The following is a 144179-nucleotide window of genomic DNA, read 5'->3' as shown; positions in this document are numbered from 1 at the left end:
AATAGCAGGAGTTTCTGGGGATAATTTGGGAAGCAAAGAAGAAATTCATCCCAAGAAAGAAGAAACATACTATTTGGGAGGACAAGGCAGCCATGGCTTACAAGAGAGATCAAGGATAGTAAAATAGTAAAGAAAAAGCATATCAGGTGGTGCACATCAGTGGGAAGCTAGAGGATTGGCAAGCTCTTAAAAACAAGCAGAGGATAACTAAAAAAAAAGATTAATGGGGGCGAAGATGAGACATGAGAATATGAAAGAAGATTGTAAGAGCTTTTTAAGTTACAGAAAGAGATAAGAGAGACAAAATAGTGCACATTGGACTGCTAGAAAATGACGCTGCAGCTGTATTGACAGAGAACAAAACAACAGAGGAACTGAATTGGTAGCTTACATCAGTCCTCTCTTGGAGGCCATCTGCAGCACAGCAGCACTTCAAGACAGTCAGGGGCAGAAGTGAGTGTAGTGGCCATCACTAAGGAGCAGGTGCTGGGGAAGCTGAAAGACTTGAAGGTGGATAAATCACCCGGACCAGATGGACTACACTCCAGAGTTCACAAGGAGAAAGCTGAGAAAACTATGGAGCCACTGATGGTGATCTTTCAGGAATCTCTGGAGCCCAGAAGAGGGCCAGAGGTCCGGGAAATAGCTAATGTTTAAGGAGGGAAGGAGGCAAAAGACAGGAAATTAAAGGTCAGTGGTGAATCTGTGGAACTCATGCTGCAGAAAGCTGTGGAGGCCAAGTCATTGAGTGTATTTGAGGCAGAGATAGATATGTTCTTGATTAGTGAAGAGATCAAGCGTTGTGTGGAGAAGGCAGGGAAATGGATTTGAGGAACGTATCAGCCATAATCAAATGGTGAGCAGAATTGCCTAATTGTGCTCTAAGATCTTATTGGCTTATAAACTCAAATTTGTTACAGTGTAGCAGGAAGCCATTCAGCCCATTGTGCCTGGACCAGTCCTAGTCCCTCATGCGAATCTCCTGCCTTTTCCGCATATCACTGCATATGATTTCTACCTGAATAACCATCCAATACCCTCTTGAATGCCCCATTGAACCTGCGTCCTCCATTACACTTCCAGGTGGTGCATTTCAAGCCCGAAATACTCGCTGTGTGCAAACAATTTCCCTTCATGTTATCCTCGCTTTGTTTGCACTTCACTTTAAGTCTCTGTCTTTTATTGTTTTTCCCTTTCATGAGCAGGCACTGCTTTTCCCTATCTATTGTATCTTGACCCCACTCATGATTTGGAACACTTCACTCAAAACTTGTTCTTCCCTCCGAGGGCAACAGTCCCAACTTACAGAGTCATAGAAGTCTGCAACACAGAGAAAAGGACTTTTGGCCCATCAAATCCGTGCTGGTCAAAACGATGCCCTAACTATTCTAATTTCATCGTCCAGCACCTTGGCCCATTGTTTTGCTCCATGTAGTCATACAGCTGTGCAGCATGGAAATAGACTCTTCAGCCCAACTCATCCATGCTGACCAGATATTCTAAATTAATGTTGTTCCATTTGCCAGCATTTAACCCATATCCCTCTAAATCCTTCCTATTCGTATACCCATCCAAATGCCTTTTAAATGTTGTAATTGTACCAGCCTCCACCACTTCCTTTGGCAGCTCATTCCATACACATATCACTCCCTGTGAGAAAATGTTGTCCCTTAGGTCCTGTATAAATCTTTCCCCTCTCACCTTAAACCTATGTCCTCTACTTCAGGCCTCCCGCACCATTCTTGGTATTCATATTTGATCTACTTTCTAACTTATAATTTACAATAATTCATAGGAACTCTTCTGATTTCAATTATGTTGCATTGTTGTTTGTGCACTGCAGGTTTGCCGTATACCTATCTCAAATTTTTACCCCTGGAAGCACATCTAATACTCTGAATATTTTTTCTGTTCTTCACACCATCCTCACAACAAAGTTTCTTATTGCAGGAACCATTCTTGTAAACAACCTTGGCACCTTGGAACAGCATCAATACCAATCTATTGCCTATCCCAGTAAATACTTTACAGCTTGGGCAGCTCCCTCACTTGTGGGCCAGTTGGCATCCTCAAGTGACCAAATACAGGGCATCTAAGGTGTCTCTCCCTAGTGTCTCGCCCAAACTTGGCATGCAAGCTGGTTTAATGTGAAGGGGATGATGTCATTGTAGGTGCCCTACATCCACCAGAGCTCCCTGAACAACCCACTACAATCCTTCTACCTTTACCCCAATGACCGAAACATACCCCTCACCACATTCCCCCTCCCTATCTCTTTCGTAGAAATCTGTGACATCCACTGCCAGCTCCCTCAGGATTTCCAGCCTAGCCTTAATAGGATCCCACAAATAGCCCAGGGTCCATGAACATCTCCTTTCTCTTGAGGACTAATTGTCATCCCAGTAGTGGCCACTGCTTGTTGAGGCACTGCTGAAACAAGCGAACTGCTGGTCACTTGTTTGGTCAGCAGCTTGCGGTTCTTGGAGACGGGATGTTCTCTCTGATTGGGTGGGAATTGGTGTCCCTCTTCTAATGAATTTAATGCCTAACATCTGCTAAATCACTGTGGTGTTGTGGGTCAGCCAATTACAAGCAGCCTTTGTTATGGCTTTCCATATGTCAAGTACCGATTTGCTGATTTTTAGGTGGTTTGGATCATCCCGAGATCCTTGGTTCTGACACTGTACTTATTTGGAATTGTGAAATGGAGCAAGCAGCAAACAGGTCCTTTCAGGGCAAAAGAATCTCTGTTTTTTTAATACAAAAGGTGTGTATTATTCAAAAAATAAAGGCAAATGTAATAAAGATGAAACTGACACGAGCAGCTGTACAGACGATAATTACATACATTAAATTAAACACAGGTTAAACACTATTATAAGCTAAACTGTAGTTTTAATCACAACCTTTAATCAGGTTTCCTACACTTGAGGTCCTGCACTGTCATTAACCATCTTGCCCTCCGTGCTAGCTAGGCTGGAATCTTTGCGGTCTCATGAATTTAAGCTCATCATTGGGGAAAAACTTGCAATTTTGAAATACAGCTGGCTGCTCATGCTTGCCATGCCCAGTGCCATGAGGATGGCTTCGGACTGTGCAGGCCTTCAGTCTGGGTTGAGTCAGCTGATGCAGTAGGATGAGTTTTGGATTTATCAGGTAAGTACTTGGTTTTTCTTCCTTTCTGGTGTTTTTTATCGACAGATTTTCACCTCAGGACGTGTCTAAGGCTTTGTGGTGTTGGTCAGTTTGGTAGTTTTTGGAGGTTGTCAGTTCTTTGATCTATTGGCCGTGGTCAGTTGCTGTTGGTTCCCCTGGTATGGAACAGGCCGATGTTGGTCAGTTTCAGAATTGCTGTCGAGATCCCCCTTCCAGTGATAGCTCTTGGAAATAGCTATTAGAATTAGCAATTGGAAGTCTTCTCGGGAATGCTGTTTGGAATGCCTCCTGGGGAATAACTGCTGGGGGAGCAGCTCTTTGGGAGAAAGCTGTTTGGGATCCTTTTTCCTGAGTAAGACAGCTCTTTCAGGTGAGATCGGGGCCTGCAATTATACTAATTGTGGGCCTTTTATTGACACACCAAATCTGTGCTTGCCATTGTGTTACTGGTGCTCCCTTTGAGGTCAGTTGGCTTCCTGACCGTGAAGTGTATGTGTGAATGTATTTTGACTGAGGTTGAATACCCAGTATCTCTCCAAACGAATATTGATTGAAGCTGAATATCTGGTATCTGTGTGGGTTCCATATTGTCTGGGTGGGGGTAGCCAGAAATGCAAAAATTAGTATCAACCTGGAGTATTGTGTCCAGTTGATCTCTGAGAGTGGAGATGTGAATTGGGTTTTTGGGCTGACTGATGGTTACAGACAGCCATCTATGTACATGTGTATTTTTCCAAGAGCTCAGCCCAGCTGCCAATCCTTTCTTCTACAAGTTTTGAAAAATCCAGTGTTTTGGTTCTGTATTTTAGATGATGGGGTTTTTTGCTCAATCCTACATTCTTGGGCACTTTATAAGTTCAAGTCTTTCAATGCAGAAATCTCAGCATTTTTTTTACCATTACTTAATTGACCTCCAACAAATTCTGGCCATATCTGTCATTGCAGTGGCAAAATAATATTTACGGATGCCAGTTAGTGCTTTCAAAGAAAGGACCATAATTTTCAGGGTGGGTGGATTTGAACTCTTCGATAAGGCTTCAGGGAGGAAATTGGGGTCGGTGTTACAATTCATTCCCACTCAATCTACAGGAATGTCAACAGAAAAACCTGTTGAAACCATAGTGGAAAATGTTCAAATCATGACTTGTTTTCTCTTTCTCCTTGGATTCTGTCTCTCTGCCACATGTAGGAGAATCCTCCTCTTTCACCTTCAAAGAAAGTCGGGCTGTACATAGTCCAACGATAAAGCCAGCTGGCAACTACAAAACTGCTTTGAAGAGAAACAAACAATATTGCTTACCTTTTTTTGAAGAAAGCTGTTTGACATCTTTATCAACGTGCAGTGAAGCTGCATGGGAGACAATCACATTCGATGGTTCGATTTTACAAACTTGAATAAAGTTGGAACTGTGTTTGTGTCAAGGTCAGTCAAGCAAATATCAGAACCTTTCTGAATCATTTTTTACAAATGGGAAACACATTGATCCAGAAGGAGAACAAAGAAAAAAATAATGTTAGCTGTGAAAGGGCTGCTACTCTCTTTAAACTTCCCCTTCACAGCTCAGAAGAAAGAGTTGACCATTCAGGGTGATTAGATATTAATTGCATTAACTAGTTCTATTTGAGTATTTGCTGGTGAAATATTCAATGTTTCACTGAAAGAAGTGCGACAGTCTGCATATGGAATGTAGAATACAATAACAGCATGAACCCGTTAAGGAAATAATTCTTCCGCATGGTTTGTATTTTACAATTATGCATTTAATGCCCAGGTAATGTCAGCAACCCAGCACCACAGCTACAAACAGATAGTAACAAGTGTAGCCAATAATTGGGAGAAGGGGTCTCACTATGGAAGGGGCAAAGATCAAGAATCCCAGCATCTTAACCTGTGGGCTCCTGAGGGAATGGAATAGAGTGGCCCTTCACTCAGAAGCATTTTGTGTCTTTTTAAGGTGGAAAGGGAGAGGTTCTGAGAACTACACTCAGTTTCTCTCACAGTCTATTCCCTCCTGTCAGCAGAGATAATGGGAACTGCAGATGCTGGAGAATCCAAGGTAACAAAGTGTGGAGCTGGATGAACACAACAGGCCGAGCAGCATCTCAGGAGCACAAAAGCTGACGTTTCGGGCCTAGACCCTTCATCACAGAGCCCTCTCTGATGAAGGGTTTAGGCCCGAAACGTCAGCTTTTGTACTCCTGAGATGCTGCTGGCCCTCCTGTCAGCTCCCAGTACAGGCCCCTCATCTGCTGCCACTCGCTTGTGATAATCCCAGACCTTAGGTGACTGCCTTACTGGTAGCCTTCGAAGATGTCCTTTTTGACCCTACCATTCAACAGAGCTACAAGATTCTTTTTAGCCAGCTGTTTTCAGCACACTAGTCTTCTGCCTCCATGATGCTTTTCTTATTATTTCATAGGATATCTTATGCATGATAATTACTAGGTTTAATTGTATTGTCATCACAATTTGGTACCTGCTATCAAGATAATTTTCAAAAACCTGCTCAGAGGGGATAATTGGCAGGCCAGGCATACTAACAGTGAATGGTAGATGGTATGCATGGAAGTAAATTTGGTCACCCTGCAAATCAGGTGGTGGATCTACCACTGCCAACTTTTTCTCCAGTGTCAAGGCAAATTGATGCCCCATTCCACCTGAAAGTGGTGTAACATTCTGGCGTGACCTGTCACCAAATGGTTGCAAAGAACTACCATCTCTATAGTGCTTCAGTCAGAGTAAATATCCTGTCAAGTAGTCTTTCTAGTGACGTGTGAGGCTCAATCATTTATTTTTAAACTTATATCTCCACCATTTGTGAGCATTTCAAGTGACCCTCCCAGGTTTATGTTGAATGGGGTTCTACCCTTTGGTTGGTGGCCTTGTGCAGCCGACAGAAGGCAGTTCAAACACATTATCCAGAGCTCTCTACTGTACTATTACTTCCTCAATGCATCCAGGCATCAGGCTGTCTGCTTTAGCAGCTCGATTCTATGTTCCGTCTGAGTGTGAGTGGTGCTCTGAAGCTCATTGTATCCGCTTTCTTCTCCTTTTCAGCAGACTTTGAATAGTGGCATTAGCATGAATTCCACTGTAGAACTTTCGTCTGCCTGCTCCTTCAAATAATGGTGGCATAGTGGATCATTTCAAGATGCAGACATTAGGGCTGTTGTCATGGTATCATGCACTAACTCGGATTATTCCGCTCTTTGGCCCAACGCTATCTGCATATTGATGACCTATAAGCCTTTCCTATTTACATATGTTATGTGTTTGTTACTAGGGGCTCCAGTGATTATATGTGGGCATTTCATAGAAAGCTGTCTCCTTGTGATAAGTGATTTTGCTCACTCATGCTATCATGTTCTCCCAGACCCAATGACTGAATAATTGCTGCTTTGAAAGATCAGGGCCACAAAATGATTAAATTGCCGTCACAACCTACAAGATAATGAGAGGGGAGATTTTTTGAATGTCATCGCTCCAACAGTTGGCGTAACTCCACTACAATCCCACACATAATGCAAAGAGATGATAAGCAAAGGTGTCCTCAGATATTCCCTCACGGGTTGGGAAATCTTGGCTTTTGTGTTGAGGACTAGTAAGTGGTGAAAGTCCTCAGATACAATCATCGCTCTCCGTTATTTCCTTTGCTTGAGCTTCTTCTGAGTCTGCCAGAGGTATTCAGAGGCACATTACACAGATGAAAAGCTGAAATTATGCATTACTCAAAAACGTTATTGAATTTACTACCTGCACAGGAGCAACTAGCCTGTCAGGGTTTTTGATTCATTAGGGGCTTTCACAAACTCTAAATTACCATTAACCCTGCCATCTACCCTATTATCCGTCATCAAGGTCTGGATTTCTTGCCCCCAAGGTGGGTGCACAGAGTTTGGAATTTACTCTTTCACCATACCAGCCTTGGGAAAAAGTGATCTGGATTATGTGGTCCTTGTTCTGGAGTGAGTGTGTGTACGTATTGGAGATAGGTCTGTCACCATCTTGGAAAGAGTTCAGAAGTGAACACATAAGGTTGGCATACACCAAAGTGGCTAGTTAGAAGGATGATCTCAGTTCTCTGGCACTTCATCCACTTATCTTTTTGAACGTTGGGCCTTTCAGCTCTTATCCCTCCATATTCCTCCCTCTTCCTTAAACCTCTATTCAGGCCAATTCTGACCCTTACGCTTCCACACCCACACCCAAAGCCCCTTCACATACTGCAATGAATGCTTTTCCATTCACCAAATGGCCCCTTGGAGCTGTAAACAAACTTAGTGCCAATCAATACCCATCACCACTCTTCCCAGCTTAGCTCCCGAAAACAACACCCCTCTTGAAAGTTGCAAAACTACAGTTGCTTGATCCAATAGAATTTTGTGTTTCCCACATTGGTAGGCTTTTGCTGAATTACCTCATTACATTAGGATTCTTTACATACATTTCCCATTCAAATCAATTATATTTCCTGCTGATGGCTGAAACTATTTCTTACGGTTTTGTCTTCATAAGCAAGACTGTCATCATTCAAAAGAGCCAAGACATCTCTCTGGACACATCTCCCAGTAAGGTCATATGCAAATAGGTTGACATCGTCTTTCAAGACACTGAATCAATTTTAGAGTGCGAGTGACACGTTCTTGAACAAAGGAGAAAGCTTTTCAGCAATTTCACAGGTGAGTTACACCACATTATTTTTTCTTTAATTATAAATTTAGCATTGAAACCCATATTACACACAGCCTTCAACTGTTTTGGATTATATTGTACATCTCCTGTTCATTCATCAAGTTAGAAATAATAACAGCCGGAGAATCTCATATTGCTACCCAAGGCATTCAATGGAAAATCCTGACTAATATTTCACTACAAGTCCTTGATAAGTGAAGGCTTGATAGGAATTAAGATATTGACTTAAGTGAGGCTTGATATAGAATTTAAACATGACAGCAAACATTGGATTTTTTTTCACTCAGGCATGTTTGGGGCAAACACTTGCCTTGACCAAATTTGAAAGGAATTCAGAAATTACCATGAGAAATTTATTTTTAAAAATTCTTTATAAAATAAAGCACCTTTGATGTCAAAATCTCCGATAAACTGATGCCAGATTGGTAATGGACTAGGCAGATGTCGGTCCATATAGAGTTTGAATCGGGATCTAATTCACATCACATATTCCATGTTTTGAAAAGAATTAGTCTGGAAATAGCCATTACAAAATAATTAGATGGAAAATGGGATAGATGAGAATCCATTCTTCCACCACCTAGAGCATGGGCATGGGTTTAAATGTTTGCTATTCTAATGCAATAAATATCTCTCCCTCCTTTGCAAATTACATACAAATTTAGGTAGTGTCAAGTCCATGGGTAGGAGATATGGCCCAGAGATAGTTTTGTACTTCAAATTTAATTGGTACCTGATTTCCAACAACAAAAAGGCAGGCTAAAGAGGTTAGTCTGAATACAGGAGGAGAAGGAGTGGGTAACTCATCTCATTGTGTTTGATCTACCACTCTCTGAGCCCATGGCCAATCTAAGGCCAAACTCCACATGCCAGCCTTCTTTCTATATCCCTTTTGACCTTGGGTAACAACAAAAATAAAACAATCCATTTGCAAATTAACCATGGATATAACATCAACTATCATTTGTGGAAGAATTTTGAATTCCTTTCACTTTGTTGTACGGAGAACTGTTTGGTTTCCTTCAAAGATCTAGCTCTACTTTTTTAACCTGTAGACCTGGTATTGGCTTTTCCCCACCTGAAATGTCTGTTCCCCTTAATAACTTGAAAACCTTGATCAATTCACATCTTATTCCAAATCTGTGGGGAATACGATATATTTTGCTTAATCTTTCCTCAAAGCTTAATTTGGGGAGCCCAAGTATTATTCTAGTGGGTCTACTCTGTGCTGTCTCTGAGAATGACACACCTTTCCTAAGCTGTGATGACTGGGACACTTACAATAGTTCAGGGAGGCCTAACCAAGAATTTCCACAGTTAAAGTATGATTTCTACAGTACTGTAGAAGACCAGACCCTCTCAAAATATTTTAAGAAGGTAGCCTAGATTATAACTTACTCTTATTTTTAAGGCAAATGTAAAGTGCCTCATTCCAGATGCAATGCAGCTGGACAAACTACTCAGCATTAAGCAAAAACAATTTATTTAAAATCTGTCATTAAAATTCCAAGAAAAGAAAGAAGAACTTTGAATAACAACGCTATTGGAAAACTTTACTGAATAATCGATATGGTAGCTGTTACTAGTTAACAGTTCCAGCACAATAACACCCCATAAACATCTCCTTTGGCAAAGAAGGCAAATTCAGAAAAATAGATTTGCCTAACAGGGTAACCCAGCAGCAGAGAGAAACACCAGCTTCCAGCTGTAATTGAGAGAAGGGAAAGATAGCTTCTACTTCTTCAAGCCCAGAACAACAACCATTTAAAGATAATCCTAAACACTGAAAAAAAAATCTACAAAGCCTGGTCTGTGAGAGCTGGCCACACCCAGCCAGACTGCCTCTCTTGTTCCAACTTTAAACAAAAACCTGAAGCCTCAGAAACTCTTTACTTTCTTACAGACAGCTTTTCTCCCCTTGTTCAACCTCTCAAAAAGTGACAAAATAACCTCTTAAAACTACAGCATCATCACAGTATTCTATATATGTAATGATGCCTATAATAATACATACAATAATACAGATAATAAACATTGTGTCCTGTGACAATAGGGAGGCATGTTCCAATACTAAGGGCGAGCATACATGTAGAGTATCCTTCACATTCAGTTCTCTGGCAATGATCTGGCAGAGTGGATTGCTCACCCATTGAAGACCATCTGAATTTGATCATGCTCCACTCGATTACCTTGACCTTCGGTCTTGTGCGGAGAATGGAACTAATATAGGTAAAAGTATACTTCTGGGTGAAAGGTCTGTCTGAGCTGTATGATTCCATGTCAACAGCCAGTTAGGCCACACAGGTGGAAATGACACACATTGTCGAGGAACAGCAGCAACAGAAATGTCACGTGCTCTAAGTGGAAAAGTGTCCTGTTTGGAACGTGTGAGTTGAAAGCAGAATGGCTATAAGAATCTCCCTTTCAACAAGATTTCTAGTCATGTGGGCACAACCCTGTGCAGTGAAAGATGACGCTTGCAAGCAACAGTCTGTTTCTCACCCAATCAACCTGTTCAGACACACCACTGAACGCAGGTGGGGCTTGAACCGAGGCTTCCCAGCTGAGGGATAGGGACAATACCACTGTACCACCAGAGCCCACGCAATCAATTTTGAGAAAGCAACCCTATTACTGTCATCGAAGATGATCTCAGCTGATGTTCTTATTGGACAAGTCAGATCCCAGACCGAAAACATTCTTCACAGATCATATTTCCTTGTTTTGGTCTTCATAAGATAGTGTCTCACTGAAACATATGCATGTAATATTGCAGGTTATGTTTTGGCAATAAAACAGAAATATGTTAAAGAAAAAATGTAGATAAAGTAGAATAAATCAACAGTTTACTTATAGCATAAATTTAAAGCTTTTTAACCAAACAACAGAAGTATAAATCCCATGAATTCCAAAAGACACATTTGCTAGTTCCAAAAGAAATCCCTTGTAAAGTATCAAAAAGGTACCTTTTACCATACTCACACAAGAGAAAAATAAAATCTTTTTCTAACACTTTGGTAGGATCAAGGTAAGTACGACTTTAACTCTTAGACTGGAAACTTTGATTGATCTCGAAGTTATCATATACCTGTTCTGGAACATTATTAATTTCAAATAATCTCTTCAGGATTACTTGTGAGTTGGTGTTACGACAGGGAATGGCCAAACTCCTCTGATAATTAAACTAAAACACAAGTGCCGATCTATTATGACAGGAGTAGGCATTCCTGAAACACCCAGAGAAGTTTGCCTTTCCTGTTGTAATCTACTAAAAGAGTGGCAAAAGGAAAGAAAATCCCTGGTCTCCAACTGACAAGTAACAAGAAACAATTTATTTATTTAACCCAACAATGAGGAAATTGGCAAAATTACTAACAAACCAACGATTGTCCCTTCGACTACTAACTACTTGCTAACTGGTCTAAATTCTACTGGAATGTTATTGAAATAAAGACAAGTCCCACTCATATAAAGCCAACTCATAAGAAGCAATAAATTATAATTTAATCTCTCCAAGCTCGCATAGGCTGTCTTCTGGAATATTTTGTCATCTCCAGCCTCTTCTCAAATGCCTTATGTCAGCTAATTCTGCTGTCCGGGATGTTTTATTTCTCTAATTTCTTCAATGAGGACTTCGAGCAAAAATACTGTGGAACCTTTGATTAATTAGATGGGCTTTCTCTGAGAACTGAATGATGCTAACTGTGGCAGATGTCTCTGTCCTTCAGATGGCGGTTGGCTCTCCACAATTTTCCAAATGCCTGTGTCTTATATACCAGTAATGACATAATCAAATTCTTATAATATGATTGGTTTCAGGTTGTCAATACCATCAGATTTAAATTCAATTGGCTATCTGTTTCTAGGTGCTTTGTTTAAATTAATAGTCAAATTCAAACTCGTAGTCACAACATCAAGACAAGACCCAGAGATAGTAGAAACTGCCGATGCTGGAGAATCTGAGATAACAAGGTGTAGAGCTGGATGAACACAGCAGGCAAAGCAGCATCAGAGGAGCAGGAAAGCTGATGTTTCGGGTCTGGACTTTTCTTCAGAAATGGGCCCCGAACAAAAATGTCAGCTCTTCTGCTCCTCTGATGCTGCCTGCCCAGTTATGTTCCTCCAGCTCCACACTGTGTTATCCCTGATTCCAACATCGGCATTTATTACTGTCCCTAGGATTGCTGTTTTGCTTGCCACCTTTAAAGCATTTTTGATACACTTGCTTCACTTTCTGTGGCTCTTTGTACTGGCAACTTCAGCTGCTGTTCATAGGCATACATCTTTTTAAAAAAATTGAATACAGACAAAGGGCTAATCTTTTAAAGAAACCCCAAGTTTTAGCTTCCTGCCTTCCACCTCATGATTACTCTACACAATTTACTAACAGTTGGAACTATCAATAACTACCTACTATAAGGCGATCTACTATTATTAGGGTCTCTCTTTCTCAGAAACACGACTGTACAAAATCATCTCTACCCAAGGATTTCACAGAGCTGCTTAAAAATGAAGTAAAACTGTAAATTCTTTCTCGCTCGAAGCTCTGGGTTTTTCCCACAAGCTTAAAAAAAGTTTAAATCTAGAAATTTGTAACATGCCTAAAAGCACAATAGTCAATGTCACCCAGTTGCGAAATATCGTGAAGGGAACAGAAACCCAGCCAAAATAGCTCTCATGAGCTACTTTCTGAAAAATCACCATGGCTTCAGAAATAATACAACTTTAAACACAGAAAACTATTATGCCACTAATTCAAACATATATATATATTTATATAAATTTATATATTTATATAAATCACACAGATTACATCAGAGTATCAGAAAGAAAAACTGACCAAAAATGGCTGGAGAAGTGTTCTTTTCAGAGGAATGGCAATGAAAAATAAATTATTTTGTGAGTTTTATTTTCACAAAAAGCAAAGTTGAGCAATGGCTCATGCAACCAAACCCCTTGTGTTCATGAACCAACAAGCAAAATATTCTTTACTGAAGACAAATTACCATATGTATTGTATTTATGAATTCATTCATCTTAGTAGCTGGCGCAATAACAGGCTGCCAACAGTATTTTGGTCTCCTTTCTTATTTAGTCACCAAGAGTGCGTTAACGGTAATTTTTTTTAAGACGTACCACCTCACCCATGTCAAATGGAAATTTATGGATGCAATATTCAGTTTTTATCAGTCATAATTCTTATTTTTGCAAAGCCGACTGAGATCAATGTCATCACACTGCAACTCAACCTGCTGCTGGTCAGGATTTCTCAGCTGTTTTTGCTTGAGGTGGTAAACAGCTGCAGCAGACACCAATTTCAGAACCATATTCTGTCATAAAATATGCATATGGTCATCTCATTGAATTATCAGAGCACATTTAAAATCACTTTGTAAGAGAAAGCTATTTAAGTGAATATTAAGATGCTTGGTAATGAGTCTGTCGCTACAGAGCTTTGACATGTTTACAGTTAATCCTACCCCATGCTGGAGCAACATAAAAAGTGAATGCAATGTTTAATTAACATCTGTATGCCGTGACACAAAGCTGGTGATCAAAGAAAGGACAACATGGAGACAGAGCCCAGGAAGAGACAAGCCGTTACCTCTGTAATTACTGCAACTCACAGCAGTCCTCACTCTCATCTCATTAAGATCACAGTGGGCCATGGCACCAGAAGCTGCAAACCAGAGGTCTGCTTACAGTCATCACAATGAACTGGGCCATGTTACAACCTATCATAACGCACGGCCACTTACTGTAACCCCCACATAGAAAAACGCATGCACACGAGAAGTCGCTGTGCTGTTCTGTTGAGACTTTGGATGCGTTTGCATGAGGCAGGCTACTGCAGATGCACTCTTCTGTTGTCACTGGCTGCAATCTGACGTGGAACAAGACCACAAGGACCATCAGAAAGGTGCATCAGTAAAATTCATTAACTGCCTTCTACTCCAGCAAACTAAGCGTGGGGCACTCGTTGTCAGGACTGTAGGGTTCGAGCTATAGGGAGAGGCTGAATAGACAGTGACTATTTTCCCTGGAGTGTCAGAGGCTGAGGATGACCGTATAGAGTTTTATAAAATCATGAGGGGCATGGATATGGTGAATAGGCAACGTACTTTCTCCAGGGTAGGGGAGCCCAAAACTAAATGATATAGGTTTAAGGTGAAAGGTAAAAGATTTAGAAATGACCTAAGGGACAACTTTTTCATACAGAGGGTGGTGTGTCTGATGCAAATGGAACAGAGGAAGTGGTGGAGGTGAATAAAATTGCAACATTTAAAAGTCATCTGGATAGATTAGAAGGATATGGGCCAAATGCTGGCAAAAGGGACTAGGTCAGGAGGGGGTGCCCTCAGTAGCTTTCAATGTTATATACTGCAGGCTTAAACACTTGCAGAGACAGGCGAACAATGTTAAATGTACATGCAGGAGACCAGTTTGGAAGGCATGTCATCAGCTCTGTCACGAGAAAAATTACTGAAGATTAAAGCATTGATCATGGAACTCTGCATCACCTGGCTACCTCAACGTTTAAAACAGAACAATTTTGCTTCTTGGGAGTGATGTTAAATTTCCCTGTGATCTAAAAATAATTTTAAAAAGAGACAGTTTAACTAAATAGCAACCTGAAAACTCACCAGTTTCAAACTGGGCTAACTGTCTGGTACTGGCTGGAATCGGCTCTAATTAGGTATTCAGGCAAAACTCCCAATCTCTATTGGGCCAACTGCTGGGAGCTTAGACAAAAGCATAGCGGTAGGAAGTTGTGTGAGGGAGCATTATGTGGTAGGTTAAATGGCTGCAGCTACTGAAACTGGCTGTACTTGGCTGACTGATTTCTTTAAACCTTTACGGAGGCTTTAAATTTCCCAAAAGGTATTTGCCCAATCTTGTTGGAGATTATTTGCCGTGAGGAATATGAATGGTAATGATAAATATAGACAGGAAAGGTATGTGCAATAAGATGGCGCAATCCATGGACCCTTTGCTATAGCGAAGGCATCTACTCAAAGTGGTTAGGTCTGGGCCAAAACCAAGATTGCTGGAAATGCTCATTAGGTCTGGCAGCATCTGTGAACGAAAAAGACAGACTTAATGTTTCGGGCCCAGTGACCCTTCCTCAGAACTGATGGTGATTGCGAAAATGACAGTTTACATGTGGAAAAGAGGCGAGGTGGGTGGGGTAGGGAGTAAGCAATAGGATAGAGCCCAAAGAGAGAGAAAGATGGTTGGACAGACAAAGGATTTGCTAATGATCAGGCTGGGAGGGTGAATAGTTGTTAATAGGGACTGCTAGTGACTAACAACAGGAGGTGTGTAATTGCAGACTATGTGGTAACAAGGCCTGGTGTGTGGTGTAGGGGAGAGTTTAGGCCCTAAAAGTATTGAACTCAGTATTGAGTCCAGAGGGCTGTAGGGTCCCCAAGTGGAAAATGAGGTGTTGTTCCTCCAGCTTGCGTTGGGTTTTGCTAGAACACTGCAGCAAGGCGGAGACAGAAATGTTGGCCAGGGAACGGGTGTGCGTTAAAATAGCAGGCAACAGGTAGTTCAGTGTCTTTCTTGTGAGCAAAACATAGATGTTCTGTGAAGCGGTCACCCAGTCTACACTTTGTTTCCCCAGTGTAGAGGAGACGACATTGTGAGCAGTGAATATAGGAGACTAGATTCTGGGGAGTGCAGATGAAGTGTTGCTTTACCTGGAAGGTATGTTTGGGCCCTTGGATACTGGGGAAGGTGGATGCAAATGGGCAGGTGGTGCACCTTCACCGGTTACAGGGGAAGGTGCCGTAGGGCTGTGGGGAGGTGTTGGGGGTGAAGGAAGTGTGTACTGGGGTGTCCTGGAGGGAATGGTTCCTGCAGAAGATGGACAAGGGAGAGGAATGTGTGTCTGGTGCTGGCATCTTGCTGGAAGTGATGGAAATGGCATCTGATGATCTTCTGGATGTGGATGCAGTTGGGATGATAAGTAAGCACAAGGGGAACCCTATCGCTGTTGCAGGGCGGAAGAGAAGGGGTGAGGGCAGAAGTGCAGGAGAAGATTCAGACCTGGTTGAGGCTCCTGTTGACAACATCCAGGTTAGGTCTGAGATAATGGGAACTGCAGATGCTGGAGAATCCAAGATAACGAAGTGTAGAGCTGGATGAATACAGCAGGCCAAGCAGCATCTCAGGAGCACAAAAGCTGATGTTTCAGGCCTGGACCCTTCATCAGCAGCCCGAAACGTCAGCTTTTGTGCTCCTGAGATGCTGCTTGGCCTGCTGTGTTCATCCAGCTCTACACTTTGTTATCCAGGTTAGGTCTGGCTGTGTTCGTAAGAGGCAGCTTGTGTCATCACAGGAAGTGATGCAACATGACGATCTTTCTCGCTGCATTTGGTGACAAGATTGGTGATTTATGAGCAAAGACTAAACAGTTTGGGACTCTACTCATTGGCATTTAGAAGAATGAGAGGTGATCCCATTGAAATATACAGGACTCTTCAGGGGTTTGACACGTTAAATGCTGAGAGGATGTTTCACCTCATGGGAGAATCTAGGGCCAGAGGGCACAGTCTCAGAATAAAGGGATGTCAATTTAAGACTGAGTTGAAGAGGAATTTCTTCTCTCAGAGGGTTAGGAGTCTTTTAATCTTGTCGTTACGGAGACCTGCGAGGGTAGAGTCCTTGTGTGTATTTAAGGTCAAGATACATAGATTCTTGATCAAGAATGGAATTGAGGGTCACAGGGAAAGGCCAGGAAAGTGGGCATGAGGAATGTCAGATCAGCCATGATGGTGGAGCAGGCTCAGGGGGCCAATTGACTTACTCCTAACTGTTATTCTGATGACCTTACTTAATAGGTCACAGTGGTGCGTTTCATAAGTAAAATTAATCTTTAGCTTACCTTACCAGACTCTGTAAATATTCTTCGACAGTATAATGAGACCAGGAATCTTATGCTGATGTTGCCACAGTTTAGTTGGGAATCGTGCATTGATAATAAACAAATCATTACAAAAATGTTTAAAAACCCGAATCAGATAACCAAAATGACCAACTTCCTGACTGAATATTACCCAGGACAAAAACAATTCATGCCAGGATTCTTCATTAACAGTCAAAATAACTGTTGATTGTAACACTTTCAGGAGAACAGTGAAGTAAAAGGATTCTGATTCATGCGACATAGGGGCACATATTATATAGATATGCACACTCACACACACACACACACACACACACACACACACACACAATTATCATTTAGACATGACTGTGGGTAGAAACAGGAAGATAGATGGGGTAAGTAAGATCTGAAGATCAGAATTTCAGATCTTATGGGGGAAGCACCATTTCTTTTGGATCCTTGCACAGTGATGATCATCTTTCAATTCAACTTAGTTTTTTTTTCCTGTATGAATTCTGAGCTTTCATGATTTTCTTTCTCTTTTCCCTGCAGGAAAAAGAGAGAGAGAGAGAAGGAAAAGCTGTCTGTGGGCTCAGTGTTGTTAATTTCTGCTGCTTTTATGTTTGAAGCTTTGACACAATTCAGCTCAACCAATCAGAGAGCAGTTGCCAGGCAGAATTTCCTTAACTTGGATTCATTCAGTCTTGACATGTCCCTCTCTCCCCTTGTTTCCAATAAGTGACATTCAAAACTAAGCAACACTCGTTTCTTCAAGTGATTAAACTTCTCTGTATTCCAGTTTGAACAGTCAGTCTCCATTTCAGTTCATTATTCCAAATTTTTTTTTAAAAATGCAGTCTCTTACACGATGAAGTTGAGTGAGGAACGTTATCAGCTTTAGCCCTATCAATGCATCCCCTCAGAGGGCATCAGCAGCCCAGCATTGCCAGCAGGCAGTGCCATTAGTTAACCCTGAGCGAGTGTTATAGATTGGCACATTGCAACATTCAGGACCACGTGCTGAGGGACACACTAAATCTTGGGGCAGCTGCTGCCAAAATGCAGTGGGGAAAGGCCACTGCCTGAGGTCTTCCTGCTGAAGGTAAATAGTAGTCTGTTCAGCTATTGGACCCCCGAGCACCTCAATGCATGTAAACCTAGTCTTGTATGTGTATGAGTTGCCTTTGGTTTGTTGGGATAGAATCAGACTCCAATGTTTATGCCTCTGATGAAGGGTCTAGGCCCGAAACGTCAGCTTTTGTGCTCCTGAGATGCTGCTGGGCCTGCTGTGTTCATCCAGCCTCACATTTTGTTGTCTTGGATTCTCCAGCATCTGCAGTTCCCATTATTTCCAATGTTTATTTGTTTCTTTTGATATGCTGCTGTACAGAATCAAACTGCATTTGTGACTGTGTAGATATACAAAGTTTTGTTCTGTGAATAAAGTATATTTTTGAAAGAAAAAATGATGTCAGCAACAGAATTGAGGAAGGTTTGATATAACATTGACTGGATTGAATGTAATATGCCCGCATGTTCTCAGGTTGGGATTTGGAATACGTGTCGCAAATGTCCACAAATCTGCAAGTGGCTTTGAGCACACCCGTAGCCTCCAGAACCAATTACTCAAGGTCTTCTACACATAGGAATACCCAGGTCTGTTACATTGCTACATCTACAGTCATGGGCTAATCTGGTGCCTGTTGTTCCCTGTGGTATGAAAGCAAAGAATTACAACTACTGGAAATCTGAAATAAAAACAAAAGGAATTCAGGAGGTCAGGCAGCCTCTGTGGAGAGAAGCAGAGTTAATGTTTCAAAATCTGATGACCTTTCCTCTGAACTGATCTTTCCAAAGAAAGGTCATGGACCTGAAACATTAATTCTGTTTCTCTCCACAGATGTTGTCTGACCTGCTGAGTGTTTTTAATTCTCCCCAGCTTCTTTTGGTTTCCCTTGCTACACCAGCTTTCACCTGAAACCAGTTCAACTATGAAATATGACGGACTGAGCTGCTTCAAAATCAAACTACATCACTCACTTCCACTTGGCTTGCTGACTGGCTGGGAGTTTGAGGCTTGGCTCTCCTGGAGTTCCTGACATTAATCGCGAAGGAAATAATGCTTATTCAATAAATCTTCTTTTGTTTCCCGATTTTCCTTCTCCTCAATCAAATTAAACTCGGGAATTCACAAAAAAAAAAGTTGTTTTGGAAATGGGTCCAAAACTCTCAAACTCCCGGGTGACTGACTGTGAGCATTTCCTGTCTGTTCCTCTCTCGGATTTGAAGACACTCAGAATCTGTGACATCTTTTCTCCCCCACTCAACCTATTCAGGCCTACTACTACAATAAAAAAAATCGAAAGAGCTGTGAATGCTGTAAATCAGGAACACAAACAAAGTTGCTGAAAAAGCTCAGCTGGTCTGCCAGCATCTGTGAAGTTCAAAACAGAGTTAATGTTTTGGGTCCAGTGACCCTTCCTCAGCACATCTCATTTTAATAACAAGTGATTAATATTGTTCTTTAGCCTCCGTGAAAGTATGATGTGGAGGTGCTGGTGTTGGACTGGAGTGGGCACGGTCAGAAGCCACATGGCACTGGGTTATAGTCCAACAGTTTATTTGAAATCAGGCACTTCACCTGATGAAAGAGCAGTGCTCGGAAAGCTTGTGATTTCAAATAAACCCTGGTGTCGTTGACTTCTGTACATCAAAGTAAGCAAAGTATAAACGCAGCTATGAAAAGATATCAATCTGCATTGGTTACTGGTGCATTTCTTCAATCTCTCTGACTGTGGTATGAGAATGGTGAAAACGCTGGTTCAAATCTTTTCAGGTGTTCCAGCCCACTGTGAAGTAAACATACAGGACAATTATTCTGAATGGAGTAATTTACTTAGTCAAAAGCTTCAACTTGTGTGTAGTGATGAGGTTTTCATGGATTGCCATTGTTGGATCAATGCCTCATTACATAAAATCTGCAGGTTCAAAGGAAATTTGCCAATTAAGAAGTCTGCTGCCTAGATTTTTCCACAGGTAATGGAGAAACGAGAACCTTCAGGACAGCCGTTAGCTATTTGCCTCTGCATCTTTTTAATGATGTATCTGCGACAGCATAAAAAGGTGCTGCATTTTGAGTGAATCTATTCACACTGAGAAGATGGGCTCTTTTCTGTTCATCGACACTGCAGGTTGTATCTACAAATCGTGCGGAGTATCACAGTGCAGACACCAGGCTTGGCTGTTGTCAAAGTGTTTCAACAATTATATCACAAGTAAAAGGCAACAGGTGAGGAGCAAAAAAAAAATCTTGGCTGAATAAAAATTGGATTGACTGCAGGACCATAATAAATTTAATTCACCAGCCTCACTAGCATTGTACTGGTGGGTCCTGGGGAAATTCACTGGTAGCATTAATGTAATATATTAACGGATTTTAAATAAGTTATTATATCCTAATATACTTATAAATGTACATACGTAACATATTAACATTACTGTGATGTTAACTTTCATCATTTGACTTTAATACCTGAAACTTTCCTGGAAGAGAGAAAAGGTTTACAGAAGGACAAAGCTAACTTGTGATCACCTGACAGGCCCAGGCAACCCACACAGGATACAAATTCAACTGTGATACAACAAGGTATACAGCTGGATGCATACAGCAGGCCATGGAGCATCAGAGGAGCAGGAAGGCGGATGTTTCAGGCCTAGACCCTTCAGCCATTTCTGAAGAAGGGTCGAGGCCCGAAACGTCAGCCTTCCTGCTCCACTGATGCTGCTTGGCCTGCTGTGTTCACCCAGCTCTATACCTTGTTATCTCAGATTCTCCAGCATCTGCAGGTCCTACTGTCTCTGAAGCAAATTCAACAGTATTGGATTTACAACTTGAACCAAGAGGCATTGAAACTCAGTGAAGTGTCAGGAAATTTGTATCTCTTCTTTAACTCAAACATACATTCTCACTTAAAACTGAAAGAACAGTGGACACTGTAAATCAGGAACAAAAGCAGAAGTTTCTGAAAAAGCCCAGCAGATCTGGTAGCATCTGCGAAGGAAAAAATACATAGTTAATGTTTTGGGTCCGGTGAACCTTCCTCAGAACGAATGATAAACATTCTGAGGAATGTTTGAAGGAAGGGTCACCGGACCCGAAATGTTAACTCCTTTTATCCTTCACAGATGCTGCAAGGCCTGCTGAACCTTTCCAGTAACATTGTTTTTGTTCTTGCTAATTTCACCTGTTGAGGGATTAAAGATTGTCTACAAATATTTAGCTAGGAATCAAACAATGGTGCAAACACCTGAATCTGAAATAAAAGGGATAGTTTAACAACAGTAAGCTTTGTGCAAAAAGAGAAAGTAACATGCACTGATAACAGCAAGGATACTGGCAGCTTGAACCCCTCTCATTTTCTCTCTCTCATTCTCTCTCTCTCTCTCTCTCTCTCGCTAAGATGGTGAGGAGGCAACATCATCATTCACTGAGAACTCAAGTTGTACAAAAGAAGGGTCTGAGGAAGGGTGATTGAAACTGAAACATTGACTCAGATTTCTCTCCAGAGATGTTGCCAGACCTGCGGAGACTTTCCAGCAATTTCAGTTTCTGTTCAAGATTTACAAAATTTTCCGCTGCTAAAGAAACAGGGCAACAGTTAAGTTCAGGGAATGCCCACTAGATTATTTCCAGTGGTGAAAGGCTCATCTTATGAAGAGATACCGAGTAGTTTAGGCCCTGACACTGTGAAGTTTAGAGTGGTGAAAGGAGACAGATGAAGGGAGACTTGAGGTATATAAGGTGCAAAAGGGGATGGACAAGCAGATGTAGAGAGAATGTTTATTGTTTGGGGCAATCTAGAACGAGAGGTCACTGTTTTAGGAACAGGATTAGCAGATTTAAAACAGGGATGAGTAGCAATTAATTCTGTCAGAGAGTGATACGTCTGTGGAATCCACTACCTCAGAGTGTGGTGGATGGTGGAACACTGAGTAAATTTAAGGAGGAAATAGGTTTTTAATTAGCAATGGATAGAAGGATTATGAGGAATGGGCAGGAAAATGAAGTTGAGGCTGAGATGAGATGAGCCATGATTTTATCAAATGATAGAGCAGGCTTGAGGGACTGAATGGCCTGCTCCTGCTCCATGTTCTGATGCTCTAGCCAATTAGATTCAGTTCTTTTCATTCTCACAACCTGAGGGGCATTCAAGACTTGTAACTAGGCTATGGTATTCCTTTGTTCTTAAATGTTTTATTTTCCTTCTGAGCAATAAATTTAATGACCCAGCCTCCACTACTCACTGGAGCAGAGAATTCTATGGACAAATGAATAAGAGATAAAATAACATTCACTTCATTGTCAATTTAAAAGAGAGACTTCTTGTAACATCTGTCTCTTTGTTCTATCCTATCATCTACAGTAATTATTAATAATTAATCTATCAGTAATCCCTAGTCCCTGGAAAGATCCTCATAAATCTCCTCTATAGCCACTTTAGATCTTTTATGTGTTTTCTAAGGTGTAATTTTTAAATTTATTCATAGAAGGATGGAATCACTAATTCAGCCAGCATTTATTGCCCATCCCTAATTGCACAAAGGGCAGTTAAAAGTCAACCACATTGCTGTGGTTCTGGAGTCACAAGTAGGCTAGACCAGGTAAGGATGTCAGTTTACTTCCCAAAAGGAGCCAGCTGTGTTTTTCTGACAATTGATAATGGATTCATGGCTAACATCGGACTATTGTTAAATTTTAAACTATCATGGTGGGATTCGAACCTGGGTCCCTAGAGTATTACCTGGATTAATAATCCAACAATATCGGTACTAGGCTGTCGCCTCCTGGAATTTATTAAGAACAGGTGTAGCAAAGCTCCCAGGCCTTTTTTTCTCCAGTCTTCATTTATACAGCCTTGAGTCCCATGTATCTCACCAATGTGTTTATCTACCTTTTGTTTTGGTTGGAGGATGGACAGTTCACAGTAAATGCATGCTTTGTAGAGCTAATGGGACAGCATTAAAACACAAAAGAATTGCAACAGTACTTAAAATGCCAGACTGGGAACAAGACATTAACTGAAGAGTCACTCACCATCATTCTCAATTATAGTCAAAGCCAGCCCTTGGCTTTTAAAAAAAATCCTTTGTCAAAAGAAACACCATCAGTGTACCCAGTGGGTAGGTTAAATAGAATATTGTGGTATAAACTGAACTCTGGGGCTTATTTTCATTGCAAGTATGAGGTATTGTCTCATTTAACCAGGACTGGAAAGACAAAAGTGAAATAAGTTTTTCCAAAAGCAAGTTGTTAATTCCAGTCAGGGCATTACTGAATGCTAGGATTTTCAAAAGAGAATGAAATCAACTTGCAATACCAAGGCACTAATTTTGTTGTAAGTTCTTCAATGGCTTTTCAGTGTAGCCTGTCTATTGTGGTTGGAATTATATTGAAGTAAGGGGTAAAATCATCATCGTGCCAGAGGATCACTCATTCATTCGAGAGCGATAACTGATGGTGTTTAACCTGAGGATCACCACACTGAGGGGAGAGATTGATAAAGAGTCCATGGTAATCTCAGCCAGTGTCGGAATTGAACCCACACGGTTGGCATTACTCTGCTTTGCAAACCAACCATCCAGTCAACTGAGCTAACCAACTCCATATTCTGTATAATTAGAGAATGGTCACAACTCAGAAGAGGATTATTCAACGCATTGCATTTGGGCTAAATCATTTAAATTGTAATTACTTATACTTTGATCCATTCTCCTGTCTTCTCCCCATAATCATGCACTCTTTCTTTTCAGGTAATAATCATTGCTCACCAGCCTCAATTCAGGCAGAAACTACACAGAATGCATTTTCAGTGTAAACTGTGCCAAGCCCCTCTATGTGTGAGCAAATAGAGTTGACATGCTAAAAGCACAAGGTGCACATTTGACCACTCCAGAATGAGTCCAAATTAAATTCAATCCAATCCAAATGATACGGTGCAAAGAATACCTTTCATATCACTTCACCCTAAATTTTAAATCTAAATCAGCTCCTGTGGATCTGATCTTGACCTTTTATACACCTCTTTCTTTTTCTCTCTCTCTCAATAATTAGCTTTTGTTTCCAAATCTGAGAGACAGGATAACTTTGACACTGAAAACATACTTTGCCCTTTATTCTTAAAAATACCTTAATCAGCAAATTTGCATGATGGCGTAATTGATTGGGAATGATTAGCAAATTGAAAAGAAACAAGTGGGTTTCTGGGATTTTTAAAAGAAACAGATGGAGTATTATTTGCTGTACATTTTGTGTGACTGTTATTGAGACAATTTTCTTTCCAGATTTGTTTAAAGTATTTATCTGGTTAAGCTTCCTTTTTGCCCATCTAATTTTTCTTCCCTCACTGGCCAGATCTCACACTATTGAGAAGTTGAGGACTGTAGAGTGATTCCTGGGCAATGATAGACCATTCATAAGCTGCCATTGCTGTTTTGCAGCTGTTATCTTGTTTGAGTGTATCCCCATTGACATCACTATTGGACCCTCCCAATGCCTCAATACGCGTCAATATAGTTTTGTACAATTAAAAATTGCCTTTGTTTTGTTTGTTGGATACAACCAAACTCCAATGTATGTCTGTTTTCTTCATTTACTAGTATACGGGACAAAACTGCTTTAGTAACTTTGTTTTTTTTGATGAATAAAGTGTATATTTGAAAATAAAAGAAAGTGTCCTCATTGATATTATTTAGGGTCCCCAAAACAACACCAGCTTGGAAAATCCCTGATCAACACACAGACACAACTTTCTATTGATCTGCTTCATATTACTCAGCAGGAGTGCAAACAAACTGAAATGGAAGAGAAATAAGTGGAGAAACTCAGCAAGTCTGGAGCATCTGTATGGTGACAAAGCAGAGTTAATGTTCCAGGTCAGCTAACCCTTCTTCAGAACAGACCCAAAATGTTAAGTCTGACTTCTCTTCACAAATGCTGCCAGATCTGCTGAGTTTCTCTAGCTATGTCTGTTTTTGTTTCAGAATTCCAGCAACCACAGTTTCATTCCTTTCCAGTTTGAATCAGAGTGCCCATTTCAACAAACAAACAGGAATATCAGATAATGAAAGTCCACGTACATCTAGCTCTCTTTGTATCTTCCTGACAGATACATGATACAAAGATAATGGACTTGTTGACTAATCGTAGTAATCAATATCTTATTGATTAGCTGACAGTAGATCAGAAATGACCCGAGGGCCTCCGCTCTCAGTGCTACAGAACTTTAGAAAGCAAAGGTACACACTCTTTTCTGTTAGCTATGTTATTCCCACCACACGATATCAACTTGAAACTTCAATCAAAACATTTGGCACTTATGATACATACATCATCAACATTTTGACCTCTGTAATCAGTGACAATAATTCAAATATCTTCCAAGCATTGTCACAGTCAGTCTTGTTGTTCTGTGGATTTATGGAGTGATGCAATTGTTTTATGTTCGTGTAGTAATCAGAGATCCAACTCAAGAACTTCCTTACAATCAGTTTGACTGTTCTTCATACATCTAATTTTAAAAGTGCCTGTACTTTTACATCTCTGTCTTTGTATATTTCCAACAACTATTAATATTGTTTGGAAAATTTTGAAACAACAATAAAACACCACTTCCATCATTTTTATTGAATCCCAGGAGTGAAGTGGATCCTTTTGTGTAACTATGCATTTACGTGTATGACTTTTCTGTTTTCTATTTGTATTCCAGATGTTGTTTTTGTATATACATGTGTTACCATTGATTTTCCTTATCCAAATGTGCATATACCTACATGTATCTGCTGATATATCTTTTTGCCTGTGTTCCATTAAAAATAACTTCCAAGTCTTAAATAAATTGCATGAGCAATGAAAGATATGATATTAATGTTTGCAAGCATTTGTGCTTGCCTCTGTTGTATGTTGATTTTTCTGTATGCATGTGTGTATCTGCTTCAGTGTGTACCTACCCATGTGTGTCTGTTTGCCTCTATGTGTGCCTACGTGTATTATCTGCGTGTGTCTGTGTCTTACCCTCTGTGTTATTTGTCCTCATTTGTGTTTATGTTATTTCTGTGTGTGTGTGTGTGTGTGTGTGTGTGTGTGTGTGTGTGTGTGTGTGTGTATGAGCACATGCGTGTATCTGTCCTCTGTGTGTGGCCCTATTTTTGCCCATTCCATTGATAAAAAAAAACTGATCACTGTTGTGGTATTCAATTACATGGATGAAGTCGTGTTGGGTCAACAATAAAATAAGTAACTCTCTGAATTGTGGATAAGTGAATGTCTAGTGATGGGTGAAGATTGCCTGTGGCCGTTATTTCTTAGAAACAATGTAATCGTATCTAGATGATTGACTGACTATTCCAAACAAATTCATAACTATACAGTTTTTCTAAATGATTCCAACTCTGCTGCAATGTTTGCAGGAATACTACCCAAAACAATTTGCTGATCAATCTAATAGAAAGTGACCAGATACAATCTGTCCTGGTTCCATAAGGTGAAAAGAAATGTGTGTTATTCTGTTGAGGAAGCTGGAGTACATTTGTATCATACATATTAGTGTTTAACTAAGTTCTGCTCACATCTATTCCAACAAAGACACTGCTTGCCTTGTCGTCATGTGCTCACTTTGGATTTTATTTCATAATCTGACGACTTGTTTGACCTTTAGGTTAGGAGTTTGGGTTCAAAACTATGGCTGACTCCTCCTTGCAGCGCCAACCCTTATTAAAGTGCGGATGAAAGCATTCTCGAGACAAAGCTGGTGTATTAATAACTTGTTCCCAGTGATGTGATAAGATGGTCTGGTTCAGTGTTTCAATCTGTTCATCAACTACCTTTTCAAAGTCTGTTTCTCAGGGAGAGATCAAAGATGCACCTCAGCTTTGCTTTTTTTTACCCCTCTCTGCTCACAGTTGGATCCAATTACTTATATCTGTGAAAATGAATCTTTGTAATTATGTATCTCACGCTGGAGACCTGATAGCGACAGGTAATGCCACAGAATTAATATTGGAATAAACAAAACAAATCAGCAAGGCGACAGATTCCAACTGTTCTTTCACACCTGCAAAAGGATTGCTGTCACACATTCACGGCTGCAGTGTGTGTACACGTGGGTGGGCTGTACGCAGAGATTACTCACCATAACTGCACCAGTATCTCAGCTCAGTAAAGTCCTCTCATCCTAACCCATATTACTCGCAGATGTGCCGAGTTTGACAAAAGGCCAGTCTTAAACTCCTGTGTTCCAGGGCAGCACTGTGCAAAGAAAAGTCCTACAAATTTCTGAATGTCTCCACTGTTATATCCAAACTGTTATCATTGATCCAACACTGCTGAATAAGGGAAAGATGAAGCTCATTATTGTCAGGAATAGGAACAAGATCGACCATCGTCAGAAGGGTCTCAGGTCCCTTCATGTTGAAGAGGGATGTGAGGGAGGGATGGACTGAGGGAGTAAAGAGTGTGGAGCTGGATGAACACAGCAGGCCAAGCAGCATCTTAGGAGCACAAAATCTGACGTTTCAGGCATCATTCTGATGCAGGGCCTAGGCCCGAAACATCAGCTTTTGTGCTCCTAATATGCTGCTTGGCCTGCTGGGTTCATCCAGTTCCACACTTTGTTATCTCGGATTCTCCAGCATCTGCAGTTCCCGTTATCTCTGAGGGAGTAAACATGTTCAGACATTTCTGTATAGAAAGGAAGAAAGAGATGATATTAATTTGCTGCATACTTTTCATCAATATGATGTCCACGTTGGACTTAGGACAATTTTATCAGAGGCGGGCTCGTAAACATACAGAGATCAAGAATGCTGTATAGTCCCATTAACTGGGCAATAACATAATGATTTTCCATATTATTCATTCATAGAATGTGGGCATCACTGACTGGACCAGCATTTAGTGGCCTCGTGGTAGTTGAGAGTCAGCCACGTTGCTGTGAGACTGGAGTCACATGTAGGTCAGCTGAGGGAGGAAAGCAGCTCCCTTTCCTTAAGGAAATTTGGGGGCCAGATGGGCTTTTCCAACAATTGATTCATGGTCTTAACTCCAGATTTGTTTCCAATTCATATTCCACCATCTGCTGTGGTTGGATTTGAACCCAGGTCCAGGAACATTATCTGGGTCTCTAGATTAACAGTCCAGTGATAATACCACTATCACATCATCTTCGCCCTAATTTACATGAAATGGTCAACATTACTTAGTATGAGTTAACTTATATTTTAAAAATCTGTTCTTTAACATACAGAGTTACAAAGATTAGTCACGTTAATAAACCTTTCAGACTTCAGTTTTAATTTGTTTTTGAGAAATAGGTGAAATACCCATCACCGACACTCAATCGCAGCAGTGTGTACTATCTACAAGCTACACTTGAGCAACTCACTAATGTTCCTTAGACAGCACATTCCAAATCTGTGATGGCTACCATCTAGAAGGACAATGGCAACAAATGCATGAGAACATGTAAGATTCCCTCCAAATCACATACATCCTGACTCAGAAACAAGTCAATGTTTTGTTGGGTCAGAATCCTTGCATTCTAACAGCTCTGTGGGAGCCCTGAGACCAGACTGAGCCTGAGGGTTAAAGAAGGTGACTTGACACCACATTTCAAAGGCATTTGGAGATGGATGATCAGTGTCAACATTGCCTATGACAACACATTGCATGAATTATTTGAAAAAACACTGGAATAATGTACAAACCAATAATTCCCAAAGAAAGGAAAGTTTGGTCAAGTATAATCAGAAAATCACCTGCTCTTGTTCGAATGTTCCTCTAGTTTGATAGAAAGGGTTATTTCCTCCATCCTTTTAGACCATAACTGACTGCATATACCAAACCTGTTAACAAAATGTTTCCCCTTTTTTATCTCTCAAAATGCAGATCACAGGAAGTAAATCTCACCTTAACTTCTCCATTGAGAGCACATCTAACATCACACATTTTCATCATAGAACCATGTTTAGTAAGAATTTAGTACTTTGGGTCTCCAGTTTATCAAACTATGGATCTGCTAAATAATTCGTAACCGCCTGAATTAAATTGAGAGATAGTAAGAGCTGCCGATGTTGGAGTGTGAGGTAACACAGTTGGAGCTGGAGGAACACAACCGACCAGGAAGCACCAGAGGAGCAGGAAAGCTGACGCTTTGGGTCAGGATCCTTCTTCTGAAGAAGGGTCCTGAGCCGAAGCGTCAGCTTTCCTGCTCCTCTGATGCTGCCTGGCCTGCTGTGTTCCTCCAGCTCCACACTGAATTAAATTGACCCCATCCACACTTTAGCAGCAGGAAAAATTGACTTGAAGTAGTTAGTACTCTGAAAGCATACCACAATCGTCAGGGAACAGTGCTTGACTGATGAATGGTATCTAGCTGAACTATTATGCAAGTTAAATAACTGTTTTTAGGGAACTTGATAAGGTAGGTGCAGAGAGGTCGCTTCCCCTCATGAGACAGTCTAGGAGCAGAGAGCATAATCCTAGAATAAGAGGTTTCACATTTAAGATGGGGATGAGGGTAGTGAATCTGTGCGATTCATTATGCAGATGGTTGTTGATGCTGGGCCATAAAGTATTTTCAAGGTAGAGATAGATGAGTGAGGGAATTGAGGGTTTTTGGGAAAAGGCAGGAAAGTGGTGTGGAGGATTATCAATGTAGCCATGAACTCATTGAATGAGATCAGGCTTGATGGGCAACTCTTATGTCTTGTATTGTTATTGAATGTTGTGAATTCTTTAATGTTAATGGAGTTGAATGGTTTTAAGGATTATCCATTTTAAAATGCTTTGCCGCCAGGGACACCATCGTATTTGCAGAATTGTCTGAACCAGTATCTCAGATTGTTCAAAGCTGATGAGGACAACTGCCCAAAACACTGATGCCACTGACTGATTCAATTACACCCTATACAACAGCAGGAAAGGGCCAAGAATATTGCCTTTCAGAGTTCCTTGAAAGTAGAGTCACAGGCAGACAAGCTGGTGAAGAAAGCGCTTGGTATGCTCGCCTTTATTGGCCAGTGCATTGACTTTAGGAGTTGGGAGGTCATGTTCCAGCTGTACAGGACATTGGCTTGGCAACTTTTGGAATACTGCATTCAATTCTGGCCTCATTACTATAGGAAGGATGTTGTGAAACATGAAAGGGTTCAGAAAAGATGTACAAGGACGTTGCCAAGGCTGGAGGGTTTGAGCTATAGGGAGAGGCTGAATAGCCTGGGGCTATTTTCCCTGTAGGTTTGGAGGTTGAGGGGTGACCCTATGGAGGTTTATTAAATCACGAAGGGCATGGATGGGGTGAATAGACAAGGTATTTCCTTCAGCGTAGGGGAGTCCAAAACTAGAGGGCATAGGTTTAAAGTGAGAGGGAAAAATTTAAGGGGACATAAGGGGAAAAGTTTAAAAGGGACATGAGGGCTAACTTTTTCATGCAGAGAGTGGTGTGTGTGTGTAATGAGCTGCCAGATGAAGTGGTAGTGGCTGGTACAACTGGAACATTTAAAAGGCACCTGGATGGGTATATGAAGTCGAAGGGTTTAGAGGGATATAAGCCAAATGCTGGCAAATGGGACTAGAATAATTTAGGATATATGGTTGGCAGGAACGATTTAGACCGAATGGTGTACTTCCATGCTAATTATTCTAATCAACCTCTTCAGTGATGTTGAAGACACCCCTAGAGCAGGTAGGACATGAACATGGGCCCCCTGGTTCAGAGGGAGGGACACCGTCAATTTTCCATGTGATCTCCCTCACGACACTACAAGATTTTTCTGTCTGTGCCCTAATCACTCCCTAAATCAACTAATCACAACATTAGCAGAGGGCTGGGGTTCAGGTTCTATGAGAGTTGACAATTCACAAAGGAAGTGACAAATTTAAAGGAAGAAATTAAGGTGTTAATTAATGAAAATAAAATGCATCATATACAACATTTGAGTAATGCCAAGAAAAAACAGTGAGAAGACAATGTGGAAAATATGGGATGTTGAAGATCTGACTGTTGGAAAAAGTGTTAACCATCTCTAAGTTTGAAGGAAAAACAGACAAATGAACAGTGAACCTCAAATATTCATAAATAAACACTTTTTAACCAATGATAAGTTATTTTAAAAATTGCTTTTGTGAATATGCAATATACGTATGAGCCCCTTATCTCTGCCGTAGGGACACAAGTGCAACACACAGGTCAGCTATCCTAGCAGACAAAAGGATTGAGTTTACAGCTACATCCCCTTAAAGGTTGCGATAAAGATACTCTAAAGAAATTATTCTGGTCTATGAGTACATTTTTCTTAAAATCCTGTTTGCCTGAAAATCCAAAAGGTTTTTTCTTAATTTAAATTCAAACATTCTGTATAAACTTAAAGTAACATACACATGCTGTGTTTAGTTTTGACTATCTAAGTATCACTCAGAATTAAGGGTATATATCACTGATTATTTATTTTTCCTAGAGCAATTGCTATCTGCATAAATAAAATGGTTGTCTTTGGATTAAATATCTTCTATGACACAGTATTCATTCATATAATGTAATCTAGAATTGGGTCATAAAATAAATATTCAGAAACAATCACAAAAGAATTATGCTCATATATATGTTCACAAGCCCATATCTAGCCAACAATATCTTAGGTTAGGATTCTACGTGGGAGTCTTCGTAAACTTAAAAAAAAGAATTCCAGTTGTAATATAGCTGTATATATATTCTACCTTGAGACACCTTTTTTTCCAGTTTGAGAAGTCCTGGGGGAAAACACATTTTACCACAGGACCTAATCTTTAGCTGGTGAAGCTGACTAAGTTCCTTTGAATGATCTGTAATTTTTCTTGAGTGACGTTGTAAACTGACAGTTGATTTACCTACACAGGGAAGCAGGGTGGAGAAATAATAGGTCCATTAACTGCTATTGAGCTCCACACCATCGATGTGAAGCTCAGACCATTTTAAAATATGGGCTCTTGTTGAGTGTAGCCAGTCTGTTTCCCGGTTGAGCCCAGGTGGGAGGAATGAAATGCAATGGAATGGGATAATGGAATCTCCAGCTGGGGAATACCAATGCTAAGTTAGGAGAAAGATCAACAGCTAACTGTGGACTGGAAAACAGAAGCCTGGGAACCGTGATGAATAATGGTCGCTAAAGGGTTAATGTTGGAGATGGCATTAACCTTTACCCAGTTTAATAATGCCATATTGCATTCAGTCAATTTTCAAAGGGTGCTTGGTTGTTAAATTGTGCTCACGGTCTTTGCACTGGGAGACAGGAAGCCACTCACAGGAACTGGCCTTTAAACAATAGTTCCAGTGTTACATTCTCAAGCCCTGGTAATTTTTTGAAGATTACTGTATGATTTCTTTCTGTTGCCCTTTTTAAAATGGTTCCGATTGTCATGGGGTTTATCAAGAGATTAACTGCACTTTCCTCAGCTCGTAAAGCAATCCAAACACTTTCATTTCCCCATTATTATCTCTCTCAATGAAAAAAACGTCACATTTTGTCAAGTATAGAAAGTGCAGAGTGTTAGCTTTTCTACATTGTTGATGCAATTATCATCCTGAGTGGGTCTTATCAGATTATGTAAATTATGCTGTGGTAAAAAAGTGTAGATCTGCAGAATATTTCTTTGCACTATTATCTTGTTCAAATATAACCATTAGGTTTTGCTGTGTAATTTGTTTCTTTTATACTGTTGTAGTTTCGTTTATAAATTTCATGAGACAGCTATACCCAAGTTTCCAGGCGTGCCTTCATTGGTTTTTCAAACTGGTGTTGAAAACACGTCTATTTAACGGCTAAGATGCTAGTGAGTGAGATGCAACCGGCAGAATTTTCCGATGTGGGAGATTATTCTTCAATCTTTCATGGGAGATGGGTGTCACTGGCTGGACCAGCACTTAATGCACGCCCCCAGATGCCTTTGAGAAGGTGGTGGTGAGCTGTCATTTGAACAGCTGCAGTCCTTTGGGATTGAGCCAATAGGGAGGGAATGCCTGGAATATCACCCACCAGCAGTGAAGGGTCAGCGAGGTACGTTCCCATCAGAATATGTGTAGATCGGAGAAGAATTTGCAGATGGTAGTATTTTCAATGTTTTATCCTTTAAAGTGGCATAGCTGGCAGGTTTGGAAGCAGAAATACCAACATGGGTCTGGTAGATGCCCATTTCTGCGCTGTAATTATTTGCAGATTCGGAAATATGTTTAATTTCTTTATAAAATGGAACCAGCAAAAACATGCCACAATTCTGCCAAGTCGAATTTTCTTCCTACCATGATTGCCGCAGATCTACAATTTTATAGACCATTCAAATGAATTTAGATAACTTCACCAGCTATATTTTTAGACTGAATTACAAGGAGAGGGAAAACTGAACAAAGTGACTTCTGGCTTTGCCCATAACAAGTCCTTATCTATTACGTATTGTCTTTAAATATCTAGCAATTCTCTCATAGCCTATTTCTTGCGCTTACTGACCTACGTTGGGCAATCTACTTCACACATTCACTGCCCACTGTTGAAAGTAATTAAATCTTAATTATCTGCATGCCTTCCTTCACGCAAATTTGATCTGTGTCCCTTGGTTCTGGAACTTGCTGTAATTGTGGACATATTGCCAGAGTTAATTTTGTCTCCATCTTGAAGATTGCAAATACCTGAATTGAATTTTCTTCTCCTACTCCTCAATATCATAATATAGTTTCAAGTGTTTAAACCATAACGCTGCCCTTGTCTCCCATGTTGAAGTCCATGGTTTCAAGCCCCACACTCTACAATTGCTTGCATATTCCGAGTCAACTCAGCCTATGGAATACTCAGATCATGCTAAAGGTGTTGGATGTGTAATTGTTCAGCTGAGTTATTGTCCAAATACCCCATCTATTCTTTCAAATTTCACATTTTGCAGCTTCTTCAATCTGCTGTTTTAATTTCAGTTTATTGGCACACTATTCACCAGGACTCCTCTGAGGCTGATGAACAATCGTTCAACATTTATGCTTTTGTCTCCAGAAAAGCCTCCACTTGTTCCCATTCTGCGCATTCCGTTATGGTGCAGCTCCCACCTGCACCATCAGAAATCTAGCAGTCATTAACCAGAGTGTAACTGCTGCATATATTGCATTACTCTCTATCATTAGATCTGCCTGCAACACATCAAGAATTATTGGGCCTCACTCTTCTATCTCCTCTAGGAACATGCAACAGAAAGAATATCACCCTGGCTTCTTTAATCAACTGTCCCTGTGGAATTCCTTTTTTGCCTCACTCCCCAAAACCTCATTCCAGTAACAATATCTAAGATTATTAGCACCATTAAGATAGACTGTTCCTATTCTTTTGCCTTTTATCTTGCTCTTTAACCTAATCCAGCCCTCTAGTCCTCTCATTCAATGAGCCCCAAAACAAATTCTTTTTAGCTGTTTCCAATCCCCTCAAAGGCTCTGCCCAGTTCCCCTCATCTATGAAACCCAGTTCCCACTCCCATAAATCCAGTACTATTAGTCTATGGAAATCTATCCCTCACATGAAGCAGGTATCTCTAGATCTGGATGATCTTGCTAAAATGTTCGCCTGGATGTTTCATACTCCAGCTTCTGGATACTTGTCGATGGCTTCAATAAGATTCATGCCTTTTGGCTCATGTGGCCAAATCCACTTCCTAAACCCATCCTTCCCTGACCCATCCTTTTCTCAATTGTTCCCTGTAACTCTTTCTGACTTACTGCCTTTTCCACTAACGTCACCACCACATCCCCACCACCTCCTTTCCTCAAAACCTCCTTTCCATCTCTCTCTCTTTTTTACCTTTTTCCTCTTTGAAGCAGCTTCAAATAGTTTAGCCTATCAAAGGTGTTTAATAAATGTGAGTTGCTGCTTTCTTTTTGTGTGGTTATCTTTTTTAAAGTTTGCCTTTCAGCTGCTCAGTGCTGTATATCTTTGTCCTTCCAGGCCAGCAGAAATATCTTGTTTGCAGATAAAGGAGCTGTATAATTAAATTCTTTTTATCTTTCTTGAACTGGATTTACTCTGAAAGATTTGGAAGTCTATCTGATGGAGATCTGGGGTACGTAATTTTTCTTGTTTCAAATTAAATTGCCCATTACTCTTGTCCTGAATATTTGGATGTTGGAAAATTCCTGAAAAAATATGCACATTGCATTTGTGAACAAATCCATATTATTAAGACTGTGCACGCCTTGTGATTTTTGTTGCTTGGATAGAAGATAGGCAGATTTTAACATATTCATCTGGTTGAAGTTCTCATGTGTATGCATCAATTCCCATTTTTCCTCACTTGATGAATCATGTTCACTCTCTACCAGAGGCACAACTGTTTAAGATCTGTGTCCCTGTACTTCAGGCAGCTCAGCATTCCTGCTTTTAACCACTCTACTGACAACAGCCATGTCATCACTTGCCTGGGCTTGTGTCCTGAGCTCTAGAATCCCTTTCTCAAACTGCTATCATCCCCTCACCGTCTCCTTTAATGTGCCCCATAAAACCTGGCCCCTGGAGCAGCAATAGATCTACTCAAAGTCTCTGGGGTAGGAAGTCTGGGGATGGGAGCAGGGTATCAGGGAGAAATCAAATGGAGGGCGTCTTCTGAGGAAGGGTTACTCGATGCGAAATGTTTCTCTCCACACAGATGCTGCCAAAACTTCTGAGCTTTTCCAGCAACTTCTGTTTTGTTGTCTTCAATATTCAGCCTGGATTGAACCTAGATTTGTTTTGAACTGAGCTTTGAGCAGGAATAATTGCTTCCATCCAATGGGATCCTTTTTTAAATATGGATACTGCTGCTGGAAGATATTTATTGTGTCCTGGTGACTTTGATTGGATCATTGATCTGAATGAAGAAGGCACATTGTAGATTTACACAGAAAATCAAGTGAAAAAAGAAGCTGGGAGAGAATGATCAAGGGAGTTTTTGTTTTCTGTTCATGTTGTGTAGGAGGGTCTTAATTACACTTGAAACTTGAATCCCGTTTCGCTGCACGGATGCTGCCTGTCTTGCTGGCTGTTTCCTGTGTTTTGTCTTATTTCATATTTCCAGCATCGACAACGTTTACTGTTTTATTGCATTCTTGAGTAGTGTCATCGTAGACCCACACAGAAAATTGGAGTGTTTTCTACAGTAGGTACAAATGGAAATCCTTGACTTATTTGCATTTGAAGCCTGTCTCTTATAAAACCATTGACTGGTGCCAGCTGTATGGAAGATGTTTGTCAGCTCTCTCTGAGCAAGCGGCTAGTAGCAGTCAGCCTGAGTCGATATGAGGAAGTTACATAATAATATTAATAGAAAGGTAACAGTGGGTTTGTTTCTCACAATGAGCACTTTTTACTTATTTTGTCAATGGTGACACAGGCCTGAGGTAGGACTACCCACAGGCTTTTGGTAAGCGCGATTTGAAGTGCTATGTATAACAGTAGCACTGTTTCACACCACATTTCATTGCGACAAAGCAATGTGGCACAGTTCACAGTTGGATATGTAAATCCTTGAAACCAAACAGATGCTCAGACTCTACTCTGCTTTATCAGCCTGGTCAAAATCCTTGAGCTCTGAGACCCATCTTCCTGTTCCCTCCCCTGGCTGTGTCCCTCCACCTTCTCAAATCGTGGCTGCTGAACTGTGGATGGATAAAGATCATTCATGTGCAGAGTTCTTTAGCTCAATACCATCTGGCTCATACCCTTTCTCTTTGCAGAAGATTCTTTACAGCAGCAGAAACTCTGCTATGAGTGACAACCACAGTCCCCATACAGCCGATGTTTCCTTTTCCACAGAGAGAGGTGCTGTCATCACAGTGAGGATCAATTCTTTGCTGGATTGTGGTCCTGTAGTGATATGTTCTCAGGTAGCTTGGTAGAATGTGAGAGTCTGAAAGCTTCACACTGTGCAAAGAACTGCCCTTGTTGAGTTGCTTTGTACTAATGACGAGCAAGAATATGCCACACTTTTTCACCAGCCTGTCCTGTGTTGTTTGTAAGATTACTATAACAGAAATCCTTCTGACATGTCCATGTGTCAGTCCTGAGAATATTAATACTCAGGCCAAAATCTCTGAAAAATCATTTGTACCTTACTCCTGAAATCCTTAATGCACATTACTTTCAGAATCTCCAAAGGAATTTCTTCTGAAGTTGTTCTTGAGAAGTACTAAGGCCAGTATTTATTGCCTGTTCTTAATTGTTGTTGAGCTCCCTTCTTAAAACAACGTGGTCCATGAGGTGTAGAGGCATTCAAATTGCAGTTTGGGAGTGTTTTCTGGGATTTTGATTCAGCCACAGTGTAAGAATGGGGATATATGTCCAAGACAGGGTGGCTGTGTGGATTGGAGGGGAACTTTCATTTTCATGCCGCCCTTGGTGGTTATGACCAGGAGTTTGGAAAGTGTTGTCGGAGGAGCTTTGGTGAATTACTGCAGTGCATTTTGTAAATAATATGCACTGCTGCCATGGAATATTGGTTACAGAGGGAGTAAATGGTGGAGGTGCCATTCAGGTGGGCTACCTTGTCCTGGATGTCGTCAAACTTCTTGCGTGTTGTTAGAGCTGCACCCATCCAGAAATGGAGAGCACTGTTTCCCACTCTGGACCTGTGCCTTGCAGGAGGTGAAGAAATAGAAAGATAGCTTCTTATGACAGCATTTCCTTTTTCTAACCTACTCTTGTGGCCACAATATTTATATGGTGGTCTAATTCAATGTATGGTCCATATCAAGCCACACTCCTTTATAAGTAGCCACCTCTATTAGGATACTCAGGTCATTCGTTTGAATTCCAATTTGTGGTGAAGAGTGATGCTGGCAGTGCAAGCTAAATGGCTGTAGTATTCATGATGGTAACTGCTTCTTACGCTCTCACTCTCGAGCCCTCACTTTTGAACCACTCTCCTGTGCTGTCTAATTCACAGCAATCTTCAGTGACTGGATGGTCTCTTTCGGCTTTGTCCAGTGGTATTACAGATGCCAATCTTCAGCCCATTTGAATCACTCCATGTCATATCACTAAATGGATGGAGATACTGGATACTGCAAAGGCTATGGACCCTGACAACATTCCAGCAATAGTACTGAAGACTTGTGCTCCAGAACCTGTCACTCCCCTAGCCAAGCTGTTCCAGTATAGTTGCAACACTGGATCTATCCAATGATGGGAAAAAATGGCCAGGCATGTCCTGTACATAAAAGGCAGTACAAACCTGGCCCAGGGATAGTAGGAACTGATTTTTCTGAAGGACGGTCTAGGCCCAATATGTTAGCTTTCCCACTCCTCTGATGCTGCTTGGCCTGCTGAGTTCATCCAGCCTCACATTTTATCATCCAGCTGTACACCTTGTTATCTCAGATTCTCCAGCATCAGGCGTTCCTTCTATCTCTCACTCAGCTCTTGACCTCATTATAGCCTTGATTCAAACATGGATAAATGAGCTGAATTTCAGAAGTGAGGTGAGAGTGACAGCCTTGACATCAAGGCCACATTAGAGTGAGTGTGACATCAAGGATCCCTAGCAAAACTGGAATCAATGGGGATCAACGAGCAAACTCACCTCTGGCTTGAGTCATATCTAGTACAGAGGAAGATGATTGTGATTGTTGGAGGTCAGTGATCTCAGGTCCAGGTCATCTCTGCAGGAGTTTCTCGGGGTAGTGCCCTAAGCCCAAACATCTTCAGCTGCTTCAGTGAACTTCCCTCTATCATAATTTCAGAAGTGGTAATGTTCGCTGATGGCTGCACAACATTCAGCGCCATTCGTGACTCTTCAGATACTGAAGCAGCCTGTGTCCAAATGCAACAAGATCTGGGCATTTTCCAGGCTTGGGCTGACAAATGGCAAGTAATATTTGTGCCACACAAGTGCCAGGCTATGACCATCTCCAATATGAGGCAATTTAACCATCGCCCCTTGATGTTCAATGGTGTTACCATCACTATCGACATCCTGAGGATGATCATTGACCAGAAACTCAGCTGGACTCACCACATAAACACAATAGCTACAAGAAGGTGATGGCCCAGTGATATTCTCGCTGTACTGTTAATTCAGAGACCCATGTTATGTGCTGGCGACCGGGATTCAAATTCCACTATGGCAAATGGTAGAATTTGATTTTGATTTTTAAAAAAGCTGGAAATAAGAGTCTAATGATGACCATGAATCCATTGTAGATTGTTGTAATTTCATTTTGTTCACTAATGCCTTTTAGGGAAGGAAACTGCCATCTTTACTTGTCTGGCCTACATGTGGCTCCAGACCCACAGCAATGTGGTTGACTCTTAACTGCCCTCTCGGCTGTAAGGCATGGGCAATAAATGCTGCCTTGCCAGCGATGCCCTCATCCTGTGACTGAATGAAGGAAATAAATGTCAGATCAGGCACCTGAAATACTGCTGAGAGTAACTCATTCCTGATTCTCCAAAACCTTTTCAGAATTTACAAGGCACAAGTCAGGTGCATGATGGAATACTCCTCACTTACCTGGACTGGTGCAGCCCCAACAACACTCAAAATGTTTGACACCGTCGAGAACAAAGTGTACCTGTTCCACAAAAATCCATCTCCCTTAGTAGATTGGCAGTAGCAGTGTATTTACGAGATGCACTGCAGAAATTTACCGAAGGTCCTCAGACAGCACCTTCAAAACACAGCTCCACTACCATCTTGAAGGACAAGGGCAGCAGATACAGAGGAAAATCGCCTCCTGCACGTTCCCGTCCAAGCTACTCACCAATCCTGCCTTGGAAATCTTCCATCGGTGTCGCTGGATCAAAACCTTGGAATTCTCTCCCTAATGGCATTGTGGGTCTACCTACTACACATGGACTGCAGCAGTTCAAGCAGGCAGCTCACCACCACCTTGTCAAGGGGGCAACTAGACATGAGCATAACTGTTGGCCCAGCCAATGATACCCGCACCCCACAAATGGAAATAAAAAAGGTGAAAAACCAACAACTGTGGGAATTTCAATAAAACATTCAATTGAAGCAATAAGTGAAATAAAGAGAACCTGAAAATGTAAAACACTATTTTGTTTCAAATCATTTTTGTTTTGGCAGGGGTATTTTATGACAAAAGTACCTATTCATTAAATTCACACTACTGTTGAATTGTATGGGTAGAACTTTGCTTAAAATATGGGAATTTGTTATCAAATTCAATTGCTTCTTATTTAAAATTTTTTCGGCATTTGTGGACATTTTTTAACCCCAACAATTAAAACGAAAATCACTCACTCATCCCGACGCCTATCTACTGAAAAATGGTCAAGAAAGTCCACAAACAAGATGGTTCTATTCCCTTCTCTTCCTCATGAGAAGGTAGGAATGAGATCAAGCGCAGTCCTCGCTTTCTTGTAATAACCACCTACTGTAATAACCATTGATTTTCATCAATGACATTCTGCGAGATTCAGACCTGTGGGCACTGTACAATCTGATCAAGCTGTTCCCTTGCCATGCTAATCTCTCCCCAAAAATAACAACAAATGCAAACCCTCAAGCACATTTTTCTTTAAACAATCATGCAGCTTTGAAACTGGAGGGGCATCTAAAACCCTTCAAATGTCCTGTGTAAAACCAGCCCATTCACCCATCTTAAAAGAACAGGAGTGGGCCATTCCTACTAGGCCCATATCCCTTCAGGCATTTGCTTGACAAAAAAAACTCTCAGATTTAAAATTAACAAATGATCCAGCTTCCACTGTCATGTGAAATAGAGTTCCAAGACTTTATCTTTGTGTATAAATGTGTTTCCTAACATCTCTCCTGAATGGATAGGCCCTGATTCTCAGACAATAGCCCCAGTTCTCGAATCCTCAAACAGTGCAAATAGTTTATCTTTACTTACCCTGTCTTTCCCTGTTATCCTCTCGAAAACTTTTTCATCAGAGTGCCCCTTAAACTTCTTAATTCTAGACAAAACAGGCCTAATTTATATATGGTCTCCTCATTCTTGTAAACTTCTGTTGTATTCCTTCCAAGGCCAACGTATTTTCCCTGAAGTATGGCGCCCAGGTCTGCTACTTTTATACAACACAATTATCATCTTCCAATAATTCCAATGCGTTACTAATATATGTTATTAATATGACAAAATATATGACAGATTTGGCTCATATTGAGAGAATTTTAATGTTCTATTCAACGCTATGCAGTACAGAATAGAACTACAGATCCTAATTTCAGGCTTCTGTTATATAATACAACCCATTTAATAATGGGTTGTATTAGTTTGTGTTTATAAGCTATCAAATGAAGAAATTTTTTATTTGCATTTTTGTAGCACCATTCACAGCCTCATACTGCTCCAAAGCACTTTCCAGCCAATGAAATGTGTTTAGTATATAGTCACAGTTTAAAGGCTCTGAAAAGCATCATCAACCTCTTGAAGTAGGAATGACTTCTGCCCAACTTCACAACTTGTGTGAAGTTCTGAAGAAGGGTTACTGGACTTGAAATGTTTGCTGATTTTCTGTCCATAGATGCTGCTAGACCTGCTGAGTTTCTCTAGAAGGTTCTGTTTTTGCTGGTTTTGGATCTCCAGCATGCACAGTCCTTTGTTTTATGGCCACCAGTTGTTACCTTGGGTGATGCTGTCAGCTGTTGCCATGGGAATGCAGGTCTTTGGGCAGAGGGTGGGAAACAGCAGCCCTGAAGAGCTGTGGTATTAAGGATCCAGGGTTCCTCAATGCCTTCAGTTATCACTCATTCCCTGCAGCTGTCTGTTTTGTTGGTTGTGGCTTGCTGCTTGAGATGCTACCAAATGGCACCTTCCAACCCTCCCATCACTCACTTTAAATTCTCCTCTATTTAATAAAGTATTCAGAATGTCCTCCAAACAACATTTTACCCAGAAGCTCAGCTCTGCCTTCAAATCTCCAAACAACAATGTGATTTTTGTTTTTGAAGTGTCGTTGATTAAGGAATAGGTCTGGGTGAGGATCCAAGGGATAGGTCTGGGTAAGGATCCAAGGGATAGATACCCTCCCCCTATCCTGCACCAACCCCTCCAACTCCACTCCTTTGGAAATAGCACCATAGAATATTTCACCCTGACCTGACGGAGCAGTCAATACAGAGTCTGAATTGAATGTCTTATCGAAAAGACAGACTATTCCACAACCAGTGTTGCGAAAGATCCCAATCTGAAAATGGTCCTAGACATTGAACATCCTTCCATCTCTCATTTATTCTTACCTCTCAAAGAACCACAACTTTGATGAGGTACCACAGATCATGTGGCACTGATAGAGCAGGCATGAGTCATTGGTTATCTGGAGGAAGGAACAAAACCAAGGGACCAAAAAATAATTCTCCATTAGATATCCACAAGTCACAACTGGAAGTATTCAGGGCAATAGCTTTGACTTTATTTTGATAGAAGCATAGTAAATGGGGGCTAGAATAGGCCATTCAGCCCTTTAAGCCTGTTCCTTCATTCAATACAATCACCCAACTTCCAACCTGATCCCCGCTTCTCTCCATGCCCATTGATTTCCTTACCCAAGAAATACGTCTAACTATTTCTTAAAGACAGAGATCTGGGGTGGAGAATGGGGAGGTGAGGAGAAGGGGCTGGAGTGGAGAACGGGGAAGTGACAGAAAGTGAGGGGTGAATGGGTAGGTGAGGGGAGAAGGCAACTGGAATGGAGAATGCAGTGGTGAGGGGAGGGGCCTAGAAGGGAGAATAGGGAGATGAGGGGAGGGGGGATTTGAAGGGGACAATAGGGAGGTGAGCAAAGAATGGGGAGATGAGGGGGGCATTGGATGATGAATGTGTTGATGAAGCGAACAATAATGTGTGTGAAAAATGGACACGTCAGTGAGAGGCACAAAAACTGATGCATCACTTTTTGTTCCAACTTTTAGTTCCAAGGCACTATAGGGGCATAATGAATAATTTCCTGTTTCATACCCTTGGTGGGTGATCAGTAATTGCTGTCCAACTCTCATTTCCCTGAACAAGTTGTTGGTGATTTGCCTTCCTGAACCATTTCAGTCCTTGGGCTGTTGGAATACCCTTACTGTTGTTAGGGAGAGAGTTCCTGGATTGCTTTCCAACGACTGTTTCTAACCTAGCTCAATCCTACTCCTTAAGCACTTTTTTTGTGAAAGCTGGCAACGCTTCAAAGGATCAGTGAGTTATAAAACTGGAGTGTTCCACTGCTGCAAGTTATTTTTCTGTCATACACTCCTACCTGCCTTTCAGGAGCACAGCACCTAAGAAGAAATTTTCCACTTGTACCGCTAGGGTAAAGTGATCACTCTGAGCATTCGCTAATAAAAAGAAAATGCATAAACTGAGAGTTTAAAAGGCTGTTTCCAAGAAGAACAGATGAAAACCAAGAGGCCAAGATGATTCATTTGTGGAAGGTAAGATGACTAGCTTTGTCTTACTTCTGAAGTAGAGGTCCTCCCACACAGATTGAGCTGTTCACAACACATGAAAGAAGTAACCATTTACAATTGAAGATAAAAGCCCACAGTGTAAAGCCTCTTATTCATAAACTATTTGGAATTTAGCCAGTCAGTTACTCCTGGAAATTCCACAAAGAGTATGTAATTGTTCTTCGTCCCAGATCAGAACTTGGGACCAGAGTCTCTGCCTCCCACGACATGTAACCATCCAAGTTGTTACTCTGAGATAACAAGGTGTGGAGCTGGATGAACACAGCAGGCCAAGCAGCATCAGAGGAGTAGGAAAGAAGACGTTTCGGGCCTCGGCCCTTCTTCAATACAGCCCAAAGGTTTTAATGGTACAGGAGAGCCACAAAGGGAGTACAATTCAATGATATGACTGAGTAAATGTTAATGGTGCGCCCTTCCCCAAAGGTGGGGATTCGAGGCTGGGTTTCGTATCATGTCAGACAGGAGAGTGGTATCACAGTACCATTACAATTCCCCCAGTGGTTCCACTGGTTAGCTCAGTTGAGTGGATGGCTGGTTTATGAAGCAGTGTAATACCAACAGCACCGATCCAATTCCCATACTTGGCCCTTGTCTGAGGTGTGAAGACCCTCAGGTTAAATTACGACCAAAGTCATCTTTCTCTGAGGATGTGGAACTATGGTGACTTTGCCTCTTGCCTTTAAATGTTTAACCATTGGCGGTCATACTTGAATCTCAGGACCAGGGTCACAGTTTGATGATATGAGGCAGGCCATTTAATGCTGAGATGAGGAGAAATGTCTTCACCAAGAGAGCGATGAGCCTATGGAATTCTCTGTCACAGAAAGTGGTTGAGGACAAAAACATTGAATGCTTTCAAGATGGAGGAAGATATAGGACTTGAATCAAAGAGTATGGGAAGAAAGTGGGAACAGGGTGCTGAATGAATGATCAGATGTGATCGTACCCAATGGCGCAGGATGATTGGAAGAGCCGAATGGCCTATTCCTACTGCCATTTCTATGTTTAATGTCTTTGTCACATCTCCTCTTTGAATGTCTGCATCACTTTCTCCCTAGAACCTTGTCTATGACTTTAGACATCATTCCAAATAGCTCTTGATATGACTTGGATACAATTACAATGCGCCTGTGAAGCACAAAGGTGGTGATATAAGATATAAGTTGTTGTTATTTTGTTTACAATGTAGTGAAGCAATTGTGATCACAGTGTCAGGCAGAGCAATAAATACCAGTTGATGATTGAAAGTTTGATATCCCACTGCAGCAGTCGGTACTATCAATCTTCATACTGTCGCTTGTCAAACTTAGAAGTACAATACCTTTTCTTGTCAAATTGCATGATTCGATTGTGGGTGACCTGCCATTTGTCGCAGCGACAAAGAAAATGGCAAGTGTAAAATTTATAGGGACTCACAGGGCTCTGGAAAATGTGAGATAGTGTGTGTGTACACTCTGAATATATTCACCTCCACTTGCGTGAACAAAGTATTTTGTGAACTGTCAAAGTTTTGATGATACAGATTGTAAGAGCTACTCAAATGTTTAATGTTATTTCTGGATTTTATCCACTGATTCCTTTGCTTTAGCTAATCTTAGTTAAGGATCACAATTCTTTGCAAGTAATGAGGGGTAGGTGGTGGATTGGTGATAGTACCACGACACTAGACTATTAGTTCAGACACCCCAGGTTTGAATCCCACCATGGCAGAAAGTAAAATTTGAATCCAATTATAATCTGGAAACATGAGTCTAATGATGGCCATGTAACCATTGCTGATTATTAGAAAAATCCTATCTGGTTCGCTAATGTCCTTTAGGGAGGGAGATCTGCCATCTTTACCTGGTCTGGCCTACATGGACTCCAGGCTCACAGCCAATGTGCTTGGCTTTCAACTCCAGGCAATTAAGGATGGGCAATGAAGCAGCATGATGCCCCAGTGGTTAGCACTGTTGCCTCACAGTGTCACCCTCGGGCAACTGTCTGTGCGGAGTTTGCACATTCTCCTTGTGTCTGCGTGGGTTTCCTCCAGGTGCTCCCGTTTCCTCCCACAGTCCAAAGGTGTGCAGTTTGTGTGGATTGGCCGTGGGAAATTGCCATCGTGTTCAGGCATGTATAGAGTGGATGGGTTATAGGGAGGTGGGTCTGGGTGGGATGCTCTGAGGGTCAGTGTGGATTTGTGGGGCCGAAGGGCCTGTTTCCACACTGTAGGGATTCTACGATCTCGTAAATGCTGGGCCTAGCCAGTGATAGTCTCATCCCATGAGTGATTATCTTTTTTTTCAAAAAAATGAAGATAATGTGAGTTGGTATTGTTTCACTTAAAAAAAGCAAAAAGTGCTGGGGAAATTCAGCACATGAACAACTTGTGTGGGGAGATAGAAACAGAGTTAATGTTTTGCGTCCAGGACTTTGGAGCTAAGGCAAGACATGAAAAGTCATTGAGTATCTTAAAGATAGAGATAGATATGTTCTTTATTGATAAAATGATCGAGAGTTATGGAGAGAATGCAGGACAATTGGACTGAGAAACAAAGCAGCCGTGATCAAATAGCAGAGCAGATGGATGAGCTGAATGGCCTAATGCTGCTCTCATATCTTATGGTCTTATATGTGGAGATACAAGTCCAATATAACTCTTCTTCAGAATAGGAAGGGTAGCAGGGTATCAAAGTTATATGAACAACAGTCAATGGGATTAGTGACCGTTGTTGAGGAGACAAGACATGGATCCAGAGTCGCAGGACAAAGGGCAAAGCAATCAGGAAGAAACTGGCTTTTCACATTCCTATGCAAGAGCACTGCTGAACAAGAACAGGAAGCAGGGCAAGAAGAGAGAATCAGATGTCCCGCAGACTCTGTCTGGCATCCTCTGCAGAGCACAGAGACTCTCCCCACCCCCATACCAACGAGAGTCAGCTGGTGGTGCTTTAACCTAAGGGTCACCATGCTTGAGGTGAGGGGAGAAGTTGGGAAGGAGAGTCCTTCATGGTAACCTCAGCTAGTGTAGGAATTGAACCCCTGTTTGTTGGCATCATGCTGCATTACAAGCCAGCCAACTGAGCTAGTTGACCACGGTATGGTCAGTAAGGCTGTGCTGCATTTTACATATCTGGGGGAGAATCTCTTTACATTTAACAACTTTTAATCTGAATGTGTGTTTTTAAACTCCATGACAATGCATGATTTCAAGTGAATGTGGACTCTGGATTTTGTTGGAATATAGCAGCTTGCTGTTCTACGCTCATTGGCACCCCGGGATAAGGGCACTCGTTTCGTGGAATGGATTTTCAGGGTCAGTCCAATGCGATTCTATGAAATGAACCTTATCGCCAAGAGGAAACGTAAGCCCATAGTAAGAACTAGGTGTCTAGGTAGTCATAAAGTACCTACGGTCCTATAAATGGGCCCAATGGCTCTAATATCTAAGATTGGACATTGCCCAAATGTCTAAATCTGAGTTGTCCATGACCGTTGCCCAATGAATCTGAGGATGAGATTCTCCAAAATTTGAAAGAATATATTGAACAACAATTTGACCTTTCTACAACACTGACTGAAATCACCAAATGTATGGAACCTCCATGGGGCAATGGTCCCTGGATGTTATTAAACATGTTTGGGGTAAAACTCAACTAAAAGACAAGGAATGGATTCGCTGGTCTTTAAGTGTAATACAGCAAGTCAGAAGGGGACAACAGATTATTGAAAGATCTAATAATGACTACAAAATTAATAATGTAAAAGACCAATTAAAAGTGGTCTGTGTGAAACAAAAAAATGAATGAATTGGAACTCCAAAAGGAAAGAGAAGCAAACTCCAGCTCTAGCCCAGCTAATGTTCTACTACCTCCTCCTTATCCAAGTGCCCTCCTTGCTCCTCAGTTCTCAGCCTGAGCCCTACATGAAATTGAGGGGCATGACACTAATGGCAGCGGTTCTGATGATTTGGAAAATGAAGGCAAAATCCAACAGGCCTTTAATTTAGGACTGGGACAGGCTAGGAACCATGCAAGAAGAAACAAAAAACACAAAAGATGAAAAGAGTGTAGTCAAATTGAAAGTCCATATTAATTTGTCCTTACAATGATGTCAGCTGTCAAGGTACAAGGCAAGAAAGCTTGGACTCTGGCACCTTACGTTAAGAGAACCAAGGCCCCTGATCCATCATGAAGATGCTGTTTCTTTTGGGACTCATAACTATACTGACCCCCCTTGTAGCAGGAGGACTTCTTGTAAAGCATGAACTCAATGTAAACACCATTTTGTGTATGTTTTATGTTTATGCTGAGCGTGCCAATGTCTCCAGCTGCTGAGTTTGCTCCCACATTCCCATACATTCAAAGTGCAGCATCCCCCTGCGACCCATTCCTTTTAATATACCTGAAGTGGCAGAATGGGTTATTCATCAGAATGAATCCCAAGTGGTAGGGGCTCACATGGCTGCCACATCTTCCGCAGAGTGACAGATATATTCGGTGGACATTAAAGGCAGCTGAGATAAGTGGAAATCAGCAGAGTATAGCTTTTTGGCATTTGAAGCTTGGTATCAACCTCAATTTAATACCTCCCAGACCCCACTGTTTGTCACCATCAGTAAAGATCAAGTGCAGGAAAACTGATGCTGTCTATCTGCTTCACCAAACGTGAGCCGAGGGGTTGGTCTGCAGCTCAGAGTGTTTGTACCCAATATTTTAATGTCACACCTGACGCTTGGCTTCTAGCTAAACTTAATTTTACTAACCTCACATCAGCAGGAACTTTTGACCACATCTGGTTTTCTGACTTTGTAACTGAGAGACAGCAAGAGCTGCTAATGCTGCAGCCAGAGATGACACAGTGTGGAGCTGGAGGAACACAGCAGGTCAAGCAGCATCAGAGGAGCAGGAAAGCTGATGATTCGTGTCTGGACCCTTCTTCAGAAATTCAGAAGGAGGGTCCCAACCCGAAATGTCAGCTTTCCTGCTCCACTGATGCTGCCTGGCCTGCAGGCTTCATAACTTGTTTTGTCCCATATATCAGAGATAATGGGAACTGCAGATGCTGGAGATTCCAAGATAATAAAATGTGAGGCTGGATGAACACAGCAGGCCAAGCAGCATCTCAGGAGCACAAAAGCTGACGTTTCGGGCCTAGACCCTTCATCCTGAATAAATAGGGAGAGAGGGGGAGGCGGACCGAAGATGGAGAGTAAAGAAGATAGGTGGAGAGAGTGTAGGTGGGGAGGTAGGGAGGGGATAGGTCAGTCCAGGGAAGACGGACAGGTCAAGGAGGTGGGATGAGGTTAGTAGGTAGCTGGGGGTGCGGCTTGGGGTGGGAGGAAGGGATGGGTGAGAGGAAGAACCGGTTAGGGAGGCAGAGACAGGTTGGACTGGTTTTGGGATGCAGTGGGTGGGGGGGAAGAGCTGGGCTGGTTGTGTGGTGCAGTGGGGGGAGGGGATGAACTGGGCTGGTTTAGGGATGCAGTAGGGGAAGGGGAGATTTTGAAACTGGTGAAGTCCACATTGATACCATATGGCTGCAGGGTTCCCAGGCGGAATATGAGTTGCTGTTCCTGCAACCTTCGGGTGGCATCATTGTGGCAGTGCAGGAGGCCCATGATGGACATGTCATCAAGAGAATGGGAGGGGGAGAGGAAATGGTTTGCGACTGGGAGGTGCAGTTGTTTGTTGCGAACTGAGCGGAGGTGTTCTGCAAAGCGGTCCCCAAGCCTCCGCTTGGTTTCCCCAATGTAGAGGAAGCCGCACCGGGTACAGTGGATGCAGTATACCACATTGGCAGATGTGCAGGTGAACCTCTGCTTGATGTGGAATGTCATCTTGGGGCCTGGGATGGGGGTGAGGGAGGAGGTGTGGGGACAAGTGTAGCATTTCCTGCGGTTGCAGGGGAAGGTGCCGGGTGTGGTGGGGTTGGAGGGCAGTGTGGAGCGAACAAGTGAGTCACGGAGAGAGTGGTCTCTCCGGAAAGCAGACAGGGGAGGGGATGGAAAAATGTCTTGGGTGGTGGGGTCGGATTGTAAATGGCGGAAGTGTCGGAGGATAATGCGTTGTATCCGGAGGTTGGTAGGGTGGTGTGTGAGAACGAGGGGATCCTCTTGGGACGGTTGTGGCGGGGGCGGGGTGTGAGGGATGTGTCGCGGGAAATGCGGGAGACGCGGTCAAGGGCGTTCTCAATCACCGTGGGGGGAAAGTTGCGGTCCTTAAAGAACTTGGACATCTGGGATGTGCGGGAGTGGATGAAGGGTCTAGGCCCGAAACGTCAGCTTTTGTGCTCCTGAGATGCTGCTTGGCCTGCTGTGTTCATCCAGCCTCACATTTTATTATTGTCCCATATATGTTTTGTTTGTGGACAGAAGTCATATGCCTGTTTGTACCACCCTCTACCCCTGCACCATGCCCCACCATCCCTGATGGACAGGTTCCTGTTCCCATGTTTTTGCTGCCCCATATAGACATCATATTCATGACCTCTTTGAAATTCACTGTAGGGGTACGCAAATATGCCATTACTGAAACAGAACATTTCTTTGCTATTCTGCTCCCTTTCCCCCTTACGATATAGCTAAGCCAGCCAAACAATTTATCAATCTGGCAGCAGAACACATAGCCAATGATACCCCTTAGGCCCTTGATAGGATTAATAAAGAAATAATTGACCTATGAGCCACCCCTATGCAGAATTGCATAGCTCTGGACTGGATTTTAGCTGACAAAAGAAGGCACCTATGCCCTCATGGATCAGGAATGTGGCACCTATACTGCTGATAACTCTGAGCAGATAGCTGACTTGCCTGACATTATCTATAAAGAAATAGACAAACTTAAACAATCCCCATCCTCCACCCTGTGGAGCTGGCAAACAGGTGGTTGGGGATCATTGGTTGCGTCAATAGTGCGAGGTGCCATAGATTTGCTTTTAGCAATTCTTGTCCTGTATTTTGGCTTCATGTTGCTCAGATGTTGTATTCAACGAATGCTAAACCCTGAAGTTTGAAGTTTGTTTGTGCAGCTTGCCATTGCCCTAAGAACTCTACTAATTATCGTTAGCTTGCTTTGCTGGTGTGATTCTGTTTGGGAGGAATCAAAAGGGAGGAGATATGGGGCTATAAGATAACAGCGTGATTGAGTTAATATCGTATAACGGTTAAATTTATTTCTGTTGCTAATAGGGTTATGTGATGAACAGCATGTTGATCGGCTTATCTGATTGAGTTAATATCAAATAACAGTTAAATTTGTTTCTTCTGTTAATAGGGTTATGTGACAAACAGCGTTGAACAGCTTATCTAAGCATGTACACAAGCTACCTCAAACCAAATCTAACCGATGTCGCAAAAGGTTCAAGTCAAGTGACTTACTGATGGAACGTCATGCTATAGTTGACTTATTGTGTTGCGAACGCTCGAAAATGAAATGTAATTTGGTAAAGCTATCAGTGTCTTAATGTTTAAAAATATTAACCAAACTTAGAATCAAAGCAGTTTCACACTAATTCCTGGCATCAAAAATGTAACTGTCACTGCTTCTGAATAAAAATCCTCGAATATTTATCTATTGACGACTGGTTACACTAAGAACAAAAAGAAAGTATCCAACATCAAAGCCAGAGTTTGGGATGAACAGGATACCTGACACTGATGTTCTTATCTGTCAGCCAGGTATCACTGATTGGGCCAGATTATCAGCCCCAATTTGGGAACTCATATAAGAAAGCCCAGCTGGTTGATCTCGTTATAATCAGTACAGCAGACATTATTGAAATGCAAGTTTGTTTGGTCACCATCATCTCCCATTGAAACATAAGGGCTATGTGCTATAGTGTATAAAAACAACAAGGCTTTTGGACAGTTAATTGTGAGCTAATTCATCTGAGAATGGCCCGACAGCCTTCTCATTGGAATACTCCTCCAATACTTGTGCGGTTTGCAAAGTTAAAGCTTCAAACAGATTATGACAGCATTATGGCCACTTCTGTTTCAAACACCAAATTCCTTGTGTAAAGCAGGAATTGGCATGTTTAAATACGATTGTCAAATGCTTTGTTCATACAATTCTTTACATTGCTTGGTAAATTTTGACTGTGTGCTTATATCGCAACTCTGAAATTTGCTGATTGACATTAAAAACTTTATTTTGACAGTGGAATCTAGCCTTTCTAAATTGAATGGAGAGGACATTGCAGTGAAAATCACAGGGTATAATTGCTGGGCACATTGAGGATAAAAATGTAAGTAGCTTACATCTGAAAGTTTTGAATATATTTGGCAGTTAAGTTGGAATTCTACTCTCCTAGACTTTGTTAGAAAGGTCTCCTATGTGATGATTGATAGAGTTGCTTTGATGCTTCATTATGTAATGCACGCAAGACTTCAGTGACTGACTGAATTAGCAACGTTAACCTAACAGTGTAATGATTGCCTGAATAGGGTCAAAGAGAAGGCTGTGTGGAGCTTAAGCATTCAAGCCCTGTCAAAAAAATCAATGTTAGTGAAGTGATTAACTGGATTCATTTGTGTGTGAGAGCAGGAAGGTTTGTGTAAATCAGCTTGGTAGTTTAAATTATTTTTATAACAATGAGGGGTACATCAGTTTGTGTTAAGGATCATTTAACTATTATATTCGGGAGGGCTGGGTGTGAACCTTCTCTGCTGGGAGTAGTCATTGTCTCATCATGTGGCCTTGCACTACTGACCATCAGCTCTGCCTCAAAAAGGTCACAGCAGACACAGGAAAGAAAACTCTGAGACTGTTGCAGGTCGATAAAGGCTTGTCCTGGGTGCAGGAAGCAGAGTTTCAGTTTCTCCCACCCCAGCTTACTGAGCAGCTCTTCCAACATTGGTGACTATATCAGCAGCAGACACACAGAGATGTTGACTGTATAGAGCAGCAAGCCGTGAGAATGCCTCTCTCATCACCCAGTCTGAGCCCTGGAGAGTGGGATTGCCTGTAGGAGCAGGGGGAGGGATGGCTGCTGAGGTAGGAGACTGCAAGGGACAGGATGCCTGTTGGTCAGGTGAGGGTGGGAGTTGGTGAGCCTGGTAGGGGGCGAAGCTCTGAACAGGTAACTTGGGCTGGGAATGGGGAGACTTTCCAAATCGTGCACAGGTGTTGGTTGTAAAGGACTGATGTCAAGATGGCAGAAGGTGCATGCGTGTGAAGAAGTGAGCACACGTGTGTGGTATACAATTTGTTTAGAAAAGCACGTTTTTTTATACATAATTGATATCATATTTTTATAACTTAGATTTTAAATTAATGACACATGGGTTTTGGTTTATTTGTGTAATGGGGTTTAACAATAACTAAGCCATTCTGGAACCAGCTTTTTTTAAAGAATTGTATAAGTCAGGGAACAGAAACACTGAAATATTGATAGGAGTTTGTTTATATTGTGAGGGGTTTAGACAGGACTGAAGAAAAACATTGAATCATTAGTTATAGTAGTGTTTAGAATAAGCGTTTATTCACTGTGATGATTAAGATCACAACAGGTCAAGCAGCATCCATGGAGGAACAGCAAGCTAATGTTTCAAGTCTAGGTAGCTCGTCATCAGAGCTGAAATGAAGTGTGTGGAGGGCAGCTTTTATACTATAGTTTGAGGGTTGGGCGTGGTCGGGGTAGTGGGAGTAAGGTACCCTGAGGAAAGGATGTTGATAGTTAAGATTAAGTGATTGGAATGTAAGAATGGCAGAACAATGATGTATCTCCTACCAATCTTGAACAGGACATTAACTGCGATGGGGTGAAGGGAGGAAATAATAGCAAGCTAAAAGGAAGGGAAGAAATCATTCACAATTCAAAAAGGTGTTGAATTGATTATGAAGTCTAGAAGGCTGTGAAGTGCCCAGTCTGAAGACGAGGCACTTCTTAATCTTTCTAGGTGATGGGGAATGTGTTGGCAGGGAAGCCTTGGTGAGTTGCTACAGTATATTGTGCCGAAGGTACACAAGGCTGTTTCTGTGGTCAAGGGAGCGGAGATGGTGAACGGGATATCATTGAAGTAGGCTGCTCTGTCTGGGATAGTGTCAAGCATCTTGAGTGTTGCTGGAGGTGCAGCCATCCAGGTAAGTGGGCAGCGTTCTGTTAGGCTCCTATCTTGTGCCTTGTAGATACTTTGGCAACATCTGTGTACTTTTATCTGTGATTCTTCTCCTCTGCCACACTAATGCAGGCAGGAATTCAGTTTCTGCCCTTTAAATGGGTTAATAATTATGGGAGAGAGCAACATTTCTTTTTTATTCACTCACAGGACATGAGCATCATTGGTTGACCAGCTCTGATTATCCATTGAGAAGGTGTTGATGAGCTGATTTTTTGAACTGCTGCAGAACATGCTGTAGGTTAACCCAGAGTGCCCTTAGGGAGGGAATTCCAGGATTCGAACCCAGGGTCAGCATAGGAATGGGTCAATATATTTCCAAGTCAGGATGGTGAGTATGTTGGAGGGGAACATGCTGGTGGTGGCATTCCCATGTATCTGCTGTCGTTGTCCTCGTTGGAAGCAGTCATGGGTCTAAGAATTGCTGTCAGATGCATTAATTGTTCATATTGCCTCCCTGATTTGTGCTATTTGAAGGTCAGAAGAGACAAACATAAAGCCTGGTAATAAAAGAAGGCTTCGAAATGATTGAGAGATTTGAAAATACAAATTTAATGCAGCAAAGCGCATCCTATTTACTTATTAGGCAGAATTCCTGACGGAGATATCAACCTCCAACAGATGATACTAATCTGATGCCAATTTTTGTTTTTAATTTTGAAACAGCAGCATGCATTTAAAAATCAAATTTTCATGTAAACCCATTGTTCTTCACGAGTGTCTCATGTTGTGCTTGTTTAGATTGACTCTCTGAATGAATAAATAAAGTCGTGTTACAAACAATTTGCAAATTGGATTGTTGTTATCTGGAGTGTGTGGAAATATTGGGCCAAGCAAACCACTTCAGGAAATTAGTTAAAGTTAATTCAAATTCAACAAACACACTCCGCTTGAGGTTACAAAAATCAGTTTTCTAGACTTTGTACTAAAGAACAAGCTTTCCCCCGCTTTGGCCTATGTCAAAGTTCTCCTTGATAACAAAGTGTGGAGCTGGATGAACACAGCAGGCCAAGCAGCATCTCGGGAGCACAAAAGCTGACATTTCGGGCCTAGGCCCTTCATCAGAGAGGGTCGAGGCCCGAAACGTCAGCTTTTGTGCTCCTAAGATGCTGCTGGGCCTGCTGTGTTCATCCAGCTCCACACTTTATTATCTTGGATTCTCCAGCATCTGCAGTTCCCATTATCAAAGTTCTCCTTCTCTGTTTCTCTTTCCTTGACATTTCAAGGCCAGTTGAATGTTGTACAGGATGCAACTGCAGGGGTGCATTCAGACGTTGCCCATGATTAACCCAATGCGAACCTGTTCAAACCTCACAAGGCAGCTGGGTGGAGTTTTGATTCAATGATTAGATTTAGAATATAAAGCCAGTCTCAGGCCTACTGACATTGATCCAGCAGCAGTCAATGTCTCCAACACAACACAGGCTCCAGCCATTTACAAAGGCAACTCACCACCATCTTTTCTTCAGAACCAAATTGTCTATCAGACTCAAAATGTTACCTCTGCTTCTCTCTCCACAGATGCTGCCAGGCCTGCTGAGTTTCTCCAGCATTCTCTGTGTCTGTTTCCGACCTCCAGCATCTGCATTGCTTTTATTACAAGGGGTAATTAGGGACAGTGAGCAGATCTGGCTTAGGCAGTGTTGTGTAAGAGAATGGGGTCAGGGGTGGGGTGTGAAAATTCTATTGGTTGCTGCATCCTTTAGAAGTAAGAAAACCCACAATGCCTGTGACCTGCCCTTCAACACAACGTCACGTGGAAGAGGTCAGAGGTCATTGAAACCTGGAATCCCTTTGATGAGAGGATTCCTGTTGAGAAATTGACTACACAGACAATTATTGGTGCCAAGTCAGAAATGACAATGCAGTTGGCTCATGGAAACAAAGTGCCATCAAAATATGATCAACAAACATTGAAAAGAAACATTTACACGACCATTACTGTGTCCTTTAAATGAACTTCCTCACACTTAGCATTGCCTAGCAACATTTGGATGCACATTTACAAAAGGCATAATTATAAAACAGCATCGAGGTTGTACAAAGAAATGAATTTCGGACATCAGGAGTTGAACATATATTAATGTAATCATCCGACCAAAGTGATAACTTCCTGGCCCACCTCCAGTTTTACACATAACTGATTCCCGCCCTCACATTCTGTTCAACTGTGCCTGAATTCCTGCAGGTCAGCCCACCCATGTCAGAAATTGTTTCAGGAATGTCTAAAGTTTGTGCATTTTCTGTTAGAGCGTACTTCAATGGGCTAATCTGAATTTGCAACTTATAATCTCCACTGTTCGTTGAACTTTGGCCTCACCACAGATCAACAAATTTGTTCTTAAGAATGGCCACTGGACTCAAACCGTTGACTTTCTCTCCACAGACAGCGTCATACAGTGCAGAAACAGACCCTTCGGCCCAACCAGTCCGTGCTGACCATGAATCCAAACCAAACGAGACCCAACTGCCCATATCCCTCCAAACATTTCTTATTCATGTCCTTGTCCAAATGTCTTTCAGACATCATAACAGTGCCCACATCCACCACTTCCTCTGGAACCACCCATTCCACACACAATCCACTCGGTGTAAAAAAATGTCCCCTCATGCCGCTTGTAAATCTTTCTCCTATCACCTTTAAAATATGCCCCCTAGTCTGGAATTCCCCCATCCTAGGGAAAGGACACTTGCAATTCACCTTATTGATATCCTTCATGATTTTATAAACTTCTATAAGGTCACACCTCAATCTCCTATGCTCCAGTAGAAAAAGTCTCAGCCTAGCCGGCTCCTCCTTATACCTCAAACCCTCCATTCCTGGCAAAATCCTGGTAAATCTCTACCAGACCTGTTGAGTTTCTCTATTTGCGTTTCAGATTTCCAGGGCATTCACATTTTCTTGTTCCACAAATTTGCAGTTAGTTGCCATTTTTTTCCAGTTTTCTTGTCTTTTTATCCCTTATCTTGTGCGTCAGCCTTGGCTCGTTGGTTGCATTGTTGTCTCTGGATCACAAAGTTGAAATACCATTGCAGAGCCTGAGCACTAACATTAAGGTGGTTACTGCGGTGCCGTACCGAGGGAGGGCAGCACTGTTGGAGGTGTTTTGCTCCTGAGATGCTGCTTGGCCTGCTGTGTTCATCCAGCCTCACATTTTACTACTGTTGGAGGTGTGTTGCCTTTTCAATGAGATCTGAAGTACAACCAGATCAGGATGTAAATGACCCTATAGTACAATTTTTAGGAAGAGTGCAGCTATAATCTCTCTCTCTTTCTCTGTTTTCTCCACTGTACTCCCCACCCTCTGCCGATGTCCCGATAATATTTACAGCTCAATGACAGAAACAGATGTCCTGGATTATGTCACTTTACCACTTGTGGGAGTTTGCTGGGCATTAATTGCTCTTAACTTACATCAGTGACCACACTTCAGGAAGTATTCGTTGGCTGTAAAGCACCTTAAGATACCCGATCGTAATGACACGTGCTAGCTAAGTCTTTCAATCTGTTTCCTCCCCCCTTTGATTTGCACTTGGTGAGAGTTCAAACACAGGAGATACAGATAAGAAAAAGGACCCTTCAATCCATCAGATTAGTGCCAATCAAAAACAGCCACGTAGCTATTCTAATCCCATTTCCCTGCACTTGGCCCATAGCTGTATCTGCCTTGGCATTGCAAGTGTTTATCTAAATACTTAAATGTTATGAGGGTTTCTGCCTCTATCCCCCCTACAAGCAGTGAGGTCCAGATTCCCATCAGCCTCTGGGTGACTTTTTTATATCACATCTCGTCTAAACCTCCCCTCCCTTACCTTAAATCTATCCCCTTGGGACACTAACAGCTCCTACTGAGGTTGATTCGAAAATACCTCTCACTCCATCTGCTTTCTGACATTTTTATGCACATGCTAACAGACAAAATGAGAGCAGAAGTAGATGATTCAGCATGTCAAGTCTGTTCCACCATTCATTAAGATTATGGCTGATCTCTATGTTTTTAATTTCACGTTGAAAAACTCCCCATTACCTGATTCCCTTTGCTCAGATTCATCATTCTATTTCCCAGGAGCCACAATCTAATTGGTCTAATCAAGTAAGGATATGAGGCTAATTCTGCCTGAAAGTCCACAGAAAGAAAGGAAACCTTGTCTAGTAGAAAATAGTGCAAGTATTAGTAATATTGTAACTACCATCCAGAATGGATTCACTAAGTCACAGCTAGCCAGGATCCAGCAGGCGATTTTGGGATGAATATGGTTGAGAGACAAATCAATCCACTCTCTGGTCAGGGCGATTTGTTAGTTCTTCCTCAAATGTTCAACTCACATTGAAACGTATGTTCAGTGATAACTTAGATGTCACCAGTGTGACAATAATGTGCAGTAAAGGTCACTTTTCTTTTAAAACTGAGTTGTGTCTTTGCAGTATTGTACGCTAAAATGCAGGTTTCTCAAGCCTAAATGTAGCTTCTCTCACTTGTACACATGTTTGGACAAGTAATAACATTAGAGATAATTCCTGACAAGCAACTAAAGTGGGATAGGTTTATTGGAAGTGGCTTTTTGATCCTAACAGAAACTTGATAATCCTTTGCTTGCAATAGGCAGAAGATGAAAAAGTGAAACAACACTTGAGTTTCTCCATAGGTCCTTGCAAGTAATGAAATCTTTCTGTAAAGGAAAACGGTTTATTAGTATTGCATTAAGAATTATTGTGCTGAGGGGACACTTGAAACTTTCTGATTTGTTGGATGCTAGTTCTAGTTGACCCAGATGAAATTGAGCAACAATATTGTTTTTGGGACAATCTCCAATCATCATTTATTATGACTTCAGCCAGACCTAAAGCCTCCAAATCTCTAATTCTAGTATCTTGCTCAAGGCAATAGAAGAACAAAGCTTCAGCTGCCTTAGCCATATGCTTTGGAATTCCGAGATAACAAGGTGTGGAGCGGGATATGAACAGCAGGCCAAGCAACATCTTAGGAGCAGGAAAGCTGAAGTTTTGGGCCTAGATCCTTCATCAGAAATGGTGGAGGGGAAGAAGGTTCTGAAATAAATAGGGAGAGAGGGGGAGGCGGATTGAAGGTGGACAGAGGAGAAGATAGGTAGAGAGGAGACAGACAAGTTAAAGAGGCAGGGATGGAGCCAGTAAAGGTGAGTGTTGGTGGGGACGTAGGGAGGAGATAGTTCAGCCCAGGGAAGAGGGACAGGTCAAGGGGGTGGAATGAGGTTAGTTGGTAAGAGGTAGGGGTGTGGCTTGAGGTGGGAGGAGGGGATAGGTGAGAGGAAAAACAAATTAAGGAGGCGGGGACGAGCTGGTTTTGGGATGCGGTGGGGGGAGGGGAGATTTTGAAGCTAGTGAAGTCCACGTTGATGCCTTTGGGCTGCAAGGCCCCCAAGCAGAATATGAGTTGCTGTTCCTGCAACCTTCGGGTGACATCATTGTGGCACTGCAGGAGGCCCATGATGGACGTGTCATCTGAGGAATGGGAGGGGGAGTTGAAATGGTTCGCGTCTGGGAGGCACAGTTGTTTATTGTGAACCAAGCGTAGGTGTTCTGCAACGTGGTCCTCAAGCCACTGCTTGGTTTCCCCGATGTAGAGGAGGCCACACTGGGTACAACGGATGCAGTATACCACATTAGCAGATGTGCAGGTGAACCTCTGCTTGATGTGGAAAGTCTTCTTGACATATCTCCTCCCTACCTCCCCACCTACACTCACCTCTACAGGCTCCATCCCCGCTCCTTTAACTTATCTGTCTCCTCTCCACCTATCTTCTCCTCTATTCATCTTTGATCCGCCTCCCCCTCTCTCCCTCCCCCATTTCTGATTAAGGGTCTAGGCCCGAAACATCAGCTTTCCTGCTCCTACAATGCTGCTTGGCCTGCTGCGTTCATCCAGCTCTACATCTTGTTATCTCGGATTCTCCAGCATTTGCAGTTCCTATTATCTCTGCTTTGGGATTCCTCTTTTATTTAAAATAGGAATATTAGAACATGGGGTAGACCATTCAGCCTTTAGAGCGTGCCCTGCCATTCAATACAATCATGGCTCTTTGAATTCTTCAATGCTTTTGACATATCCTCTTGGACCTGTACTCCATGGGTAATCAGAAATCTACTCATCTCTACCATTAAACACAAGATCGAGATTCCACAGCCCTCCAGGGTGGAAAGTTCTCCAGGCCGTCCACCTCCTGAGAGGAAAAGAACTCTACCCATCATGATGTGCTGATTCCATGTTTTTGTAGGGTCTGCACATTTATTTAAAAACTGTGAAAAAAAAAACCTGCGCATGCTGTAAATCAGAAAGAAAAACAGAAATTGCTGGAAAATCTCAGCAGACCTGGCTGCATCCATGGAGAGAAAGCAGAGTTAATGTTTTGGGCCCAGTGACCCTTCCGCAGGAATGTTCAGAGGAAGGGTCACTGGACCCAAAACATTAACTCTGATTTCTCTCCATGGATGCAGCCAGATCTGCTGAGATTTTCCAGCAATTTCTGGTTTTGTTTCTGTGCATTTATTTATTAACCATCCTTGATTGTCCTTGAGAAGATAGGGATGAGTTGTCACATTGAACCATACAGACCATGTAGTTACACTCACAATGCTGTCAGCAAGAGACTTTGACCTGGGGATGGAGATGGAATGACCATCATAGTTCTAAAATCAAGACGGAGGCAAACTTGCAGCTGGTGCTTTTTGCATGAGTCTTACTATCCTTTCGTGGATTTGGAAGCTGCTTTTCAAGGAGCCTTGGTGAATTGCTGGCATTCATCCTGTTGATTAAACACTCAGCTGTCTCTGTGGAACAGTTCAGAGTGAAGAAATGCCTCAGGTCGCAAATGCTGTGGCAAATCAAGTGGAACACTTTGTCCTGGATGATTTTGATCCTGAGTGCTGTTGGAATTGAACAAGATGTTGAATGATGTCTCACAATTATTTCCAAAGGCTTTAAAAAACATTCCATGGCATCATTTTGAACAAGGGCCCTGGAGTTATTTCCAATATTCTGATCAATATTTGACCATCAACTAATATCATAAGACTGAAGAATCTGGTCATCATCATGTGGCTGCTCTTGGAATCTTGCTGAGCACTGAGCTGGCAACATTTCCAACATTATAACAGTGACTGAACTTCAAAACTACTTCACTAACTATTAAGGACTTTGAGACATCTGGTGCTTGTGGAAGCACTAAACAATTACAAATTACATTGTTCGCCCAATGGCTGAAGAACCATCATAAACAACAACTGCTTGCATTTATATGTTGACATCAATATAATAAAACATACCAAGGTGTTTCAGTGGAGCATAATGTGCCATTAACAGATAATATCAAACAGCACATGCCTTTGGCTGTTTGTACCACATAAGCCAATGACCTTACCCAGCTAGCCTTTATGTATGAAATGTGCAACTTAATTGCAGATTGTTCTTGAATTCCAATTTCACCATTGGCCTTGGTGCGATTTGAACCCGAGTCCCCAAGACATTGCCATAGTACCTGACTTAATAGTTCAGCAATAATACCACTAAACTGTTGCCTCCTCTGTGTGAAAAATTATAAAACTCTGCTTTGTCAGTGCGAACCCCCACCTCCCCTTTCCCCCAGCTGATGTGAGTGCGCAGAGAATGCAATGATGCATAGATGCTGCCTGCTTGTCGCCTTGTATTGGTCAATTAACATGATGAGCTATGTTCATATACACAGAAGGCCAGTTTATTGTTATGGATAATCATTTTCAATTAACATACAGTGCAAAGCAATCACCAGACACAGCCTGCACCTAAGATGCTACAGTGCAGAGACCACATGGTCATGTGATAATATCCAGGTACTTGACTCATTTACATGTGGATCTCTAAAAGCGTCATCACTCCAAGGTAATAACACAGCACCCAGCTGGCAGAGCAATTCTCACTGTTAATTATTCCATTAATTTTTTTCTGGAGTTTGTTCCTTTTTGAGCATTATTCACTGAAACAAATCAATGACTTACCAGACATTTGCAGAGGTGTTACATATAGATATGTGTAGACTCGTGCCCAGTTCCTCAAGTATGGAAATCATTTGATAAAAAGAGATTTCCACAATCAGAAGCAACAGCAGGAAAGTCAGTGTCTGTGTGGAAGAAATGTGTTATGACTGCGAGATCAGGCAAAGCATCAGATGACAGTCTGGAAAAGCTTTTGTTTTCTCCACAAATCTACATCCCAGAGATTACCATTAACCAGAAACTGAACTTGACAAGCCATGTAAAAACTGTGAGTACAACGACAAGGTGGAGGTTGGGAATACTGGGAACACGACAACAAGTTAACTCATTTCCTTATTCCCAAAGCCGGTCCACCATCCACAGTCTACAATACTCTCTGTTTGGCTGCAGCTCCATCAAAACTCCAGAAGTTTGATAGGACAAATTACACAACCCTGTTTGATAGCACCTTGCCCACTACATTTAACATTCACTCTGCATTGGAATATTACACATCAGCAGTAATGAGTGCCAGTTAAAAAGTGCTTTGCAACAACTGACCAAACCTCCTTCAACAGCATCTTCTGAGTCCTTGACCTCTACCAGGTATGGAAGCAGATAGCTTCCATAGGAATGCCACCAGCAGCAAATTCTTCTCCAAGCCACTCACTGTCATAAAATGGAAATGTTTTGGATTACATTTACATTCTGTTTTCTCAGGTGAAAATCCTGAAACACTAATAGCACAGTGTGTCTGTCCCAAAACCACAAGGGACTGCTATGTTTCAAGAGGACAGCTCACCACTACCTTCTTCAAAACAGTTAGTGAAATGCAATAAATGCTGGCCCAGTCGAGGCACCCACATCAATAAGTTAAAAACAAAGATTCCTTGTATCGATTTCTGTGATTTCAGTCCTTCATATAGCGAAACAAATTTACCCACAACAAAGAAATATGGGAGATAACATTTCAAAAAGCATTCAGTGAACTGAACCTTCTGAAGTGGAGCACAGATTTCCTGTGGACAATTTATGACAGCAAAAAGGAGCTGGAATAAGAATGGGAGTCAGCTAGGTACTGCAGGCTGTCACATTATTAGCATCTAGTTTAGACCACTTTTGACACAGAAACATTGAAGTTTATGATGAGGTGCAAAGTAATTAGGGGAGATGGTAAAACCCATCATTTACAGCAGAAGTAATGTAGTGAATGACAGCTTAAAACTAAAGTAAGATGGATGATGGAAAACTCTGTGCTCTATTGCATTTTACAGGAGCATGTGGGAGAATGATGTGTGGTATAGAAGGGGACAGCTTATCAGAAATGGAATATTCAGTAATACTTTGGTGAATTCAGAAGCTGTCACTGTCCAAATGACTGATGACAAAATAGAATTGGTAAAGAACTTGTCAGGGGAAAGAAAATCAATAAATATATCTTTAATAACATTGCTGTTTCTGACATGAAGTACAGAGACAAATATGCTGATGTAGTGCTGGTTTCATTCAGATTTGCGATGCACTGTGATTGCTTTTATAATCCTGAAACAGATGAGTTATTCATGAAAAGGGAGGTGGATGTGCAACTTTTCACCAAAGCCAGGAATTTGTTGTGTTTCTTGATAAAGCCTATTAAAGCAGTGAGGAGAAAACATTTCAAGTCTGCAGCACAGAAAAAGGCCCTTTGGCCCATTGCATCCATGCCAGTCATAAACAACCACCTCACTATTCTAACACCATTTTCCAGCACTTAGCCTATTGCTGTGTATGTCTTGACTATGCGAGTGTACATCTAAATGTTTCTTCAATGTCATTCACTTTTCTGCCTCCAGCACATTTACAGGCAGTGACTCCTAGATTTGTACCAACTTCTGGGTGAAAAAGCTTTTCCTCGCGTCCCCCTCTAAACATTCTGCATCTTACCTTAATTATGATTGGGAAGCTGAGTATTTGAACTGTGATCCAAGTTATAAATCTGCACTGAATCCCTGGAAAATGTAGCGGGTTGTAAAAGTCAGCGAGAAGGGAGGCGTTTGCTTCCTGTATTATGTTCCCTTCTGCTTTCCGCGTGACCACTGGGGCAGGTGCCTGCAGGGTCCATCTCCCCATTCAGCAGCGAACTTGATTGGAAGGTATAGAAAGAAATGAAGTGTGAAGATCTTTGCATTTAAATAATTGGTCAAAATAAATTTAAAAGAGCTTTTTACAAATGAGCTAATTCTCCCACATAAACTGACGCTTTTAAATACTGCACTAAAAGGTCAAGTCATCATAGTCTTAGTAAATGATAGAGCTGCTTTTTCCTTTGAGAGAGATTGATGTAAGGTGGTGGTTTAACCTGAGGTTCACTGAATCTCCAGGTGAGAGAGAGCCCCTCATGTTAACCACTGCTGGTTGGAGTAATTGAACCCACCATTTGGTAGCACCCTATAATTACAAACCAGCCATCCAAGCTAACCAACTCCTCTTATTGTACTGAAGGCAAGTTAACTCACTTAGAGATAGCAAGAACTGCAGATGCTGGAGTCAGAGATAACAAAGTGTAGAGCTGGAGGAATACAGCAAGCCAGGCAGCATCAGAGGAGCAGAAAGATCCAAAACATCAACCCTCCTGCTACTCTGAGTTAACTCACTTAATTGCTCTCAGATCCTGACTCAGCTGTTTCTGCTCCTCACAAAATACTAAGACCTGATTCAGGAATGGGAATTTGTAGTGCAGTGGTATTATCACACCCTTTAAGCCAGGGAGCCTGTGTTCAAGTCTGACCTGCTCCAGAGGCATATCTGAAAAGGTTGATGAAAAATATCTATACCATTGCTGCACCCTCTTGAGTGAATGTTGTAAATATTGCACGCAGAAGGTTAGGGGTGCTCACCCAGCCAAAGTAACATTTATTCATCAATGAACAACATCAAAAACAGATTCTAAGAGCCACGTACCTCTTGCTGCTGTGAAACATTGTAAATTGACTGCCTTGTGTCCTACATTGCAACTTACTTTCCAAAGTATTTCATTGGTTCCTAAGCGCTTTAGAATGCTCTGAGATTATGAAATATGTTATATAAGTTCTTTTTTTCTCGAAAAGATTGATCTTATTTCATCTTTAATGTACTGTTGCCATTCATTTGGCTGAAGAATAGCCTCTGGATATGGTTTACCCATTCATTGATCAATATTTATGTTCCCTCCAACCTCAAGTCGATGTTTAATGCAACAATTTTGGGCGATAGATACTGAGAAACAACAATGCTGTGAGCATGTTTAAAAATATGTATGAAAGAGAAGTAAAATTAAAATGATTAAATCAAACGAGACAATAGAGAAACAAGGAAGAAGGTCAGCAAAATTGAAGCATAAAGGTTTAATTTTGTGTAAAATGTGTTTAAAATATTCTTGCACATTTAATACAGCGCTGAAATGACTAATGACATTTACATACATCATTTTCCCAGTCATATTGCTGAATATAATCTGACATTTACCAATACAATAGTGATTGTGTAACACAGTATGAGCTTCAACCAATTTTTCAAAGGATAAGTCAAAGAATGGAGGGTTAGTCTTGGAAAGGCACGGTGGCTCAGGGGTTAGCACTGTTGCCTCACAGTACCAGGGACCCAGGTTCGATTCCAGCCTCGGGTAACTGTCTGTGTGGAGTTTGCACATCCTCCCCTTGTCTGCGTGGGTTTCCTCCAGGTGCTCCGGTTTCCTCCCACAGTCCAAAGACGTGCAGGTTAGGTGGATTGACCATGCTAAATTGCCTGTAGTGTTCAGGGGTGTGTGGGTTATTTGGGGATGGGTCTGGGTGGGATGCTCTAAGGGGCGGTGTGGACTTGTTGGGCAGAAGGGCCTGTTTCCACACTGTAGGGAATCTAATTGAATCTAAAATAAGGCACAGCAGGTGACTGAGGTGTTGGAGGACTCCTTTCAGACCAGTGACCAAATGGTGATGGAATAGCATAGACTGGATCTAAAAGTTAAAGTTCTAAATTGGAGGAAGGTTAATTTTGGCGGTATTAGGCAAGAACTTTCAAAGGTTGATTGGGGATGGATGCTCGCAGATAAAGGGACGGCTGGAAATGGGAAGCCTTCAAAAACGAGAGTCTAGAGACAATATGTTCCTGTTATGTTGAATGGCAAGGTGGTCAGAGTTGTGAATGCTGGATGACTAGAGCAATTAAGGTTTTGGTCAAGGGTAAGAAGAAAGCATATGGCAGGTATAGACAGCAGGGATTAAGTGGGTCCCTAGAAGAGTATAAAGGCAGTAGGAGTATACTTAAGAGGGAAATCAGGAGGACAAAAAGGGGACTTGAGATAGCTTTGGTAAATAGAGTTATGGAGAATCCAAATGGATTCTACAAACACATTAAGGACAAAAGGGTGACTAGGGAGAGAATAGGGCACCTTAAAGATCAGCAAGGCTGCCTAAGTGTGGAACAACAGGTGAACAGGGAGCTACTAAATAAGTATTTTGCATCATTGTTTACTATAGAGGAGAATGTAGAAGATAGAGAATGTGGAGAAATAAACAGTTATGTCTTGAAAAATGCCCATATGACAGAGGAGGAACTGCTGGGTGTCTTAAAGTGCATAAAGGTGAATAAATCCCTGGGACCTGATAATGTGTACTCTAGAACTCTTTGGGAACCTAGGAAAATGGTTGCTGGGCCCCTCGTTGCGATATTTGTATCATCAATAGCCACAGGTGAGATGTTGGAAGGCTGGAAGTTGGCTAATGTGGTGCCATTATTTAAGCAAGGTGGTAAGGAAAAACCAGGGAACTGTAGACTGGTGAGGCTGGCATCAGTTGTGGGCAGGTTGTTGGAGGGAATTGTGAGGGACAGGATTTACATCTATTTGGAAACACAAGGGCTGATTAGGGACAGTCAACATGGCTTTCTGTGTGGGAAATCATGTCTCATGAACTTGAGGTTTTTGAAGAAGTAACAAAGAGGATTGATGAGGACAGAATGGTAGACATGATCTATGATGGACTTCAGTCAGGCTTTCAAGAGGTTCCTCATAGTAGATTGTTTAGTGATATTAGATTCCACAAGATAAAGGAGAATTAGCTATTTGGATACAGAACTTGCTTGAACGTAGAAGACAGAGGGTAGTGTTGGGGGGCTGCTTTTCACACTGGAGGCCTGTGACCAGCAATGTGCCATTAGGATAGGTGCTAGGTTCATTACTTTTTGACATTTATATAAATGATTTGGATGTGAAAATAAGAGGTATGGTTAGTAAGCTTGCAGATGACACTAAAATTGGTCAGAGTAGTAAACATCAAAGAAGGTTACCTCAGAGTACAACAGGATCTTGATCAGTTGGGCCAATGGACCAAGGAGTGGCAGATGGGATTTAATTTAGATAAATGTGAGGTATTGTGTTTTGGAAAGGCAAATCAGGGCAGAATTTATGCACTTGTTGGTAAGATCCTGAGGAGTGTTGCCGAACAATAGACCTTGAAGTTCAGATTCGTTGTTCCTTGAAAATTGAGTCACAGGTAGACAGGATAGTGAGGAAGGTGTTTGGTATCCTTGCCCTTTATTAGTCAGTGCATTGAGCATAGGAGTTGGGAGGTCATGTTGCAGCTGTACAGGACGTTGTTTAGGCACTGTTGAAATACTGCATGCAATTCTGGTCTCCCTGCTATAGGAAGGGTGTTGTGAAACTTGAAAGGGGTCAGAAGAGATTTACAAGGATGTTGCCAGGGCTAGAGTGTTTGAGCTACAGGAAGAGGCTGAATATACTGAGGCTATTTTCCCTGGAGTGTTGGAGGCTGAGGGGTGACCTCACCGAGGTTTGAAAAATCATGAGGGGCATGGATAAGGTAAATTGACAAGATATTTTCCCTGGGTGGCGTGGCTGTATGGAATGAGCAGCCAGAGGAAGTAGTGGAGGCTGGTACAATTACAACATTCAAAAGTCATCTGGATTGGTATGTACATAGGAAGGGCTGAGAGGAAAATGGGCCAAATGCTGGCAAATGGGACGAGATGATTTTAGGATGTCTGGTCGGCATGGGCGAGTTGGACTGAAGGTCCATGGCTGAGCTGGACTGTTTCCACGCTTTTCAGATCTATGACTCTATGACTTTATGACTCCCTTTTTAGGTACCAAGGGAAGGCAGAAGGAACTAGTTAATTTGTTGTCACATTTGGCACAACATTGTGGGCCAAAAGGCCCATTCCTGTGCTGTAGAGTTCTATATCTCTTTCTAAGGGAACTCATCCATGGGTGATCCCAGTATCTCAGGTTCAGAGATAATGGGAACTTCAGATGCTGAAGAATCCAAGATAACAAAGTGTGGAGCTGGATGAACACAGCAGGCCAAGCAGCATCTCAGGAGCACAAAAGCTGACGTTTCGGGCCTAGACCCTTCATCAGAGAGGGTCTAGGCTCAAAACGTCAGCTTTTGTGCTCCTGAGACGCTGCTTGGCCTGCTGTGTTCACTCAGCTTCACACTTTGTTATCTAAGGTTCAGATATGTTTTATCTTATTGTATGCACAGCAGTTTCGTAAATGTGATTACATGAATAGAAATTGTGAGTGAACTTGACCGGAATGCCAAAGATATGAAATTTCATAATAAAATGCTACGCTTCATTGTTTTTCTTTTCAACATTTATCTGATTATTTTGAGCTAAGGATTTGGTTTAGCAGCAATATGGGGAAAAAAAGATGCAGGCATGGATTAAATGCTTCCCTGGAGCTTTCATTCTTAATTTTGCTGCATTGAAAACTATGGTTGTCGAATTGCAATCTTGTTTAACTTAAAAGAGAAAAGCAATCATTTCCGTGAGAATAGTGTTATAAAACTGTTGCAGTTTGCAAGAAAATATATAAGCAAGAGAGATCTGATGTGTTGTTTGTGGTTTGAAAAGCTTTAATATTATGTTTTTTTATGCGTAGGAATATATTGCTGTCTTCAAAAAAGAGAGGTTGTATTTTCATGTATGACTTGATGAAAATGTCTAGAAGCCTCACAGCTGACAATCATATTGGATATTTACTGGACAGTCATTGCTCTTGTTAATGGTTATCCATGGCTTGTAAGTCAGGGATTCCTTCCAGACCCATTTTAAACCTTTCATTACTAATTATTACATATGACCACTTGCTATTCAGTGAATTATATTTACTTACTTGCCATAGTCATGTGTGATTGAGTATTTCTAAGGAGTCCAAAACCTGAAAGTTTCCATTCACTCAAATTAATCAAACACAACTGCTTCCAAAATAAACCAATACCATGGATATTCAGAAATGATACCTTTCACAATCATTGATTCTCATCCTGTCTTCTAGTGCCTCATGTAATAAAGCACTAAGAAAATTTCTAAGGCGGGTGCCTGTGAGTTCGTTGGTGTGAATTCAGTACCAGAGATCTGCTCCTCTGATGCTGCTTGGCCTGCTGTGTTCATCGAGCCCTACAGCTTGTTATCTCAGATTCTCCAGCATCTGCAGTTCCTGCTATCTCTAATATAAAAGCTCACTGCCTGTAGCTGCTTTGAGTATCAGATACTGCACTGATAGTCTTGTTGCTTTTAACAGCTCATGTAAAAGCATGGTAGACCATTTTTTGATGAACTGTTGCAAGTTTTTGAAACCAATAGAAGTTGCAATTATCCAACCAGACACAAAAAACTGAGCTCTAAATAGTGCAATGAGTCTATCATCTGTCCTTTGTTGTTAGTTTTGCTACCACACCGTAAATAGCAATGAATCCCCATTAATCAATTCCCTGATATGGAGAAACTTCTAAACTCGATAAAGGAAATGTTTTAAAAAAATCTGATAACTGCGAGAGGTCTTTATTCTCGAATTGGCAATTAGGCACCTCATTAGGAAAAATGTTAGGAAGCCTCATTGGAGTAATATGAAAGCACAAGTTTGTTATCTCTTGTGGATAGGTAGCATATTTTGCAGCCTTTGATGTGGAATTTTCAGTCATTTGTGGCCAATTAATGCAGCACACTATACACCAAGGCATAATTGTCTATCAGTCAGCTATTCTACCCAATTAATTTCACCTTGCTTTTCAAATGTTAAGTGATTCATCTGCAATGCCATTTACAGTGTGCATTCTGGGTGTCCACACATGCACTTTTCCTGTTGGTGCTTCGGCCTGTTCCATTTTGAAACCTTTTAAAAGTAATTCCTGGTTCCCCTTGTACCACAGATCACTTTCAGCATTGGAGCAGGTGAAGATCATGGTTAATGGGAACTGCAGACTGAGAAATGTTCTTGATAACAGATGAACACATCAACTTGCTCAAGACTTTCCCTTGCTCTGGAAACTCAGTTTTCCCTCCCCTAAAGACCTGCCTCAGCTGCTCAGAAGTCTGAATCTTCTACACATACTGACTCCCAGTAGAATGCAGGATATCAATGCAGGAAAAGTCCATTCAGCCCCTCGAGCATCGTCTATCATTCAATATTCTGTGCATGACCTACTTCAACATCAATTTCCTGCAGTAACATCATATCCCTCAATCCTCTGGAGTCCCAAAAATCTATCCACATATGTCTAGGCTATACTCACTGCCTTATCACACACACTTCTCTGAGTTAAAGAATGCTAAATATCCTGGACAATTTGCATGAGGGAACTTTCTTCATCTCCCTATTCTGGGACTGAGATCTCATATTCCTCACTCTGTGTTTATCTGTTAAAACCCTTCTGAATCTTGTACACTTCAATGAAATCACCTAACATTCTTTGAACTAGAGAATACCAAAGCTGAGACAACCCAAAATCTCTTTTCGTTGAATTTCTTTATCACAGAAATCTACTTCACACCAGTGGTAATGAGTGGTCCTGACTTCCAGGGAAATTGATGAACTGAAGTCCCCTTGAAAGATTCCAAGGTTTTTTTTTAAAGATAGGTGTAGCTTCTAACATGGGTTTGCTATAGTTGATAAGGGAATGAACAAGAGAGAAAAAAAACTAATTTGAGCCCATCCTCACCAACCCTTCTGCAGCAGATATTTATGTTCAGGTTAGTACTGGTAATGTTCAGCACTGCACAGTCCTTGTGAAAATGAAGTCCTGTCTTTACATTGAGGGCACACTTCAATATGCCCTGTGGTACTACGCTTTACTAAATGGGAAAGATTATGAACAGATCTAGAAATTCAAGACTGGGCACCCACAAGATGCTGTGATCCATCATCAGTAACAGAAATGTATTTTGACACGATCTGCTATTTTGTGGTTCAGCATATCACCCTCGATCTCTCTACCATTACCATCAAGCCAGGGGATGAACCATGGTACAATGGAGAGTGCAGGAAAGCATACCAGGAGCAACATCAGGCTTGCCTGAAGATGATGTGTCGGCCTGGTGAGGTCACAGAACAGGACAAGTTGTGAGCTGACCAGCATAAACAGAAAGAGTTGGACAGAGCTAAGTGATTCCACAGCACCCTTGAGTGTGCTATCCACAAATGCAAAAAGCTGCTTTGGGCTCAGGACATGTTTCATGACCTACCTGCAGGGTCTTTGGTCTGGACAACCTTCATCAATCTCCAATACTGATGGGCAGTGTGGTATTCCCACTCCCTCATCTATGCCGGTCAGGTCTGGGTCAGCTGATATGGCTTGCTGGTCCCTGTGTGGCTGCGACTGAGTGATTGACTTAATTTCTAGAATAAACTCAATATTGGGTCTGGTTTAGCAGTCAACTGTCACTCTGTGGAGTGCATCTGCTGCCACCTGCAGATTTCCCTTGATGATTGCTGTCTCGTAGGTGAACCTCAGGAAGTCTAAGCCGTTGAATTAATGAACACATCTTTGCTAGCCCCTGCTCATTCAGTGGGGAAACTAAAATTGCTGTGATCCATCTCTACCACCAATTCAATCCAAAGATGTAGTCTGAAAATCTCATTATTTCCAGCCTGGATTACTACATGAAATTTCCTTACCAAATGGAATTTAGGAAAATCCCAAGGCATTTTATATGCTTATTAGGTACAAGAGGGTAGCTAGGGAAAGGGTAAGTCCACTCAAGGACAAAGGAGTAAATTTACGTGTAGATGAGGTCTTCAAAGAGCACTTTGCATCAATATTCACCAAGCGGAAGAATATGAATGATGGTAAGATTAGAGAAGCAATATGTTAATATTCTGGCACATATTGATATAAGAAGGAGAAGATGTGAGGTGTATTGAAAAACATTAAGGTAGATAAGCCCCGAGGGCCTGATGAGATCAATCGGAATTTGAGGGAGGCAAGGGAGGAGATTACTGAGGCCTTAACAGAGATCTTTGCATCCTCCTTAGGCACAGATCAGGTCCCTGAAGATGACAGAATAGCCAATGTTGTTTCATTGTTTACGAAGAGCAACAAGCATAATCCATAGGTCAATGAGCTTTATATCGGTCATAGGGAAAGTTTTGGAGAAGATTCTGAGGGACATGATTTACTCGCATTTGGAAAAGACAGAAATGAGCTTGGGCAGGGGAGTTCTTATCTCATAAATTTGGTTGAGTTTTTTGAGGAAGTGATGAAGGTGATTGATGAGCGTAGGCCAGTGGATGCTGTTTATCTGGACTTCACTAAAATATTTGACAAGGTCCCTTATGGTGGGCAGGCCCAGGAAATTATGTCAAATGGAATCCATGGTGAGTTGCTGAGTTGGATACAAAATTGGCTTGGCCGTGGAAGACCTAGGATAAATGTTGAGAGGTGTTTTTTGATTGGAGATCTGAGACAAGTAATATTTCACAAGGGGGTCGGTGCTGGGACCTCTGTTGTTTGTGATTTATATAAATGACTTGGATGAAAATGATTGTGGTTGGATCAGCAAGCTTGCAGGTGACATGAAAAGCGGTGCAGTTGTGGATAGTGGGAGAGGTTGTCAGGGGATACAGCAGCGTTAAGATCAGTTGGAAAGTTAGTTGGAGAAATGGCAAGTGGAGTTTGACCTGGACAAATGTAAAGTAAAGAGAGGTCAAATGTAAAAGAAAAATGTACAGTAAAAGGCAGGGTTCTTAGGGGCACTGATGTACAGAGGGATCTTGGAGTGCATGTCCATGGCTCTCTGAAACTGGTAACACAAGTGGATAAAAGCCATCAGAGATAAGAGGAACTGTAGATGCTGGAGAATCCCGAGATGAACACAGCAGGCCAGGCAACTTGTTGCTTCTTGGATAAAAGCCATATCAAGATGGTGGCAGAGTAGCAGGGCTGAGCTCAGCACTCATCCGCTCTCACCAGCTTTCTTTCTCTTTCTCTCTTCTTCTTCCCTTGGCTCTTTCTCTTTATGTTTCTCTTCATTTTCTTTCCTTCTTGCTCTGGAGGGTGGTGGGTGCGGGAAGAGGCCTCTGGCAGTAGTGACAGTGATGACAATACCAAGAGGAGCCAGCCACTGCACCACCCAAGCCCAGGGTCTCCAAGTGAGTGGCAGCCAGATCCTGGTGCTGACTCCCGGGCCTAGACGTGGTGCTTCGGCCACGGCCCCGAGTTCACAGCCAGGCTCAGACTCCTGAAAAAGGAGATGTACTCTGCTCAACTTGTTGTTGCAGTCTCCCAATATGGCGGTCTTATCCTAGTGTAGAAATCTCTTCCCTGTGTGGAGATTTTCTTCATCTTTGGCTTCCTAGAATTCCAACAGCCTGGCAGGTGGTCTCGTCTAGGACTAGTGCTTCCAGCCCGGAACAGCAGTCCGGTTGCGGCACGGTGGCTCAGTGGTTAGCACTGCAGTCTCACAGTGCCAGGGACCTGTGTTCGATTCCAGCCTCGGGCGACTGTCTGTGTGGAGTTTGCACATTCTCCCTGTGTCTGCGTGGGTTTCCTCCGGGTGCTCCGGTTTCCTCCCACAGTCCAAAGATGTGCAGGCTAGGTGGATTGGCCATGCTAAGTTACCCGTAGTGTTCAGGGGTGTGTGGGTTATAGGGGGATGGGTCTGGGTGGGATGCTCCAAGGGGCGATGTGGACCTGTGGGGCAGAAGGGCCTGTTTCCACACTGTAGGGAATCTAATCTAATCTAAAAAAAGTCCCTGGATAACAGCCTTGTCCCAGAATAATGGCCTCATCCTGGCTGTTTCTTCAGGTTATTTCATCATTCCTAAACCATCTTTCCCTAAGCCCAGGAGCAATTAGCCAAATTATGATGAACTTTGTCTTAATTATTTTTTGTTATTAAGTATGACATCTGTCATTGCAGTAAGTGTCATGGTGTGGTGGCTTATACAACGTTTCACTGTGCTTTTTCAAGAAAAATCACATGTAACAATAAATTTCTATCCTATTTCTAAGATGGCAAGAAAAGCACGCAGCATGCTTGTCTTTATCAAATGGGGCAGGCCATGTTGCATCTGCATAAAACTTTAATGAGGCAACATTCGGAGTATTGTGTGCAGTTCCAGTCCCCACATTACATGAAGGATGTGGAGGCTCTGGAGAAGGTGCAAAAGAGGTTTACTAGGATGTTGCATTGATTGGAGCATATTCACTATAAGGAAAGAGTGGACTATCTTGAACTGGTTTTCCCAGAGTGTTGAAGGCTGGTGCACGATCTGATGGAAGTTTATGAAATTATGAGAGGCATTAATAGGATGCAGCGTTGGAGTGTTTTTCTCATGGTGGAAATGTTGAATGCGAGATGGGCATACGTTTAAGCTGAGGAAGAAAGTTTAAAGAAGATGTGTGAAGTGAGTTTTTATTACATACAGTGGTAGGTGCCTGAAACACGCTGCGAGGTGAGGTGTAGCGGCAGATAGGATAGCAACGTTTAAGAAGCATTAACACAGGCACAGGCAGGGAACATATGGATACGGGCCACGTGCAGATACTTGAGATTAGTTTAGAATGGTATCATGGTCAGCAAAGATATGATGGGCTGAAAGGCCTGTTCCTAGGCTGTACTCTTCTGTGTTTTTTTTTAATGTTTTGCCTGCACCACACCAACAATTATACCCTTTACTCATGGAACTTCATATGCCTGTTCACTCACTGCTGACCCCCACTTTGGATCCTTATCCACATGCCATCACCTCATGGTGCAACCTGTATTTGCCCTGGAATTACTAATAATCTTTCTCCTGCGAGTTGCTAATACTTCAGTTTCAGTACATCTCTTACAGGCTCTGTGGTGGTTTTCTTATTTACTCGAGCATTCTTCTTTGTTTAAGACTGGTACAGACATTTATTTTGCACATTTCACACCACTGCTCACTTTGTTGTATGGGCCTGGGAAGTCACTACATGGTAGGAACCACTGCTCATGATGAGAGCTGCTGCCACCTTCCTCTTTAAGCTGAGGAGATAACAGGCTCTGCTTTGTCTAAAGTACTCAAGGAAGACCACAGATCACCGGATTCAAAACGTTAACTCTGCTTTCTCTCTACAAATGCTGCCACACCTACCAAACTTTTCTCTGGCAATTTCTGATTTTGCCTTGAAGACCACGGCTTTGTCGAACGAGAAGAATCGCTTGTAATTGACAAGATGTCATTTATTGCAGATTAGTAATTAGTGGATTCTTGGCTCAGCATGGCCTCAACATGGGCTTCCAGCTTTGATGATTACTGAATGGTCCCCTGGCCATGAGATCCCTGAGCTGAAGACAGACGTAGGCTCGAGATTAGGTGTCGATGTGGACTGGTTTAGAAAGACTGTTATTCTGATCTTTTCATTTCTTTGTTTTTCCAATTTTTTTTCCCCCTAAGAGTTTGCACTTAAAGATTTGTATGAAGATGGCACTGTAAGTGGAGATTTGTAAGCTTTTCATTGTAACCATTTGAGTACACGAGCCAATAAAAGCTAATTCTAACTCTGATTCTAGTTACAGATTACATTGATATGATAGACATCCTTTCAAAAATTTTCAGGAGATCCAGATGTGAGGTCTCATTCCATTGAGATTCTCTGCCCACTACTCCAGATATTACCATGGTGCTTAGTACTTATGGCACTCCTCAATATTAACCTTTTCAGATGCTTTCAGATCTAATATTATAATCTAACTTTGCTCATTACCACCCTATCGGTCTATGCCTGGTCAACAGTAAAATGATGGAAGGGGTCATCAACAGTAGTACCATTTGGAACCTGCTCAGTAAGAACTTACTCATTGGCACTTTGTTTGGGTTCTGCAATGGCTACTCAGATCCTCATCACATTACAGTCTTAATTCAAAGGTGGACCAAAGAACTGAATTGCAGAGGTGAGGTGAGAATGACTGTATTTGTTATTAAGGCCACATTTGACTGGGTGTGGTATGAAGGATCCTCTAGTAAAACTGGAATCAGTGGGAATCAGGCACAGATCTCTTCCTTTAACATTGGAGTTATATGTAGCACATAGGAAGATGGTCGTAGTTGCTAGAGGTCAATCACACAACTCCCAGGATGTCTCTGCAGGAGTTCCTCAGGGTAATGCCCGAGGCCCAACCATCTTCAGCTGCTTCATCAATGGCCTTCCCTCTATCATAAGGCCAGAAATTGTGGTGTACACTGATGATTGCAAAATGTCCAACACTATTCATGACTCATCAGATACTGAAACTATTCAGGTTCAAATACACCAGGACCTGGGCAATATCCAGATTTGGGTTACTGAGTGCCAAGCAACATTTGCACCGAAGTGGCCAGCAATGATATTTCAAGTGAGATGTCCTCTTGACATTCAATGTCATTAGTCTTGCTAAATTCCCCCACTAACAACATCTTGGGGTTTATTTCTGCTCAACAATAAACCAAAACAGCCAAAAATAAAATACTGTGATGACAAGAGCAGGTCAGAGACTAGGAATTCTGCAGCGAGTAACTCAAGTCCTGACTTCTCAAAGCCTGTCTACAATCTACAAGGCATAAGTCAGGAGTGTGTTGGAATACTCCCCACTTGCCTGGATGGGTACAGCCCTAACAACACTGAAGAAGCTTGGCAACATCTAGGATAAAGCAACCTCTTGATTGGCACGACATCCACCAGCTTCATCATTCACTCCCTCCACCACTGATACTCAGTGGCAGCATTGTCTACCATCTACAGAATGTAGTAAAGAAATTCAACAAGGTTCCTTAGCATCTACCAAACACATGACCACTTCCACCAAGAAGGATGAGGACATGGAAACGTCACCACCTACAAGTTTCTTTTCAAGCCGCTCACCATCCTGACTTAAAAGAAATGGTGATATATAGCCATGTTGCAAAGTGAAAATCTTGGAACTCACTCGCCAACAGTTCTGCAGGCATCCCTATACCCAATGGCTGCATGGAGTCAAGAAAGGAGCTCAGCACCACTTCCTGCAGGGCAATTAGGGATAGGCAATAAATGATGGCAGGAATAACTAAAGAGAAATCTGGGTGGAGCAAATAGTTATTCCTCAATCAACACAACAAAAGCAGATTATCTTAACATTATTAAAATGTTGATTGTGGGAGCTTGTTATGATCAAATTGGCCATCTTGCTGACATTCCATTCGGCTTCAAAAATAATTAGTTGACGCTAAAGTGATTTGGGGCATCCTGGGGTCCTGAATAGTGCCATATAAATGAAAGCTTTTTTTGGCTTACTTAATGTGATCCCAGAATTTGGTAACTTCACAGATGATCTGAACTCTTCTAAAATAACCCAGGCAGTGTAATATGTGAATAACCTCATGTGGGGTGAACACTGGTTCTGCAATAATGTTGTGCTTGCCATTGTACTGCCAATGTGTCACACCATCCATCCAATATATTCTTGAATTCAGTCACCTTCTACATGAGCTTCCGGAAATATTCTATTTTTCTTCTCAATCGAAAAGCGAGTGTAGTTTTGTGGCTGAGAAGCGAGAGAATGGATGCAAATTATTGCTGAGGTCACAAACTGACTACATTGACAGCTAATGTTGATTCTTTGGTGCATCTGTGCGATCATTGGACTGTCATTACCTTTGTTTCACAATGGGCTGACCTGTTTCTCATCATTGCTATTGTTCAGCAATAGCAATCACTTTGTATCAATGTCTGTTTGGACGCATGGGTTTGACAGACTTTCATTGTGTGTTTTAACCTGCAGTCATGTTCAGATGTTGGATGAATACTGTGCCTTCAGCATTCCAATCTTAAACCCTCCTATGAAGAGAGATTGGTACGATTGGGTCTGCATTTGCTGGAGTTAGGGGGATGAGAGGAAACCTGATTTAACATTCTAACAAGGCTGGATAGACTAGGCTCAGTGAGAATGTTTGCCCTAGTTGGGGGGTCTCCGAACCAGAGGAATACAGTCTCGGGATATGGGGTTTAGGGCTGAGATAAGGAAATCTACGGAATTTTCTCCCTGGAACTGTAGAGGTCGAGTCATATTCAAGAAGGAGATTGATGTAGCTTTAGAGTTAAAAGGCATTGAGGGGTATAGGGAGAAAGTAGGGATATGGCATTGAAGTGGAGGATCAGCCATGATCAGAGTGAATGGTGGAACAGGCTCGAAGGGCCGAATGGCCTAACCGTGCTCCTCATTTACCTTTGTGCCTGTAATTCTGAGCAAGCACATTCAAACACACCAAAGAAAAAGCAGTTTCCTGGAGCTGCCCAAATAATGGTGAGGCAATGACCTGGTGTTAATATTTGTTAGACTGTCAATACAGAGACCCAGAGAGTGTCCCAGGAACCCAGTTCAAATCCTGTCATGTCAGATGGTCAAGTTTGGTTTCAATTTTAAAAAATGATCTGGTATTTATAAGTCTGATGATGGCTATAAATCAATTTTCAGGAAACCTATCTGGTTCACTGACGTCCTTTAGGGAAGGAAACTTCCATCCTTACCTGACCTCACCAAAATGTGACACCAGACCCACAGCAATGTGTTTGACTCTTAACCGTCCTCTGGCCAACAGGGGATCAGTAAAAAGCATTGCCAGGTGAGTGATGTCCTTATCCCGAGAATGAATAGTGGAAGAAGTGCATAGCAGAATCACATGCTATGAGGCATATAATCAATGCAGAGCAGTTGTTCACATACTGAGTCTGAATCACAAAGTTCTGAGTTCAGGTTCAAGTTCCTTTTCAGAGTTTGAGCACAGAAACCTATGCTGGCATTCCAGTGCAGTACTGCAGGAGTGCTGTAATGTTGGAGCTACTATCTTTTGGATGAGTCATTTAATATAAGGTTGCTTGGCTGGATGGAAAAGATCATACAAAGACAGGGTCGCAAAAATAATAGACTATCTGGCTGTTAACACATTTGCTGTTTGTTTTTGGGAGTTTGCTGACTGCAACAACTATACTTCAAAAAAAATGTAGTACTGTCTGTGGGGTGCTTTGAGACATCCAATGATCATGAATGGCACTATATAAATGCAAAGTCTTCTTTCTTCCATAACAGAAATCTTATAAGGTATGCATTCTCGTTTCCATGGGGGTAGGTTCGCTCAATTGGCCGGACAGCTGGTCTGCAATACAGATTAGTACCAACAGTGTGGGTTCAAGTCCTCTACTGGATGGATTACACTGGAGGACTCTCTTTTTCACCCTCTCCCCTTGTTGGAGTTGTAATGACCCTCAAGTTAAACCACCAGCAGTTATCCCTTTTTTCATGAATGAGCAGCACTGCAGTCTGGTAGGACTGGCAACTTCATCTTTCACCTTGCTCAAACTAATGGTGTGCCATTTTAATGAAGGAGCAGGTAATTCTAAACAAGTGTATATTTATTCCAAAATCACATCACTTTAGGCCATGGTGCAGAATTTTTGAATTGCACATTGATGGAAAATTTGGAAAATATTCAAAAAGTGCTGAGTATCAGTGAAAGCAGATTTTATTTTAGCCCACAGGATTAGAGCAGCCAGTTCCAATTGCAAAGCCGATAACTGTGCTGGTATGTTGGATTGACTGCCTCCTCACTGTTCTATTCTGTCTGTTCTATTATTCCTCCCACCCTGTTGCTATTTAAATTTCAAGATATTGATGAAACTACCTGAAACGTTACTTATGCTGGAGCTGCGCTTACTCATTGTTGCATTCCAGCCATTTCTGCCATGTTCTTGCTCTCAGGTTCAACTTCATGTTTCTGTGGCTTTGAATGCAACAATCATTCCTCAGTCCTTCTTGCTTCTGCGTGATTGGTACCTCCATCAGGACCAGTGTCAATCTGATTGTGTGGGGCTCATCATTGACCAGAAACTGAACTGGATGATATAATGGCTACAAGAGCAGGTCAGAAGTTCGGAACACTGTAACAACAAACTCACCTCCTGAGTCCCCAAAGCCTGTCCACTATCTCCAAGCCGCAACTTGTGAATGTGATAGAATACTCTACACTTGTCTGGATGGGTTTAGCTTCAACAACACTCGATAAACCTGACACCATCCAGGACAAAGCTCAACTAGTACCACGTCCACACATATCCACTCCGTCCACTAATGCTGCTCAGTCGCAGCAGTGTGTACCATTTATGATATGTACTGAAGAAATACACCAAAGTCCTTTAGCAGCAACTTCCAAACTCATAACCACTTCCACCTGGATTGCTAATGGGAACAACACCACCTTTACGTTTACCTCAAAGCTACTCACCATTCTTATTTGGAGAATATATAATTGTTCCTTCACTGTTACTGGGTCAAAATGCTGGAATTCTGGCCCTAAGGGCATTGTGGGTCCATCTACTAAATATGGACTGCAGGGGTTCAAGAAGGCAGCTCACTCCCACCTTCTCAAGGGACAGTTAGGGACAGGAAATAAATGCTGACCCAGACAGAGATGCCCACGTACCTGAGTGAATGGATAAATAAAAAACATATGGGGTTAGAGGTCAAGATGGTGGTCCGTCTCTTTCCCACCTCCCCGCCATACCTCTGACCTTCTGCAGCCTCAACAGCAAATTTCACCCCACCCTCTGCGTGCGCACCCCCACCCCCCCCCCCACCCCCCACGCCCTCTGTGCTGGGTAATTAGTCTGGCTGTTTGGTCCTAGAGCTGGCCCTGCTCTCCCCACTATTATTATTTCGATAATTTGAGCAAATATCTTTTATCCCACATCAAGGTTTATTCTACATTCTACCCACATTTCTGAATACCTGACAACCCTGGGCAATCAGTAATAGATCTGTGGAATGAATAGAGGCCTTCAAAATGTTGAATCGCAGCTAAAGGTTTGAAATGCAGATTAAAAGAAGTGGTACTGAAACCGCAATTGCAGAGAAAGGACCCCTAATATATGATATCAGGAACTAAATAACAATACTTCTGTCATTTGATTAAGGTTGGAAAGCTATACAGATCCCTCCCAGATGATAAGGTGGAAGAGAGCAGAAAGACGGGCCTTCCTAGCTATTGGTGCATGCCAGAGGTCAGAGAGCAGATGTAGATGAGCTTCAGCTCACACAAGTGGATGTTACAGGACAGGTGAGTGTGGCACTGTGACAGTGGATCTCCAGGCAATGGGTGCAAGTCCCCATCATCCCCCTTCACTCAAACTGTCTCTAATGCTCCTCAACATTCAGTGCAGCAACGGGTATCAACAAGCAAACATCGAAAAAGGGACGTACCCATGTCATGAGGGATTTTGATATCCACTATCGACATCCAAAATGTAGATTATTCTTAGAAATTGCAATATTTTGTCCATCATTTGTTAATTCTCAGTGGACTGGGAATGATTGGACAGTTCCTCCAAAAAGCTAGGACTGGTAAGAACGGCCGAGTGGCTAACCCCTGAGCTGCATAGTTATACATTTGGTGTTGAATTTTAGTGGCAGGAGGATTCTCCTGACCAGATTTTGTCTCGTTACATTGAAAGTCCTGCAGAATCTCACATGCTGCTATATTCCAATGATTTGGCCACAAGGCTGTTCCTTACCTAATGACTGATGTTACAGACAAACCGCAATTCATTCAAAAGGAACATTGCCTTTTTTGTCATTCATGTTTTGCTTTAGTGAAGAAAGAGTTTTCTTTTGTTCCAGATAAATTGCATAATCAGGATCATCACATTCAATAGGCCTTTTACTACATTTCTCTAAACTGGCCTTCAAAGCTGAATGGGTTATAGTTCTGTTGTTGATTTCTCCACATAATTTTTCTCATTTCTGGAACAAAAGCTCAACATATTGGCTGTGGTTGGGAAGAGGCCTTGGAACAATATTACAATGTATGAAAGGAATCATTATGCCTAATGAGCTGAGCAAGCATCCAGTGAAATGTTAAAAATTTTGTTAGCGTTTCAATTACTAAGCAAATTATGCTTTTGTTTTCCCCTGTGCTCCTATGGAAGCAAAGTCCCTGTTTAAGGGAGAGGGGAAGAAGGACAGATTGGGCTTTGTCAAATGGCAGCTGGGTTGGTACTGGTTGCATTCAAGACAAGCTGATTCAATCAAGCTCCAAGCAACCCCCCATATTCACACCTAAGCTGCTTTCAATCTGTTTCAGGCATGGGCCCTTATTATTCTTTCTGATGCCTAGATCAATATCCAGCCCAGAACATGTGTATACTGCCCTTTATACAAGAAGCTATGGCACCAGTAAACAGAGATAATGGGAACTGCAGATGCTGGAGAATCCAAGATAATAAAATGTGAGGCTGGATGAACACAGCAGGCCAAGCAGCATCTCAGGAGCACAAAAGCTGACGTTTCGGGCCTAGACCCTTCATCAGAGGGTCTGATGAAGAGTCTAGGCTCGAAACGTCAGCTTTTGTGCTCCTGAGGCACCAGTAAACAGTATGCTTTACAATTGATTCTCCCAAGCAGTAACATTAATACTTAGAGATATATTTGAAAAAACTGTTCTGAGATATTATGACGCATCGCTGGAGCAGATGCCACCTTGTATTGTATATTTGTAAGGTGTATCTCACTCTATGCTGTGACTTTAACATGTTAGTTAGACTAAGTTAATTTGTATTACGTGACCACTTCTGGTCTCCTGAACATCTTCCTTCTGGGTTTGTGCTAAACGTGTGATTCCTGTTTAACTTCTAGTCGGTGCAAACGACAGTATCTGATGTTATATAAATGCAGAGAGATGAATGCAAGAAACATAAGCTCCAAGTTACAGAGTGCAGAGACAGGGAGGTCTGATTCTCACCAACCTTGGGGCATTTGGGCAGGAGCAATGGTTTACATCAGCATGAGAAATCCCGAAGAACTTTCAACACAACAATGCAATTTTGATCAGGTGCACCCTGCCACTGTCAGGATCCAACTTTAAATGTCGAATCATACAGTGCAGAGAGGTCAGTCATTTGGCCCATCATACAAATGTCAGGCCCCCTGGGTGTGGAGGTTAGGGATCCAGGCCTCACAAGTAAGGTTGATAATTAATAAGAGTGGAGGGACCTTGAGCCACAAGAAAGGAAGGGAAGGAAAGCTTTGGGTTTGGGGAGGCCCAATGCATCTTTGCAAGGGACAACTCTTTCTGTATGCAGATGTAAAAGAGACTATCTATAAAGTAAGATAACAAGGTGTAGAGCTGGATGAACACAGCAGGCCAAGCAGCATCAGAGGAGCAAGAAAGCTGACGTTTTGGGCCTAGGCCCTTTCGGTCTAACCCGAAACATCAGCTTTCCTGCTCCTAAGATGCTGCTTGGCCTGATGTGTTCATCCAGCTCTACACCTTGTTATCTTGGATTCTCCAGCAACTGCAGTTCCTATTATCTCTGATCCAATCAATAAAGTAAGTTGTTTGACCCTGCTGTGGCCTACAACCCAACTCCAATGGAAAAGCTCATCCAACCATTTCAGGACTTGAACTTAAACAGCTGTCTGATCCTAATGACCCAACTGAATCCTGATCTGCAAATTTAAGCTTCCTGCGTTGATCCTGTCTCGTCCAGTTAGAGCAGGGTCTAAGGCAGAAAGCCATTCTCCTTGTTATAGCAACATGCATGAGAAGGTTAAAGTTGTGGCTTCTTTTTTTTCATGCTGTTCATTCATTCAATTGTCTCTTCAGCAGTTTTCTTTTAACTTTATCTTTAGATCAAAAGGAATAAGTGGATCAAAGCACATTTTTGTAGATTTTTTGCTGAACAGTTTGCAGTTTTCTCATGGTAATATAAGGAGCAACTATCCATCAACACTTTACAACTTCCTCTTTCTGGTGTCCACTATACGAATCCTAAACTAAGAACGAAGTATTTGCAATTAATTCCACTTCTGAGGGACAGATTTGATATGCCAATGCAAATGACCCACCAATGAGGCTTCACAAAGCAGCGAACTCCAGACCCCCATGAGCTAGTATGTGAGTGTGAGAATCCGAATTAAAGAGTCACATTCACACCAGGCCAATGGCATGGGAATCACATTCTACATTCAGGATCAGGTTGTGAAATGTGAATGAAAAGCTTAGAGCCCTGTCTGACTCTGGATTATAAAGTGACTTGAAGTTTCACTGCCTGGGATCTCTTGTGATCCAGTGTGAGGCCAGTTTCTAACTTTCCAGGAATGGAACACTTCAAATAAGAAGACAGGCTGCCTAAGCTCAGAGATAATGGGAATTGCAGATGCTGGAGAATCCGAGATAACAAAGTGTGGAGCTGGATGAACACAGCAGGCCAAGCAGCATCTTAGTACTGCCTAAGCTTAGGTTGTTTTTCCTTTGGAGCAGACATGGTTGAGGCAGAACCTGTTAGGGGTGTATAAAATGAAGGGTAAGAAACTGCAGAGAGTCATGAACACAGCCATTAAGCAAACTAGCCTTCCATAAATTGAGTGCATCCATACTTACCACTGCCTCAGGAAAGCAACCAACACAATCAAAGGCACTTCCCTCCCCAGTTTTACTCTCTTCCATTCTCTTCTGTTAGTCAGAAAATATAAAGGTTTGAATACAGTACCAACAGATTTAAGGTCAGTTTTTTCCCGCTGCTATCAGACTTTTGAGCGGACCTCTCAAAATGTAGTTCTGATCTCTCTCTCTGCACCTTCCCTGCAGCTGTAACACTGTGTTCTGCAGTCTGTTCTGCCATCCTAATGTACTTTGTATGGTACGATCTGCCCGTATTGCATACAAAACAATACTTTTCACTATATCTCAATACATGCGATAACAATCAATCAATCAAGCCAGATGTCACATGACACCAAGTGAAAGTCCAACAGGTTTACTTGAAACGACGAGTTTTTAGAGCAGTGCTCCTTCATTAGGTGATGAAGTGGCTTCACCCGATGAAGGAGCGATACTCTGAAAGCTGGTGTTTTAAAATAAACCTGTTGGACTATAACCTGGTGTCACGTGACTTCTAACTTTGTCCACTCCAATCCAAAACGGGTACTTCCACATCATGGCTACAATCAATCAGTGTTGAAGATCTGGGTGCCGTTATACTCACTCTTCCTGCTCTTGCAATAATACTTAGAAAACTGTGTTGGAGGGGGTGACAGATAATGGGAACTGCAGATGCTGGAGAACAGAAAACAGGAAATACTCTCAAAATATTTTGAACTCAGGATTTCATTGCAAGGGAAAGAGATCCAGGATTTTTTACAGCTGGAGATACTTCCCAGGAAGTAAATCACTCTTTTTGTTCTTAGATAATTCCTGATGTTCATGAATGAAAAGAAAAATACTTCTATCACAAACAGCAGGCTTGTTTCAATTAGAAAGCCCGAGGATGATGTAAACTAATAAAATCGATGGAGGGTAAATGCTGAGCTCAGCCATGTTGCCAGTGACAGTGATACAAAGAGACAGCTCCATCATTCATGACATTTAATTTGATTATTTTTTTTCTCTTTCGCTCCCACCCCTCACTCCAGATTTGGCTATTCAGCTTTATGCCTGATTCTACAGATTGCCATTAACTCTGGTGATTGGCTGGCCAGATGGCCAGGGGAAGGCTAAGATTTCACAAGCACTTTCAGGTCAGGAAAGGATACAATTACTTAAACTCTTCAATAAAAAGGCCAGTTCAATTACAGGAGATGTTTCCTATCAATATGGTCAGCTGGCCACTGCCTACAACTCAGTAATTACTTCATTTCAGAGTGAAGCATTCTTACGGCTCACTATCTGTTGACAGTGATACATGATCTGCCAACCATTTGAGATGATGAGAGTCTGTCTCAACTGCATTTGTGCAATTGATATCAGAACTGGCAACTTCTCTTCCTTTCCATTAACATTTTTGTTTCCACATTTTTCGAAACTTAACCAAACCTTCACGGAGATCTTGTGGTCCTCTCGTAACCCGTTGTTGCATTTTGCTGCCTCGGCACTTCTGAGTGACAGGGTCGTGGGCTCATGTCCCACTCTAGGACTAGGTTATCGCAATGACAGCTAACATTTCAGTGTAGTACCGAGGGACGTGCTGCAATCCGGGGCGGCACTGGGGGCCAAATTGTGGTGTCACGGTGGCTCAGTGGTTAGCACTGCAGCCTCACAGCACCAGGGACCCGAGTTCGATTCCAGCCTCTGGTAACTGTCTGTGTGGAGTTTGCACATTCTCCCCGTGTCTGCGTGGGTTTCCTCCGGGTGCTCCGGTTTCCTCCCACAGTCCAAGGAAGTGCAGGCTGGGTGGATCGGCCATGCTAAATTGCCTGTAGTGTTCAGGGGTGTGTGTGGGTTATATGGGGATGGGTCTGGGTGGGATGCTCTAAAGGGCGGTGTGGAACTGTTGGGCCAAAGGGCCTGTTTCCACACTGTAGGGAATCTAATCCCCTCTGGGTAAACTGGTGATCTTAGGACCCTGCTAAGTAGGTATAAACAATCTCGTGACACTGTTTCAAATCTGATCGAGGTGATGGTCGGGACAACATCTGTCAACATAATTTAAACAAAAAAATACACACCGTTACCTTCTCATAACCCCATTGTTATTTATTAGAGCTCGTTGGATACAAATTGATTGCCAAGTTCCCTCCAGTTGCATCGTGATCATACTTCAACAGTAAAATTTTGAGTTCAGAAGTTGGGATGTCTTTGGTGAGACCACACCTGTCGTATTGCATGCAGTTTTGGTCCCTCTGACTAAGACATTGTCTACTTGCCACAGAGAGAGAGAGAGAGAGTGAGAGAGAGTGAGAGTGAGTGTAGTGGAAGTTCACTGGACTGATACTGGGAAAGCAGCGGTGTTACATGAGGAATGATTGGATCTGTCTTGACTAGAGGTTAGAATGATGAGATAGGATTTGATTGAAACAAACATTCCTACAAGGCTGGGGATAGACTGGATGTAGGGAGGCTGAGGATGAGAAGTCTAGAACCGGGGGAAGAGTCTTAGGACACAGGTAAGCCATTTTGGTCTGGGATGAGGAAACATTTCTTCCCTCAGAGGATAGTGAACCTTTGGAGTACTTGACCACAGAAGGCTGTGGAAGTCACGTCACTGCTAATAGATAAGTACATTCTGAGTTATTAAAGGCATCAAGAGACTTGACGAGAAAGCACAGATACAGCATTGAGATGGTGGATCAGCCATGATCATGTTGAATGGTGGAGTGGGCTGAATAACCTACTCCTGCTCCTATTTTCTATGTAGTACCTCATGAGGTAAAAATGCTTTGGAATTTTTTATGAACGTTAAAATTTAGATGTGTTTTTTTAATAAGAAGTTTACACAAGTGACACAGGTCAACCCTCTGAGTTTCTTTAATGCCCCTTCAATGCACCACCCTGCTCCCAGCCAGCATGTCTGTCTCTGGCTTGCTGTAGTGTTTCAGCGAAACCGAACACAAGCTGGAGGAACAACACCTCATTTTCCACATGGGGACCCTACAGCCCACCGGATTCGATATCGAGTTCCATAATTTTCGGGCCTAAACTTTCCCATGTCCCAACTCGCCACCCCACACACCAGGCCTTGTTACCACATAGCATGCACTACACACCCCCCGCTGTTAGTCACTAACAGTCACCATTAACAACTATTCACCCTCCCAGGCTGATGGTTGGCAAGTCCTATGTCTGTCCAACTGCACTTCTCTATCTTTAGGCTCGATCTTATTGTTTCCTCACTGCCCCATCCACCTCCCTGTTTTCTGCATATAAACAGACATTTTCCCAGCCACCATTGGTTCTTTCGGACCCGAAAAATTAACTCTATTTTTTCTTCACAGATGCTGCCAGACCTGCTGAGCTTTTCCAGAAACTTTGTTTTTGATACACTGAATTTCTTCTCCTGCTCCAAATTCTACATTTATTCTGGTCTTGTCCAAACCTTCTGCAGAACAAAGGCTGGCTCACTGTGAAATTATCACTTTGTGCTGGTCATGAACCGACAGAAACAACAAATCCAATGCACAAAATTCCTCACACACCACCCCACCATCATCCGGATACAACGCATCATCCTCCAACACTTCCACCATCTACAATCCGACCCCACCACCCAAGACATTTTTCCATCCCCACCCTTGCCTGCCTTCTGGAGAGACCACTCTCTCCGTGACTCCCAGGTCTGCTCCACACTCCCCTCCAGCCCCACCACACCCGGCACCTTCCCCTGCAGCCGCAGGAAGTTCTACACTTGTCCCCACACCTACTCCCTCACCCCCATCCCAGGCCCCAAGAAGATTTTCCACATCAAGCAGAGGTTCACCTGCACATCTGCCAATGTGTTATATTGCATCCACTGTTCCCATTGTGGCTTCCTCTACATTGGGGAAACCAAGCGGAGGCTTGGGGACCGCTTTGCTGAACACCTACTCTCGGTTCGCAACAAACAACTGCACCTCCCTGTCGCGAACCATTTCAACTCCCCCTCCCATTCCTCGGTCAATGTCCATCCTGGGCCTCCTGCAGTGCCACAATGATGCCACCTGAAGGTTGCAGGAACAGCAACTTATATTCCGCCTGGGAACCCTGCAGCCCAATGGTATCAATGTGGACTTCACAAGCTTCAAAATCTACACCCCCTCCGAAACCAGCCCAGCTTGTCCCCACTTCCCTAACCTGTCTTCCGCTCACCTACCCACCTCCTCCCACCTCAAGCGCCACCCTCATCTCATACTTACTAACCTCATCCCACCCCCTTGAGCTGTCCATCCTCCTTGGACTGACCTATCTCCTCCCTCCCTCCCCACCTAAACTCACCTTTTCTGGTTCCATTCCCGCCTCTTTGACCTGTCTGTCTCCTCTCCACCTATCTTCTCCTCTATCCATCTTCGATCTGACTTCCCCTTTCTCCCTATTTATTTCAGAACCTTCTTCCCCCTCCCCCATTTCTGTTGAAAGATCTAGGCCTGAAACGTCAACTTTCCTCCTCCCCTGATGCTGCTTGGCCTGCTGTGTTCATCCAGCTCTACATCTTGTTATCTCTAATATCAATACTCAAAGTGAGTGCATGAAATCACAAATCCTTTTCACTGCTTTTACAAAGCGATGTGCACAGCAGCTGAAGTCAGATCATTCCTTAGAAGATAAAAACATTTAAAATGGTTCTTGCTGAAGGAATAATTTGTTCAGCTAATTAAAAGTAAAGCATCAATGAGCACTTGTAGATATTGCATGGTAATCAAGTAATTGTTTATCTTGCTGATAGAAAGTCATTTGTCTCAATAGACAAGAGAAATATTTCTATTCATCTGCTTCCACTGATAAATTAAATGTTGATATTGTGCATGTCTCGTCATGGGAAGAGTTGTCCATTTTTAAGCACTTACATTTTATCTCCTGACTTGTTGATTAATTCATTCGTTCATAGAATGTGGTCATTTCCAGCAAGACCAGAGCTTATTGCCCTCATGCACGTGTCTTGCTCGATCATTTCTGAGGATAGTTCAGAGTCAACTCCATTGCTGTGGGTCTGGAGTTATACATTAGCCAGATAGCTTTGTCAGATTTCCTGCAGATAGAATAAAAGAACAGGAGGAGATTTTATATCAATCTGATACATTCACAAACATCATTTGTTATATGTTTAACTCCAAATTTATTTATTGACTGAATTGAAATTTCCATAACTAGGACAATAGGATTTGAATTCTCACCTGAGAATCCTTACTCTGGATGGCACCATAATCATACCTTTATCATACTGATCCTCATCAGTATGTTTTCTGGGAAATTATCCCTGTGGAAATTTATTTTCACATTTCCTCGAAATCCAATTAACCATTTTGTGTTCTTCTTTCTCCTTCAGTTCCCACACTCTCACTTTGAATCAGAGCGAGTCCGTGCTGTGTAAATCTGTGGCCAACAGCTCTGCAGCTGTTGCACTGAGAGATACAGGGTTTCCTTCTTCTCATTCCTCTGTTTGGTAGATACTGGTGGCCCAGACCCTTTAGAAGTCACTGTTTACTGCAGTCCAAGACAGTCTGTAAGGAGACAGTTAAATGGCTGGCACCTGTTCTTTTGGGCCACGTAGAATCCCCACTGTTGGGGATCAGGCCATTCTGCCCAACAAATGCACACTGACACTCCAAAGATCATCCCATGCAGACCCAAACCCCTACCCTGTCCTAAATTCACCTACCTACACAGCCCTGAACACGATGGGTAATTTAGCATGGCCAATCCACCTATCCTCCACAGCTTTGGACTGTGAGAGGATAACAGGAGCACCCGCTGGAAGCCCACACAGACACAGGGAGAACATACAAACTACACACAGGCAGTGGCTGAAGGTTGGAATCGAACCCAGGTGGCGGTGCTAATCACTGAGCCACTGTGGCCACCCAGCAACTCCTCGCTTCAAGGTGACTGTTCAGCTGACGTGTAGTAAGACTGACAGAATGGGATTTGGAAACCTTAAAGTATCTATTGCTCACTATTTTACAAATCAATCATGATTCTCATTTGAATGATGGGCCAGACTGGAGATGTTGTATAGCCTACTCCTGTTCCTATTAAACAGGTTATACTGTACAGAAATAAGCCTTTCTCCTGAACCAGCCCGGGGGCAGGTTTTTATCATCCACTTGAACCTCAGCCCACGTTTCCTCATTTAAATCTCAATTCCTTTCTCCCTCATATGCTTGTCAATCTTTCTATTATATCCCTGCTTTTCTCTTGGTGGCACAGTATAAATACTACTGAATCAGTTCAAATTGTTCAATTGAATCCTCTGTCTTTATCGAAACAAACTATTCATCTCATGTTCTTAGTTCGCCAAATATACAACAGACAATTGTAAAAGGAAAATAATTTTCTTCCAATTGGACTGGAATTACAAAGACAGCTGGTGATGCTTCTGTTGTACAAAACATTAGTAATGTTTCACCTGAAACACCACTTTCAGCATGCCTTAGGAAAGATACTCTTGCATTGAAAATTACACAATGCAGGCAGAGAGCGTAGGCTGCAAATGGCCTGCAAAACCTTGGTTGGTATTTCCCTGACATTAGACAATCGAGGAGCAATCTCATTAACATTAGAAAGTTAGAGATCTTTGAAAGAATGGATGCAGAGAAAATACTCTGTCTTGTGGAGGTGGGGAGGGGTGTAGGTCAAACCCTGAAGAAGGAGGTATTATTTTAGAGGCAGAATGAACAGGTTTTGTCGTGAAATTGGAAAGCACATTTTCACATAAAGGCGTGTAAAAGTCTAAAACTCTGACTAATTGTCTGTGGCGCATGTGGCAATTTCAAGATTGAGCTTGATAGATCTCTATTGGGTAAAGGCATCAAAGTTTTTTTTAATGTTATATGGTTTATACCATGCAGAGGTTTGGGTTCAAGACAGGCCAGACAAAAATAAGGTAAATTGGGACTATCATCAGGCTTATCTTCAAAGTAATGCTATTTATTTGACTTTATACTAAATGCATAATTATCTTATCCAAGACTCTGACATGTACTTTCCTTTAGCAAAGATGTATCCTTCTTGAGTGTATATTTACGTATGCAGAAAGTCTCCTGCAGAGAGGCACCCACTCCAGTGTTTTTTTCAATGTTCTTTCCAGACTTTCCTAACACACTGTGGTGTTTCTACACAGTGACATGTATCCTGCAATATCATACCAAGGTTCCTCAATAGAAGGCAGTAAAGGTAGACAAAGAGGATTGGTGGTCTGAGCAGCCAGGATCTGATGGAATAATGATGGAACAGGCTCAAAGGGCAGATTGGCCTCCTCCTGCACCATATACTTTAGATATAGAGTCACAGAGTCATACAGCACGGAAATAGACTCTTTGGTCCAACCAGTCCATGCTGAACATCATCCCAAACTAAACTAGTCCCACCTGCCAGCTCTTGGCCCATATTCCTCCAAACCTCTCCTGTACTTATCTAAGTGTCTTTTAAACATTGCAATTGTACCCACATTCACCACTTCCTCAGGAAATTCATTCCACGCACAAACTACCTTGCGTGTAAAAATTTGTCCCTCGTGTCTTTTTAAAATCTTTTTCCCTTCACCTTAAAAATGTGCCCCCTAGCCTTGAAATCCCCCATCCGAGGAAAAAGACAACTATCACTAACTCTAGAACGAAAACTAAGTTGCTAGAAAAGCTCAGCTGGTCTAGCACCATCTGTGAAGGACAAAACAGAGTTAATGTTTTGGGTCCGGTGACCCTTCCTCAGACCTGACCATTAACTTTATCTATATCTCTCATTTTTATATAAACTTATGTGAGGTCACCTCTCAACCTCCTACGCTCCAGTGAAACAAAATCCCGGTCTATCCAACCTTTCTTTATAAATCAAATCTTTGATACCTGTTAACATCCAGATAAATCTCTTCTGAACCTTGTGCAGCTTAATAATATCCTGGCTGCTTGTGAGATGGTAGTCCAGAAATGAGTTTGGAACTGCATTTCAGGTTGTTAGCACATCTGTACCAACAATCATTATTAATCATTATTGAGGAGAAGTATTACTCCAGTCTGGATCTGACAATAGTACAGCTTCCACAATGACGCACGTTTCCTACAATTGTTAATCCTGGTCGGCCTTGATTTTTATCATTTTCAGACAATAGCAGTTAGCATTTCTTAACAAAGTCAGTTTTAAGTTTCTACACTCCAAAAAGAAAAAAAAAATCAATGAAGATTGCGGCAGATGGAAGGTGGATCGAGCCCCTGTATGTCAAGCAGCAGCAATATATTAGTATATCACGTGTAATCATTGAAACACAATTTCACCCGACTAAATGATACCCCTTTAATTAACATTGTGGCAAGTGAGAAACACGTTCCATCCCCTCCCTACCTCCCCATCTATACTCTCCTCTCCACCTATCTTCTTTTCTCTCCATCTTCGGTCTGCATCCCCCTCTCTCCCTATTTATTCCAGAACCCTCACCCCATCCCCCTCTCTGATGAAGGGTCTAGGCCCAAAACGTCAGCTTTTGTGCTCCTGGGATGCTGCTGGGCCTGCTGTGTTCATCCAGCCTCACATTTTATTATCTTGGATTCTCCAGCATCTGCAGTTCCCATTGTCACCTTCCGAGCTATGGGTGACTGTGTAGTCCTAGTGGATTTGGACTGAGTAGGAGTTGTATTTAAGTCATGGGAAGCTATGTTGGCACAGGGCAGAGGAGGCATTGATACATGAATGGGATTCAGTGGTAGCAGTGACAGAGGTTTGGGGCATGTCTAACTGAGGGAGGGAGGTCTACTTGTGATGAACCTGTGAAGACCAAAAGGAGAAAGCTCATTGTATAACAAAGATCAATGTCTACCAATAGGGAGGTGAAACATGATTGTGGAGGAGATCCAGGGTAATCAAGGGAAGGTTAATGATGTGACCCTGAGACTCAAAGATAACAGAGGGAAGTTCAAGGGTGTTGCTAAGATGGATGGGCGAGGTATCCACTCACATTGTCAGATGGAAACGAATGCCTCTCAGCCTGCCATTGCAACATGACACTTGGACATGCAACCTTGTGAGGTAACACAGGATTATCAACTTCTTGCATGACTAGTCTGACCCCTTAGCTATGGATAGCTAACCATTTTGCCACAGTACCAGTGAAACCGGTTGTTTGGATGTTCAAAATTGCAGGAAGATTCTAGACGATATTGTTTTTTTTCCCCATTCTTTCTGGTGTCCAGAATCAAAACAAGATTAAATTCAAAGATTCATTCCTCCCCAGTCTTTCTGTCTTGCAAATGTTCTAGTGGGACTGTGTACTATGTCTTAGAAAGCAATTATTTTTCTTATATGGTGTTGCATTATTTTTAATTTTCCTCTCTTTATTTCCTCCTAAGACACACACACCAATCCGTATTAAGAATGAAGGAAGATAATATTGCTTTTAACTCTCTCAATGGTCATGTGCAATCATAAAAAGAAACATTAAGAAGGCAATCTTTGTGGCAAGAGAATACAGAACTGAAGAGCTTATGTTGAACTTACGTAAAATCTTGGTACAGCTACACTTTGGAGCATTGTGTGAAATTTTGTAGACTTATTACAGAAATGAAAAGCAATGAAGAAATAACACCATAGATTTAACAACACGTATTTACCAGGGTGTTGGTGATAATGGGAACTGCAGATGCTGGAGAATCCAAGATAATGAAATGTGAGGCTGGATGAACACAGCAGGCTCAGCAGCATCTCAGGAGCACAAAAGCTGACGTTTCGGGCCTAGTCCCTTCATCAGAGAGGGGGATGGGGTGAGGGTTTTGGAATAAATAGGGAGAGAGGGGGAGGTGGACCGAAGATGGAGAGAAAACAAGATAGGTGTAGAGGAGAGTACAGGTGAGGAGGTAGGGAGGGGATAGGTCAGTCCAGGGAAGACGGACAGGTCAAGGAGGTGGGATGAGGTTAGTAGGTAGGAGATATAACCTCATCCCACCTCCTTGACCTGTCCTTCTTTCCTGGACTGACCTATCCCCTCCCTACCTCCCCAGCTATACTCTCCTCTCCACCTATCTTCTTTTCTCTCCATCTTCGGTCCGCCTCCCCCTCTCTCCCTAATTATTCCAAAACCCTCACCCCATCCCCCTCTCTGATGAAGTGTCTAGGCCCGAAACGTCAGCTTTTGTGCTCCTGAGATGCTGCTGGGCCTGCTGTGTTCATCCTGCCTCACATCTCTTTACCAGGGTGTTCATCAGATTCATGAGGATATCAGCAGGGCTGAGAAAATGCAGAAATTAAGGCACATTTAATTTAGATCTTTTCTTCACTCGATTTGAGAAGGCTATCTTCATGATGATGAAGGATTATGAGCCAACAGATATTAATCAATTACTTTCATGAGTTGATGACATATTGTGAGAGATTTACTATGATTTTAACTGTTTAGAAACAAAAAAGTCATCACACAGGAGTGATTAGAAGTTGGAATTCTCTTTGAAATCCGATTGTTGGGGTAGAGGTTATAAATTCTCTGACAAGAAAATTAGGTACAGCTTCAAAAAGAAAGCTTTCTGTGAGACAAGTAGCAAACTATGCTTCGGCTCAGAAGAATACAATAGTGAGACACTTGGTTCAGATTTATGTTGAAAAATGCCTTTGCTCAACAATTAACGTTGGATTCTGGCATGTTCAGGATGATCAATTTTCTGTATCATAAATCAGTTTCAATAACTGAGAGAAATCATGAGGCAGCCTCATTGAATCCTCTAAAAGTAAAATACTGTTTTTTTTTAATTTGTTCATGGGATGTGGAGCTTTCTTGATTATTTCAAAAATATACTTAATTCATAGAAGGAAATCTTTCTGTACATACACAGTTAATGAAGCAGTTCAGATCTATAGTCTTTTTACGTACAGAGAAGAAAACAAACTTTGGGGCTCACCTTTCTCTATATTTACAGTTAAACTCTTGGCATTTAGCTGATGCATCAGGAAGGTTTTGATTCCTGGATAGACCCCTGTTTTGCATTGGCAGAAGGATCTTACAAGGTGGTCTTTCCCAACTACACCTCGGTGACAACTGTCCAAAGCTTTTGTGCGTCCCTCAGCATGTAGTACTAAACCTTGGAATGTGCCTGTCTGCAACACTCGGCCGAGGTCAACTCTTAACTCTGGAAAACCATCAGAAGGTTCGGGCAGACCAAAGAGCATTTTTCACTAGGTTGATGGTCCTCCAGGCGTAGTTGATGTTTGTCTCTGTGTGCATCCCAGGGAACAGACTGTACACCATAGAATCCAGTGTCATGGAGATACTCAGGACAAACCTTAACAAAAGAATTCCTTTGCATAGGCATATCCAAGAAGGAAGTGTGTGACAACCTTGTCCCCTCTGCAGCCACTTTGAGGACAGTATGCGATGCTGCAGAGAGTCTGGGTGTGCATAAAGGATCTCACAGGCAGGCCCTTTCTCACTACCAACCAAGCAACGTCCTGATGCTTGTTGGAAAGTTCTGGTGATAAGGCATTCTGCCAAATGACTCTGGCAGTCTGCTCAGGGAACCACTTGACAAGATCCATTATCTCCGTTTCCTGAAGGGTCTTGAGGATGCTATATGTTTACCACTTCCTGATGAACTTGTGGTCAAAGTTACTTCATGGGATGTCGATGTCACTGGATAGGCCAGCATTCATTGCTCAGAGGGTAGTTATGAGTCAACCATGTTCCAGTGGGTGTGGAATCATATGTATACCTGAGCAGGTGTGGGTGACAATTGAAATAACTGCACAGAGGCTGGTATCCTGTCACCAAGTCGCCCTTTATTTTACATATAAACAGTCCTTGACTCAAGTGCTGTCTGTTCTCAGTCAGCTATCAAAGTGCCAGATTTTCTGACAGTCCACTTTTTATCTGTCAAACAGACCAGATTAACAGCCCCAATAAGGAAGCTGCTATTCTGAGGTCCAGCTGGCTGACCATGTTACAATCCCATTTCTTGATCCACAAATGCTGCCAGACCTGCTAAGTTTCTCCAGCTATTTCTTTTTGTGTGACGTTTGATCACATGGAACTGGAGCCTGACCCTGTGGGACTCCAAGTAAAAGGTCCCTCTCTTCTGATTATCTGTATACAGTTGGTCAATAAAGTCACTTTTGTTCAAGGAAGTCAGTAACATTCAAGAGCAAAGGCATTGGATGAGTATTTGGACAAAATAATGTGCAACATTATGGGTAAAATGCAGAAGATTGGCGCTAGGTGTTATTGCTTGTTTCATAAACTGGTACAGGTACATTGGGCTGAATGGCCCCCTTCTGCACAGTAAGGAGACTGTGTTTTGACCCCTGGTAATTATTTTCCCTCAAACAACTTCACACAATTGGGATAGTGAATCATTATCACAGCGTTTTCATCCAGGAACTCACTGTGCTGAAATTGGAATCTTTTTCCAACAATGAAGTAACTGAACATTTAGGCCACCGCTAATCCAGTATGGCATCACAAATAGCTGACAATATTAGCCAGTACAAATTTAGCAAGTGTATGTTGAACATTGCAAAAGGATAGAAACAGACCATTTCTCCGATGTGCCACACAGCATGAACAGTAATAAGAAAACCATAAATCTGAAAGTGCTCAGAGGAAATGAAAGGGGCCAGCTGGCCTGGCTGAGATTTGGTGTTGGAATTGAAAATCTCGAGTCCCTGGTGGAGGCAATCATCTCAGCTTCAACAAAGTTCTGATTTATCAGGCTTTTCAGCAGCTCAAATCAAACTGAGCGGAGCTGCAGATTGAAAGCTGCTTGTTCATCCCATAAACTATGACAAACGCTGTCAATCCCCATCCATTTTAAACCTGTGCTGCACTTTAACAAGTGGAGCACAAATAAAAAACCCTGTTTCTGAGGATTCCTTTTTGTCCAGTGAACAATATAAACTGACAAACAACTTGTGGATTCAATGAACCTCCATTTCCTTTCAATTTTACTGATATTTTTGCAGTTAGTGAAAGAACAGAGTTCAGTGAATGCACTTTTAAACATTTGCTAGCACGAGCTGAAGCAGGAAAATGTTGTTTATTCTTGTGATTTAAGAGACATCTATTAATTACAGTACACAAAGTCGGTAATGAAATCCTCCATGAGAATTGCATGCACAGATTTCAAATAAAATGGGATTAGACCACCAAAGATATATAGAATTTTAAACTAGCAATATTTAATGGAAATTACAATTGCTGTGGTTGAGAATTTTTTTAAAAAAGCAGACTTGCATTTCTATAATACTGTTCAGATGTTTCAAAGTGCTTCACAGCCAGTGAAGTAATTTTTGAAGAGTAGTCACTGGTTTTAAAGAACAAAGAACAGTACAGCACAGGAACAGGCCCTTTGGCCCACCAAGGGAGCAGCAACACGTGATGACTTTCTAAACTAAAAAGCTTTTTGTCTGGACCTTGTCCACGTATCCCCTGCCTATTCATGTATCTGTCAAGGTGCCTCTTAAATGTTACCATTGTATCTGCTTCTACCACCTCCTGTGGTGTGCGGTCAGATTTACCACCCTCTATGTACAAAAACCTGCCTCACACATCTCCTTTAAATTTACCCCTTTTACGTGAAGCTGATGTCCCTTAGTCATTGACATTTCTACCCTGAGGAAAGGCCTTCAATTATCCATTCACTTCATACCTCTTATAATTTTGTAAACCTCTGCCAGCTTGTCCCTCAGCTTCCGATGTTCAATTGAAAACAGAGTTTTTCTAATCACTCCTCATAGCAAACACCTTCCTAGCCAAGCAACATCCTGGTAAACTGTTTCTGTACCCTCTCTAAAGCCTCCACATTCTTCTAGCAGTTTGGCAACCAGAACTGTACACAATATTCCAAATGCAGCCAAACTAAAGTTCTAAACAGCTGCAGCATAACTTGCCCATTTTTATACCCTATGCCTTGACTGATGAAGGTAAGCATACCTGATGCCTTTTTGGCCACCTTATCCACATGTGTTACCACATTCAGGGAGTTATGGACCTGTATGCCTAGATCCCTCTGTATGTTATTCTTCAAAAGATTCTGCCATTTACTGTACTCTTCCCTCCTGCATCAGACTTTCCAAAATACATCACCTCGCATTTGTCTGGATTAAATTCCATCTCTGATTCTCCATGCAGGTCTCCAGCCTAACGATATCCTGTTGGATCTTCCGGCAATCCTTCTCATTACGTGCAGCTTCCCCAGTCCTTTTGTCATTCACAAATTTACTAATCCGAACACCTACAATAGCCTCTAAATTATTTATTTATATACTACAAACAACAGGGTTCTTTGCACTGATCCCTGAGAACACCACTGGTCACAGATCTCCAGTCAGAAAAACACCCTTGCACCACTACTCTCTGTTTTCTATGACCAAGCCAGTTCTGTAACAATCTCACCAGCTCACCACTGACTCCTTGCGACTTCACCTTCTGTATCAGTCTGCCATAAGAGACTTTGTCAAAGGCCTTGCTAAAGTCTAATAGAAACCATTTACCACACTGCCCTCATCAATTATCTTTGTCACTTTCTCAAAAAAATTCAATCAAGTTTGTGAGACATGACCTCCCCCATTTGGGGTGTCACGGTGGCTCAGTGGTTAGCACTGCAGCCTCACAGCGCCAGGGACCTGGGCTCAATCCAGCCTCGGGCAACTGTCTGTGTAGAGTTTGCACAGTCTCCCCATGTCTGCGTGTGTTTCCTCCGGGTGCTCCAGTTTCCTCCCACAGCCCAAAGATGTGCAGGCTGAGTGGATTGGCCATGCTAAATTGCCTGTAGTGTTCAGGGGTGTGTGGGCTATAGGGGGATGGGTCTGGGTGGGATTCTTCAAGGGGCGGTGTGGGCTTGTTGGGCCAAAGGGCCTGTTTCCACACTGTAGAGAAACCAATCTAAAAAAAAGTCATGCAACCTGTTGTTAATAAGTCCATATTTTTTTCTAAGTGTGAATCAAATCCTATCCCTAAGAATCTTCTCCAATAATTTCCCTACCACTGCCATGAGGTTGTAATTTCCTAGATTATCCCTGTTGCCCTTCTTAAACATAATAACAACATTGCCTATTCTGTAGTCCTTTGGGACCTCTCCTGTGACTAAACAGGAAACAAAAGTTTACAAAGTCCCCGGTAATTTCCTCCCTCAGCATTTTTGTGATAGATCCCAACATGTCTTGGGGACCTATCTACCATAATGCTTTTCAAACTCCTCGACATCTCCTCATTTTTTATATCCACATGCCCTAGAATATCAACATATACTCCTCCCAAGACTCACCATCCACCATATCCTTCACCTTTCCGAATACCAAATGTAAACTTTTGGTAAGGACCTCACCCATACCCTCTGGCTCCAAGCCTAAATTCCCTCCTTTGTCCTTGAGTGGACCCATGCTTTTCCTAGATGCTGTCTTTCACCTTACAGATGTGAAAAATGCCTTGGGACTTCCCCTAATCCTGTTCGACAATGTTATTCTGTAGCCCCCTTTATCCACCCCAACCCTCTTTCTCTGTCTTCAGTTTCCTAAACTTTATGTTTGCCGCTTTTTTCTTTCTAAGTTCACAATTTTTTTTGTCATCCAAGGCTCCTTATCCTTCATTTACACAGGAACTTGCTGGTTCTGAACTTTAACCAACTTATCTTTAAAAGATTCCCACATGATGTGGATTTACCCCCAAGTAGGTGTCCCCAATCTACAGTCCCTGTTTCCTGCCTAATATTGTGGTATTAAGCCTTCCCCAATTTAATACCTTCACCCAAGGTCGACTCTTATTTTTATCCATGAGAAACTTAAAACTTTTGGAATTATGATCACTGTTCCTAAAATGCTCTCCCACTGAAACTTTGATCAGCTGACCAGGCTCATTCCCCAATACCAGGTCTAATATGACCCCTTCCTGGGTTGGATTATTTACACATTACTTCAACAGAATGTGTCCACCAACTCCACCCCTAATGCTAAGTGAGTCCAGTCAATTTGGGGGAGTTTTTTTTTCTTTATTTATTCACAGGCTGAGGGTGTCACTGGTTAGCCAGCATTTATTGCCCATCCCCAAATACCCGGAAGGCAGTTAAGAGTCAACAACATTGATGCGGCTCTGGAGTCAAATGTAGGCCAGGCCAGGTCTACATGCCTCTTCTTAAAGGACATTAGTGAACCGATGGTTTTTTCCAACAATCCACAATGGTTCATGGTCACCGTTAGATTTGTAATTCCAGATTTGTATTGAATTCAAATTCCACCATCTGCCATGGCAGGATTTGAACCCGGATCCCCAGAACATAACCTAGGCCTCTGGGTTAACAGTACAGCAATAATACCATGAGGTCATCGCCTCCCCATTTAAAGTCTCCCACCACAAGAACCCTGTTGATCCACATTTTTTCCATAATCTATCCTCATATCTGTTGCTCTATCACCTGTGATGGTTAGAAGGCCTGTAGTACAACTGATTGCACCCTCCCTGTTCCTGGTCTTTACCTCGGTGGATTAGCTAGGCTAGGTGGGTTAGAAGGTGAAATGTGGGGTTACAGTGTAGGGGAGTGAACTGAGGGAGGGCTCATCCAGAAAAGCCATATCATAGAATCCCTACATTGTAGAAGCAGGCTATTCAGCCCATTGAGTCCACATTGACCCACCAAAGGGCATCCCACCCAGAACAACCACCCCTAACCAATGGAAACCCACACAGATGCAGGGAGAATGTGCAAACTCCTCACAGTCTCCAGAGGGTGGAATCAATCTTCTGGTGCCTGCGATTGTGTAGCAGCAACTCTAACCACTATCCCACTTTGCTGCCCAATATTTATCACAGTAAAGAGGAATGGGATGCTTTTTCGAATGAATTAAAACAAGTGGAGAGAGAAGTGGAAATTGAGTCCATGCTGCACTGATAACCATGCAAGCAGCACGCAGGAAGCATACATTTTAGAAAAATGTTTTAACAGTCTTCTAGTATGTTCTTGTCTTTTTAATATTAAAGATTTGTGTCTGCATCAGTCAGGTCTCCTTGCTACTGCTTCCTGTATAAAATTGTACCATTTATTTTCTATTCCTGTACTACATTCTGGTGAACAAAATGTCTCACTTCACACCTCACTCCGTTAAATTACATCAATCATGTGATATTAGTGGGCCGACATATACCATCGCACTAAAGGTAACAGTTACTTTCTGCACAATGCCCTGAGCTCCAGCTCAGTAAGTTCAACTATTCAATTCTTCACCCGGTTTAAAGACTTGTACTGTTCTCTGTTTACTGCCCCGAGAAAGAGAAGATTTTTACCTTGTCCAATGGCTTTTGGAGCTGATCAGAATTAATTCAGTCGCAGGTTAAAACTAGTGCTTTTAGCTGCAAACAAACACTGAAAGATCTGTGGATGCTCTAAATCAAAAACAAAACAGAAATTGCTGGAAAAGCTCAGCAGATCTGGCAATACCTGTGGAGAGAAATCAGAGTTAATGTCCCACGTGGAGTGATGCCATGTCCTGAGGAAGGGTCACTCGACCCAAAATGGTAATTCTGATTTCTCTCCACAGAGGCAGCAGGATCTGCTGAGCTTTACTAGCAATTTTTGTTTGGCTTGTAGCTGTACTTCACACCGCCGTATTGGTGAGATTATTGGTCTTTTCTGTGGGCTTATTTTCTTTCCTTCCTTTGTACAGAAATGAACTACCTTCCTCCATTATTTTTCTTCATATGTCCTCTTTCCAATCAAACGGATCATGGTCCACTGTGTTACTGTCCAGAGGCAACATCGTCTTTTCAAATCAAAATCAAAAATCAAACAGAAAAGTAAAAAATAACACTTTATTCTTCTTCCTATAGTAGCAACTGATATCCAGACAATAATTTGCTCACCTATCAAACTAGCACTGTTCTATGTCATATGAAGTAATGGTTTTGAAGTGGTTAATGTTCTTCTTTTAGAATATTGTGTTCAGTTCTGGTTTCCCTGCTATAAGTAAGGATGTTGTCAAACTTGAAAGGATTCAGAAAAGATTTATGAAGATATTGCCAGGGTTAGAAGGATTGAGCTAAAGGGACAGGCTGAATAGGCTGGGGCTATTATCCCTGGAGTGTTGGAGGCTGAGGGGTGTCCTTTTAGAGGTTTATAAAATCATGGGGGGGGGGGGGGGGGGGTGCATGGATAGAGTGAATAGCCAAGGTCTTTTCTCCAGGATGGGGAAGCCCAAAGCCAGAGGGTGTAGGTTTAAGGTGAGAGAGGGAAAATTTAAAAGAGACCTGAGGGACAATTTTTTTCATGCAGAGGATGGTGTGTGTATGGAATGAGTCTGCAAGAGGAAATGGTGGAGGCTGGTACAATTACAACATTTAAAAAGCATCTGGATGGGTACATGAACAGGAAGGGTTTAGAGGAATGTGGGCTAAATGCCTGCAAATGGGACTAGATTAAGTTAGATACCTGGTTGGCTTGAACTGGTCGGACCAAAGGACTTGTTTCGATGTAGTACAGCCCCATGACTTCATGACTCTTTATTACACAGTCCACCTACTCTAGTGATATCACACATAGTCTGTAAATGAAGACAAGAAATTCTCCTCAAGCTTTCAGAACGAGCAGATGTATCTCTACTAGCTCCATAAGGTCCTTGTCATTTTGCCTGATCCAATGTTGTGCTTATTGCTAACCTGCTATCTAAGATCACAACCTCTTCTGTAAATACACTATGGTGATGTATTCTGTACCACAAATCACAATAAGATCATAAGACGTAGGAGCAGAACTAGGCCATTCAGCCCATTGAGGTCATTGTGCTAATCAATGAGGTCATGGCTGATCTGGTCATCCTCAAATCTATGTTCTTCCCTAATCCCCATAGTCCTGATCCACTTACTAAAAGAAACCTGTCCATCTTGACTTTAAATATACTTGATGATCCAGTCCTGAGAATTCTCTGCCATGAAGAATTCCCTACTTTCTTCGGGTAGAAATTCCTCCTCATCTCTATCTTAAATGTGTGCCCTTCCCACCACTCTGAGATTACATCTGCCTCACAAGGAGAAATAACCTTTTTGAATCTACCTTGTCAAATCTTCTAAAAATCTTGTATGTTTCAATAAGGTTGCCTCTCAATCTTTTGAATTCTAATATGTACAAGTTCAACCTACTCAACCTTTCCTTATGAGACAGTCCCGTGAGAGTGAGACTCAGCCTAATGAATGCTTTCTGAGTCGCTTCCAATGTCAGAATATCTTTCCTTAGATATGGGGCCAGAACAATGTAGTGTGATTTTGGTGGGGTCTTTTACATGAAGTTGTCTCTACTCAGTTTTGTAATTTAGAGGTCCTGAGGCTATAATCTCCCGGATTGGTTACTGAAAGTGGTGTTAATTAGCAAAGCACCAACATTTGAAAAAAAACATTTATTATTACCATACCAAGTGAGAGAAGCAGAGAGCTGGAAGCACTTATTTTAGAAAAGTGTTTTAACAGCTTTCCAACATGCTCCTGTCCTTTTACCTTCAAAGATTTGTGCATGCATCATTCGGGTGTCTTTGCTACCTTTGATGTGTAAAGTTGAAGATGATCTGTATCTGCACAATAATGTTATTTTGATTTCCTATAGTTAGTTTTTTGTCATTTGTTTTCAAAGAGGTATAGAAAAGAAATGAGTTGCGCTTCTCACAATGTACTCCAATTTACTCTCCTCCATCTCTGGCTATCTCAGTCTACACCTGGTTTTGAAGTGAGAACCGAGAGAAATCTCTGGAGAACGTCCCACTGATTTCCCTTACCATTGTAAAGCTAATGACTATTTGCCCATTGCCTGCAGACCAGGAGAACATTAAGCTCAGGAATTCATGTGTACCTCACGTCCAAATGCAATCAGTTTTCTGCCAAAACGTATTGGAACTGTGATGTGCCATGACATGTTGTTCTTCCAACTGTTTACATTTCATTAATCCGACAGCAGTGGGTTTGCAAATCATGAAATGCTATGCTATAGTTCAAGCCTTGTTATATAATTGCAGGCTGTTGTAGCGGAGATTTCTTATAACAGATTTTAGTATTGAATCACAGAATGGTTACGGCACAGAGAAGGCTGCTTGGCTCATCATTCTATCAGCTCTCCTCACAAACAATTTATCAAGACCCACTCCACTGGCGTTTCCATGTAGTCCGGCGAATTGATCCTGCTCAGGTATTAATGAAACATCCTTTGGAAAGGTAAGATTTAACCTGCCTGTACTACATTCACAGGCAACACACTCCAGATCTCAAATATTAATTGCGTAAAGAAGATCTTCCTTATGTGGCCTTTGGTTAAAAAAAACAGTAGTCATCATATGACGTTCTCTCTGAAGAGAGAGGCAATTGGTGTTGGTTTAATCTGAGGGGGACCACACCTCAGGCGAGGTGAGGGTTTGAGAAGGTGGGATCCTCATCTTGGCTGCATTGCAAACAAGCAATATAGCCAACTAAGCTAACTGATCCCAGGATCTTTGGCTTCAATTGATTGGCTAATGTCCTCAATCCTTCCACAAATGAGAATATATCTTGCTGTTTAATCTGCCCTGACACTCAATGGTATAATAACATTACTTAATCATTGGATCTTCTGAAGTGTTGGTCAGAGGTGGTCCAATTGTGATTGGCTGTTTACCTGATTTTTTTCCACAATTTACGTGTTCCTGTAAGGTAGTGATGTCCTTCATGGATGTTCCTGACGACCAGAGAACCCAGAGCCGGGGGTTGCAGTCTAGGGATACAAGGACTGAGACAAGGAGGCATTTCTTCCCCCAGAGAGTGGGGACCCTGTCGAATTTCACTGCCAACAAGAAGTGGCTAAGACCAAAACATTGAATGTTTCCAGATGGAGTTAGATATGGTTCTTAGCAGTAAAGGGATCAAAGGATATAGGGAGGAAGTAGGAACAGGGGACAGAGTTGGTGATCAGCCATGAACATATTGAATGGTGGAACAGGCTCAAAGAGCTGAATAGCCTTCTCCTGCTCCTATTTTCTATGCTTCTATCAGTGCATCCTGAGGTAACTTGGGACCTGCTGTAACATGGTCCAGTTGGGAGCTATTATAAAAAAAAATTATACAGCATGACCTTTCATTCCCATTAATGTCCAATTTCAGTCACAAGTTAATGGCAAGCTCATCCTATCTTTAAAAAGATTGTGGAAGGGGCTGTTCATCTGACACCTCAGGTGGAAAAATGGTAACCCCCTTGTGAACACATGTGGGAGACAGGTTGGAACTCCTGTGGACCCCTGAGGGTCTTCCTGGGAGACAGGGTTTCCCCCACTGAAAGCTATAATTTCTTCCTGCAAATGCCATTCGCCAACACCAACCTGCAGAATTGGCTGGGAATGTCTGGCATGACTTGCCTTCATTCTGATGCCATAGCTATTGAATCCTGGGCCTGCTGCAGAACCAGCAGTGGTCACTGTTCCCAGTGTAGTTACTAGGACTGAAGATCTGATCCAATTGCCTGCTGGTTCCTGAAGGTAGACCATTTATCTTTAAAATCCACCATCTACAAGGTGCATGTCAGGAATGTGATGAAATACTCCCCTCTTACCTGGATGCATGCAGCTCCAACAACACTAAAAAGCTTGATGCCATCAAAGCAACCTGCTTGATTGGCACGACATCCAGAAGTATCCATTTGCTCCATCACCAACACTCAGTAACAGCAGTGTGTACTATCTACAAGATGCTCTGCAGAAATTCACCAAAGATCCTCAGACAGCACCCTCCAAACCCACAACCACATCCAACTGGAAAGACGGGGTGGAGCTACATGGGAACACCACCTCTTGCAAGTTCCCCTCCAAACCACTCACCATCCTGAGTCGGAAATATCTCATTGTTCCTTCACTGTCACTGGGTCAAAATCCTGGAATTCCCTCCGTAAGGACCTTGTGGGTCCACCTACAGCATGTGGACTGCAGCTGTTCAAGAAGGCAGCTCATCACCATCTCCTCAAGGCCAATAGGGACATATAATAAATGTTGGTTCAGCCAGCGCTGCCCATGCCCTGTGAGTGGGTCAAGAAAAAGTCAAAAGGCAAGGCAGCTGATTCCAATCAAGCAGTTTCCTTCCTGTCATTAGGGAGACTCGATCATGACCAGGAAAGTGTAACAGTCAGGTTTCTCACCAGTACAGAGGACATTGCAGCTGTCAAAAAACTCAACACAGGATTTTGACATTTGTTACTTGACCCTCAGCTGGACCAAACGAACACCAAGGGATTCATACCAAAATCATGCTTCAGTGTGAATCAGACAATTGAAGCTGAAGAAATGGATTAGAAGGAAGTGAAGTCAGCTATATGAGGCCATGGGGCACTGTTGAAGTGTCTTTACCTCTGACTCAGGAGGCCTGGGTTCAAGTACCACCTGCATCAGAGGTGTGTAATAACACCTCTGGACAGGCAGATTAAAAGCTATCTATTAAGGCTTGTGGTGAAGTTTATTGTGGGAGGGGAGGGAGGTATGAATTGAAAAAAATTAGATACAACAATTTCCTAGAATTGTAGACTCTGCGTTAATAGGTGCCACCTGTCCCATTGAATCTGACTCGGCTCTTTCTTCAATAGCCACCCTGTTCATCCGAATTCTTCACCCTCACTCGTTTAGTTTTCTCCTTTAAATTTAGTCACTATCTTTTGAGAGCAACAACTGGTACCCAGACAACAAAGTGTGAAGCTGGATGAACACAGCAGGCCAAGCAGCATCTCAGGAGCACAAATGCTGATGTTTCGGGCCTAGACCCTTCTTCAGGCTCTGATGAAGGGTCTAGGCCCGAAATGTCAGCTTTTGTGCTCCTAAGATGTTGCTTGGCCTGCTGTGTTCATCCAGCTTCACACTTTGTTATTTTGGATTCTCCAGCATCTGCAGTTCCCATTATCTCTGGAATCTGTACCCATTTGCCTATCAGGCTGAGCATTCCAAACCCTGAACATTTATTACTTAAACCAGATTCTCCCTCATGTCACCTCTGTCTCTTTTACCAATCATCTTATAACAATATCCTCTGGTTGTCAACCCTCTTCCCATTGGAAACAATATCACTTTATTTACTAAGCCTTTCAAGATTTTAAGCACCTAACCTTTTCTATTCTTAAGATGAAACACACCAGTCCATCCATTTCAGACAGGATAGTGATATAAGGAATAAGGAAAACACAGTTATTTAGGGAAAAAAAAAACACGCTTCTGGTAAAATTATATCTATGTCTTTTGGTCTTAATGAGTATTGAATGATCTCATCACAATATGTTGAAAGATTTTGGTAGTTGGAAGGTGAAGAAGACAAATGGCCCAGATGAAAAGGGTCATTGACCAAGAAGGCAAAGTTAAGAGTCGTCAAGAGCCAGAAAACGCACAATGTATCATGTTACAAAGTCTTAATTCCAACAGGTCAACGTGATCATACTATGATTAGCATCCATTTTTGGTCTCCTTGTCCTCTTTTAGACATCATTCACAGGATGTGAGCATTTATTGCTCATCCCTAATTGCCCAGAAGGTAGTTAAGAGTCAAACACATTGCTGTGAGTCTGGAGGCGTATGCAGGACAGACAAGGATAACAGTTTCCTTCACTAAATGGCATGTGTAAACCAGATGGGTTTTTCATTCTGACACTCTTAATTCCAAATTTGCATTGCATTCAAATTCCACCATCTGCCATGCCAAGATTTTAATGCAGGTTCCTGGAATATGAGCTGGGTGTCTGGATTAATACCACTAGGCCACTGCCTCTCCCTGATTAAGGATCAGTTAAGGGCTTCTAGCTCTGGAGGGAGTACAGTGAAAGTTTATCAAACTGATTCCTCAAATGGCAGGGCTGATATATGAAGAGAGTCTCGATCAGTGAGGAGTATATTCACTGGAGTTCGGGAGAATGAGGGGTGAATTCCTGGAACCCTAAAAAGTTCTAACAGGACTTGACAGAGTAAATGCAGGAAAGATGTTCTCGACGGCCAGGAAACCCTGAATCAGGAGTTACAGTCTAAGGGGTAGACCATTTAGGACTGAGATGGGGAGAAATTTCTTCACCCAGAGAGTGGTGAGTCTGGGGAATTCTCTGCAAGAGAAAGTGGTCAAGGCTGAAACATTGGCTGTTTTCAAGTAGAAATTCTGTGCACTAAAGGGATCAAGGTGTATGCTGACAAAGTGGGAAAAAATGGCTCTGTGTCAGAAGATTGCCATGACCATATTGAATGGTGGGGCAGGCTCGAAGGGCCGAATGGCCTATTCCTGCTCCTATCTTTCTATGACCCAGTTTGTAGCACACCCCCCTCAGAGTCAAAAGGTTTTGGACTCAGGATAACCACTTTAGCACATCAACTTAACTGACAGTCTGGTGCATCACCGAGAGCTGAAAGTTCAAAGTGCGGTCCTCTTGAATGAGATGAGTAGACAGACTCGGTGCGCACGATTCTCAGCCAGCGAACCAATTCCAGGAGGAGAGATGAACATTTGTGATCTTATGATGCTGGCTGACAGCCAGTACTTGATACGTCAGACAACACTAAAGAAACACCCCCCAAGAAATGGTGTATTAGAAACTGCCAGTCTTTGCTGCGTGCCCATGGCAACACAATGACCAATCAGAATACTTGCTTAATTTGAGAATTGAGATTGACAGTTATAGACTCATGAAGTCATAGAGTTGTACAGCACAGAAACAGATCCTTTGGTCTAACTCATCTGTGCCAACCAGATAGCCTAAATTAATCGAGTCCCATTTACCAGCATTTGCCCCTTATCCCTCTAAACCCTTCCCATTCATCGACCCATCCAGATGTCTTTTAAATGTTGTAATTGTACCAGCTTCCATCACTTCCTCTAGCAGCTCGTTCCATACATGCATCACTTACTGAAAAAGTTGCCACTTACTCTGTTATAAGTCTTTTCCCTCTCACCTTAACCTATGCCTTCTAGTTTTGGACTCCCTTACCTAGAGAAAAGGATTTTAGTTATTCACCCAATGCAAGTCCCTCATGATTTTATAAACTTTTATAAGGTCACCCCTCAGCCTCCAATGCTCCAGGGAAAATAGCCCTTCACCCAGTCTATCTGCCAATAGCTCAAACCCTCCAAACCTAACACCATCCTTGTAAAAAGATAGCTGAAACTACCAAGGCTGGAGAATCTGAAACAACAAAGTGTAGAGCTAGATGAACACAGCGGGCCAAGCAGCGTCAGAGGAGCAGGAAAGTTGACGTTTCAGTTCTAGACCCTTCTTCAGAAATGGGGTTGGGGAAGGGGATTCTGGAATAAATAGGGAGAAAGGGGCTGGTAGATAGAGGTTGGACATAGGAGAAGATAGGTGGAGAGGAGACAGACAGGCCAAGGAGTTGGGGTTGGAGCCAGTAAAAGTGAGTGAGGGAAGGGTGTTAGGGAGGGGATAGGTCAGTCAGGGAAGTTGGGCAGATCAAGGGGGTGGGATGAGGCTAGTAGGTAGGAGATGGGAGTGGGGCTTCAGGTGGGAGGAGTGGATAGTTGGGAGGACTGGTTAGGGAGGTGGATATGGAGGTGGCTGGTTTTGAGATGCAGTCAGGGGAAGGGAGATTTTGAAGCTTGTGAAGTCCACATTGATACCATTGGGCTGCAGGGTTCCCAAGTGGAATATGAGTTGCTGTTCCTGCAACCTTCGGGTGGCATCGTTGTGGCACTGCAGGAGGCCCAGGATGGACAAGTCGTCCAAGGAGTGGGAGGGGAATTTGAAATGGTTTGTGACTGGGAGGTGCAGTTGTTTGGTGCCAACTGAGCGTAGGTGTTCCACAAAGTGGTTCCCAAGCCTTCGCTTTGTGGAATACTTATGCTGGGTTCGCACCAAACAACTGCACCTCCCAGTTGTGAACCATTTTAACTCCCCTCCCACTCCTTGGTCGACATGTCCATCCTGGGCCTCCCGCAGTACCACAATGATGCCACCTGAAGGTTGCAGGAACAGAGTCTCATATTTCGCTTGGGAACCCTGCTGCCCAATGGTGTCAATATGGACTTCACAAGCTTCAAAATCTCCCTTTCCCTGGCAGCATCCCAAAATCAGCTTAGCTTGTACCTGCTTCCCTAACCTGTCCTCCCACCTATCGACTACTCCCACCTCAAGTCCCACCCCCATCACCTACCTACTAAACTCATCCCACTCCCTTGACCTGTCCATCCTCCCTGGACTGACCTATCACCTCCCTACCTCCTCACCTACACTCACCTTTACGGGCTCCATTCCCACCACTTTGACCTGTCTGTCTCTTCCCTACCTATCTTCTCCTCTATCCATTTTCTTTCCACCTCCCCTTCTCTCCCTATTTATTTCAGAACCCCCTTCCCCTCCCCTATTTCTGAAGAAGGGTCTGGGCCTGAAACATCAGCTTTCCTGCTCCTCTCATGCTGCTTGTCCTGCTGTGCTCAATTAGCTCTACACCTTGTTGTCTCACCATCTTTGTATATCTTTTCTGAACACTGTCAAGTTTAAAAACACATTTTCTCTGGCAGGAAGACCAGAATTGGATGCAGTATTCCAAAAGTGGCCTCCCCAATGACCTGCACAGCCATAACATGGCCTCTCAACTCTTATACTCAAAACAGTGACCAATAAAGACAAGCAGACCAAATACCTTCTTCACCCACCTACACTGTCTGTCTGTGACTCCACTTTCAAAGAACTCTGAACCAGCACCCCAAGTTCTCTTTGTTAGGCTTTAACCAGTCCTGCTGCATCTACATGCCAAAGATGGCCCAATCAAGCAGCAGCGTCTTCCCATGCCACATAAATTAACATCCCTTCAAATACATTCCAGTCGTGATAATTGCAAAATTAAAAGCTTTGGTGCCTTGGCTTCCTTTAGCCATGTGTAATTTCTGAAATAATGCCAGTGGAGACAGATTACCTGATCTTCACCTTGCTGCTGTTTGTGAAAAATTAATTTGCAATAAAAATGCTGTGCTGTTTGCTCACATAACAACAGTCACTGTACTTGGAAGTAAATTACCTTGCGTAATGCAACAGGAGAAACCATTGAGAAAAGTTTAAGATTCAAATAATTGTGCTTAAATTTTGATTCGATGCATTGTTCATTCTTTCTCCACATTTACGTTTGTCACATAAAATCATAGAATTGAACAGCTTGGAAATAGACCATTTGGTCCACTTGTCCATGCCGGCCAGATATCCTAAACTGATGTATTCTCATTTGCCCCTCATTCCTCAGCCCCTGAAGCTCCAAGGAGAAAATCCCCAGCCTATCCAGCCTCTCCCTATACCCTCTAATCCCAGCAACTTTCTTGTGAATCTTTTCTGAACTCTTTCAAGTTTAACAAATACTTTCCTAAAACTGGGAGACCAGAACTGGACGCAGTATTCTATAAGTGGCCTAAGCAATGCCCTGTTCAGCTGCGACATGACCTCACAACATCTCTACTCAATGCACTGAGCAAAGAGGGTAAATGTACCAAATGCCACCTTCACCACCCTATCTACTTGTGAATCCACTTTCAAGGAACAATGTAGCTTCACTGCTAGGTCACTTTGTATGGGCTCCGCAGAGCCCTACCATTAAGTGTGTAAGTCCTGCCTTGATTTGTTTTACCAAACTGCAACACCTTCCATTTATCTAAACTCCATCTGCCAATCCTCAGCCCATTGGCCCATCTGATCAGTGTGTCTCATTGTACTGTGAGATTACGTTTTTTACTGCCCACTACACTTCCAATTTTGGTGTCATCTGCAAACTTACTAACCATATATCCTATGTTCACATGGAAATCGTTTAGATAAATGGCAAAAAGCAGTGGACCCAGCATCGATCCTTGTGGCACATCGCTGGTCACAGGTCTCCAGTCTGAGAAACAACCATCCACCACCACTATCTGTCTTTTACGTTCAAGCCAGTTTTGTATCTAATTAGCTAGCTTCCCTCACATGTTTGCAACTTAACACATTTTATTTTTGCCCGAGGCCAGATGCTCATTTATTTCCTTTAGGGTTAATTTCAGGCAGTGAGACAGTTTGTGAAGCGGAGTTTAAATATGCCAGCCTTTTTAATTTGTTGCTGGAGTACTAGAGTCATTGAGTCATAGAGATATACAACATGGAAACAGACCTTTCAGATCAACTCATACATGGCAACAAGATATCCCATATAAATCTAGCATCAGAGGAGCAGGAAAGTTTGACATTTCGGGTTGAGACCACTGCTTCAAAAATTCTCGACCTGAAACGTCAAACTTTCCTGCTCCTCTGATGCTGCTTGGCCTGCTGTGTTCATCTAGTTTCACACTGTGTTATCGCAGATTCTCCAGCATCGGCAGTTCCTACTATCTCCTGATAAATCTAGTCCCATTTGCCAGCATTTGCCCCATATCCCTCTAAACTCTTACTGCTCATGTACCCATCAAGGTGCCTTTTAAATGTTGTAACTCTATCTGCCTCTACCATCTCCTCTGGCACCTCATTCCAGACACATGCTACCTGCTATGTGAAAAGTTGTCCCTTAGGTCCTTTTTATATCTTTTGTCTCACACCTGAAACCCATGCTCTCTAGTTTTGTACTCCCCCGCGTCAGGGAAAAGGCTTTATCTATTTATCCAACGAATGTCCCTCATGATTTCATAAACCTCTACAAGCTCCCCCCTCAGGATCTCACATACCAGGGAAAATAGCCCCAGCCTATTCCGCCTCTCCCTATAGTTCAAACCTTCCAACCCTGCACTGGAAAACAGTTATGTTAGTAGGTCGCTGACAACCAACATCCCATCACAGAGCTAACGAGGTGTGAGCACCATGGAGATCATAAGGCAAAGGTAGATTGACATTTTCATCCCAGCGTCAAACTCTTGTATTCCATTCCAGGCAGTAATGGCTTTCAGAGCAGTCAGTAGCTACTGGCTTTGCCAGAAAATTTTAGGGAAAAAAAAGTAAATGATTGAACTTATCAATTAGTTACTTGCTTCAAACATGGCCATGAGTAAATAAAGATATGAGTCAGGCAAATTAAGTGGTGGAACAGCACCTTCCCAGACCCTGAACAGCACAGGTAATGCCCAGAAAGTTGATAGAAGTCGAGTAAATTTCCAGAGCAAGGATAAGAGATAATATGAACTGCAGATGCTGGAGAATCCAAGATAACAAGGTGTAGAACTGGATGAACACAGCACGTCAAGCAGCATCTTAGGAGCAGGAAAGCTGACATTTTGTGAGAATGGCCTAGGCCCGAAACATCAGCTTTCCTTCTCCTAAGATGCTGCCTGGCCTGCTGTGTTCATCCAGCACCACACCTTGTTATCCAGAGCAAGGAGTCAGGTTTTCCTAAAGAGCTCTGGATGCCAGGACAAGGTTCTCACTTGTAAGCCAGGAAAGGCCTGATAAAGGGGACTGTTAATCGTAAAGTCACCATCAACTGACTTTCTCATTAAACAAAGACAAATAGTGGTGGTTTAACCTGACAGCGTGCCTCAAGTGAGGGGAAAGGTTGAGAAGGAGAGTCTTTCATGGTAACCTCAGCCTGTGGGGGAATTGAACTGTTGGCTTCACTCCACATTGCAAGCCCACTGTCCAGCTAACTGACCCTTCCTGTTATGATATAATCTCACTACATTTATATGCACTCTCCCATTCTACCACTTGCTGGCTGGAAACCACTTGTTGGTAATTCCTGACGTGAGAGCCGGAGAGGATACCTGGCAATCCCGGCTCACTGACTCCTCCTCCAGACCTCTGTAATGGACACCCTGCACCAATGCCTCAGGGTCCAACATGTACCAGCCTCTCTGTGCCATCATGGCACATCCCAGGTCCACGTACAATACATTTCTGCATTTCAATACTGTGCAGTTGAGACCCCTTTGCCAGGCTGCTACAAGGACACAGTGTTTGCATGGACTGGCACTGAACTGGGAGAAGCTGCATCTTAGGGCTGCTCACTTCTTTTCTTCATCCTCACCCACTCAGTACCTGCCTGGATGATCACAGTGTGCCTTGCCTTTTAGCACTTTGTTCCTTCAGCCAGAGCAGACTCAACCTTGGAGAGATAATGGGAACTGCAGATGCTGGAGAATTCCAAGATAATAAAATGTGAGGCTGGATGAACACAGCAGGCCAAGCAGCATCCCCATCCCCCTCTCTGATGAAGGGTCTAGGCCCGAAACGTCAGCTTTTGTGCTCCTGAGATGCTGCTTGGCCTGCTGTGTTCATCCAGCCTCACATTTTATTATCTTAGACTCAACCTTGGTCCTGGCTTGGCACAAGGTCCAGGAATCTGATCCTGGGCAGCAACAGTCAACAGAGAAGGGGATGGGCAAGTTGAGTGGGAAGTGAGTGGGAAGTGAGTGGGAAGTGAGTGGGAGGTGAGTGGGAAGTGAGTGGGAGGTGAGCGGGAGGTGAGTGGGAGAATCAGGCCGCATCCAATGAAAGAGCTACCCACAGGGGTGGGGGTAAATGATTAACGAGGTGAGCTTAGGATATGGTGTGAAAAATCTCACTAAACCCCACGGTGCGAAACCCGTCAGAAAACCTGACAAAAATGATGCCTCAATGAAGCCTGGTTAAATGCTGCCTGTGGTGTTGTGGTAATATTGCTGGGTTAGTGATCCATAGGTCAATGTTATGGAAATATAGGATTCAAATCCTACCATATTAGGTGGCAATGCAAGTCAAATGCAGGAATTTTTGGTTTGAATTTATAGTAATGGTGACCACAAAACTATCATCGATTCCTGGACAAAGATATCTGGTTCATAATGCTTGCTAGAGAAGGAAATTTACTGTTTGTACCTGGTCTAGCCTTCATGTGACTCTTAGAATGAGAAAAATGTGGGGTTGACTCAATTAAACCTTCCTAATATCCCATGGTCTATAACTGTAACACTGCTCACCACCATCTTTAGGGCAGCAAAGGGCAGGCAATAAATGCTGACAGTCAGCAGAGCCGTTATCCTGTGAAAAACATAAAAGCTACTTCGGGCCAATCACTTAGGGTCAGCAATAAACGTTGGCCATGCTCCACAGAAAGATGTTTGGAAAGTAATGGAGAGAGAGATTGAAGGAAAGGGATAAACTTATAGCTCTTTCAAAGAGCTAGCAGAAGCTGTTTTGGCTGACTGGCCACAGCAGTCTGTGATTCCTTGAAGGTGCTAATTGCTGAGATTATAGCAGTGTTTAGTTTCCCGTGTCTTGTACTGCCTTTTGCAGTATACTGACTGCTTCTGTTCATTGATGAGATCCAGCCTGCTGCGCTCGAGAATGTCCTTTTCAGAACCAGAAAGGATTGTTCAATAAATTGACCTTCATTTGTTCTTTTCTCAGAGATGCCACATGCTGCTTTGTTCTATCATTTCTTAAGGAAAGAAAGGGCTTCGGCCAGTTTGCTATCAGAGATAAGATCACCCATTTACAAGCTGCCAGCGAGTTGATGATGATGAATAACCCCTTTCCTTAAATGGCCCTGATTGATGAACAAACAGCTACTAAATAGCCTTTCTCTCTCTTAGACAGATTATGTAATGGATGAAGCATTGGGGATTAAAAAGAAATCTCATGCACTTTAACATTCTGGATACAGTTCAAATCTAATTTCAGTGCACACCCACTGTCTCAGAATCCAGACATGGGAATTGTGCTCTTTGCATGTCGAAATGAACAAAAATAAAATCTGAAGACATTCAGGAGACAAGGCCCAGTAAGTTATTGAAGTTAGGATGAGGGTATTTTCCTGTGACAGTTGGGCTACATTAAACTCAAAAGACTATTTTGAATGCAATGGAAGTGATGCATACTTTTGCTGATTTATGGTATGATAAGGGAGGTTTTGTTCAATGTAAATACGGATTGTAAACTTATACTTAAGTTAGAGTGAAAAAACATTTGCTGTATGAGCTCGGAGAATCACTCTGATTTTGGTAACGGTGCAGATTCTTGGCACAAAACTCCTTCAGCTTGTCTTGCACAGCCATGGTGTATCTCCAATGGATCACAGAATGGGCCAAAAATACAAATGCATCCTGCAGGCCTAACAGCAACATGATTTGGCTTGTGTCTTGTTGGGACGCTGCTCCTCCATATCCCAAACAAGATTATTGTCACAAGATGGAGCAGGGAGGCACATCAGATGAGTAAAATCAGAGATACTATTAAGGTGACTGCCAGAAGGTACAGGGGAGGGATCAGAGGTAGGTTCTTCACGCAGAGAGTGATGGGCATGCGGAATGTGCTGCTGGCAGTGATAGTGGAGTCAGATACATTCGAGACTTTTAAGCGACTCTTGGGTCGGCACATGGAGGATAGTAAAATATAGGGTATGCAGTAGGATAAAAGAAAATGGGAAATATGTGGGAAATTTCCCAGTGCTATGTGGGTGGATTTAAACTAGCTCAGAAAGGAGATGGGAAACTGAGGTGTAGTTCTAGTACACAGGAGGATGAGTGTAGTGAGGATGTGGACAGGACCTCACTGTCACAGGTGTGTGCTGGCAGACAGCAAGCTAGGTTGAAGTGTGCCTACTTTTACGCCAGGAGTATCCGGAATAAGGTAGGTGAGCTTGCAGCATTGATAGGTACCTGGGACTTCGATGTTGTGGCCATTTCGGAGACATGGATAGAGCAGGGTCAGGAATGGATGTTGCAGGTTCCAGGGCTTAGGTCTTTCATTAAGATCAGGGAAGGTGGTAAAAAAGAGGGGGAGGTGTGGCTTTGTTAGTCAAGGACAGTATAACAGTGGCTGAAAGAACTTTTGACAAGGACTTGTCTACTGAGGTGGTATGGGCTGAGGTCAGAAACAGGAGAGGAGAGGTAACACCGCTGGGAGTTTTTTATCGGCCCCTACAAAGTACCAGGGATGTGGAGGAGAGAATTGGCAAAACTATTCTGGGCAGGAGTGAAAGGAACAGGGTGGTCATTATGGGAGACTTTAACTTCCCCAACATTGAATGGAAATGCTATAACTCTAGTACGTCGGATGGATCAGTTTTTGTCCAATGTGTGCAGGAGGGTTTCCTGACACAGTATGTCGAAGGGCCGACAAGAGGGGAGGCCACACTGGATCTGGTACTTAGTAATGAACCAGGCCAAAGTGTTTGATTTAGTGGTAGGTGAGCACTTTGGACTCAGTGACCATAATTTGGTTATGTTTACGTTAGCAATGGAAAGTGATAGGAACATGCCACAGGAGAAGAGTTATAGATGTGGGAAGGGCAATTATAATGCGATTATGCAAGACTTAGGAGGCATAGAATGGGTTAGCAAAATGCAGGGGATGGGGTCAATTGAAATGTGGAGATGGTTTAAGGAACAGATATTGTGTGTCCTTGATAGGTATGCCCCTGTCAGGCAGGGAGGAAGCGATAAGGTAAGGGAACCGCGGTTTACTAAAGAAATTGTATCTCTTGTTAAGCGGAAGAGGGATGCTTATGTGACGATGAGGCGAGATGGTTCAGATGAGGTGATGGAGAGTTACAGATTAGCTAGGAAGGATTTAAAGATAGTGTTAAGAAGAGCAAGGAGGGGACATGACCAGACAGTAGAATGTAGAATGAAGGAGAATGCTAAAGCTTTCTATAGGTATGTGAGGAATAAAAGGATGACTAGGTTAGGAATAGGGCCAGTCAAAGACAGAAGTAGAAGTTGTGTGTGGACCCTATGGAGATTGGAGAGGTGCTAAATGAATATTTCTCATCTGTTTTCACCGAGGAACAGGAGAATATTGTAGAGGAGATGGCTGAATTACGGGCTACTAGAATTGAAAGGATTAAGGTTAGTAAGGAGGAGATGTCATCAATTCTTGAAGGTGTGAATGTAGATAAATCCCCTGGGCCCGATGGGATCTTTCCATGGATTGTCTGGGAAGCTAGGGAGGAGGTGGCAGAGCCTTTGGCCTTGATCTTTGAGTTCTCATTGTCTACAGGTTTAGTACCAGAGGACCGGAGGGTTGCAAATGTTGTGCCCTTGTTCAAGAAGGGCAGTAGGGATGACCCAGGTAATTATAGACCTTTGAGCCTTATTTCTGTTGTAGGAAAAAATTTGGGAAGTATTATAAGAGATAGGATTTATAATCATCTAGCAAACAACAATTTGATTCGAGATAGTCAGCATGGATTCGTCAAGGGCAGGTCGTGTCTCACAAACCTCATTGAGTTTTTTGAGAAGGCGACCAAACATGTGGATGAGGGAAGGGCAGTTGACGTGCTGTACATGGACTTCAGTAAAGCCTTTGATAACGTTCCACGTGGTAGGCTATTGGAGAAAATACAGAGGATCAGGATTGAGGGAGATTTAGCAGTTTGGATTAGAAACTGGCTTTCTGTAAGAAGGCAACGAGTGGTGTTGATGGAAAGTATTCAGCCCGGAGTCAGGTCACTAGTGGTGTGCCTCAAGGATCTATTTTGGGACCATTGCTGTTTGTCATTTTTATAAATGACTTGGACGCAGGCATAGGTGGATGGGTTAGTAAGTTTGCAGATGACACTAAAGTCGATGGAGTGGTGGACAGTGTGGAAGAATGTTGCAGGTTGCAGGGAGACTTGGATAAACTGCAGAATTGGGCTGAAAGGTGGCAAATGGAGTTTAATATGGATAAATGTGAGGTGATTCACTTTGAGAAGAATAATAGGAAGGCAGAATACCGGGTCAATGGAAAGATTCTTGACAGTGTGGATGTGCAGAGGGATCTTGTTGTCCATGTACATAGATCCCTGAAAGTTGCCACCCAGGTTGATAGTGCTGTTAAGAAGGCTTATGGTGTGTTCGGTTTTATTGGTAGAGGGATTGAGTTCCAGAGCCATGATGTCATGCTGCAACTGTACAAAACGCTAGTGCGTCCTCATTTGGAATATTGCCGTGCAGTTCTGGTTGCCCCATTACAGGAAGGATGTGGAAGCATTGGAGAAGGTGCAGAGGAGATTTACCAGGATGTTGCCTGGTCTGGAGTGCAGGGTCTATGAAGAAAGGCTGAGGGACTTGGGTCAGTTCTCATTGGAGAGAAGGAAGCTTAGAGGGGATTTAATAGAGACATACAAGATGATCAGAGGATTAGATAGGGTGGACAGTGAGAGTCTTTTTCCGAGGATGATGACTTCAGCTTGTACAAGGGGGTGTAGCTACAAATTGAAGGGTGATAGATTTAAGACAGATGTCAGAGGCAGGTTGTTTACTCAGAGAGCTGTAAGGGCGTGGAACGCCCTGCTTGCCAATGTAGTTAACTCAGCCACATCAGGGGCATTTAAACAGTCCTTTCATAAGCAAATGGATGATGATGGGATAGTGTAGGGGGAAGGGCTTAGATTAGTTCACAGGTCGGCGCAACATCGAGGGCCAAAGGGCCTGGTCTGCGCTGTATTGTTCTATGTTCTATTTTCTAAGAGTTCGGCACAGCAGAGGTGGGCTGAAGGGCCTGTACTGTGCTGTACTGTTCTATGTGCTTTGTTCTAAAATCAGAAAAAAAAATCTTAGATTTCTATCGCACCTTTCAAACCAGAAGGGGTCCCAAAATGCCTTTCTTTATTCATTCATTCAATATAAGCACTACTGGCTTGGCCAGAATTTATGGTTTGCCATTAATTGCCTTGAGAAGGTGGTGGTGAGCTGCCTTCTTAAACTCCTGCAGCCTATGTGCAGTAGTTGACCCACCATGCTGTTCGAGAGGGAATTCCAGGATTTTGATGCAGCGACAGTGAAGGAATGATGATATATTTCCAAGTCAGGATGGTGAGGTGGCTTGGAGGCAAACTTGAAGGTGGTGGCCCTTGGTCATCTGGATGGTAGCAGTCTTGAGTTTGGGAGGTGCTGCCTCAGCAGCTTTGGTAAATTTCTGCTTTGCATCTTGTAGATATTATACATTACTACTGAGCGTTGGTGGTAGAAGGAGTAAGTATTTGTGAATGTGGCGCCAATCAAGAAGGCTGCTGTGATGGCGTCAAGCTTTTGTTGGAACTGCACTTGTTGGGGTAAATGAGGAGTATTCCATCAGTCTCAGGACTTGTACCTTGTTGATAGTGGTGAGGCTCTGGGGAGTCAGGAGGTGAGTTACTCACCCCAATATTCCCAGACTCTGACCTACTCTCGTGGCCATTGCATTTATATGGCTAGTCAAGTTCAGCTTCTGGTCAATGGTAATTCCAAGGGTGTTGATGATAATTCAGTCATTAAATGTCAAGATAATAAAATGTGAGGCTGGATGAACACAGCAGGCCCAGCAGCATTTCTGGGGCACAAAAGCTGACGTTTTGGGCCTAGACCCTTCATCCGTCTAGGCCCGAAACGTCAGCTTTTGTGCTCCTGAGATGCTGCTGGGCCTGCTGTGCTCATCCAACCTCACATTTTATCATCTCGGATTCTCTAGCATCTGCAGTTCCCATTATCATTAAATGTCAAGAGCTGTCTGTTAGAATCTCCGTTGTTGGAATCTAATATCTTGGCATTTATGGAATATAAATGGCACTCATCACCTGTCAATCCAAGACTGGACATTGTACAGGTCCTACTGGATTTGAACATTTTCTCCTTCAGTATCTGAGAAATTGTAATTGGTGATGCATGTTGTGCAATCATCAGCCAACAAACTTACTTCTGACCTTATGATGGATGAAGCAGCTGAAGATGGTTGGGCCGAGGACACTACCATGAGGAACACCTGCAGAGATGTCCTGGAGCTGAAATGGCTGACTTCCAACAATGACAAGCGTCTTTCACCGTGCCAAGTATGACTCTAACCAGTGGAGACTTCTCCCCCGATTGAATTGACTCCAGTTTTTCTCAGAATCCTTGAAGCCACACTTGGTCAAATGTAGCCTTGATGTCAAGGGCAGTCACTCTCACCTCCACCTTTATAGCCAATAAAGTATTTTCAAAGTGTAGTCACTGTTGTAATTAAGAAAAAATTGCATCAAACAAAGCCACCTAGGAGAGATACAACTTAATTAAGCTGTATATAAATCTGAAACATTTCAGGTATAACTGAATTTTTGTGTGACCTAAATGTAACACGATGTGGTACATCACAGAATCACAGAATTGTTACAGCGTTGATGGAAGCCATTCAGCCAATTGTTTCTACAGTGGTTTTGTTCCCTTGTGCTAATTTCCTGCCTTTTCTCTCTATCTCACACATCATTTCTATCAAAATAACTGTCCCAAGTTCTCTTGAATTCCTCAATTGAACCTTCCTCCACCACATTTCCAGGCTGTACATTCAACACCCAAACTACTCACTGTGTGAAAACATTTTATCTCACGTTACCATGCCTTCGTTTGCACATTACTTTAAGTCTATGTCCTTCTTGTTTTTTTTCTTTTACGAGTGGGAACAGCTTCACCCTGTCTAATGTGTCCAGCCCGCTCATAGGTTTGAAAACCTCAATCAAATTCCCTCTCAGCCTTCTCACCAAGGAGAACAGAATCAACTTCCTCAATCTATGCTCATCCTAAAGCTTCTCAATTCTAGAACTGTTCTTGTAAATTGCTTTAGCGTTCACTGTAATATAATTACATGGATTCTGTTTACTTGCCTATCTCTGGCAAGTTTAATTACAGCAAAGGGAATATACATAGAATAATTTCCAGATAAAGACTGTGCTTTGAGAGCTACAGTGCAGAGAGCCTGCAAAATACCTGGCTATTTACCTTATTTGCTTGTTTTACTCCTAGAGGTGAAAAGGCACTTCAAAAGGCAAACACACAATGGGAGATTTTCCTTATGTTATCGTAGATATCCCAGAAGAACTTCACATGATAGTCAATGTGCTATTAACCATCCAATCCTGGTGTGGGGTTCAAGCTCAGAGCTTCAGGTTCAGTCAGGCTTTCTGCCAAGTGCCACATCATCTTCATTGTACCTATGGTCTACAAGAAAAATAAATACCTTTTTTCATTCACTGACAAATTCAGGTTTTGCTCAATTAAAATGACAAAACAACCGAAGGAAGAAAATTTGTTGTAACGTTTCCAGGAAAAGAAATGTGGCAAAATAATTCAATGTGAGGAAAGCAGTTTTGATCAACATTCTGAGTGAGCAGCCAACATTCCTCTCTGTGCTTAATATAGCAAGGAAGTAGATAGGAGAAAAAGATGGTGTAATGTCTACAGAAAATGCCAACAGACGGTCTGTCCATCTTTGGTGTTGTTTTAAGGATCTGTAATCCTCCAAGAATGCATTTAGGAGTTTCAGTGAAAAATGAGTAAAAAGATGGTGTTTTACTGGTGAAGGTCATTCATCATGATGGGATATGTCCTTTCATGGCATGTCCTGTCAACAAGGATAAAAGTCAATCTGTAACGAATGGACCATAGCAGTCAAGAATGACCTGTCCATTTCAGACACTCTGATTAAATCTGGCTTCGTCTCTAATGGTTCATTATCTCTTTCCCCTGTGAGAGAGTCCTCATGAGCTCAATAGCACTGATCCATTGGCAACTTTCCCCAGATACTGTGGCACTGCAAAAATAGCTTTCCTGTAAATGTAATTGGTGAAATTCTTTATTTGCTGTTTGGAATGTATAAAGAGGTACTTTTGTATAAATATGGGATCAGTGTCAGTGCTGTACACATTAAAGCTGCTCACCATGAATTCTACAATTGAAGCTTTTTATTATTTTCCAAGTGGGGCCGTGATCCTTCTTCAAAGGTGATGGGTCAGCAAGGGATCATTGAAAGATCAGTGAAGGGCCATTGACAGGACAGTGAGGGTTCTGTGACAGGGCAGTGAGTGTCATTGATGGATCAATACAGTGCCAGTGACAGGCCAGTCATGGGCCATTGACAGGTCGGGGTGGGTGGGGTTGGTGGTTGAGATAGAACAACTTAGGGAATTAATTCCAGAGTTCAAGACTTTACCAAGTGAAGATAGAGAGGTATTAAAATAGGGCTTCATGAGATTTACAGAGATCTTAGAGGGCAGCTCCTGGTTGCTGCAGGGTGAATGAGCATGGGGAGTGCAAGGGGAAGGAGTGATGATGAGGTTTTTGAGCTGGTATTAAATTGTTACAGGAGTTATAGGGGCCAGGAGGTATGTGGGAGGCTTTATAATGTCATGGGCAGCATGAGGAGTCATTAGGAATAGACTGAAGTACATTGATTGGCATGGGGCAATGAGCAGGGGGGAGTTTTTGTAGGAGGGGAGGGGCTTAGATTAGTTTCACAGGTTGGTGCAACATCGAGGGCCGAAGGGCCTGTTCTGTGCTGTATTGTTCTATGTTCTATGAGTTAAATATGGGATTTTGGGAGTGAATGGAGTGGTGAAAGCTAAGGGTAAGATGGTTTAATATTTAACAAAATAACTGGGATGGAATTCCAGACACCCAGGGCAAGCCTTTTAATCTCTCAACTGCCATCTGCAGCTTGTCTGCGATCTACATCCAGGGCTAACTCTGTCCCAAAACTGAAGCCACTGGAGGGATTGTCCTGTGATTTGTGTGAATTTCTCCAAAAGTGAGTTCAGAGATTTCCTGACTCCAGCTGCCCTGAGCAAATGTCTTTTTTTTTGCACTTATGCAATCATAGAGTTAAACAGTGCAGAAACAGACTCTTCAATCCAACTCGTCCATGCTGACCAGATATCCTAAACTAATCTAGTCCCATTTGCCAGCATTTGGTCCATATCTCTTTCAACTCTTCCTATTCATGTACCCATCCAGATCCCTTTTAAATGTTGTAATTGTACCATTCTTTACCGCTTCCTCTGGCACTCATTCCATGCACACACCACCCTCCGCACTAAAAAGTTACCCCTCAGGCTTGTTTTCTTTTGATGTAGTTCATCAATACATAATTGAATTTCACATGGGGTTAGCAGAGTAGCTACAAAACTGCAATAATCAGGAGAACAGCAGGTGTTGCACCACCTTCAACATTCACTCCCTTCCTACCCAGTGCATAGTGGCAGAAGTAAGTACCGTCTACAAGACGCAGTTCAACAACTCACCAGTTTCCTCTGACAGCACTTTCCAAAAGCATAGTCTCCACCACCTAGAAGGACAAGTCCCCAGGTCCGGATGGGATCTTTCCCAGGTTACTGAGGAAAGAAAGAGAGGAAATAGCCGGGGCCTTAACAGATATCTTTGCAGCATCCTTAGACATGGGTGAGGTCCCAGAGGACTGGAGGCTTGCTAATGTTGTCCCCTTGTTTAAGATGAACAGCAAGGATAATCCAGGTAATTATCGACCGGTGAGCCTGACGTCAGTGGTAGGGAAGCTACTGGAGAAGATACTGAGGGATAGGATCTATTCCCATTTGGAAGAAAATTTTGCTTGTCAGTGATAGGCAACATGGTTTTGTGCAGGGAAGGTCATGTCTTACCAACTTAATAGAATTCTTTGACGATGTGACAAAGTTGATTGATGAGGGAAAGGCTGTAGATGTCATATACATGGACTTCAGTAAGGCATTTGATAAGGTTCCCCATGGCAGGCTGATGGAGAAAGTGAAGTCACATGGGGTCCAGGGCGTGCTAGCTAGATGGATAAAAACTGGCTGGGCAACAGGAGACAGAGGGTAGTAGTAGAAGGGAGTTTCTCAAATTGGAGACCTGTGACCAGTGGTTTTCCACAGGGATCTGTGCTGGGACCACTGTTGTTTGTGATATATGTAAATGATCTGGAGGAAGGTGTAGGTGGTCTGATCAGCAAGTTTGCTGATGACACTAAGATTGGTGGAGTAGCTGATAGTGAAGGGGACTGTCAGAGATTACAGCAGAATATAGATACACTGGAGAGTTGGGCAGAAAAATGGCAGACGGGGTTCAATCCGAGCAAATGCAAGGTGATGCATTTCGGAAGATCGAATTCAAGGGTGAGCTATACAGTAAATGGAAAAGTCCTAGGGAAAATTGATGAACAGAGAGATCTGGGTGTTCAGGTCCATTGTTCCCTGAAGGTGACAACGCAGGTCAATAGGGTGGTCAAGAAGGCATATGGCATGCTTTCCTTCATTGGGCGGGGTATTGAGTACAAGAGTTGGCAGGTCATGTTGCAGTTGTATAGGACTTTGGTTCGGCCACATTTGGAGTACTGTGTGCAGTTCTGGTCGCCACATTACCAAAAGGATGTGGATGCTTTGGAGAGGGTGCAGAGGAGGTTCACCAGGATGTTGCCTGGTATGGAAGGTGCTAGCTATGAAGAGAGGTTGAGTAGATTAGGATTATTTTCATTAGAAAGACGGAGATTGAGGGGGTATCTCATTGAGGTCTACAAAATCATGAGGGGTATAGACAGGGTGGGTAGCAAAAAGCTTTTTCCCAGAGTGGGGGACTCAATTACTAGGGGTCATGAGTTCAAAGTGAGAGGAGGAAAGTTTAAGGGAGATATGCGTGGAAAGTTCTTTACACAGAGGGTGGTGGGTGCCTGGAACACATTGCCAGCGGAGGTGGTAGACACAGACACGTTAGCGTCTTTTAAGATATATTTGGACAGGTACATGGATGGGCAGGGAGCAAATGGACACAGACGGTTAGAAAATAGATGACAGGTTAGACCGAGGATCTTGATCGGTGCAGGCATGGAGGGCCGAAGGGCCTGTTCCTGTGCTGTAGGTTTCTTTGCTCTTTGTTCTTTGTTCTTTGTTCTTTGACAAGAGCCACAGATATATGACAGGAAATACCGTCACCTTGCAACTTCCCCTCCACGCCTTTCACTAAACTTGCTTAGAATGAAGTCACTATTCTTTCTTGGCAGAGTAGATATGGTAATGTTGTTTCCCTTTGTCTTCACAGTCTAGACCCAGTGGGCATCATCTCAGAATCAAATTTAAGATTTTAAAAGGTAGAGATTTCCTCTCCAGGGGGTAGTGAATCTGTGGAGATAGTGGGAACTGCCGATGCTGGAGTCTGAGATAATTTGAGACTGAGATTTCTGAGCAAGTGTCCATACCCAAAACATCAGCTTTCCTGCTCCTCTGATGCTGCCTGGCCTGCTGTGCTCCTCAAGGTCTACACCTTGTTATGTCAGTGAGTCTGTGGAATTCTTTCTTGCAGAAGGTTGTCGAGGCTCATACATTAAGGATTATTGAAGGCTAAGATAGGTGATTTTTTTTTGGAGGATCAAAGATCATGTGGAAAAGGCAGGAAAGTGGAGTTGAAGATTGTCAGATCAGCCATGATCCCATTAAATGATGGAGCATAATCAATGGGCTGAATGGCCCAATTCTGCTCTTACATTTGACGATACGTCACTGAGTCCAAATCCTGGAACTCCCTCCATAACAGCAGCGTGGGCATCATTACAACCATCAAGAAAGAACTCAAAGGATTATTGGTACTGACTGAGCCAGCTATGCACGCATCCCATGAGTGAATTAAAAAAGGAATGTTTTAACTTTTTATTTTATCAACAATCTAGCTCAGTTATTTCTTTTCTCTTCCAGTGTACCTGCTTAACATTTTCAGCATTATCTGTTCTCTAGTCAGATTTTGTTTTTCTTGTTTTATCTGACGATCCTTTAATCCAGTTGTTACTGAAAAAATATTCTCCAGTGAAAGCGTATCAATTCCATTAGAAAGAAGTCCAATAATCTTTGTCAACAAATAAAAGCACTCTTCTATTTCATATGAAACCAGGTACATTTAAATACCATTGTGCATTAGATCAGAATAAACTAAAACTCTGCCTGTGGTGAATTCCCAATGGAAAGAACTACATTCTGCAGGTTACATTATTTTCTTAACTGCAGTATTGTTCAGGCACCCAGAATAAATTGTGTTGGTTTGAAAGATAGGATTATGGTGGATTCTGAACTGTTAGATGCTAAACAAGATACAATGTAAAAATTGAACTTTTCCTTGCTGCTGGGAGTGTGCAGTGGCCTCTGAGAACATAAGTCAGCTATGATGTTCGCTTTCCACCTATAAAGATGTCTAAACACTATGCTACAAAATGCTAGAGACACTTAACAAGTTTGGCAGCATGTGTGGACAGAGAAACAGAGTTCACATTTCAAGTCCAGTTCTGAAGAAGAGCCACATCAAACTGTTTCTATTTTTCTCTCGACTGATGTTGCCACACCTCCTGACGTTGTCCATCATTCTCTGTGTTTAATGTAGCTTTCCAGCATCTGCATCGTTCCCATGGTGGCTCAGGGTTTAGCATTGCTACTTTGCAGTGCTGGGGCTATGGATTCAAGCCCAGCCTCAGGTGAATGTGTGGAGTTTGCACATTCTCCCCACCTCTGTGTAGGTTTCCTCTGTGTGGGTTCAGTGCAGACTTGATGGATTGAATGGCTTCTTTCTGCACTGCATAGATTCAACGATCTGCAGTACTTTGCTCTTGTTGTAAAGAAGTCTAAGACTGCTCACACAATAAGCTGCATTTTCTCCACATATTGGTCTTTACAGATAAACAATACTGAATCTGATATTCTTTGACCTGCTTGTAACTCCTTTGGGAGCCACCCAGTGTAGTCGGGCTGAGGAAACAGACCTTAGTTTCTCTGGAGTGAATATGTGATCTCATTGGGACATGGAAGATTCTGAAGCGGCTTATGATAGGATGAAAAGCTCGGACATCTGCTGCAGGTCAGAGAATCTAAAATACAGCAACTCCGTTTCAAGATAAGGAATCATAGAATAGAATGCCTACAGTGTGGAAGCAGGCCATTCAGCCTATCAAGTCCACTGAGCCAACATGTGGGAGGAAACCAGAGGACCGGGGGAAACCCACACAGGCACAGGGAGAATGTGCAAACTCTGTTCAGATGCCCAAAAGTGGAATCAAACCTGTGCCCTAGTACTGTGAGGCAGCAGTGCTAACCACTGAGCCATCGTGCTGCTTTACAACTGAGACTGGGAAAAAATTCTTCCCTCATTGCTTGCGGGTCTTTTAAATTCTCTACCCCAACGGTTTTCCATTGTTGAATAAATTTGAGGTGGGACAAACAGATTTTTGATCAGGGGACTCGGGATGTGTGAGAAAGTTGAGTATTAACCCAAGATCAACCATGATCATATTGAATGGGCCGAATAGCCCGCTCCTTCTGCTGTTTCTTGTATTCCAGTGATTCCATGTCGCATTGCACTCAGTGACATAGGGAGGAGTGCAGTATTGGGAATATGGCTGGGCTAATCATCCATCAGGTTAATGCCTGAGGCACAGAAACCCTAATCCCATTACACCAGTTGTTGGAATTTGAATTCACTGAAGTTAAAGTGTGGAAATGAGAAACTAATCACAGTGGTGGCTATTTATATCTAACTTTGTTAACAAGATGCTAAATACCTAGGAGTTAAATGTAACAAAACAAACAAGTGTTCTCAATGAAATAGTTAATTACATTCAAATATATAACACCTTTCAAGGCTATTAGGTTGCAGGGTGACTTTTATCCAGTCACAAACAATGTTTGAATTTGGTCTCCCCATTTCCTTTGTAGTTTCAGTGTCCTAATGGATTTTTAAAATTTGAGTTTAATTTGTTTTTTGCTTTTGCAAAAAGACTGTTGAAATGTATGTGAAACAGTCTCAATCACGAGCGGGCTGTGTGTTTTATGGTGTGCTTGTGCTCAGTAAAACCCTGACCAGAAAGTAGACCTTGTCTAAAAACATTTAACTACTCGAGAACACAACAGTTGCCATAAAACTGGGCAACATTCGTTGCTAAACGCATCTGGTTCACTAATGTCTATTGTAAGGAAGGAAATCTGCCATCCATGCCTGCATGTGACTCCAGACTTACAGTAATGTGCCTGACTTCAAACTGCCCACTAAAATGATCAAGTCATTTCTGGGTCAGTTAATGATGGACAATAAATGCTGGTCTTGACAACAACTCTTTGAAAAAAATATTGGCGGTCTGTGTTCCCTTTACTTGAATGTACTCAGCTTTTGCATTTTCCTGCAAGTCTAAATGAATGATAATTAATGATGGAAAGTTCGCTGAATCAAGGACTGTAGGACACATCTGGTGAAGTTAAGGTTGCAGGATTGGAGAATCAATGAGGAAATTCACACTGACAAACAATCAGCAATAAATCCATTCAAATCTATTTCTCTTCTGCTCAGATAAGAAGATAATAGAATTTGTTCCTTGACGTGAGGCAGAGAAAGGAACGGCAAGGGAACTAAAGCAAAGGAGGTGTCAACTCCAATTGCTTGCACTGACTTTAAGTTAAATTCAGTGAGAAGATGATGACTTTTAAAATTGGTGTCAAGCCTATGAATTAATAAAGAAAAATATGTTAGCACACCCGATGGCTGTCTAGCAAGGGTGCAGGTGGGTGTTTATTGAGTACTGAGTCAGTTTCAGCTGCATTCGTGAAAAAAAATGCCCGCTGATAGAGACAGAAAATATTGTCAGCAGGTCAAGCGGCATTTACAGACTTAAATTACAGGGGGTGAGGTGAGAACGACAGCCCTTGATATCAAGGCTGTGTTTGACCGAGTGTGGCATCGAGGAGCCCAAGCAAAACTGGAATCAACAGGCATCGGGGAAAATCTCTCCAGTGTTTGGAGTCATACCTGACTCATAGGAAGATGGTCATGGTTGTTGGAGGTCAATCAACTCAGCTTCAGGGCATCTCTGCAGGAGTTCCTCAGGGTGGTGTCCTTGGCCCAACCATCCTCAGCTGCTTCATCAATGGCCTTCCCTCCATCGTAAGGTCAGAATTGGGTATGTTCGCCAATGATTGCACAATGTTCAGCACCATTCATGTTTCCTCAGATACTGAGGCAGTCTGTATTCAAATGCAACAAAATCTGGACAATATCCAGGCTTGGGCTGACAAGTGACATTCACGTCACACAAATGCCAGGCTCTGACCATCACCAATAAGTGACAATCTAACCACTGCCCCTTGATATTCAATGTTGTTGCTATCACTAAATCCCCCACGATCAACATCCTGAGGGTTATCATTGACCAGAAACTCAATTAGACTCACCACATTAACACAGTGGGTACAAGAGCAAGTCAGAAGCTGGGAATACCACGGTGAGTAACTCACCCCCTGACTCCTCAAAGCCTGTCCACCATCTACAAGGCACAAGTCAGCGATGTGATGGAATACTCCCCGCTTGCCTGTATGGGTGCAGCTCCAACAATACTCAAGAAGCTTGACACCATCCAGGATGAAGCAGCCTGCTTGATTGGCACCACATCCACAAACATCCACTCACTCTACCACCGACGGTCAGCAGCAGCGGTGTGTACGAGCTATAAGATTGACTGCAGAAATTCACCAAAGATCCTCAGGGCAGCACCTTCGAAACCCACAACCACATCCATCTAGAAGGACAAGGGCAGCAGATACATGGGACACCATTCACTGTAAGTTCCCCTCCAAGTCAGTCACCATCCTGACTTGGAAATATATCACTGCTCCTTCACTGTCACTGGGTCAAAATCCTGGAATCCCCTCCCTAACAGCATTGTGGGTCCACTTACAGCAGGAGGAATGCAGTGGTTCAAAAAAGCTTCTCACCACAACATTCTGACGGACAGGGTCAAAAAAGACCCTATACAGACAAGAAGCAAAACGAACGTCATCTACAAAGTACCATGCAAGAACTGTGACAAACACTACATTGGACAAACTGGCAGAAAGCCAGCCACCAGAATACATGAACATCAACTAGCCACAGAACGACATGACCCACTATCACTCATATCCTTACACACAGATGAGGAAGGACACCACTTTGATTGGGACATCACATCCATCCTAGAACAAGCCAAACAGAGACACGCACGAGAATTCCTAGAAGCATGGCATTCTAACCAGAACTCCATCAACAAAAACATTGATTTGGAGTCAATCTACCATCCCCTGAGAAAAAGAACAGGAAATGACATCACCAATGCAGGAAATGACATCACCAACCCAAGGAAACCTAAACAGATAAATAGAAAGCGGGACATAACACCAGCGCTTCGTCGGAGGCTCACTGTTGATGTTACCTAGAATGGTGACAAAACATCTGGGAACAAACCTTCAAGATCAGTGACCCAGCTTACATCTCGAACAAAATAAAGACCCACTCTCTTGTGGACCGAGAGGAGGAGAGCGCTGTGTTGGAGGTGAAAGGAGGACGTCGGGTCGGCTGTGCACTCTTGCAACCAGTGGATATTAATGCTGGCTTCGGTCTAACGCTGGTTCAGGGGAGCAGCCAACCTGCAGCGATGGCTGCGGCAAGTGCTCGTGCCCCAGGTCAGGGGGTCCGGAACACCATCTGTGTTTCCGTAAAGAAGGTGGATGAAGGTGCATCTGTGGACCGCACCTTCTTCGTGAAGAGGGTCCTGTTGGACTGTTGTGGGTTCGCTGCTGCGGACATTTACTGCCTGCAGGATTTCCCCGGAGGAGGTTTCTACGATGTGACCTTCAGGAGTGCCAAGCTTTGCGAGCGCTTCCTGGAGGCTTTCAAGGAGAAAGGAGGTGAGGGCCCCCTCTCTGTATTGACCGCTGGCCCGCTGTTTGTGATGCCAGCGCAGAGGAGCCGTATGGTGACTGTACATATGTACAACCCGCATGTGCCATCAGTTGATGTCCTGACCTTCCTCGGAAGGTACGTCAAGGAGGAAGGGGACCTAACTGACATCATGGACCCCTTTGGCATCTGGACGAGTAAGAGGCAGGTCAAGGTGACGCTGAGGATGGGCGCGGACGGGAATGTCGTACACCCACCGTCCAGCTTCGCGATCGGTGGGAGCAAGGGCTACTTGACCTACGCAGGGCAACCTAAAGTCTGCCATGCCTGTGGTAGGTCAGGTCACGTGGCGGCCGACTGCAAAGCCACCATCTGCAGGAACTGCAGGGAGGAGGGACACCTTGCAAAGGATTGCCCACAAGAGAAAAGCTGCAACCTTTGCGGGGAAGCGGGCCACCTCGAAAGGGCATGCCTGCGGTGGGGGACCACCTACGCCCAAGTCGCCGGCAGGGGCAATGCAGGGCCAGCCCCACCAGAGGAAAGGAAGGCACCAGGACCCAGCAAGGACCCCACTAATGTGCAGGAGGGCCAGGTCGTGCAGGAGGGCCCAGCCCCGCAGGATGGGCCCGAGGCCAGCAAAGCACCCCTGCAGGCTCCGCTCCCCGCCGACAACCCGGAGTCGATGGAGGCGGCGACAGGCGACCCAGGGGAGTGGATGACGGTCCGGAAAGCGAGGAGGAAGGTGCGTCGGTGGGCCCAGGAACCGTAACCATCAGGTGGGAAGAGGCAGCTACCGGGGGGCTATAAGAGCTCCTCTGATGAGGGGGATTCGGAGAGGGCCCGCCCGAAGCAGAAGTTAAAGATCTCGAGGGAGAAGGAAAGCAGCACCCCGCTTCCAGGTGACGGGAGGCGTCCTGAGGCTCCTTCCGACACCCAGTCAAGTGCCGCTGGGGCACTGGAGGGCCCCCCGGAACTTCCAGGCAGGAAGGAGGAAACAGCGCGTCCCCAGCCTGACCCAGAGCCGGACCCTCCTGCCTCCGCACCCCTCACGGGGGGATGCCACCTGGAAGGCAGTACGGACAGTTTCCTGAGCCCGGAGAGTGTCCAGCAGTTAGCCCGGGCAATGGGCATGAAGGGACAGATGGAGGGGCTGGACCTTGGACTTGGGGAGGGTACTGCGGTCACTGCCCACAATGGGGGTACGAGTTGCGAGCATTAATGTGCGCAGCGTCAAGTCCACCGCAAGATGCGTGTCCACGTTGGCCTACCTGAACACCATCAAGGCAGACGTCCTGTTTCTGCAGGAGTGCGGGATACCGCACCTCGGCAGGTACGGGAAATGGTCCGGCGCCTGGACCTGTGGGCCTTCGATCTGGTCGGGGTGTAACGACTGTCGCTCCTCGGGCCTGGCTATTCTGCTGCGGGGGCGCAACTTCACCATCTCTCAAGTTCAGGAGGTGGTGGGGAGGCGCCTCCTAGTGGCTGACGTCACCTACAGGAACGCTCCCCTGAGGCTGATCAACGTGTACGCCCCAGCAGTACGGAGTGAGCGGTTGGCCGTCCTGCAGCGGCTTCCAGTCCTGCTGGCTACGTCCAGGCCGGTCATCCTAGGCGGAGACTTTAACTGCATCATCGATGCAAATGGAAGATCCGGCGTGGGGACAGCGGGTGGGGCGAGTCAACTGGGCATCACGCCTAGATTCCTGATGGGCACGGTGAAGGACGCCAAGCTGCTCGACGTCTTCAGCACCCCTGCAGACGGAGTGCAGCGGAGGTACACCTGGTTGCGGCCAGACTTCCTGTTTGTGTCACGGGCGTTCTCGGTCAGGTCCACCGGCGTTGAGCCGGTGTTCTTCTCTGACCACTGCCTCCTGCTGGCCGACTGTCACTTACAGGACGACCAGCAGGCCGGCAAGGGGACGTGGAAGCTCAACACAACTCTGTTGACCCCAGAGAACATCGAGGACCTTAAGAGGGAGTACACTGGCTGGAGAACCGTGAAACCCCTCTTTGAGTCTCCGGGTGACTGGTGGGAGACGGTGAAGGAGAACATCAAGAGGTTCTTTGTCCTCAAGGGTGTTCGGAAGGCAAGAGAGAGGCGGGGAAAGCTGTCGCGACTCCAGAAAAGGGTGCAGAACCTGCTCCTTCTGCAATCGTGGGGGTCGATGTCACAGAGGACCTCCGCAAGGTGAGGGGCCAGCAAGCCTCGCTCTTCGCCGCGGAGGCCTCCCGGATATACTTCCGGTCCAGGGTCCGCTCCGTGGAGCAGGACGAGACGTGCTCGCGTTTCTTCTTTCAGAAGGTGCACAAAGAGAGCTTTGTGCTTATCCGGCTGAAGGAGGACGACGGCTCGGTGACGTCGTCTCGGCCCGACATTTTGAGGATCAGCAGATCCTTCTATGCTGGACTGTAGGACATGTAGCCCACGGACAGCACAGCCTCCGAGTCATTCCTGTCATCTATCACGGAGGTCTTAGACGACGGCACGAGGGAGTGGCTGGACCGGCCGATATCCATGGACAAGCTGACCAGAGTCCTCAAGTCCTTGGAGAGGAATAGGACTCCCGGAAGCGACGGCTTAACGGTCGAGCTGTATTCCGCTATGTGGGACCCGGTTGGCTAGGACCTGCTGAAAGTGTACGATAGTGCGCTTCGGGCAGGGGAAATGTGCAAGTCCATGAGGAAGGGCATCATCACCCTCATTTACAAGAGGAAGGGGGAGAGGGAAGAAATTAAGAATTGGCGTCCCATTTCACTGTTGAACGTGGACTACAAAATCCTGGCCAAGGTCATAGCCAACCGGGTCAGGTCTGTCCTGGAGTCAGTGATTCACCCTGACCAAACCTGTGCTGTGCCGGGCAGGAAGATCGCTGAGAGCCTCGCGCTCATCAGAGATACGATTGCCTACGTACAGGACAGGCGGGTGGACATCTGCCTCGTCAGCCTGGACCAGGAGAAGGCCTTCGACAGGGTCTCTCATGCTTACATGAGGGACGTCCTCTCCAAATTGGGGTTCGGGGAGGGCATCCGCAATTGGATCCGGCTGCTCTACAACAACATCGTTGGCGCAGTCTCGATCAACGGGTGGGAATCGGACAGTTTTCCCGTCAGATCTGGAGTCAGGCAGGGCTGCCCGTTCTCTCCTGCCTTGTTCGTGTGCTGTGTGGAGCCCTTCGCCGCATCCATCAGGAAGGACGTGAGCCTGAAGGCCGTGACTATCCCAGGCAGCGGAGGCCTTCAGGTCACGACCTCCCTGTACATGGACGACGTCGCCGTCTTCCGCACCGATCGTCGGTCGGTGAGTAGGCTGTTGGACATCTGCGGCCAGTTTGAACTGGCCTCGGGTGCCAAAGTCACTAGGGGTAAGAGCGAGGTCATGTTCTTCGGGAACTGGGACGACCACGCCTTCATCCCCTTCACCGTCAGGACAGACTACCTGAAGGTGCTGGGTGTTTGGTTTGGTGGAGCTGAGGCGTGCACTCAGACTTGGGAGGAGCGTATCACCAAATTGACGCAGAAGCTGGGCAGGTGGATGCTCCGGTCCCTCTCCATCGCGGGTAAGAACCTGGTTGTCAGGTGCGAGGGGCTTTCGGTACTGTTGTATGTGGCGCAGGCCTGGCCTATTCCCTGGACCTGTGCCATTGCGGTCACCCGGGCCATCTTCCACTTCATTTGGGGGTCGAGGATGGACCGGGTCCGCAGGGACACCATGTTCAAAGACCTGGAAAATGGGGGAAAGGGCGTACCGAACGCCACCCTCGCCCTGACGGCTACCTTTGTGTGCGGCTGTATCAAGCTGTGCGTAGATCCTCAGTACGCAAACACCAAGTGTCACTACTTACTGAGGCTCTACCTGTCCCCAGTGTTGCAAAGGATGGGCCTGGCCACGTTGCCGCGGAATGCTCCGAGTAGTTGGACCGTCCCGTACCACCTGTCCGTCGTGGAGAAATTTTTGAAAGGAAGCACCTTTGACCACAAGGCCGTCAGGCAGTGGCCAGCACGTAGTATCCTCAGGACCTTTCGGGAAAAGGAGAGGGTGGATCCCGTGGTGTGGTTCCCCACGCAGACTGCCAAAGTCGTTTGGCAGAAGGCCTCATCGCCAGAACTTTCAAACAAGCACAAGGACATTGCTTGGCTGGCAGTGAGAGGGGCTCTGCCAGTGAGATCCTTTATGCATGCCCAGAATCTCTGTGCCACCGCATGCTGCCCTCAAGGTGGCTGCGGGGCGGACGAGACTGTCGATCACCTCCTTCTGGAGTGTGCCTATGCGCAGGAGGTCTGGAGGGGGATGCAGTGGTATTTGTCGAGGTTCGTCCCGAGCAGCTCCGTGACGCAGGTCTCTGTGCTCTATGGGCTGTTTCGCGGGACGCACACCGAGACCAACATCAACTGCGCCTGGAGGACCATCAATGTGGTGAAAGACGCTCTTTGGTCTGCCCGCAACTTGCTGGTCTGCCAGCTGAAAGAACTGACCCCGACCGAGTGCTGCAGACTGGCGCACTCCAAGGTCCAGGACTACATGCTGAGGGACGCGCTAAAGCTTGGGGCAGCCACCGCCAAGGCGCGGTGAGGAAAGACCACCGTATGAAACCCCTCGTCCAGAATTGAACAAAGGGCCCTATCTGGTAACTGGGCCCAGCTGGCGCCTTCCCCAACTAGTCAGGGGGCCAACGGGGACTGTGCGGGGTGACGACTGCCGGGGTATTTTGTTTGTTTTGTTTTTTTTTTCTTCTTTGTTTGTTTTTTTCCTTTAGTTGATGTACGTACCCCCTGGGTAACCCGGAGCGGCTTGCATGACTGGGTAGGTGTATAAATATGTTTTATTTTTTGTACATCTTCAGAATAAAGTATATTTTTTCAAATAAAAAAAAAGGTGACAAAACGTCTGAAAACTGACCTTCCAGCTCAGCGAGCAAACTCACATTCAGATTCTGACAGGCAACCAGGGGCAGGCAATGAATGCTGGCCAAGCCAGCGATGCCCATTTCCCACTAGTGAATGGCAAAAAAAACCTTCCGGGGCAATGAACTATCATCAGGACGAGGGAAGGTCAGCGAAGTGAAAGGTTTCACACCAGTGGGGAGAGGAAGGAACAAAAGAGACTGATAGTGTGGAAGACAGAAGAGATGTAAATTACAACAGGGATGTTGTTACAAGGCAAAATGAGATGTAATACAATGAATTGAGAAAGAGAAATGATGTAAATGACATTGGCAGATGCATTATGTTCAGTCCAAAAAAAATGAAGGACCAGATATGACTTGAACCTGTTTAACTGATTACTGAGTTTGTCATGTATCTAATGAGAAAACAAAACCCCAAAGGGAAATTGAACTTTGCACTATTTTCCACAAAATTCATTGGGCCAATTGTTGCATTTTGAGCAAAAAGAGGTGTGAACTCAGGAGGACATCTTTTGTTGAGATGTATTTGTCTTTGATGTTTTACATCCCTATGTCAGCTAGGCTTGTTTTTTTCTGGACGGTAAATGTAAAATTGCTATGTGGGTTTTGAAACAGTGGCTTTACCGTACTTTCCCTGAAACACAAGAAGTAGACAATGAAACATCAAACTTATTGGCCTAATCCATTTTTGACACGTCCCTATCGAGCAACCTTCTCGTCATAATGTTCAATCCTTCCCGATTTCAAGAAATTTATCCAGTTACCTCTCAAATACTGTCCACTTTATGGTGTCCATTACTGTCTTGCTGATATAGGTTTTTATCTGACTTCTGTTATTGCCAATATTTGACTTGAGTCCCCAGTTATTTCAACCTTTCACAGCTGTGAACAATTCTTGCTGCCTTCGATTCAACAGAGACTGAGTGACTCACGATAATGTCAGATGATGTGATTTGAAGTTGGACTGAGATATGCAGAATTGCTATGTTACAGATACCCCAGGAGCCTGTTGTGTCCCTCACAAATTACTGAATGACTGTCAAAACCAGTTCCTTGGGTTATAAAATCAGTAAACCCTTGTACATGGTAGTCAACACTCTTATCTCTGGGTTAGAAAAATAAGCAGAAAGATCTCAAGCAGGAGGTTACTGAAAACAAACTAAAGAGCAATACAAAAAGCCTGTACCATTGGTGTTATTTTTCAGTGGGTTTGTCAGTTTTGTTCACTTTTAGGTTTGCGGTAAAATGTTTTTGAAATTGTATGCAAAAGGGTATGGAGTTTCTGCTTTGGGCGCAGCTGATGATCATCACCAAAATTGCATTGTTTTTTCAAAAGTCTTTATTCCTCAAGTCTCCAGTCCAATTCATTTGTATGTTGACCACACCTGAGCAAATGCTCCTTTCTTTGCTTGCTTGTAAGAAGTGGTCACTTTGTGCGGTTGGAAGAATGCAGTTGAAAATGAGTTTCAGCCGCACAAAAACTTAATTCTTAATCAAAATGTCCATTCCCCAAAACTGGGTGACCTGATTTTAAAGAACAGAGTGTGACATTCAAAGTAATGTAGATGAAATGGAAAATTTACATTGATGTTCAGTAGTCAATTGTCGAATGCATTAAAAACATTGTAGCCCAAAACTTTTAAACATGCCAATTCCTGTCATTTTGGGGTGCCAGTTTGCTCATCACAGAGTGACATCAACAGCATAAGTTCAGCCCTCACACCAGCTGATGTTATTGATGAAGGACTCACCCTCTCAACATCTCCCCTCACCTGTGGTGACCCTCAGGTTAAACTACCACCAATGGTCTCTCTGTAATAAGAGAGTAGCCCTGCGGTCTGGTAGGTATCTGGGTGATTTTGCTTTTCACCAATTCTTTAGGTGAAAAGAAAGTAATGTTAAGAGAATTTTGACAAGTGCACAAACCAGGACAATAACATGCCATGGTGATTCAGAGTCGTGGCGATTTATGTGGCATTTAATGGAATGTTTTTAAAACGAATGCAAATGATCCCAGATTTGTACTGGGCATAACTCGCATTTGATATTCCTGTATTTTTGGACAATTTTGGATGGACTGCACTGAAGAAACAAATGCAAATGAGCAGAAATTATTAAATTATTAAATTGGAGAGGGTTCAGAAAAGATTTACCATGATGTTTCTGTGAATGGGTGGTGTGAGATTAAAAAAAGAGTGAATAGGCTGGGGCTTTTTTCACTGGAGGGAAGGAGGGTTGACCTTTTAGAGGTACATAAAGTCGTGAAAGGCATAGATAAGGTGAATAGCAAGGGTCTTTTCCCTAAAATGAGGGATTTCAAAACTAGGGGTAACACAGTGTGGAGCAGGAGGAGCACAGCAGGCCAGACAACACCAGAGGAACAGGAAAGTTGACATTTTGGGTGGGTAAACTTTAACAAACTAAGCTAAACTTTCCTGCTCGTTTGATGCTGCCTAGCCTGCTGCGCTCCTCCAGCTCCATGCTGTATTTCTCTGACTCCAGCATTGGCAGTTCTTACTATCATAAAACTAGGTGCATGTTTTGTAGGTAAAAGGAACACATTTCAAAAAGGACATGAGAGACAACTTTTTTTTTACACAGAAAGTGCTTTACATGAGGAATGAACTGCGAGCACAAGTGGTAGGTGCAGGTACAGTTAATACGTCTAAAAAACATTTGGAGGAGTACATGAATAAGAAAGGTTTGGAGGGATATGGGCCAAGCAAAGGCAGTGGGAACATGGTCAGCATGGATTAGTTTGATTAAAGGGTCTGTTCCATAAAAACCGAAAGAACTGTGGGCGCTGTAAATCAGGAACAAAAACAAAAGTTGCTGGAAAAGCTCAGCAGGTCTGTCAGCTTCTGTGAGGGGAAAAAACAGGTTAATGTTTCGGGTCCGGTGACCCTTCCTCAGAACTCATCACCTACCTCACCAGCCCCAGGAAATTTATTTTGAAATTCAAACTGAGAGGGGATTTCGGTCTGAGACCGTGTTCCTCTGCTTAGCACAAAGAAAGAAAAATATACCCGGAAATCATTTTCCATTTCAAGTAGAGGCATTTTGTGCACATCAAGAGATTACATTCTCATCAGCACTGAGTTTTTTCACGTTTCACTAATGTGTCCAGGGAGAACATTACAAGAGTTTCTGATGGTTCTATGGTGCAAACAGTGGCAGACTAATTTAAATATAAATATGCTGATGAGATATCCCATCTCTCCCCTGCAGCACACAAACACACTCCATAAACAAGGCCACAGGCAAAGTGAACAGCAGGTGGGTGACATCGAGATAGTAAGAACTGCCGATGCTGGAGTCAGAGATCACACAGTATGGAGCTGGAGGAACACAGTCGGCCAGGCAGCATCAGAGGAGCAGGAAAGTTGACGTTTCAGATCGGATCCTTCTTTAGAAATGGGGGAAATAAATAGAGAGGAGGAGTGGGGCTGGGGAACGTGATAGGTGAGTGCAAATAGGTAGTGGCGGGGATTAGTCAGTGAGGTGGGAGGAGCGATAGATGGGAGAGAAGATGGATAGGTTATGTCAGGTCAAGGTGGTGGAGATGAGCCGGAGGGTTGGTCATAGGATGATGCCTGGGGTGTGTTCCGAAGAAGGGTCACTGGGCCCAAAATGTTAACTCTGTTTTTTTGTTCACAGATGCTGCCAGACCTGCTGAGCTTTTCCAATAACTTTATTTTTGGATGTGTTTCCATGCTGTATGACTCTGTGACATTATAATTTCTAGGCCATAATCTTGACAGGGGTTAGGTTGGAGAGACGAATGCTTCACCATGAATTGGAAAGACCAGAGAAGCTGTATATCCTTGATCAATTTAACTAGGAGAGATTACTGAGTCTTCAATAGGTTTGAACATTGTTTGAATAAAAAATGTCATGTGTTTTGGGATACATCTTCACAGAAGCTGGAAGAACATTACTGAAACCATGAGTTTCTCTAAGGGTCTCAACTTCTCTCACTTTGTGATTGTGTGCACACTGTACCAGAGATTAGCTCTTTCTAAACGTCAGGATACAGTGGACACTACTTAGAACTGAGATAAGGAGCTAATTCTTTACTCAGCTGTCATTGAACTATGGAATTTGCTACCACTGAAGTCTGTGGAGGCCAAATCACTGCATATATTCATAAAAGTCATAGATAAATAGATTTTAAAGGTATGAAGAGGTGTGGGGAGAAACCTGAGACTGTGATATTAAGATAAAAGATCGACCGTAATCAGGGTGAATGATGGAGCAGGCTCAAAGTGTCAAATGGCGTACTCTGATTCCTAGTTCCCAACGTTTCTATGTTTATACTTTGAGGAAATAGTGGGCCTGTGAAAAGACATCAGCTCTGTGGATTTGTGCAGCAGTGTGAGCTGCCCTTGAGCTGGATTTGGACGTGATAGTCTAACTGCTAGAGGTTCTGATGGAGTGAAATCTTGTGTTGGTTTATCATTCTGGGTTTGTCCCTTTTTATTTTAGATCAAATATTTATCGACTGTAAAGTGTAATAACACTGCAAATTTACCAATGCATATCGTTTAAAGTTTTCGAGAAGATTTTTAAGAAAGCTCAAATCCATCGGCGAGGTGAACATGTCTAGCCGCTCAACGCATATCATTGTCCAGGAAGCTGCCACCTTTTGGATAAGGCCAGAAGATCTGCCAGGCAGTTTGATGGATGTTAAAGATCCCATGGATCCATTTTTGAACAAGAGCAGCAATGTTGTCCCTGGCTTTCTCGTTAAGAGATATCCTTCAATCACCTTCACTAAAGAGCATGTGCTTGTCATATGAGTGATATTGGGAACTGTAGATGCTGGAGAATCCAAGATAATAAAGTGTGAGGCTGGATGAACACAGCAGGCCCAGCAGCATCTCAGGAGCACAAAAGCTGACGTTTTGGGCCGAGACCCTTCATCAGAGAGGGGGATGGGGTGAGGGTTCTGGAATAAATAGGGAGAGAGGGGGAGGCGGACCGAAGATGGAGAGAAAAGAAGATAGGTGGAGAGGAGGGTATAGGTGGGGAGGTAGGGAGGGGATAGGTCAGTCCAGGGAAGACAGACAGGTCAAGGAGGTGGGATGAGGTTAGTAGGTAGGAGATGGAGGTGCGGCTTGGAGTGGGAGGAAGGGATGGGTGAGAGGAAGAACAGGTTAGGGAGGCAGAGACAGGTTGGGCTGGTTTTGGGATGCAGTGGGTGGAGGGGAAGAGCTGGGCTGGTTTTGGGATGCGGTGGGGGAAGGGGAGATTTTGAAGCTGGTGAAGTCCACATTGATAACATTCGGCTGCAGGGTTCCCAAGCAGAATATGAGTTGCTGTTCCTGCAACCTTCGGGTGGCATCATTGTGGCACTGCAGGAGGCCCATGATGGACATGTCATCTCAAGAATGGGAGGGGGAGTGGAAATGGTTTGCGACTGGGAGGTGCAGTTGTTTATTGCGAAACGAGCGGAGGTGTTCTGCAAAGCGGTTCCCAAGTCTCTGCTTGGTTTCCCCAATGTAGAGGAAGCCACACTGGGTACAGTGGATGCAGTATACCACATTGGCAGATGTGCAGGTGAACCTCTGCTTAATGTGGAAAGTCATCTTGGGGCCTGGGATAGGGGTGAGGGAGGAGGTGTGGGGGCAAGTGTAGCATTTCCTGCGGTTGCAGGGGAAGGTGCCGGGTGTGGTGGGGTTGGAGGGCAGTGTGGAGCGAACAAGGGAGTCATGGAGAGAGCCGGGTGTGGTGGGGTTGGTGGGGTTCTCTCTCTCCCCCTCTCTGACGAAGGGTCTAGGCCCGAAACGTCAGCTTTTGTGCTCCTGAGATGCTGCTGGGCCTGCTGTGTTCATCCAGCCTCACATTTTATTATCTGTGCTTGTCATATTGCTGTTTACAGGAAGCTTCCATGCATAGTTTATCTGCCACTTTCCCTAAATTACAGAATCCTCCAGCTCAAGAGATGCAGACCCTAGATGGGTACGTACTTAAATGAAATGATGCAGTCCCAGAACCCCAGCACTTTCCCACCTCCGGTGAAATTAAATCAAATGCACAAAAGTCCAAACATGATCTTCTCTGATGGATTGATGCCTTTATATGGTCTATTCAGGATTACCTGAGGGTCCATTCCATCCTGGGCTGTAGTTATCACAGCTTCAGGAGATAATTCCCCTGATGGGTAAGCCAGTGTGGCCAGCCTGACAGCTGGGTTTTGGGGTGGGGGCAGGGGAGGCATGTGCATGATGGGGGGTGATGAGGTGGCCCTTCAGTGATTCACGTACAATTGAAGGAGTCGATATCAATTAAGTGAGTGAATGGCAGCTAGGGCCTAATGCCATGCCTCTGCACTCTCCTCTCTCTGTGGCCCACAACCACAGAAACACATAATCCTACCAGAAAAGGCGAAGGGACCCAGAGTATATTGTGGGGACCCGAGTGTGAATTCTGCAATGACAGAAGGAGCAAATTGACTTCAATAAGCAAATCTGGAATTAAGGAAGTAACCATAGAGTCATAGAGCTGTACAGCACAGAAACAGACCCTCACTCCAACTCATCCATGCTGACCAGGTATCTAAGGTAAATCTAGTCCCATTTGGCCCATATCCCTCTAAACCCTTCCTATTCTTATATCCATCCAGACACCTTTTAAATGCTGCAATTGTACCAGCCTCCACCACTTACCCCAGCAGCTAGTTTCATACACGCACCACCCTCTGTGTGAAAAAATTGCCCTTTAGGTCCCTCTTAAAGCTTTCCCCTCTCACCTTAAACCTATGCCCCTCTAGTTTTGGACACCCCCACCCCGGGGAAAAGACCTTGCATATTTACCCTACCCATGCCCCTCATGATTTCATAAACCTCTATAAGGTCACTCCTCAGCCTCTGACTCACTAGAGAAAACAACCTCAGCCTCTTCAGCCTCTCCCCGTAGATCAAACCCTCCATCCCTGGCAACATCCTCATAAACCGTTTCTGAACTTTTTCAAGTTTAACAACATCCATCCAACAGATGGTAGAATTGGAATTTAATGAGCAAGTCCGGAATTAAGAGTGGAATGATGATTGTGAATCCATTGTCAATTGTTGGAAAAACACGTCTGGTTTACTAATGTTCTTTAGGGAAGGAAACTGCCATTCTTACCTGGTTTGCATGTGACTCAGACCCACAGCAGTGTGGTTGATTCTTAACTACCTTCTGGTTAATTAAGAGTGAGCGATAAACATAGGTCTAGCCAGTGACACTCATATCCCATGGATGAATGGAGAGAAAGCACACCACAGAAACCTCAGTTGCCCTACTGTTGGGTGTGTTCTCAGAAGGTATTGTGGGCTTCACAGTGGGGCTGACAAACAACGGCTGCTTGCCTCTGATGAACCGACACAGTACTGTCCGGTCAGTGCACCCATTTCCAGGAGATTGATTTCAGAAAAAAGACTTGTGATGCCCTTCAGACTGCCTGATTAGAGAAAGTTATAGCACACCGTGTCTGAAAAGGCAGGCTAAGGGTCTTGTAGCTTGTGAGATTTTGCATCCAACAGCGTGTTTCACATGATGCAGCAATGCTTATGTTATCCCTAGAAACCTAAGAAACTGAGTATGATATTGGAGAATCCAACAAACGTTTATTACAACTAACTAATACCTACAAACATTACTTTCTCTGGGATATAAGTGTCTCAGTTAATATTAAGCTATTGAATTACAACAGATCAATGTATGTCCAGTAGGCTGCCATGTTCCAAGTAACCTGAGGTAAGAACGAGTATGAGACCTTTATAAGTAGAGATAATATGTTATGACGCATTGATAACATCATGAATATGATTCCTCAAGGTATATTGTTGCCAAACAAAAAGATTTTGGTGTGCAGGTTCATAGATCCTTGAAGATGGAGTAGCAGGCATGACAGAATAGTGAATAAGGTGTTTAGTAAGTGCTTTGAATATTAGAGTTGGGATGAGATGTTGCAGCTGTAAAGGGTATTAATTCGGCCACTTTTGGAATACTGTGTTCAATTC

Source organism: Stegostoma tigrinum, chromosome 2, assembly GCF_030684315.1.
Source record: "Stegostoma tigrinum isolate sSteTig4 chromosome 2, sSteTig4.hap1, whole genome shotgun sequence".
Lineage (NCBI taxonomy): Eukaryota > Metazoa > Chordata > Chondrichthyes > Orectolobiformes > Stegostomatidae > Stegostoma > Stegostoma tigrinum.
This window is presented reverse-complemented; position numbering follows the sequence as displayed.